At 41.7% G+C, this 144,179-nt stretch overlaps 4 protein-coding genes across 7 annotated transcripts in view; 2 read left to right on the top strand and 2 right to left on the bottom strand.

Moving 5' to 3' along the window:
* The window catches only part of shank3a (SH3 and multiple ankyrin repeat domains 3a), a 1,012,090-nt gene extending 1,004,969 nt beyond the window's left edge, over window positions 1–7,121 (top strand). For all 3 annotated transcript variants that reach the window (XM_087999457.1, XM_043713934.2, XM_087999456.1), the window contains one exon: window positions 6,566–7,121. In XM_087999457.1, coding sequence (XP_087855583.1) covers window positions 6,566–7,121 — 556 coding nt within the window. The remainder of the gene's footprint in view (window positions 1–6,565) is intronic.
* A 25,850-nt stretch (window positions 7,122–32,971) lies between these two features.
* On the top strand, window positions 32,972–43,144 carry arsa (arylsulfatase A). The gene is made up of 7 exons (XM_043713936.2): window positions 32,972–33,350; window positions 34,291–34,750; window positions 35,648–35,817; window positions 37,520–37,644; window positions 38,128–38,255; window positions 40,132–40,234; window positions 42,572–43,144. Exons 1-7 carry the CDS (start codon window positions 33,133–33,135, stop codon window positions 42,868–42,870), a joined length of 1,503 nt encoding a protein of 500 aa, XP_043569871.1. The 5' UTR covers window positions 32,972–33,132; the 3' UTR covers window positions 42,871–43,144.
* Window positions 43,145–54,356: 11,212 nt separating this feature from the next.
* Window positions 54,357–57,326, bottom strand: LOC122561507 (acrosin-like). The gene is made up of 3 exons (XM_087999455.1): window positions 57,155–57,326; window positions 54,921–55,059; window positions 54,357–54,741 (listed from the first exon to the last, which is right to left on the bottom strand). The coding sequence occupies exons 1-3, from the start codon at window positions 57,175–57,177 to the stop codon at window positions 54,454–54,456; spliced, it is 450 nt and encodes a 149-aa protein (XP_087855581.1). The 5' UTR covers window positions 57,178–57,326; the 3' UTR covers window positions 54,357–54,453.
* Window positions 57,327–80,281: 22,955 nt separating this feature from the next.
* LOC122561784 (protein tyrosine phosphatase domain-containing protein 1) lies at window positions 80,282–143,670 on the bottom strand. Of its 2 annotated transcripts, XM_087999454.1 has the most exons (13): window positions 143,463–143,670; window positions 135,350–135,560; window positions 134,290–134,370; window positions 132,373–132,491; window positions 130,483–130,620; window positions 127,076–127,689; window positions 126,251–126,484; window positions 122,844–122,987; window positions 116,439–116,540; window positions 115,411–115,491; window positions 111,187–111,297; window positions 105,105–105,246; window positions 80,282–81,014 (listed from the first exon to the last, which is right to left on the bottom strand). In XM_087999454.1, the coding sequence occupies exons 1-13, from the start codon at window positions 143,470–143,472 to the stop codon at window positions 80,995–80,997; spliced, it is 2,007 nt and encodes a 668-aa protein (XP_087855580.1). In that variant the 5' UTR covers window positions 143,473–143,670; the 3' UTR covers window positions 80,282–80,994. The 2 variants fall into 2 exon arrangements, with proteins under 2 accessions (XP_087855580.1, XP_043569872.2); XM_043713937.2 differs by lacking the exon at window positions 80,282–81,014 and having other exon boundaries at window positions 104,232–105,246; window positions 143,463–143,656.
* Between the last annotated feature and the right edge of the window lie 509 nt (window positions 143,671–144,179).

Below are 144,179 nucleotides of genomic sequence, written 5' to 3'. Positions count from 1 at the left end.
TAAATTAATCCTAAACCAAGCTTCAAGGTGCCTGAATCTATGTTGGTTTCATTTTTATATTTTTACACTGCATGCTCAATCCTCCATGAACTATCGTCCTCTCACATGCCAGCACCCTCTCCACACAAAAGAAAACTCACACTTAAGCAACACCACCCCTCCCCCACCCCCAACCCACTGCATTTAATCATATTCCTTAGGCATATCTCCTACCTCGTACAGGGGTTTCTGATAAATTCATAATCTCTCTACACTCAGGTTCCCTCAAACTGAGACCTCTGCACTTGGGCATTTCTTACTGTATCACAACATTCAGACCCTTTGAAGACGCAGGCCTTTCTATTGCTCTCAGACCCATCCCAAGACACATCACCCCTACTGCACTCAGATCCCCTTCACACTTGTACCTCATGCCTGATGTCAAAGATATCTGAGGTTGACACAAAATTTGACAGTTGAAGGGAAGGCGAGTGGAAAATAGTTTTCCAAAGCCTTGAGATATTCAAGTAAAGTGTCAGTGTGCCAGCATGAGTAGAATTACTATGTCAGCCAATTCACCTCTCTTGAATATCTCAAAATATCTTCCACTTGAAGTTCTTCCAACATTTTTTCCAAAAGCCACAAGAAATCTGCACTCACTACTGGAGGTCAACAATTCTCTGTAAAGAAAGGACTTCTTGATGTCTGGCTGACCTGTATTTGATTTCTACTCATTTATTTGAGTTCTCCATTCTATCCAACTTAAGTAAGAGGAGGCAATGGCCTAATGGGCTATGCCACTAGGCTATTATTCCAGAGACCCAGGTAATGTTTTGGCCACCCAGGTTTGAATCCTGCCATATCAAATATGGAATGTGAATTCAATAAAAACTCTGCAATTAAGGATCTAATTATGACCACAAAACCATTGTTAGTTGTCAGGGGAAAACCCATCTGGTTAACTAATGTCCTTCAGGGAAAAAAAAACCTGCTGTCCTTACCTGGTCTAACTTACATGTAACCTCAGTCACATAGCAATATGGTTGACCCTTAATTGCCTTCAGGACAATCAGAGATGGGCAGTAAATGCTCACTTAGCCAGCGACTTGCACATCCCACAAACGAATAAAACAAAAACTTGGTTTGCATTCCCATGTACTAAGAGCTGATCCAATCAGGGTTCTTAATATGTTAAAAGGATTCAGCAGGGTGCATAGAAAACTATTTTCTCCTGTTGGGAGTATCCAAACAAAAGGATATTAGAACTAGAATCAAAAAGTAATATGAATATGAATTAGGAAAAGGAAATAGCCATTTGGCCCCACCAGGCCAATAAGGCCATGGCTGAATGAATTATGGCTTCAGTTCCACATTCCTTTATCCCAATAAACTTTGACTTGTTAGTCAATAATGTATCTACAACTACATTTAAAAAATTAATGGCTATGATTCCACCTCTCTCTGTGAAAGAGAATTCCAAAGATTCATTACCCTCCAAAAGGAAAAAAAAACTCATCTGTCTTAAATGAGACTTCTTATTTACAAACTGCTTCTAGTTTTAGTCTCTCCCACATAAGGAAACATCCATTCAGCATCCACCCTAAGTCCCCTCAGGATCTTATAATTTTCACAAGATTTTCTCTCATTTTCCTAAACTCCAGTGAATATAAGCCTAACCTTCCTTGAAGATAGTCACTTCATTGCAAGTATCAGCTGCGTGAATTTTCTTGGAACTCTTTCTGATTATTTAAATAAAAGGTTTGGAGAATCTGAAACTCACACCTGCAAAAAACTATGGGTGCTGAGGAAAATTGGACCTTCCAAGTTGGAGATTAATAGACTTTTGGTTCACAAGTGTATTGACAGACATAGGTGTGGATTTTATGATGAGATGGGTTCCTGTGCCTCAGCATAAACTTCAGGGGACAGATCCTTCTCCTCTCAGCCAGCTTGCCATGCTTTAATTTTTCAGGGGACAGCCTTTAATAATTTGAGGCAGAACTTCCATCCAAATCTGGGAGGATATTGTACCTCAGAGAGCTTCTGACAATTAGAGACTGTCAGCTTTGCTAACTGGCAGTGCCAAGTAGGAGTGGTGACCACAGCAGATGCTGCAGGTAGGTCAAGAAAGTGGCATTGAGTAATGGACCTAGACATTCAGGTAAGCCCAATATTTGCTGGGGATAAGCTCCAACAGAGAGGGATGATGGTGCATGTTGGACAGGGCAGGGAGAAAGGGTGTAGATGGGGAGGGGAAACTGTGATAGGGCAGCCCTGGGGCCCTTAAAAAAAAGGCACTCAGCCCCTTTCACTACCCAGCAGCTCACAGAATTAAACGTGTTGAGTTACACATTTGGTGCAGATTTCTTCCATCACCCTTAATAGCAGAGCAGTGGCAAGATAAAGTCAGTAGCTGGATATTAATTGCACTCTTAAAGGCTCCAGTGTTTCCCAAGCCATCTAAAAAATTGTAGAGTGGGTGGGGTAGTGGTACATGACCAATACCAGTCACCCTCATTTAAGGTTCGACTCATCGCTTTCTCTGTCTGCAGGTGACCCATAAGATTCAGATCATTGGATTCAGATACAGATTAGCTATGATCTTGATAGCACTCTTGTCTCTGATTCAGAACTTTATGGATTCAAGCCTCACTTCACGGGTTTGAACATAAATCTAGACAGGCAGTACTGAGGGGATGCTGCCTTTTGATTGAGATGTTAAACAGAGGTACTGTTTGCTCTCTCAGGTGGAATCAACTGGTCCCATGGCACTAATTCAGGGAAAGGCAGGGAGCTTTTCCAGTGTCCTGATCAGAATTAATTCCTCAATCAACCATCACTGAAAGCAAACAAATTATCTGGGGTTTGTCACATTTTGTTTCTGGGAGTTTGTTACATTGTGTTTTCTTATGAAAATTCAGAAGTATCTTATTGCATATACAGCACCTTGTTAGAGCCTGAATACAGTACAGGAACTGCATGTGCCACCTTTCAGTTCAAGAAAATAATCTCAGATAACAATAAATTACTAAATGTGAGTCAGCAGTTAGCATAATACCCGCCATCCAATCATTTTTAAGAGTTCTCATCCAAATCAAGGCTAATATTGCATCAACTTCAACGAGTACAATTTTGGTGTCACTTCTATCAGGTACTTGAGCACCGCCATCCGCATTGAATGCAGATACAAAGCAGTCATTCATTAGACCAACTTTATCCTGATGTTTTATCCAAATATACCCAGCAAAAGTCTCCAAAAAAGAATTAATAAAAGTCCTATAATTTAAGATAAAAGAAAATATGACTTTTTCAGTTTTAGCTTTCCAACATTCTGGACAAGAAGCCAGGTCACAGCTGTAGAGTAGTAAGACCTTTAGATTTGATCATAGGAGTGAGGATTAGGAAGGAATTAAGTAACAAGAAAGCAAGCTCCACAAGAAGCACTGAATTAACCCCTCAAATAAAAATCCTAAGTGTAGCTAACTGAAGAATATGTCTGTAACGAAAACCCTCATTCTCCCTCAGCAGCTCCTAAACAACTCTGCATTCACTTATTAGACAATAAGAAATAACAATATGCCAGGCAGCTCCTCAAGCTTGTTCCAGCATTCAATAAACTTATTGCTGTACTTTGTATTCCATTTTCTTCCATGCACCTTGTATCCTTTATTCACCTTAAAGACAGGGATTGTTAGATCTTTTGGACTTTTAATATGAGCATCCACAACCTTCCAAAGATCCACAACTGAGTAATTTTTCTTTCCCCTATATCCCACTCCTGACCATTTACCCTGACAGAATACCCCTAGTTCTAGACTCTGCAGCCAGGGGATGCTTGTCAACAACAACTGTAACACATCCATAATAAAAGATGTTTCTTGTTAAGTCATGGAACATTTTCTCAAATCTGACCTTGTTTATTGAATTTTCCTTTGAATACTGGATCATTGCCTGTCTACTTCCAAGGCAGGATCTAACTCCAATCTAATCAGGCAGAACAGAGGTCTCACACCATGTAAGGATCTTGCTGAAATAAGATCCTGTTATATTGTATTTGCCCATGGGAATTTTAATGGAGCTATGTAGATTAATTTTTACTTTATATCTACCCAAGGTTATAATAGTAATGGGGGTGTTTGATTGCATAGTGTAGAAAGGGCTTATGTATTTTACATGTGTTGTGGTTGTCTTGAAACTGTTTGACAGAATAGTGTAAAGGAAGATTTCAGGATGGTTGGGGGGGATTACTCTGTTTCTAACACCACTATCTCAACAGGATATCTGAAATCAAATAATAAGTGTCCAACTGAAAATGTGTTGCTGGAAAAGCGCAGCAGGTCAGGCAGCATCCAAGGAACAGGAGAATCAACCCAACCACCCCGTAGCCCAACACTTTAACTCCCCCTTCCCCTGCAACCGCAAGAAATGCAAAACTTGCGCCCACACCTCCCCCCTTACTTCCATCCAAGGCCCCAAGGGACACTTTCATATCCGCCACAAATTCACCTGCACCTCCACACACACATTTACTGCATCCGCTGCACCCGATGTGGCCTCCTCTATATTGGGGAGACAGGCCGCCTACTTGCGGAACGATTCAGAGAACACCTCTGGGACACCCGGACCAACCAACCCAACCACCCCATAGCCCAACACTTTAACTCCCCCTCCCACTCCACCAAGGACATGCAGGTCCTTGGACTCCTCCATCCCCAGACCATGGCAACACGACGGTTGGAGGAAGAGCGCCTCATCTTCTGCCTGAGAACCCTCCAACCACAAGGGATGAACTCTGATTTCTCCAGTTTCCTCATTTCCCCTCCCCCCACCTTGTCTCAGTCAAATCCCTCGAACTCAGCACCGCCTTCCTAACCTGCAATCTTCTTCCTGACCTCTCCCCCCCCACCCCACTCCGGCCTATCACCCTCATCTTGACCTCCCTCCACCTATCGCATTTCCAAAGCCCCTCCCCCAAGTCCCTCCTCCCTAATTTTTATCTTAGCCTGCTGGACACACTTTCCTCATTCCTGAAGAAGGGCTTATGCCCGAAACGTCGATTCTCCTGTTCCTTGGATGCTGCCTGACCTGCTGCGCTTTTCCAGCAACACATTTTCAGCTCTGATCTCCAGCATCTGCAGCCCTCACTTTCTCCAATAAGTGTCCAACCTCTTGATCACACCACCTAATGTAACACATCACATTAACATCCACAAACATGTTTGATTCTATGCAAGATAAAAGAACATTAAGATTCCAAATCCTGAGTTATTTCTAGTTTTATTTTAACAGGTTTTAAGTAAAAAGTCATTTAACATAATAGTACACAGCTTCATCAATCTAAGCTCCATGTTCTTTGTATCTCTCTCGATCTCATCTCCCTGTAGAAACTCATTTAATTTTTCCTTGGCCCACATGGAAAGCCCAGTTCAACCCTGTAATAACATGGTCTCTGGATATTTCTTTGAAGATAGACCTCACCCTTGTCAGTGAATATCAACAACATTTATTAAGTGAAACTATATGCGAGAGATGGTAAGAGAGAGCATCTCTGAAACCCTACACACTCAAGTCTCCAGTTCCATGGGGTCTGACAGTATTATGCCACAGCTCACTACTCAGTAGTTGCTCAGCAGTCATTATTAGAGTGAAGTAGTTAGCTTAAGCCTTTGTTCCACATTCCCTTTTCTTGGCTAACTCATCCGTCATGGCTCCTTTATTCATAATGCTACCCTCCTTCCATGAACAACATTGTGTGCACAATTAGATGAAAAAATATCAACGAAGGCCAGAGTGAGACTTGTTGCAAACCACATTGTATTTATTTGGAAGTGCACTCACAAGCAAGTCTACTGATATTCTGTCCGCATGTTCACTCACATATTGTGAAGGCCACAGTTATAAAACTGCAAAACTGCAACTGCACTAGGAAGTTCAAACATTCGGTACCCAAACTGGACTAAGTTGGATGGTACCAGCTGGTAGGAAAAGGGCACTGCAGTTCAGAAGAGTGCCAAAGACTGCAAAAATATTTGCTGATTAAGTGATACCTGCTTGTAACTGTTTAGAGAATAGATTTGATTGGTCTTGGCTATAATCTTGATCACATTCAAATATCTGCACAAGGTCACTTTCAAGAATGGAGAGGTAGTAGAGAAAATTAATGGGGGAGAGAGACCAAAACTTCGAAACACGAGGTGGTCTTTCATCCTCAGGAGCCTCTTCCACTAATCATTTAGGTGTGGCTGATCCCAACTCTATTTGTCTGCATTGGTTCAATATTCCTTCATAACCTTGCCTAACAAAAAAAAATCTATCAAATCTCAGGGTTTCTTTTTTCATTTTTCAACTCATCCCCAACAGCTTTTGGAGGGTGGAGGGATTGCAGATTTACAGGAAGGACTCTGAATTTAGCCTCTCCTCAGCAGGTGCTGTCTGTCAAATGTGAAAATTGAGTGCAATTCCGTCCTTCAACATGCAGGACAGTGAAACTGTCATTTGAGTACTTTTCCCTGACTAAGTCACTGGGGTGAAAGCCTGGACACGACAATTGCTAACTCTTTGCTTTCTTTCTCCTTTCTGCCCACAGACTTTTCAGTAGTTTAGGAGAGCTGAACACGATATCCCAGCGGAGCTTTGGGGCGACATTCACCATCCGTCCTGGCTCTAGGCAACCTGTCACCCGCCGGGCCCCGAGCCCCGGGAAGCCCGGTGTCGAATCAAGGACAGAAACCGGTATCAGTTCGCCAAGACCCTCGCCACTCTCCACCCCAACGCAGACCCCCCCAACCATCCTGAAATCTTCCAGCCTCAACATCCCCCATGAACCCAAGGAGGTGCGGTTTGTGGTGCGGAGCGCCAGTGCTCGCAGCCGATCCCCATCTCCTTCTGGTGTCCCCATGCATTCCCTGCTCCCTCCCAAGCCCTTCTGCCAGAAACCTATGGCGATGTGGAACAAGTACGACGTGGCGGACTGGCTGGACAGTCTGAACCTATCAGAACACAGAGAGAGCTTCTTACACAATGAGATAGAAGGCTCCCACCTACCAGCCTTGACAAAAGATGACTATGTGGAACTTGGAGTCACAAGAGTGGGACATCGAATGAACATTGAACGAGCTTTGAAACATTTTATAGACAGCTAGCTCCACTGGTGGGGGAGAGGAGGGGTGGGTGGGGCTCTCAGTTGGTCTGGGTTTTTTTGGGGGGAGGAAGGGGACTTTTTTTAAAAAAAACAAAATTACACTGCACTGAATGGTGGATAAGGGCAAAGCTAAATCTGAGTGACGTTGCTATGGTTAATGTTGCATGAATATTATGGGATGTTGCTTGGTGTCGTTCCCACTGAAGCTTGACCAAGGTTCCAGTGAGAATCGCAAATTTTTTTTGTTGGTTTTTTAGATAAACAAGGGAAAAAATCTGCGAAGATTTCATTCAGTTGCCTTCAAATAATCGTTGCTTGTGAAGGAAATCTCTGGCTCTCTTCCTTAGGCCCACAGAATGTGGCACAGCCTGAGAGAGGCAAGCAGAGGTTCCCTTCAGACTTTGGATGAGTAGTGTTATCAATAGGAGAATGTTTAAAACTAGTTACTATCAAACCCAGTCTTTTTCTTAATTGTATAAATTTATTTCAAAGTCCCCTGTCTTCTGAGGTTAGGAAGGGGGTCAATGATCAATCAAAGGGAAGAGAGCAAAATATGGTGATGCATCCCCTCCATATGTTAGTTTGAAATATAGAGAAACATCCTAGTTCTATTCCATCAACAAAATACTCATCTTTTTACCAATTATATATTTGAACAAAAATAATATAAAAAAGTTTTTATGTTATAATTTTACTAAAACTATACATATATACTATTATAAGAAAATGTTAAATTGTATCTTCCAAACAAATTACTTGGTTAATCAGATCTTTCTTTTTTTTCCTCTTTCTCTCACATATGGTTGTAATGAAGATCGCAGCAGTCTCAGGGCTGTAGGGATACATCAGAAGCAAGGAAACCTGTTGGACATTTTGGCGCATTTAACTCATCATCTTCCATCCATAACAAGTTTGTTCAAAATTAGAATTTTAAATTTGGTCTCACATAAACAGAGATAAGTAGGAACTCCTGACATGGGCCCACATGACTGGCATGCATCCACATGGATTGAGTGTACCACATGGATGCTGTGTCCTTTCATAACTACAGGTAATCATACTGTCCAAACATATTGTGACTCGGCTGCGAGTTCATCCTAAACTCTTGCTAGTACTAGGACTGATTTTATTTTCTCCTATAGTGGAGGGACAGACTAAAATCTAACATCACTGTGTCTGTGTGGCTATCCTTTGCTGAAATGTACTGTACTTCAAGGCTCCTTTTTTAAGAGTTACCAATACTGAGGGCTTGCACACGCCAGCAGGATACCAAGAAAACAAATGTTGACACAGTCACACCACCTTCGCACAATTAGATACATATACATAGACATATATTCTCTCAGACATATATTCCTAGTTAATCATCAAACTTTCCATGCATGTATGGATCAAACACCCTCTAATGTACAGACATATTCAACCACACAGTCTCTCTCCTCCCCCATTTCCCACACTCTATCTAAATCTCAGACATACTTACACTCCTGAAAGTTCCCACACTGATACATATATATTCATGCTTGTTATCACTGGTGCACTTAAAGTTTGTTCTCTTGTAACTCTGCACTTCCTAGATTTGCATTCAAATTGATGGTTACTGAAAGGAGTTCTTTCTGTTCACCAAGATTGCAAGCTAACCCTGCAGAGAGGCTTTTCCTTATTCACAGAAGCTTAAAGATTAAACTTATTTTTCCTAATTTATAAAAGATAGTCTGATTGTCAGTTTTGTTAATCAGTAAATATTAATGTGAGAGCATACTAAATGTTGATATTCAGCTGAAGTAGTGGGAATATATTGGAAACTTCACTTCATTCAGTTATTGACAATATTTTGAGACTAAATAATTCCTCTTGCTGTCCAAAACAAATGTAAAGCTATACCTCCTATTTACACCTTGCATCAAATGAAAGATCAAGAAACAAAACATGAAAACATGAACCCTATCTTTATTTAATGCTCAAATTCCAAGAAGGTAAACATAAAATGAAATGAAGCAGGTAAATGGGATTAGAGAAGGAAAATCCAACATGGAGATAGTACCCTCACAAGGCTGATGGGCTGATTGGCCATTTCTGTGCTGTAATTTCAATAGTTTTCTGATTTTTATTCTAAAGCACACTTTCTAATCCCAATAGAAATTTATTTTGAAGGCTGTTGTGCAGACAAATGCAGAATGTACTCCAAGGAGTGAGATTAGACAAAAGGAAATGAGACAGGAATTTGGAGGTGCAGTGTGACAGGACTAATTCCCTCTTGGACTTGGGTTTTAGCCAGGCTCAAATAATTTGTCCTTTTCTGTCTATATGTATTTGGACAGTTTCAATCCAGAGCCACGTTTGATTATTTAATAAATGGCATTGATCTTACAATAACTCTGTGAGACCCAGAGGATGTGCAAATGAAACTCTTTTAAAGTTGGACCCAAGGTACATTGTTGAGAGAGTGTAGTAGAAAGAGCTTTACTCTCTATCTAGCCTGTTTTGCACAGTCCTGGGATTATTTGATGAATACTGGATGCCTGAAATTCTCAAACCTGAGCACCATCAAAATTTTGCACACAAAAGAACTTTAATTGAAAGGAAATGAGAAATGAAACTTAGGTTATTGATGGAATAGAGACAGAGTCAGAGAAGGAAGCGAGGAAGAAAATTAAATGATAAATTATATATTAGGATAGACCTAACATTGAATTGAAATGGGAAATGAGAGTTGAAACTATGTGGTACATTTTGTAATAGAATGGGAGATAGATTTGATTGAAGTGAGATGACAGAATAAGAAGAATCATCTTTGAGGCCACTTCCCTGCCCCATCAATTCCTGTGGGACGTGGTACTTTGCGCATTCCCTGAGTGCCTCTCCACACTGGAAGGACAGGGTATGGAATGAACTCATAGATTCAGTCCTGATTTTGCTGATCTCAGCTGGCATTGCATTCAGGGTCTCCAGTTCCCCTCAGGATCCATGGGCTAAAAAGCAAAATATAAAAGAGTCCTCAGTTCCAGGCAGGACTGGGCTCAGGTGGGATGCTTCCCACAGGCAAATTGCTTGCCAGCACCTACTGCCTAAGCTCACACCTAGAGAATAGCCACTTGAGGAAAGCACCTGAGGGCTCCAAGTGGCTGTGGATGTTGAGCTAAAACCCTATCAGAAGCAATGCTCTCAGGACAGAATGTTGGATGGATAGAGAAAAAAATGGAAGCGAGATTAGGTTCAATATTGAAGTAGGAGATAAGAGTTGAACAAGAGAATGAAGTGAGATATGAGTATTATGAGAATTGTCAATGAAGTATATCCTGTGAAATCTACAGCAGAGCTAGTGTTTAATGGAGCATGAGGCAGGAGTCAGGTTTCAGACCATAGTGGCTCCAACACTACCAAGAAATAGCCCTCATTAACACGCAATGTGCTACCTGAAAGAAACAATTGATACTGCACAGAAACAGATCATTGGACTCAGAAAACCTATTCTTTATTCCATAGGTCAGCTTCACATTCTTGCTACGCCCCTTAAACCAAATTACATACATTTTCAATTAATGTCCCAACTAAATTTACTGAACTACTCTTACGTTCTCATGATATCCAACTCTGCTTCTCCAGGATCTCATCATTGCCATCAATCATAATACCCATTTTCACACCAAGGGCACCAAGGTGGCTCAGTGTTCTGCACTGCTGCCTCATAGTGCCAGGGACCTGGGTTTGAATCCAGCCTTGGGCAACTATCTGCGTGGAGTTTCCCATGTCTACGTGGGTTTCCTCTGGGTGGTTCCAGTTTCCGCCCACAGTCCAAAGATGTGCAGATTAGGTGAACTGGCCATGATCTGTCCAGAGATGTGCATGCAATGTGGATTAGTGATGGGAAATGCAGAGTTACAGGGATAGGGTGCGTTTGGGTAGGATACTCTTTGGAGGGCTAGTGTGAACTTGAGCTGAATGACTTGTTTCCACACTGTAGCGATTCTATGATATCTTCAAACCCACAGCACACAATGCCACACACATCCACATTTTCATTAGATATTCCAACAAAATATACTCACTTTCTCACTATTTTACTCAATCCTATGTACCCATTTTTTGCCTACAATCAATTTGCCTTACTCATCTTTCCAATATTCTTCTTACTACCTATTCAGCTTCAAATCCATACCTTTACGTCATTCTAGTATCCACCTTCTCCCAATATCCTTCAACAGCACCTACCTAACTTCTCATATCTCTGAACCCCACCTATTCACCTTCTCTCCATATGCCACAACCTCTATCCTCTCCTTACATCCCTGCAAACCCTCATTTTTTAGAAGCAGAACTAGATACCTCCTTCCCACCAATTTTACTGTTTGCTGCAGTGTTCCAAGAAAAGTATTCCATAACGAGGCTGCCTTTAACAGGCAAAATCCCATTAGGGTTACTTTCTTAATCATAACCCTTGCATTTTTAACTCCCACTTGTACACTTTCTCACCAATAAATTTGCCCAATCAATTTTGTTAATTTGTTTTGTAGTCAATCCCTCACTATGTCTATACTACCTTATGGGAGCTACTAATTAATGTGTATATTGTTACAATTTGTTTCCTGACTCTATTGATGTTCAAATGCTACATGACGAAGTGAGATCTGCAATTCCTTGGAAAGTGGCCTAAGGTTTATCAAAACTAAGCTGCTATATCATTTGTCTGTAGTGAGGGTACAATGCTTTCCTTCCTCAAGTACAGTACATTTCTGAGAAGGTGTTTATCATTTATTAAACATTCTGCCACAATCAGCTGCAAGGGAGACAGGTTGATTTAGTCCTGATTAGAGCAATGAGATTTGTGGCTGCAAATCCCGATTTAAAAGACAGAGCTTACTGCCTCTTTTCACTTAAGTGTGACAGACTGTCACATGACATTCATAAACAAACATGAGAGGGCTGTGTGCAAAGACACAAAATTATGGGAATGGTCCTTCTGAAAAGAAGGAATGTTAAGTGTGGTGTACAGTGAATGGCTGATTTAGTAATGCGCAGTTTTATACCATCAACCAAAGCTAATATTATTCCCAATCAAATCACACGGTATACATTTTTAAAATAACTATTGAAAGCTGGGCATTTTCATATTCTATTAGATTTAGAAGGGCCAAGAGAGGAATGCCCTGAACCTAAAGCCACGTAACCAATTCAAAAAAAAACACAGTCACTCCGATTTGAATCAAACCTATATGAATAGGACTATTTCAAATCAGACAGCCAATGTCCCTTCAGCTGAGTTTTACAACCCATTAACTTCAATTTAAGAAGTAAAGACAGACAGAGTCAAAAGTGGAGGTCCAACCTAATCCCACCAAATGGCTCGCTTTTTGGAGAAATGTGCTTTTCACTGCAAACAGAACCTGGAATCCCCAAAGCAAATTGATATTTACAATTTGCATGGATCTGGTATTTTCTTTTCCCCAGCTTGTCTTCTGTAACTTGGTTGGGTGATCATAGTGTCGTACAGCACTGAAATAGACCCTTTGGTCCAACCAGTCCATGCCAACCAGAATCCCAAACTAAACTAGACCCACCTGCCTGTGCTTGCCCGTATCCCTTCAAATATTTCTTATTCACATACTGACTTAAATGTCTTTTAAATATTGTAACTGTATCCAAATCCACCACTTCCTCTAGAAATTCATTCCACACGTGAACCACTCTGTGTAAAAAGATTTCCCATGTCTTTTTTTTTAAATCGTCCTTCTCTCACCTTAAAAATATGCCCCCAGTCTTGAAATCTCCTATCCTAGGGAAAAGACACCTGTGATTCGCCTTATCTAGGCCCCTCGTGATCCTATTACACCTCTATAAGGTCATCTCTCAACCTCCTATGCTCCTGTGAAAAATGTCCCAGCTCATCCAGCATCTCCCCATAACTCAAACTTTCCATTCCCAGCAACATCCTAGTAAATCACTTCTGAAACCTCTCCAACTTAGTATCCTTCCTATAATAGGCTGACCAGAACTGGACACAGTGTTCCAGAAGAGGCATGATTAGAATTAGATCATTAGAATCACCTTTGCCATGTCAACTTCATTCCTTGAAAATTACACTAATTGATTTTAAAAACCCTTTTCAGTAGAAATGATCACTCTCTGGGAATCTGTGAAATTCTGCAATGGCAAAGAGGGAACAGTTCCTGCAGGTTGCTGTCCCAGTTGTTTTAAATCCAATAAAAGAACTACAAAAATTCAAAGAGAACACATTGTTCTTTTGGTTTTCTGCAGCTCTCTTACAAAACTTAGAGCCAAATGAGCAGGAGAATTCCAAAGAAATGCAAACCCCTGCCCTTCATCAGCTGTTACCAATTGATTGCACGCAGTGGTCCATGTTGTGTGTATGCATTTTTTTCACAGAAGGTCATAAAAATCTGGAACTCACTCCCAGAAGAGTGTGGATGTTGGGGTCAATTGATCTTTTAATACTGAGATGAGTGGATTATTGCTGGGTAGTAGCATCAAGATAAATAGAGCAAAAGCAGGTAAATAGAGGTATGACTGGCCATGATCCAACCTGATTTTAGGGTAGGTTCAAGGTGCTAAGTGGCTACCTCGATACTATGTTCCAAGATAGTCCAACTATTTCCATTTTCAGTTACTCACAAACTTTCATTTGGAATGATTACAAATTTTGAAATCCTGTCCATGGTGTTTAGTTGAATTTGTTTGAAAAATCCAGGAGAATAATCATTCACATTTAACTTCTGGAATCTTTGATGTGCTGTAAGATCTATGAGAGAGATGAAGGGGTGTAGATACAGTTTAGAAATTTATTTACTCCTATTCAAAACCAACTGTAAACATTTTACTCTGGAACACAGACGGATTAAAAAACATATTTATCAAACTTTATGTGGCCCATCTACAAGGATGTCACCTCTTGATGCCTCTAGCCATCCCTACCAATGCCATCCAGGGCAATCCTAGATTTATCAATCCAAAGGTCTTTCAAAGGACCTGAACCCAGTTTCTGTTTCTCCCCGCCTTTCCTGAAAATGCTGACTCTCCGTGGGATACAAATCCATGGTTGCCCTCACTGAACATTGTTTCACCCAAGTGGTCATGCTTCAGCTGTGCTCCCAGGTTATTTCTAACCCATGAGGAGCTGATCCCTAATCTGTCAGCCATTGAGGTTATTTTGGTATTTTGACACTAAGAATATTCAGTGCAACAGTGAAAGAATTCACAAGATATTAAGGAAACAAGATATTATCAAACCTTGCACCTTCTGATTGGAGATAGTGATGCTTCACTGACCCAAATCCTAGTTCTTGGGAAAGGGCTGGGGTCAATCAGGATGAGGATGCTTGACTGACATTTCCCCTCCCTTGACTAAATTCTCTGAATTCAATCATGAAACACATTTCTGTGGCTTCTTGTTAATTTCATTTCTGCACCATTGAGAATGAACAGCAAACTCAGCACAAGTTTTTAATTTGATCCTGCAACATTGCTATTGTCTGAGTCATTGCCAAATAGAGCACTAATCAACTTAAGCAATCAGTGCAGCAATTGGACATTTCAATAAAGATCTCATAACTTGAGATGAATGAGAAAAGGGTCTTTAAAATTTGGTGCCTCAGTGCCTGGGGAAGATGCATAAGAACTTCAAACACATGGATCAGCAAGTTCCAAGGCTTGATCCTGGTTAGTGTTGTATTAGCTGATCTTATCCATATAAAGAAGGAGAGCCATCGTTGACATTAAAAACACAAGGCTGGATAGGAACATTTTTGTTCAAAATATTGTTCAGGTTTATAACTAGTTCCCAGCTCTTTTCGGGATTAATCTAGCTTCCCATCAAAACACTGGTCACCCAACTGTCACTACAGCTTATCAATTTCTACCATAACTTTTCTATCAAAGCCATTGTTTCCAAAAGCTATCTTTCTCAAAGCCCATCCCACAAACACCCTAACACTCACATCTAAGCTTATTCCTATCTTTCCACAACTGTCCCACCATAACTAGTTTGTTTATTACTTCATTGTTCAAGAGTATCTCATTATCTCCTTTCATCATAACACATCCCATTCATAGTCTTACTGTCCCATTGCATCTAGTCCTTATAGTATTCACACTGTCAAATTATAACTTGTGATTATATTAACCACACTGTCTCATTGTGATTCATCACTTTATTAGCCTTACTGTATTAATAACATGCATGCTCATTGCTCAAACATAATTCCTTTTAGTATGAATGCTGTCCCATCATAACTCAACACTTTGATCGTGTGCATTACATCTTTTAAAAGTCTTCTTATCCTATTGTAAATCATTGTTTTAATCCTCTAACTATAACATTGGAACTCACTTGACCCTTTCATACCTTCATTATCCCATCGTAACTCAATATTTTGGTACTCTCACTGTCCCATTATTCCTTTTTTCATTACCTTCATTGCCTCTTTAGTACTCTTATTATGCCACTCCTAACTCAACTCTTTAATACTCTCATTGTCCTATCTTACATTTTTTTTCATCACCTTCACATCTCATCATCTCACCTCAATAGTATCCTCACAGTCTCATTATAAATCATGATCCTGTCATTACTTATTCTTTAGTATCCGTTATCTGGTCATACATTATTCCTTTATTACTTTTATTATACAATGCAATTGCTTTTTAACTTGACCTTGATAACACTTATTTCCCAACATTGCTTATTCCTTTATTACTATCATTGTTCCATCATAACTCATTCTTTTAGTATTATTATCCCATAATAACTTGATTCTTCAGTAGATTCACTGTCCAGTCATAACCTGTCACTTTAGTACATTCACTGTCCCACTGCCACATGTACTTCAACACCGTCATCACTCCATTGTAACATATTTGTTTAGCCAAACCTTTGGTGCTCCCATTGTCCAAAAATAATTTCTTTTTTGCACCCGAATATCACATCTCTTTAAGTACCATTACTTTCCCATCTTAATTATTTCAGTACCACTGTTAATTGCACTTCATCTCATGATTGCTGTCAGTCTTAAACCAATGCTTTATCATATGACTTATTAAAGCAACTGTTCTATCATTAGTTGTCCCCTTATAACCTTCAATACCCAATCTTATCAATCCTTTAAGACCTCACACGTGTATTGTAACTCGTCTTTTTGTACTTTCACTGTCTACCATAACTCATTCCTTTTTTCTCCTCATTGTTCCACCTAATCCCCATCTTTTTAGTATTCTTACTGTAACTACTTTTTTCCACTACATATTTGTCCCTTTAATATTCTCACTATTTCACCTTAGCTTAACTTTTTGGTACACTCACTCTCCCAATAGAACTTGTCCCTGTAGTACCCTCAGTGTCCTATCAGAACTCACCTCTTTAATACTCACTCTGTCCCATTATAACTATTTTATGTTGTACCACTATAATGTGTTTGCTTATTCCTCATTGCCCCATCATAAGTTGTCCCTTGAATACCCTATTATGGCATGTCCCTTTAGTATTCTTTAGTATACTATTATAACTTGTTGTTTAGTATCCTCATAACATATCATAACCCAACCCTTTAGTATTCTCATTGTTCAATCACAATTTGTCATTTTAGTACTTTCCCTATTCTGTCATAAATTCATTCCTTTAGTATCATTACTTTACCATCTTAATTATCTTCTTTTATATCCTCACTGTCCTATTGTAATACATCCCTTTTGAATCATCACTATCCCATTGTAACTGCTTTTATATCTTTACTATTCAGTCATTTATTCCTTCAGGGCCTCACAATTGTATTGTACTCCTTCGTATCCTGGATCTCCACAGAATCTAATCTCTGTTGTCCAGTAACTCTCCCAAATGGCCATTCCTAAAATAACCTACCTAATTTTCTCAGTGAAGCATCCCTCATTTGTTTTCTAGACGAGCTTCTAACTGAGGAATTGACCTGAGGAAAGTTTCTCTCACCCCTTCCCTATCTGTGGCCCAGTCTATTCATACATTTCCTCAAGAAAACAACAAATGTTGGAAATTGTAGCAAGTCAGACAGGATCCACGGAGAGACAGCAAGCTAACATTTTGAGTCTAGATGACTCTTCATTTCATGTCTTCCGGTTGTTTAAAATCATTCCACCTGATTCCTAATCTATTTGTTTTATCTAGTTTATATGCTTGTTTTTGGTTCACCATCCATTATTATTTTAATGATTTATGTTCTTGAACCAGGTTCCACCTCAGTCCTCTTCTCTCCTGGCCATTCATTTCATACCTGGAATCCTTTCCTGAAAATGCACATCACTCTTATATGTTCAACACCATAGTCAATACCATTAGAAATCTGCCACACACACACACACAGTTGAACACAATACACTTTAGACAGATAATTCATGATTCTGCCCACATATTCTAGCACTGTATAATCTGGCTTTTTCACTAATGAGATTCACCAATAGCAACTTGTATTTAAATAGCATCTATACTGTAATGAAACACTCCAAGATAACATTTCTCATTTTACTGTCCTGCTAAAATACACGGTTAAGCTGACATGTGAAGAACAGCCACAAGGGAACTGAAGTAGACCAACATCTGGGGGATGAGTCGGTTTCCCCAAGGAACACCAGCAGATTGAGAAGTGAAAAGACCATCAGAAACTCCAGAAGATCATTAAGATACACATGGGTCAGGCCAGATTGGGTGGAATCAGGAGCAATTGCGATAGGTGAGATTGGATCAGATGAAATATGATCAGGTCTGTCATCTTGGTTCAGGTAAACTCAGATTAGACAGACTTTTTTTTGTCTTTCTGTACAGTTTGATCATTACAGAATCCCTACAATAAAATATCACAAAGGGAAACTTCACAGCAATTTCAAATCATGAACACAAGCTTTTCTGATACTTATGACAAAAAATACAAAGGCTAATATTTTGCTAGCAGTATGAAGTATCAAAGGATTTTTGTTTGATCAATTTGAATATGAAATTTATTTGAATTAAAAATAGATTGCTCATCCATCAACTGCACCTTACTGATCAAGAACATAGGTTATATGCAATTCTCTGTCAAATTAATCATTTTTAATGGACTGTTATACAGATTGTGGTATCACTGGGTGATGTGCAACCAAAATAGGATGCTGAATGAATTATTTGTTTATCCAGGAGCAAGATATGTAATTGAGGGGGGTTTGGTGGTTTCATATTTTTACGAAATGGATACTGGCAAGTGAGTTACAAATCAAACCAAGGGGTTGAGGTATTTTATATTTATTTCAGTCAACCTGTTCGGACATGTGACACACCTCTGGGGTAGGTGGGATTCCAAACTGGACCTTTTGGCTGAGAGGTAGGGGCACTATCACTGTGCCACAAGTCCTCAGGTGCTTTACATGTAGAATAACAGATAGCTGGGAGTGAATCGCAGGCCGAAACCAAACAGATTGTAATTAATCAATTTAATCTCAATCCTGAGGTTAGAATTCTTCGTTAGCATCAATCCCACTGACCTCCCGCAGTATTTCAGTACTTTCAAGGACAGCACAGCTTACTCATGAGATACCCCAACAGCTGTTTCCAGTGCCAACATAAAATTTTAAAGTTCTTCACCTGGTTGATGAAGTGCTCATTGTCACGGCAGAGAATTACTAATCGAGCGTGCATTTCCTAATCGAGGGTCTGCGGACGATGATTTCCATGTTGTTATGATCCAACTTTTTATACAGAAAATCTCTTTGGCCTTCAGCCATGCAGGTCAAAGGCCTTTGGGTTAATTGGCCCGGGTTCATTACTCAAGGTAGCCTGGTAAGGAAGCAATCATCAATCATTTCAAGGGCAAGTGATTAAGCGTGGGTAGGATTGTCAAGGATGGAGGAACAGTAACGTAGGACAACATCTGATGAGCGAGACTCCCAATGACACCAAATTAATTTTAATCAGTTGCACATTGTAAAGTCTAGTGACAGCTGTCTATTTACACCTACCCCACTGATAGGCACCAGACAGTTCTAGATATTATTAATCAACCTGTTCAGAGATGTTATTAGACACCTCTGAGCAGGTGAGATTTGAACCCAGGTCTCTGGCTCAGAGGTAGGGATACTACCACTGTGCCTAAAGAACCTAAGGAAAGGCTGTTTAAGGGTGCCATAAATAGTGTGTGTGTGCTGAGTAGGACCAACTGTTGCAGTAACAATCTACAAGAAACATCACCTTTAGGCTGCTTTGTTAAAATATGCAACTGATTAAAAGTAAAACTGCAAGCAAGGGGAGGAACTGCATGTTGAGACAGTGCTTTAAGGAGTCAGGACATGTTGCTTGCCCAGAACACTCTCGTCTCTTTGTACTAAGGTGATGCTCCACATTCTTTTCTAAGAATTATTATTTGACAGATTCACAAAATAGAAGTATAAAGGGTTACTTTAATCTTCTTGTTGTGATACTTGCACCACAGAGAATCTATGTTTGTTATATACTGTAATAAATTTCTAAGTAAAGTTTATCATCTTTTATCAGACTTCCTGTTTGTTTGAATTTGAAAAGAAAATATTTCACCACCGAACAAATGAGGCGGACAGAGGCTGAGTGGACCAGGGTCTGCTTCCATCGTAATTTTCAACTCCAAAGCAAAGAATATTTTATCCAACAAATCCTAATAATTCTGAGTGAAGGATTATTCCTTGATGTTTGATGCCCACTTCTTTGCTATTAGCTGCCCTCAGCCAGGAAGATAAAATGGGTTCTTGTTCCTGGCCACTAAGTGGAAATTCCAGCTTTTGTATGTGTGTGTTAACATGAGGCAAGGACAGGACCAGGCTCAACGCTGATGTTTCCACAGTTGATTATCCTGCCAACATTCAGCTTGCTCAACTTGGCCAGGGTAGCAGACTGTGGAGCTGTACCGAGATAAGAATCAGCACCTCTGTGGGGAAAACAAAATAAGGTGCTGAATCATACAATGCCAATTGATGTTTGGACTTTGCTTAATATATTGGGGATGGATCAGATTTGTATGAACTTGAATGAGCCATGTGTTTTAAACATGTCCATGTCAACAGGAAGGAGAAACAGTTGAGGTATAGTTTGGGCTAGTGTACATCAGCTAAGTGCAAAAGGGGTGGTGTAAGTCAAGTAAGGTCATTAGACAATAAATTGAGCACTTGTAAACTTGGCATGTATAAATCAAAGAATAAATTCAATGACTGTAAATCAGGTATTGAATGCTGTAAATTAAGTTTTGAATTGGGGATCTAAATTTGACAGATGTTTGGAAATTCAGTAATAAGTTGGTCAAGATGTATATTAGGTGGGGTAGGATTGTGGCATACACTGGATGGGCCATTAAAAGTCCAACAGTTAATCAGTGTCCCAAACAGCATGACTAAAAAAACCCAAATATGTTTTCCCATGTGCCTCTAGAGTGAGGGAAGAACAAGGGATGGAAAGGAGGACAGGGAGGCATTGCTCAATCAGGAAGGATTTGTGAAAAGATAGTGGAGAAAGATGTGTTTAGCAAACAAGTATTTTTCTTGAGTTCTCTGCCTGCAGGCAGGTCTGACCAACTGTGCAGTGATCATCACTATGTGTGGGGCAAGGAGGGGTGCCAAGTCCACCCCAGCCTGAACAAGGATTGAACTTTTGTGTTTTTGGTGCCAATCTGAAGTACACCAGCCATCTAGTTAGCTAAGCCAACTGGCCCCATGAAGACATCTACTTCATGTGGTAATACAAACCTTTATCTGTGGCCCAGAGCTACAGATTGTGATGGTATGGACTCCAATTATTTCCATCACATGGCTGATCAATAACCTTATCCAGTCCACCACCTGCAGGTGGAATGCACTGGAAAGATTTACATGTTGACATCTCACCTGTTTAGGTCTGCTTTGAAAGCACATTCCATGGCAACTCAGTCCTGGATTTGAACTGAAACTTCTGACTCAGAGGCAGGGATTATATCCAATGGATATGAGAACTCATGAACAGTAGAGTTCCGCATTTTCAACTTTGACCAAAAGAAATTCCCGTAAATATTTCCTTTCATTATTGTGATAAGATCACTCACGTCTATGGGATTGAAGTAAGGAAAGGTCTTATCTAAGCATGTGTCCAAGAGAGCTGGTCTCTGCAATCTGAGAGCTTTACTTGGTGTACATTTGAAATAATGTTGAATGTACCACTCTACACAGAACTGGTGCAGGTTTTGCTCACAAAATGGAAGACTTCCACAGTAAACATAGAAGCAGTGTAAGCCATTTAGCCCTTCACGCCTGCTCTATCATTCACTATGACTGTGATTCATCCTCAATCACAATGCCATATTTCTGTTCCCTATCCATATCACTTGATGCTTTAACATATAAACATTTGTCTATCTCCTTCAATATTTCAGTGACTTAGTCTCCACAGCGTTTTTTGACAGAGAATTGCATAGGTTCACTACCCTTCAAGTGAAGAAATGTTCCTCATCTCAGTCCTAAACGGACTATCCAATATCCTGAGCCTGAGTCACCAAACCATGGGAAAACATTCTTCATGCATCTAGTCTGTCCATCCCTGTTAGTGTTTTATACATTTCAATCAGCTGTACTCTCATTTCCCAAACTCCCATGATTACGGGCCAAGTCAAACCAATCTCTCCTCAGAACCGCCCTCCCATCCCCAGTATCAGCCTAGTGAACCTCTGCTGCACTCCCTCCATACCAATTATAATCTTTCCTAGGTAGGGAGACCAAAACTGCACACAGTACTCCAGATGTAGTCTCACCAGAGTCATGTATAACTACAGTCAGACATGTGAATTCAAATTCCCTTGCAATGAAGGCCATTTGCTTTCTCAATTGGTTACTGATGTACCTGTCTACTTTCATTGATAGTGTACAAGGTCACTCAGATCCTTGTGTACATCTACATTTCATAATCTATCACCATTTAAACAATACTCTTCCCAGTTTTTTCATGTTGAAGTGTATAACTTCACACTTAACCACATTTTACTGCATCTGCCATATGTTTATCCTCTCACTCATCTTGACTAAATCACCTTAAAGTCTCTTTGCATCCTCCTCACAACTCTCAATCTGGTCAGTTTTGTCATCAGAAAATTTGGAAATGTTGCATTTATTTCCTTCATCCAGATTATTTATATGAATATAATGTGGGTAGTTGGAGCCCAAGCACTGATTCTTGTAGTACGCCACTTGTCGCTGCCCAACTCCAAGAAAGTGTACCATTTATTAACACTCTATTTCGTCTGTCAACTAATTCTCGATCCATGCCAATATATCACCGCATAACCCATGTGCTTTAACTTTGCCCACTAACCTCTTATCACGGACTTCATCAAAAGCGTCCCAAAAATCCAAATACATTACATCTATTTGTTCTCCCTTATCTACTCTATTAGTTACATAGTGTCATACAGCATGGAAACAGATCCTTCAGTCCAACTCGTCTGCACTGACAAGTCCCATTTTCCAGCAATTAGCCCATATCCCCCTAAACCTTTCCTATTCAAGTACCTAACGAGATGCCTTTTAAATATTGTAATTGTACCTGTCTCCACCCTCATTATTTATTAAATAAGTCAGCAATCTGTAAGTAGAAGGTACACTTTTCAGTTCTCCATAGAGGTTAATTGTCCTTTCCATCAGAAAGTACAAGTTGCCTTGGAATATTTTCTAAGCGAACTAACCCATACTTAAGCAGAGTTGCTCCTGCTCAATTTCAACATACTGTAGGAGCTAATGGTACAATGCTGGAATTTAGTGAAAATTTCTCAAGTGGTCTTCAGATAGCACCTATCAAAATTGAGGGGCCACACCCCACTTTCTCTCCAGATCCTCAACTGATTCACTCCCAGAGATTGCAGTCTTGACAAGTTCCATCTAATAACTGGTTTCTGCCTCAAGTTGAGCAAGAGAATCTGTTTTGATAAATGCCAAGCCACAATTCCAAATCTTATGTCACCAATAGGCAATATAATATTAGCTTGGATTTTCCAAATGCCAGATATTAATTTCTACAGTGTAAATACATGTTGTGCATCAAATGCAGAAACCCAATGTAGTAGACTCCGAAATTGAAATTGCCTACGAAACTGAAAGTGCCAATGGGTGAATCCTCTACACCTTGAACACTGCAAAAGTACTCACTTAAATCAGATAATCTGGAGTATTCCATTACAGTTCATAGTTATCCAGAAAAATATACACAATTGAACACATAATCTAATTCCTGGGTAACTATTAAACTGACCACCAATGTACCACACACTACCCAATACAACCCCACCCTCCCTTGCTGTCAGAGTTTCTGCCGAACGCAACCTGTCCTAAAATCTCAATCACTTGCCTCACAAACTAACTATATAGCACCTTTACCTCAGGCTTAGTATCCATACTATAGTATTTAGTATGAAAACTAGCTTTTCACAGGAGGTGTCAAATTAGCTGTCTGTTCTGCTGGATATTTAAATCACAGAATGCAGCTACTATAAAAGGATCAATGGTTTTCCTTCCCTTAACTATCCTGCATTACATGAGTGCAGTTGTATTTACGGTATATTCTGCATTTCTGTAGGATCTGTGATTGGCATTTCTTGCCAGAAATGCAGAGCTCTTTCTTAACGTAAAAAAAGCTGTGATAATCTGATTGCCACTCCTCAGAAAATTTGGCTTAAACTCTGTGAGGTCTAAGACAACATGCCAACTGTGAGTCAGTGATCTTAATGATGGCCTAGGATAATAGAATTGATTTCTCCTTTATCTTACTTTTATCTTTCCCTTGGATCTCTATAGTCATAAAAGCATATTCTAATAACCATAAAACCATTGTCTCCCCCTCCCTCCAGATGCTGCCTGCCTTGCTGTGTTTCTCTCCCTCCTCATGCTGCCTGCCCACTGAAGGGAAGGTAATCGTCATTCTTATGTAGTCTTACTCGTGGATCTCCAGATAGGGTTTTTAAAAGGTCCACATGATAGCTGGACACTTAGTGGATATCTAGAAGCTGAAAGTGCATTGACTAACAATGTCCACTGCTCTTGACCATTGTCTCTTTCACTCTGGCTCCCTAATAGATGAAGATGAATGAGTCCATCCCATGGTAACAGTTATGGTACTAACGACTAACCCCCTCCACCCATTCTCTTGCAAATTCTGTACTATTGTTAAATATTCCAGTCATTGTCACATGAGTATTGATGATGGTTTGTAGCTGCTGATGGTTAAGGTAATTGGGTTACCATGTGACATGAGCCCTTTGACAATATTATAGATCCAGGATTATAAAGCAGTTGTCAGGTTGGCTTTTTCAGTCTCACTAATAGCCTAGGTCTGGATAGCTTGAGTCTGGAATCACGCCATAATTCCAGTAACCGGGTGACACGTTAGACAGCGTTGTATTGGTGGTCTGTCTCTTATACTTGGATCATTTGTTTTGCAGGATGTAGGTATGTGTTCCTGTTTATGTGGACTGTTGGAAACTCCCAGACTCTGGCTATCCACTATAGGATTATGGTTACTGTGATGATTTTACAGGTTGCTGTCAGCCTGGAGATCTGAAATAAAATAACTGAGAATGACTGGTTGCTCCACCATTGACAGAAACAGCTTGCGAGTTAAATGCTAAATGCCCTGGCAACCCCAATGCTTCCAAATTCTTTTCCTACTATTTCTAGACACACGAAGGTGTCACTGGTCATTATCACCTCATACAGAATTGTCATCAAGTGTGAGTACATTGTCCAGTTAGAGTTTTTCTAGTTATGTTAATATTATAGAGGATTGCATAGTGGTAACATCACTGAGCGAGTAATCTCGAGATCAGATGAATGCTTTGCAGGTATGGGTTCAAATCCCTTCATAGCAGCTGGTGAAATTTGTATTGAATAAAAATCTGGGGTTAAAAGTTAGTCTAATGTCAACTGTCTGTTCAATCCAGTCGCCTTATTATGGTGTGGGAAAAGAAATGACGAACTGAAGGAGGGTATAGCCCAGCAAATTATTACGAAATGTGATGCTAAAGCAATTGCAACTACATTCAGCCAGAAGTGCCAAGTGGATCACCCATCTCAGCCAGTTCCTAAGTTTACCAATATCACAGAAGCCTGTCTTTCAGTCCACTCCATGTGATATCAAGAATGATTGAAGGCAGTGCTTAGCAAAAGCTGTAAGTCCCAATGCTGTACTTGTGTTTCCAGTACAGCTGCAACAATGATATTAATCCAACAATATTGGAAGTTGCAGGGGTAAATCTTTACCACCTAAACAGGGTAAATGTAATGTGACCAATTACCACCTCAACAGTCCACTCTTAATCATCAGCAAATAATCTGGTCATCAATTTTCGGTTTGGATTCTGCCTGGGCCACTCAGTTCCCAGGCATTTTAATAGCCTTGTTTCAAATATGGGCAAAAGACCTGAATTGAAGATATGAGGTGAAGGTAACTGCCCTTAGCAGGATTTGACCAAGTGTGGTATCAAGATGCCCTAGTAAACTGAAGCCAATGGGAATCAGAGAAAAAGACATACCTAGCACAAAGGAAGATGATAATTACCAAGGTCAAAAGGGTGTGTTCGCTGATGTTTAGTCCCATTCATAACTTCTGAAATACAGAAGCAGGTCCATAACCAACTCAGCAATATCTGGACCATATTCAGGCTTGGGATGATAACTGGCAAGTAACTTTCACACCACACAAGTGCCATGGAGGTGCCATCTCCCACAAGAGAAAATATAACCATTTCATCACCGCTCTCTTAATGGAAATTATAAATGGACAACATATGCTGATTTTAGAAGTGACTGTCACATCCCATGAACATTTTTGTGAAAAAAAACTGTTGTTAAGGAAGTTCCAGGAATTTGACCCAGTGACAGTGATGCAATGGCAATGTTGTTCCAAGTCAGAATGGTCGGAATTTCCAGTTGTTGGTGTTTCCATTCAACGGTTGCCCTTGGTCGACTAAATGGTTGAGGTTGTGCATTTTGAAAATGCTGTCTAAGGAAGGTTGATGAGCTGCTACAATGCATCTTGTATTTGGTACACACTGCTACCAGTATGCCTCTGTTGAAGCCAGTGATTGATTAAGATGGTGGGTAAAGCACTAAAACAAAGGGCTGCTTTGTTCTGGATGGCATCAAGCTGTTTGAATTTTGTTGCAAAGTCAGGTACTGACAACTGACATCTTGTCAGGTAAACAATATTCCCTCCTACTCCTGACTTGTCTCTTATGATATTTTCTGGAGTCAGAAGATGAGTTGATCACTGCAGAACACACAACTTTCGACCTGTTCTTCTAGCCACAATATTTATATGGCTAGCCCACTGTAATAAAATGGTCTATGGATCTGAATGAACAGCAACAGTGTTTTTTTTCTTGAACCTAACTATACATAGAAGATGTATAGGGCGTCTTGCCTGAAGGCATACAGACCCAGGCTCCAATTTCACAGGATCTGATGCTTTTTTTGCATTTGCTCAATAACTAAAGGTAAAGTCACTATTGTCCCATCAGACCACAGGCTACTCACTCCCTAGAGAGAGAGAGAGACAACTGGTGATGGCTGAACCTGAGGATCACCATGTCTCAGGTTACAGGAGAGGTTGAGAAAGACAGTGCTTCATGTTAATCTCAGCTGGTGCAGGAACTGAACCCATAGTGTTGGTATCACTCTGGATGCAAATCATCCACTGAGCTAATCAATTTTAATTCCTGCATCAAACATACAAAGATGCAAGTAACCCTTTACGTCACATTTCCTCCCAAGTCTATATCCCTATGGACTATATCCACCATTTACATTGTGCCAACCCACCCCCCACCACCACACACACACAAACATACACACCCATCACTATCCACCAAGTGTGTGGTTTACAGGCAAATATATACCAATCTCCACGCATGTGTGGAGTGTTCCTTTGGAGATTATAGGCTGATGCATAGTAACCTGCTTCCAAGGGTCCTCAACCCTTGTCTCAGTCATTAGCTGCTGTGTTGCCACAGCATCCCTAAGGATCAGTATATGTCCAGTTAACAGCTTCTCCTTTAACAAAGTCAGAGCCCTTTTGTTCCTTTGATCAATATCACTTGGTCCTTGCACTGCCGGTCCTTGAGTCAAATCTGGAAACCTCTTCCCAAAGCAGGTAGGTTGAAACTCCTGCCTAGTTGGTTGGGAGTGATCTGTCCTATAATGTTCCTCTATCTGGTGTAATTTTACACGGTCCTATACCATGACATCTGTGATTGTGCTCAAATAAGGAAAGGAAGCTGGGTTCAGACTATCAAAAGTTGGTATTTAGCTAAGTTGCCCTGTAGCAACATAGAGTGGTAGTTGAGTTGGACTAGATATAAATTTGCTGTTCATTCCCAGGAGGGTTTTCTATGGCTTGTACCTTTTTTCAGTTTCATTTTTTGGCTTGAAATATAAAGTATACTTTAGTGAACTTGGAACATGGACAAATCCATATGGCGGTACAAAGGATTAGAAACATTCATCTGAAAATTGTGGCCTGTTATTGAGGGATGACTTCCTGGACTTCATGAATGAAATCAGAGCTTTCAAAGACATTATCACCATCACTTAGATGGATCAATTGAGGTTCTGGTCCTCCTCAAACCATCAGAAAAAACAGTCAACCAAGATGTCAAAAACCATCTCCAAACGCTAGTCTGAATTTCCTTAGCCTCCTGAGGAAGAAGAGGTGTTGTACCAACTTGACCATCGCATCAGCATGGGTGGTCCAGGACAGATTGTTGGTGATCATCGCTCCGAGGAACCTGAAGCTCTAAACCATCGCCACCTCAGCTCCACTGACGTAGATAGGGGCATGTCCTCTTTGTTTCTTGAAGTCGGTGATCAGATCTTCAATTTTGCTGACATTGAGGGAGAGATTTTTATCTTTCCACCATGTCATCAAGCATTCTACCTCTTTCCTGTATTCTTTCTCATCATTGTTTAATATCCAGACTAAAACAATGGTGTTGTTGGCGAACTTGCAGATGGGGTTCAGACAAAATTTGGCCAAAGAGTCATGAGTGTATATGCAATATAGGCGCGGGGATCAGTACCTATTCTTGTGGAGCACCGGTGTTGAGGATTGTTATGAAGAAGGTGCTGTTGCCTATCTTCGCTAATTGCAGTCTATGGGTCAGGAAGTCAAGGATCCAGTTGCAAAGGGCAGAGGAGAGACCTGGGTCTTGGAGTTTGGGATTACAGTGTTAAAGGTAAACCTGTAATCAGTAAGTAGAAGCCTGATGTAGGTATCTTTATTATCCAGATGTTGCAGGGATGAGAGTAGGGCTAGGGAGATGGTATCTGCTGTGGACCTGTTTCACTGGTAGGCAAATTGCAAAAGATCTAGACAAGTTTCATAATTGTGGAGGTCACAGCCACCAGGTGGTAGTCATTAAGGTACATTGCATGTTTTTACTTGGCATCAGGATGATGGTGGCCTTCTTGAAGCAGGTCAGGACATTGTAGCAGGGAGAAGTTAGAGGTGTCAGCAAGTACACCTACTAGCTATTCCGCACAGGATCTGAGTGCACAGCCTGGTATTCCATCTGGGCCAGTCGCTTTCCATGGATTCATTCTCAAGAAGGCCGATCTGATGTCTGCGATGACTCAGGGAACAGGTGCATCTGAGGCTAATAGAGAAGGTGACACCATTACACTGACCTTCTGTTCAAATGGAGCGTGTAAAACATATTGAGCACATCATGGAGAGATGTTGTGTGTCTGATATTCTATTCTGCTTCATTTTGTAGCCCAATATGTTGTGTAGGTCTCGCCACAGATGGCAAGTATCAAAGTGGTTAGTTTGGGTAACTAACAGTCCAATATTGCATCTTGGCATCTCTAATGGCCATACGGGAGTTATATCTGGATTTCCTATAAAGGTCATGATCAGCTGAACACAGCAGACAATGGATTTCCCATTCATTTGTAGTTTCCAGTTGGGGAACAAATGGATTGACTTCTTTAGCAAGTCTTCTACACATTTGCGAATGAAGTTGGTGACAATGGTGGCATACTTGTCTAGGTTGGATGCTGTTATCACGATATAATAAAGTCCATAGTCTTGTGAGACAACACTAACAGGTTTTATTGAACCTCATTTTACACTGATTGGACATTTCATCTGAAGGTCAACAGCCCCAGTCTCCAGTTCTATGTGGTCTGATGTCACTGTGACATTGCTCCTTTTGCAAATGTACGTCCCTGGAGTAAACATTTAGAACTTTTAACCGAGTATTGTGTAAGGATTTTGGTCAAGGGTAACTTTCGGATGTTGAAGGTGAGGAAGTCAGAAATGACAATGCTCCTGAATATCAAGGAAAGGTTATTAGATTATTCCCAGTTATCTCTAAAAGAATATTCCCAATTATTACTTCCTGCCCTAGATTCTATTTCCTTGACGGGTTTCTTTCCCTACTCCAAATTCTCTTTTCCTATACATACCCTCCAGGTGAAACAGCAATTTTCCTCCTCTTCACTCAATCTATTCTAAGTATCCGCTGCTCACAATGTGGTCTCCTTGACACTGGGTGAATGAAACAGATTCGCGAACACCTACATTCTCTCTATAAAAATAACCCTGAGCCACCAGTTGCCTGCTACTTCAACACAATACCGTGTTCCCTGACCAACATCTGACTGGAGCCTGAGGTACTGCTTCAGTGAAGCTCCTCAGTTGGAAGACCAGCGCCTCATTTTTCACTCGGCGACTGCAGTTCTTTAGAACCAGATATCTTCCGTGCCCCTTTACCCTTTACTCCTAACGTCCTGCAACGGACTGCTTCCAACACAGCCAACGCATTTTCACCTACTCGTGTTCACCATTATCAGACGATCGGGGAAGGACAACGGCTGTCAATCCTCACGCTCTCATTTTATTTTCCGTTTCAAAGGCGCGCGCCTCTATGGACATGCGCAATTTTCCGTTTCAAAGGCGCGCGCCTCTATGGACATGCGCAGTGCAGAGCCTGTCAATGGCGTAACGTGCGCCATCAGACCCGACGTGCGGGTCAGATGACGTTCTGTTGCTTACTCTGTATTACTGAGTGGCTGTCACTCCTCACTGCATTACCTACTGACTGTCACTACCCCCCCCCCCCCCCCCTATAACTCACTGACTGACCGTCACCCCTCCCATTACTCACTGCTGTCAATCCTCCCTGGATGACTGACTGACGCACCCCCATATATTATTCACTGACTGTTTCAGGTCTGAAGCATTCAGCACTGGGGAGGGTGGGGGGAGTGGGGCTGTGAAATAATGGAGGGGTTCAGGCTGGGGGAAAAGTGGGTGGTGGGATGGCGATAGGTGAATGCAGGAACAAATGATTGGTCAGTGGAAATTGTGGAGCAGAAGAGGTGGGAAGGAAAATAGACAATTCAGGTCAGGTCAAGGGGGAGGAGAGAGATCTGGACCCAGGTATGGCCGGGTGGGGGAAGCATGTGGAGATTTGAAAGCTGGTGAATGTAATGTTAAGGCCATATGGTCATAAGCTCCCAAAGTGGAACATGAGGTGTTACAACATAGAACACTACAGCACAGTACACGCTTTTTGACCTATATTATGCAAACCTTTTATCCTACTCGAAGATCAAAACTAACCTACATACCTTTATTTTACTATAATCCATGTGTCTATTCAAGAGTCGCTTAAATGACCCTAACGTATCTGACTACTACCACTGCAGAAGCGCATTCCACGCACCCACCACTCTGTGGAAAGAACCTACTCTGACATCTCCCCTAAACCTTCCTCTATTTAAACTGAACACGTATGAAGTATAGAAAAGTAACTATTTGTATCATCGATAGTCACAGGTGAGGTGCCGGAAGACTGGAGGTTGGCAAACGTGGTGCCACTGTTTAAGAAGGGCGGTAAAGACAAGCCAGGAAACTATAGACCGGTGAGCCTGACCTCAATGGTGGGCAAGTTGTTAGAGGGAATCCTGAGGGACAGGATGTACATGTATTTGGAAAGGCAAGGACTGATTCGGGATAGTCAACATGGCTTTGTGCGTGGGAAATAATATCTCACAAACTTGATTGAGTTTTTTGAAGAAGTAACAAAGATGAGGGCAGAGGGGTGGATGTGATCTATGTGGACTTCAGTAAGGCGTTCCACAAGGTTCCCCACGGGATACTGATTAGCAAGGTTAGATCTCATGGAATACAGGGAGAACTAGCCATTTGGATACAGAACTGGCTCAAAGGTAGAAGACAGAGGGTGGTGGTGGAGGGTTGTTTTTCCAACTGGAGGCCTATGACCAGTGGAGTGCCACAAGGATCGGTGCTGGGCCGTCTACTTTTTGTCATTTACATAAATGATTTGGATGTGAGTATAAGAGGTACAGTTAGTAAGTTTGCAGATGACACCAAAATTGGAGGTGTCGTGGACAGCGAAGAGGGTTACCTCAGATTACAACAGGATCTGGACCAGATGGGCCAATGGGCTGAGAAGTGGCAGATGGAGTTTAATTCAGATAAATGCCAGGTGCTGCATTTTGGGAAAGCAAATCTTAGCAGGACTTATACATTTAATGGTAAGGTCTTGGAGAGTGTTGCTGAACAAAGAGACCTTGGAGTGCAGGTTCATAGATCCTTGAAAGTGGAGTTGCAGGTAGATAGGATAGTGAAGAAGGCATTTGGCATGCTTTCCTTTATTGGTCAGAGTATTGAGTACAGGAGTTGGGAGGTCATGTTGCGGCTGTACAGGACATTGGTTAGGCCATTGTTGGAATATAGCATGCAATTCTGGTCTCCATCCTGTCGGAAAGATGTTGTGAAACTTGAAAGGGTTCAGAAAAGATTTACAAGGATGTTGCCAAGGTTGGAGGATCTGAGCTACAGGGAGAGGCTGAACAGGCTGGGGCTGTTTTCCCTGGAGCGTCGGAGGCTGAGGGGTGACCTTATAGAGGTTTACAAAATTATGAGAGGCTGGATAGGATAAATAGACAAAGTCTGTTCCCTGGGGTCGGGGAGTCCAGAACTAGAGGGCATAGGTTTCGGGTGAGAGGGGAAAGATATAAAAGAGACCTAAGGGGCAACTTTTTCACGCAGAGGGTGGTATGTGTATGGAATGAGCTGCCAGAGGATGTGGTGGAGGCTGGTACAATTGCAACATTTAAGAGGCATTTGGATGGGTATATGAATAGGAAGGGTTTGGAGGGATATGGGCCGGGTGCTGGCAGGTGGGACTAGACTGGGTTGGGATATCTGGTCGGCATGGACAGGTTGGACCGAAGGATCAGTTTCTATGCTGTACATCTCTATGACTGACTGTCACTCCCCCTTGTATTACTCAATGACTGGCTGTTCCCCCCCCCCCCCCTTTACTCACTGACTGTCAGGCCTCCCTGAATTACTGACTGACTGTTCCTGAAGAAGGGCTTATGCCCGAAACATCGATTCTCCTGCTCCTTTGATGCTACCTGACCTGCTGCGCTTTTCCAGCAACACATTTTTAAGCGTTGACTGTCCCTCCCTCCTATCACTGTCACTCCTCCCATATTACTTATTGACTGTCACTCACTCCTGTAGTACTGACAGACTATCACTCCCCTTGTATTATTAACTGACTCACTTGTATATTACTCACAAATTGTCACTCCCCCGTATTACTCAGTGACTGTCACTCCCCCTGTATTGCTCACTGACTCTTACTCACCCTATATTACTCACTGACTGCCGCCCCCTCCCGTATTACCCACTGACTGTCATTCCCTTCTATATTACTCACTCTCCCTATAATGCTGACGGTCACCCCCCCATTACTCACTGAATGCCACTCCCCCAGTATTACTCACTGACAGTCACTCCCCCTATATTGCTCAATGACTGTCACTCCCTCCTGTATTACTCACTAAATGCCACTTTCCCCTATATTACTCACTGAATGTCACTCCCCAGCCCCCCTCGTCGTATTACTCACTGACTGTCACTTCCCCGGATTGCTCACTGACTGTCACTCTCCCTGTATTGCTCACTGTTTCCTGACAGCGGCCCGATGTTACAGCTGCTGCTCCTGCTGCTGACATCGAGCCTCGGTCTTGCTGCTACCTCCAGACCGGGGGTGGTGCTGATCTTGGCCGATGACCTCGGATACGGCGACCCGGGCTGCTTCGGGCACCCGAGCTCCCAAACTCCGAACCTGGACTGGCTGGCGGCGGAGGGCAGGAGATTCAGCGACTTCTACAGCGCGGCCAGTGTCTGCAGCCCGTCTCGGTGAGGCCAGAACCTTCGGGAGAGCGAGTGGATCTGTAATCTGTGTTGATTCGTTTACCATTATCTCATATTTACTAACTAATTTGCAACGATTTACACACAACAATCTTATGCAGTAATTGATTAACTTGCAATAATCTACATTACTAATGTAACCATCTACAGTACTTAAATCTAGTATTATGTATTGGTTAAAATATAATAATATTCAGACGTGCAGTAACCGGCATTAATTAATATAACATGACTCCATTCTTATAGCACTATCTAGATTTTAAAACATCCCAATTCTGTATTTGTAAAGTATAAGCTTGTCGGAGATACAATGACCAAATTGTGCACAGCGAGATCTGGTAGTCAGCAGCCTACTAACAACTGAATAATCTCTTTGTGGCTTCAGTTAAGGGTCAAATATTTGCCTGAATGCCAGGGTGAATTAGCCAGCTCTTTATGCTGACAAAGAAGCCACTTCAATTTACAAAGGAGCAGTGCTCCAAAGCTTATGATTTCAAATAAATCCATTGGACTATATATAACCTGGTGTCGCATGACTTTGTCCATCCCAGCCCAGTATCGTAGTTCTTCTATGCGCAGTGGTGAAGCATATTTTATAGCACGTGACACTTTAATATAACTTTTTAAAGTCAGCACCTCTTACAATATGACATGCTATTGATGAAGTACGATATGCTAGAACGTAATCTGCAATGAATAAATTGCATTAATTAATTGCGGTGACTAAATTCAATAATCTACATTATATAATACACAACAAATAATGGTTGAAGATCTCTCTTTACCTCTTATACTGTTTGAAGTGACTGGTGTACTGTACTTTGGGCCTATAATGGGGTTTCCTGGTATTTTATTATGAGGAACTAATGTAGGCATTTATTTATATATTGCTCAGTAATTTTCATGTTTTGCTTCCCCCTCTTAGGGCAGCTTTGCTCACAGGACGCTACCCCACTCGGTCAGGGATTTATCCAGGTGTTTTCTACCCTGCGTCAAAGGGTGGTCTTCCACTAAATGAAACCACCATCGCTGAGCTGCTAAAACAGCAAGGATACCAAACAGCAATGGTGGGTAAGTGGCATTTGGGCTATGGGCTCAATGGGAGCTACTTACCCATCCATCAGGGTTTTGATAAATTCTTGGGCATCCCCTACTCCCATGATCAGGGGCCCTGCCAGAACTTGACGTGTTTCCCACCAGATACCAAGTGTTTTGGAGAGTGTGACCAAGGTGTGGTCCTTCTGCCCGTATTCAAGAATAACAAGATTATCCAACAGCCGGTCCACTTTACCAAGCTCACTCCAATGTATGATAACTTTGCAAGACACTTCATTCTGAAAGCAGCAAAGAAGCAGAAGCCATTCTTCCTTTACTATGCATCACATGTGAGTACAGCCTCTCCATGGCACCTTTGGCAAAATTTCAAGTTGATATAACATATCAAAATCTCAAAGTTAAAATTATCATCCTTGTATTCAAATACTTCTCTGGCCTTGCTACTCCTAATCTACTTCACTACAGTCTGCCAGTTCTGGTCTTTTGCATATGTTTAATTTTCATATCTCCATCACTGCAGACTATCTTCAACTGATTAGCTCCTAAGATCTGCGCTTTTCTTCCTCAACCTTGCCATCTCTCTAACACTTGCTTCTCCTTTGTGAAACTCCTTAAAACTAAGCCTTTCATGCTTTTTTAAAAAAATTCAGTCATGGGATGCAAATGTTACGAGCAAGGTCCACATTTATTGCTCATCCCTAATTGCCCTTGAGAAGGTGGCAGTGAGTTGCCTTCTTGAACGTCTGCAGTCTTTTAATGTAGGACCACTCTTAGTACCATTGAGGAGGGCGTTCCAAATACATGTCATAATATTTTCTTTTGTGTCTCAATGGTGAATAACATGCTTGTGAACATTACCAAAAGTTTCTAAGAGGGACTGAGCAATACATTACATTTCCTATTGATATGTGGAGCCTAGACATAACAGTGTCCTTAATAATTGAACAAATTCAAAAATTGAGTCTGCACACGAATGTTCCCATTTGCTACCACCGGTCATAATATTCTTCTGACGTGTTGCTCTCAAATGCTCTGTATTCCTGTTGTTGGTCAACTTCACTAATGGGCAATTCCCTTTGCCATGCTGTGGTGATTTGCATAGATGCTCAGGGACTTCGCAATCGATCTTTCCAACAGGCATTGCACAGCGAGCTCTCACTAACATAATTTATGAATGTGTAGAAACCACCTGCTACTAATTCCTGATGTTCTGTTTCTCTTTGTAGCATACCCACTATCCCCAATTTGCTAGCGCTGATTTCGCTGGAAAATCCAAGAGGGGTCCTCTAGGAGATGCATTGATGGAATTTGATGCATCAGTGGGGGTGATACTAAATGCTTTACGAAAAGCTGGAGTGGAGAATAATACTCTTGTCTTCTTCACTAGTGACAATGGGTATGATGAATTAAAGATATTCAGATTATTTGTTATCTGTGTTTGAGATTTGTGACAACACACTTTTTAGATCTATTTATTCATCCTTGGGTGGTACTGGCATTTATTTTCCATTCATAATTGCCTTAATTAAGTGGAGATGGATCTTCTTAAATCACTGCTGTCTGACTATTTGATGCAAATGCCAACTTGCTGGGCCATTTCAGAGGTAATTGAGAGCCAGTGGCATATTTGTGGAACATGCAGTTCAGGTTAAGCAAATACAGTAGATTTCCTTCTCTAAAGTACCGCAGTGTTGAGACACATTGTTTGGATTTTTATAAGCATTTCACAAGGTAAGATTTTAACTCTCATTCTCTGGATCATAATCCCAGTAAAATAACCAGAATGTTACCATGTTCTATTACTGTCTGGGTCTGCAAGTATGAGTTGCTCCTGTGGTTTGTTGGAAGTCAACATTTGGAATTTTCACACTTCCCTTGGAGGATGTTGTGAAGTAGTGTAAGGGTTTATATGCTGATTCAGAGTGTATTAGTCTTTGTGTTAAAGCTGTTTTCATACCAGAACCATCCGTTAATGAAATTGGGGAAAGTGGCATTGCTTATTCCCATACGGTGGGAGAGTATTGTGAGCAGCCCAACTCGTAAGAGGGAGTCGCTAACACTTAGTGTGACCCTCATTGAATTCTGTGATGGAATCCTGCTGTCCCTGGAGATCTCTAGAACATTCCACTTTCTGACTTCAAAACTGCCGCCAAGTGAAACCTTGCTACGTGTGTGAGAAATACACTGTTTAAATAGAACATCTGTCATGGGCTCAGCCACCACCACACACCATGCTGTGAGTTACTGAGACACACAAATCAGTAATCCCCTGTTGAAAATCTTGCATACCAATCACATGCTATTTACCTTAAAAGTTTACGTGCTTATTAGTAATAATGATTATATGGCACCAGTTGGTGAAAATATCAAGGATCCAGTAACTTAAGAGCATTAGGATAGGTCACTAAGGTGACCTAAAGAAATAGTCAAATACACAGCAGTCTGTTAGGATCTGGATGTCCAACCTGAGAGGATAGGGAGGCAGGTTCAATTGTGGCTTCAAAATGATAAGCTCCTGAAGAACGGAAATTTGCAAGGCTTTGGATAAGTGCCGAAGAGCAGGGATAGCTAAATTACTCTTGCAGAGAGCCAGCATAGACTCGATGGAATAAGTGGAGTGAATCAGCATTGATGGTCTCACTAAATTAGCACATTTAATTAGATTGGTTATCGCAAGAAGGAAGCTCTCATCCATTTAAAATGACTATCCGTTCTAAACCTAATTCCTAGCAGGCTCATGTCCAGAGCAATGTGACACATCAAAAACATCAGACAAGTGTAGAGGAAGGCAGCTTTACTCTGTATCTTTCTTGTGATGTGCCTGAGTTAAGAGGAAAGGTCACTGGACCCGATATGTTAACTTTGATTTCTCTTCACAAATGCTACCAGACCTGCTGAGCATTTCCAACAATTTCTGGGTTTTTTTATAATGTACTCAGCCTGGCTGTGTTTGATAGAACTTTACTCATTTGTCTGACACCAAGTGCAAGATGTGTGAAAACCACTGAGTTTCTTGAAACGCATAATTGTCTCATTTTTTAATGTGTTATTGTGAGCCCAAGAATCTGCACTTAATTGACTTGATATTTTGTCTTCAGTCCAGAACTGAGGCGACAAACACGTGGTGGGAATGCAGGGCTGTTGAAGTGCGGCAAAGGCACGACGTACGACGGGGGAATGAGGGAACCTGCTATTGCCTACTGGCCTGGCCGTATCACTCCAGGTTTGTGACTTTCCAACTGCCTGAGTATCAGTTAAGCTCCAAGTTCGAAAATGTAATTTTGCTGATAATCCAAGACTGTAAAAACCGTACACTAATAGGGATTCCACTCAATTATAGACCAGCCAATTGATCACAAGATTAAGTGACACGCTGTTACTTGCTCCATGGCTGATCTATGTTTACTGTGTTTGCACCATATCTCTGAATACACAACAAATATCTGTTCATTTCAATTCAGGTGTATACCCAAAATTCACAGCACTTTGTGGGGGAGAGAATTGAAGACTTTCATCACACTTGTGTGTGAAAAACTGTTTCCTGCTTTAATTCCTTAATGATTTGGTTGTAATTTTAAGATTATATGCCAATGTAGGATTAACATTGTTAAAATTAAATATTGTGGAAGAAATGGCGCCATTTGGGGTTAATATGTACCAGGAATGATATGTCATATTTTGGACAATATTCTTGCTCCGTTTACAGGTGTAACCCATGAGCTGGCCAGCACCCTGGACATCCTTCCAACAGTTGCCAGCATCTCGGGTGCAAAGCTTCCACAGGTCAAACTGGATGGATACGACATGAGTGATATCCTCTTCAATAATGGGAAGGTGCAGAGAATCACATCTTAATTTGTACGTTACATTAGAGCTGTTAGGACTTTGACTCATCTCTATCTAACTGCCAGTCTGTGCCTGTTTGTTTCTTTTAATCTATCAGTCTGCCTGTCCTTCTATTTGTCTGTGTCTCTTTCTTCAATATGTGATCAAGAATAAAATATAGGAGACAATATTACCATTTATAGATGTCATAAAGATAATGATATGTGATATACAAAGGAGGACTGTCAAGCACATTGGTAGTTGGATAGGGACATCAGATGACATTTAATACAGAAGAATGGGAAGTGATGTATCTTGGAACAATACATAAGGAGAAAGTTGTAGCTGAAGTTATAAATTTTTACTTGAAGCAGAGACTTAAATCTATAGGAAGGCAAGGAGGTGAGTTACTGAAGTGATTTAAACATGGGATCCTAGGTTTTATATGTGACTAAACCAAAGACATCATGGTTCACTAATGATAATGAAATAGCAATAATTTAGTTACAATGAGAGACAAGAGGAACTTTCTTGACAAGTTTTGATGATTTGGGCAAGGATTATTCCCACGCCAGTGAGTGAGTAGACGGTATTAATTTAGAATCGTGATCAAAAGAACAAAGGTGGAGGTTTAGAGAAAAGCTTCTGGGCAAAGCTTTGATAATTTATGGACTGCTTGACCACAAAATGTGAGGAAAGCAGAATACATTTTAAAAATTAAGGAAAATATTTGAAGGTGGAGGATGCAAAATGGTCTGGGGAAAGAGCAGAGAAACAAGAGTTCAATGAGTCAATAAAGATGCAATGGGCTGAATAGCCTCTTTCACTTCTTTGAAGTCCTTTGATTCTATGCCTCGGGGCATTCAACTCTGGGTTTAGCAAGTCATTTTGCATTTACTGCATTTGAGTTTTAGCGCTAGCTGGATGGGAAATAGTGGGCAATTCTTTATGGTAGAAATTGACCTGAGGGAAGAAAAAGATTTGAGCTGGCCTGTCACCGACACATTAAAGATATCAGCTACATTCCAAACTTATGGTTCGGTCATTGTAAGTGATTCCCAGCCTGAAAACTGAAGACAGATTGGAGAGCCAGTAGCTGTGGTAATGATGTGAACCCACCAGGCAAGGTGTAATTTGCAGAGTGAGGTTTTGTACTCAGGACTGCGGCTGAGAGGTTAGCGTGTTACCACTGAGCCACATTTTAGGGAGAGCAGCTTAGTTTTGTACCTGTGCACTGGACAGATTCTTATTAGGGAGAAGAGAATGGCAGCTCTTTAGGTGTATTTTCAGTTTTTATATTTAAAACTTATTGTTTCATGAGTGTTCTCAGGACTTCACGGAAGGTGGGTTGGGGTTAGATATCTATATTTGTGTTATCTTGCTGTCCTTAGATTGAATGTTGGGTTTCCTCCATTGCATTGGTAACTGCTTCTAAATGAGCTTTGGGTGCCTCAGGGATATCCCTGAGGTGGTAAAAGCAGCAATGTAATAAGAAAGATTACATTACAATTACTAAGTGTCACTTGCTTTTGCACTTTGTGGTCGAGCATTGAACTTATCAGCTCAATGCATAAAAACATTTTTCCCAACCTCTGCCTTTGTTCTTTTGCTGATGCCGAACAGCTGAACAATTATTAACACGAGAGACCCACACATGTTTCAGTGCCAATGCTGAGTGCCTCTGCAGGCAATTCATTAGCAGCAAGGCAGCTGAAACACCATGCCAGCTCCTGCACTCACACTTACAGCTCAGAGCTAGTGCTGGCAATATCAGACAAAGGACCTGCATACCTCAACCTGCAATTCAGCTAAAAATAATTACTTCCTATTTCTGTCTACTGTACATTCTCACCAACAATCCTCTGTGTATGTTAATTCTTTATAGAGCAAGCGGGAAACCATGTTTTACTATCCGGTCGCCCGCAGCAAAGAGCTGGGAGTTTTTGCTGTGCGTTATGGAAAGTACAAGGCTCATTACTATACTGAAGGTCAGAAAGTACACAATCACTTTTTAGTCATAAAGCTGCTCCTGCTTGTCAGAAAGTAAGAGGCTAAGGAACAGGCTCCATATAGTGCAAACGTTGCAGCTGAATGTGTATAACAAGTTAATGCGAGAGAGAGAGAGCTGCTGAATGGAAGAAGGAAGTTGCTGAAAGAGAGCTGCTGAAAAAGAGAGGTGATGAGTAAAAGAGAGAGGGGCACCAAGTGAGTATGAGAGAACAGCCAAGTGAGAGTGTGAGATGCCAAGTGAGTGAATGTAAGAGCGAGCAAACGAGTATGAAGAAGAGGCACCACGCGGGTTTTGTTTTCACTTATGGATTGTAGGCAGCACTGGCTGGGCCAGCCATCTACATTTGTCCTTGAGAAGGTGAGTTGCCTTCTTGAACTACTGCAGTCCTTTTGGTGTAGACAGACCACAATGACATTAGGGAGGGAAATCCAAGAGTTTGATCCAGCAACACTGAAGAAGTGGCGATACATTTCCAAGAGTAGTGAGTGGTTTGGAGAGGAACTTGCAGGTGGTGGTCTCCCGTGTATTTGCTGCCCTTGTCCTTTTAGATGGTAATGGATGTGGATTTGGAAGATTCAGCCACTAAGGAATCTTAGTGGTGCACTGCATCTTGTAGATCGTACAAATAGTTGCAAGTAAACATTAGTGATGGAATGAATGTATGTGGGCCCAACAGAGCATGCTGCTTTGTCCTGGATGGTGTCAAGCTTCATGAGTGTTGTTGGAGCTGCACTCGTCCAGGCAAGTGAGGAGTATTCCACTACACTCCAGACTTGTGCTTTTTGAAAGGTGAGCAGGCTTGGAGAAGTCAAACGTCAGAATCCTTGCTGAAGGATTCCTAGCCTCTGACATGCTCGCAATTAATAAAGCATAGTTTTTTTGGGCTTTATTAGTAGGGACACAGAATTCAAGAGGAAGGAGGTGATCCTGAACTTGTATAAGAATGCTTGTCAAACCTCAGTTGGAATATTATAGACAGTTCTTGGTGCCACATTATACGAAGGATGTGAACCATAATACAGGGAGTGCAGAAGTGGTTCATGAACCATTCCAGGGATGAGAACCTTCAGCTATTGGATGCTTCTGGGTTCCCTGGTCCTGTGAAAAATTAAATCATTGCAGTGAATTCTATTAATTGTAGCTTCTATACTATTTGTTTGACCAGTCGACAGTGAAGATAACATTGCAATCCTAATCTCCGAGTCTCCCATTCTACCCAGTCTAACTGTGATCCTCACTTTGTTGAAATTGAGATACAAAATGATTTCACTTTTAAAAACCTCAAAACTATAAAACTCTTTCCCTCCATTTATCTCCCCTTCTCCCAATAATCTGCTGGCTTTTAAATGCCATCTAATACATTGGAGAGGTTGGGACTGTACTCCTTGGAGCTAAGAGAAATTCTTACCGAGATTTTCAAAATCATGAGGGGATGGATAGTGAGTAAAGAGGGAACTTGTTCCCATTTGTAAATGGATCAAGAAAGAGAGGATATATGTTTAAAATGAATTACAAAAGAATCAAGTATGATTTGACAAAAAAAAAACACTTTGTACGCAATGAATGCTTCTGGTCTGGAATGCGCTGCCTGGAAATTGGAAGCAGGTCCAATTGATGCATTCAGAATAGCTTGGACAATTCAAATAACATGTAAGAATATGGGGAAAAACATAAGAGAATGACACTAAGTCTTACTACTCATTTGGAGAGCCAGTGCAGTCACAATTGTCTCAAATGGGCCCCTATTGCGCTGTATCACAGCTGTGATTCTAGATGAGTGAATTGCAGGGAAAGATGCCACGAAAGAGGAGCACTAAGTGAATGTGTGAAATACACACCAAGTGAGTAAGTGACATTGAGAGAGAATGGTTCAGGGTAGGGGAGAAGGAGGCATCAAGCACATGAGTGAGAGATAGAGAGAAGGGAGTATTGAGTGAGTGTGGGAGGGGAATGAGTCCTGTGAGTGAGGGAGGAAGATGGTGTCATGTAAATGTGTGAGGGGAAGGGGAAAGGAGAGGTGCCATGTGAGTGAGAGGTGAGAGAGACAGGTGCCAAAAAAAACAAACCAGCATGTGAGCAAGATCGTGTGTGAGAGAGAGAGAGATAGAGATGCACTGTTTGTAAACCTGGCATTAAGTGATGGCAAGACACTGAAGGCGAATGGCTCTTTGAATATAACAATTTGTTTTTTTTTGGGCCAGAAGTTACAAACTTGCGAACAATAATGTACAGGACAGAATATGAAACACATCCAAAGGGTTTATTATAGTATCTGAAGGAAAGTTTTGACAAAGATTTCATTTCTCTCCATTAGGTTCCATTCTTAGTGACACGAGCCCAGATGAATCCTGCCACTGGAGTGCACCAGTCATGCGACACATACCTCCACTGCTCTTTGACTTAGAAGCAGATCCTTCTGAAAACTATAGACTCAGCTGCTATGAACTTCCTACTTTCGCTTCAATAATCGAACAGATCCAAAACGAAACAGTCAAATTTGAGTCAGGAATGGAATTTGGAGAAAGCCAAATGGAGAGGGGACTCGACCCTGAACTTGAACCATGTATTAAACCCGGTTGTGAGCCACGACCTCAGTGCTGTCAACAGACTTAGCCAGGGAGGCAGAAGGAAAGCAAAATACAGCCTAACAATTATATTACTAACACTTGCTAATGTCATGCCGAACCTATCCCGTATCAATTTGGAACAGGGAGATAAGTCCAGGAGAGTACTGGCTGCTAGAATCTGTGGTTAATTCCTTGGGTGCAGGTGAGCAATTGAGGATGAATTAAAGAGCTTCATCTCCTTGAGAGGAAGGAAATTCCCAGCAAGGATGCTTCTGGGTTCCCTGGTCCTGTGAAAAATTAAATCATTGCAGTGAATTCTATTAATTGTAGCTTCTATACTATTTGTTTGACCAGTCGACAGTGAAGATAACATTGCAATCCTAATCTCCAAGTCTCCCATTCTACCCAGTCTAACTGTGATCCTCACTTTGTTGAAATTGAGACACAAAATGATTTCACTTTTAAAAACCTCAAAACTATAAAACTCTTTCCCTCCATTTATCTCCCCTTCTCCCAATAATCTGCTGGCTTTTAAATGCCATCTAATCAATATTTCACTTCATCTTCCCAAGTTCGTGCATCAGTGGTCTTGGTCTTAGATAAGGATACTCTATCTTTTCCTCTGTGTTGTATTGTGATCTTGGACCAGACTGCCATACTTATGACTTTCCTAAAATCATTAACTTTTTCTTTAAAGTAGAAAAAAGTGTGACATCCAAGGTACTTACTAAGGGAACAAACAGCAACAAGCTTTACTATATAAACTTAGGAGAAAGTGAGGACTGCAGATGCTGGAGATCAGAGCTGAAAAATGTGTTGCTGGAAAAGCGCAGCAGGTCAGGCAGCATCCAAGGAGCAGGATGCTCCTTGGCCTCCTCCATCGCCAGACCATGGCAACACGACGCCTGGAGGAAGAGCGCCTCATCTTCCGCCTAGGAACCCTCCAACCACAAGGGATGAATGCAGATTTCTCCAGCTTCCTCATTTCCCCTCCCCCCACCTTATCTCAGTCCCAACCCTCGGACTCAGCACCGCCTTCTTAACCTGCAATCTTCTTCCCGACCTCTCCGCGCCCACCCCCTCTCCGGCCTATCACCCTCACCTTAACCTCCTTCCACCTATCGCATTCCCAACGCCCCTCCCCCAAGTCCCTCCTCCCTACCTTTTATCTTAGCCTGCTTGGCACACCCTTCTCATTCCTGAAGAAGGGCTTAAGACCGAAACATCGATTCTCCTGCTCCTTGGATGCTATATAAACTTAGAACAGTAATACACTCTACAATATGTGGACTATTTTAGTTTCAGAATATGTTCAGCATGGACTGGTTGGACTGAAGAATCTGTTTCTGTGCTGTATAACTATATATACACAATTTCTAGTTTAACATCCAGATAGAGTTAAATATGGTTAACAGACAAACCCTACAGAATGTATCAAATAGCAAATGTGTGCAAGACCGATCCCACAGATTTCTTAGCAACCTCCCCAGATATTGGTGACAAAGTCAGTCATCAAATCTCTTTAAAACTTAAAAATTCTTCTTTTTGAAGGACTGAACTTCAGATCTTCCTCAAAAAGCGTGCTCTCAAGATTTGCTTAAATGACTGCCATTTTCTGGTAGTTCACATTTTTCTGAGTCTGTGCTCTCCTGGATTATGGAAACTGGATTTCAACAGTCTCAGGCTCAATTTGAGCTCTTCACAGCTTCACCAAGTCAGTATTGCTTATGTGTTTCATTGAGCTCTAATCATCTTGTTCAGCTGCACAAAGTGAATACTGTTTCACACTTAGTTGCATTGAACTATTAACGGAATATAGCTTCTTGCATGCTCCTGTAGCACTTGGAATTCTCCTGAGCCTGAAGCCCTGTACTTAGCTGGACCTGCTGGCTCCCTGGCCTTCTGCCAAGTGCTAATTGCTTGGAAGATATAGACTGTAGGGAAATAGATGGTGACACCTTGCAAAATGTCCATATTACAGAGGAGGAAGTGCTGGATGTCTTGAAACGCATAAACGTGGATAAATCCCCAGGACCTGATCAGGTGTACCCTAGAACTCTGTGGGAAGCTAGAGAAGTGATTGCTGGGCCTCTTGCTGAGATATTTGTATCATCGATAGTCACAGGTGAGGTGCTGGAAGACTGGAGGTTGGCAAACATGGTGCCACTGGTAAGAAGGGTGGAAAGGACAAGCCATTTTGGGAAAGCAAATCTTAGCAGGACTTAATAGTAAGGTCCTAGGGAGTGTTGCTGAACAAAGAGACCTTGGAGTGCAGGTTCATAGCTTCTTGAAAGTGGAGTTGCAGGTAGATAGGATAGTGAAGAAGGCATTTAGCATGCTTTCTTTTATTGGTCGGAGTATTGAGTACTGGAGTTGGGAGGTCATATTGCGGCTGTACAGGACATTGGTTAGGCCACTGTTGGAATATTGCATGCAATTCTGGTCTCCTTCCTATTGGAAAGATTTTGTGAAACTTGAAATGGTTCAGAAAAGATTTTCAAGGATGTTGTCAGGGTTGGAGGATTTGAGCTGTAGGGAGAGACTGAACAAGTTGGGGCTGTTTTCCCAGGACCATTGGAGGCTGAGGGGTGACCTTATAGAGGTTTATAAAATTATGAGGGGCATGGATAGGATAAATAGGCAAAGTCTTTTCCCTGGGATCGGGGAGTCCAGACCGAGAGGGCATAGGTTTAGGGTGAGAGGGGAAATATATAAAAGAGACCTATGGGGCAACTTTTTCACACAGAGGGTGGTATGTGTCTGGAATGAGCTGCCAGAGGAAGCGGTGGATGGATATATGAACAGGAAGAGTTTGGAGGGATATGGGCCAGGTGCTGGCAGGTGGGACTAGATTGGGTTGGGATATCTGGTCGGCATGAACGGGTTGGACCGAAGAGTCAGTTTCCGTGCTGTACATCTCTATAACTCTAAGTCAGCTACTGCAGCACCTTTCTCAGGTTGGAGCCTCCTCCCTGCTTCCTGCTTGTAAGTACAGTACCTAACTTACTATAAGCCCAAAAGTAACATTCTCCTCTGACTGCTACCATCAACGTGGGACATTTCTGAGTGAACTATTAGAAACATCCCAACAAGCTGCGCCCTTTTGTTTTGAATGTAACTAATATTTGGGAACATTCAAATGTAGCAACATTTTGGAACTACATGTTCCATGAGTGTTACATATTCACAGTTTGCTGGCTTGCATAGTATAGAAAGGGTACAAAAAGAGAATTTCATCACAGGAGAGAGAAAAATTAAGAACTGAAAGAAACAATTCAGCCACTTTTAAAAATTCTGTTTTACATTACATTACATTACATTACATTACAGGCCCTTAGGCCGAACAAGTCCACACCGACCCGCCGAAGCGCAACCCACCCATACATTTACCCCTTACCTAACACTATGGGCAATTTAGCATAGCCAATTCACCTGACCTGCACATCTTTGGACTGTGGGAGGAAACCGAAGCACTCGGAGGAAACCCACGCAGACACGGGGAGAACATGCAAACTCCACACAGTTAGTCGCCTGAGGCGGGAATTGAACCCGGGTCTCTGGCACTGTGAGGCAGCAGTGCTAACCACTGTGCCACCGTGCCGCCCACAAACTGGTTGTTCAACCAGTTCTTTATCCACCTAGCTAGAACACCCTGCACACCATGTGACTTCACTTTCTCCATTAGTCTGACTAAAGTCCATGTACATGACATCAACAGCCCTTCCTTCATCTATCAACTTGGTCACTTCCTCGAAGAACTCTATTAAGTTGGCACGGCACGATCTCCCCCACACAGAACCATGTTGCCTATCATTGATAAGCCCATTCTTTTCTAAATATAAATAGATCCTATCCCTCAGTACCTTCTCCAGCAACTTTCCCACCACTGACATCAGGCTCACTGTAATAACCCAGAATATCTCTACTACCCTTCTTATACAGGGGGGACAACATGAGCAACCCTCCAGTCCTCCAGCACCTCACCTGTATTTAAGGATGCCACAAAGATATCTGTCAGAGCCCCAGCTATTTCCTCTCTCACCTCCCTCAGTAACCTGGGATAGATCCCATCCGGTCCTGGGGATTTGTCCACCTTAATAACCTCTTGCCTACCCAACACATCTTCCCTATTAATGTCAACATGATCCAGACTAATCAAACTTCTATTTCTAATCTCAACTTCCATCATGTTCCTCTCCTCAGTGAACACTGATGCAAATTAATCATTCAGAATCTCACCCATTCCCTCAGGTTCGACACACAGCCTTCCTTCATTATCCTTTAGTGGACCAATCCTTTCTCTAATTACCCGCTTGCTTTTTGTATAAGAAAAAATGCTTTGGGATTTTCTTAATTCTGCTCACCAAAGCTATTTCATGACCCCTTTTGGCCGGCTTGGTTTCTCATTTAAGACTTGTCCTTAAGTGAAGAGAGAGTCAGACATAGCCCAGGGTTAGGGGAGAGAGCTCAGAGCTTGAAACATGACAGTAAGAACAAAAAGATGGCATTAGCGCAGGGGTAGGAAACAAACTGGCTATTTGTGAAGCCTGCACAGCACTTTTCTGCATTAAACAGGACTCTCTAGAAGTGAGGAGGAGGCTGGAGCTGCACCCTGTGTGTTAGTGCCTATTCGTATTGTGTATCCCTGCCTCTGAACAAATACCTTGCTCCACCAGGACTGTATGGTAGTTGTTGTGCTACAAATGCCCTGTGTATCTCATGTACAGGCACCTCCCCCCTCTCCAAATGAGGTTTGGGCAGTGGAATTCTCATGGACAACCTGAACCTCGTATTGCTATCACAGCTCAGGATCTCTGACTTTATATCATTGACATCGCTGCCCTGACTGAGACACAGTGGGCAGAAGAAGGTTCAGCTCAAAGAACAAAGTAGCAGTTACACTCTTACCAGAAAAGTAAATCTGAAGACTACATGGGATTCGTCTTGTCATAAAAAAGCCAACAAGTTGACCCTTTCAGTGAGTCCTTTCCACCTCCCCACACCCTATAGGATATAAAAATACCTCAAGACCCTTCAGCTCACCCTAACCCAGAAATAGTCCAACACAGTCGGCAATGCATACACCCAAACCTAGGAGCAATGGATGGGGCGAAAGAAGATTTCAGCTCCAACTTTGATCAGTTGCTGTCCTGTGTCTCAAAGGAAGATGGGCTGATTCTCCAGTGATTTCAGAGCTGATTTCAGTAATGCCAGAGCTGGGAGAGAGACACATACATCTGGAAAGATAGGATTGATGAGGAAGACAAAGGGAAGATAAAGACAATGGCGTCCCCCAAATGAAATATCTACAACACACCCTAGTCATAAATACCTGATTTCGTCAGAGAGACCTCAACAACAGATATTGGTACCTGCTTGACCAGGTCATCATTAGGTTGAGGGAGCACAAGTAACAGCACACCACCCGTGTCATGACAGGAGCTGACCATTGCTGGACCAACCATTTCCTAATCCGGTCTGCCATCTTGATCAGGGTGGCCTAATAAACAGCAGCAGCATCAGAAACACTGCCTCAGGTAAATAAATAACAATGGATTCACAATCTCTGTCAACAACGACCTACACAGTCAGTGCTGCACAGACAACCCGGAGAAACTCAATGAAGAGGAACCATAGAATGTCTAAAGCGTATGGACTGTCCTTAACTCCAGCATAAACAGTTACCCAGAAGAAGCCTCGAGGTTTCTATACCAGGAAACATCAAAACTGCTCTGACAAGAATGACTAGGAGGCCCAGGAGTGACTAAATCACAAACACAAAGTGTTCCGCAATTGGAAATACTATCAAAAGTTGGGAAAGAAAGCAGATCCACAGACAAATGAAGGCCAAACTCCAATGATAAAAAACAAACCAACCTAAAGAACACATGGTGGGTGGAAAGCTCAAGGAAATAAAGCAACCTGCCAACAACCAGGATGTGTGTGAATTCTTCAACACAGTCAGAACTATCCATAGTCCATGTACCCAAAGATCTATCCCACTGGCAGCTGAGAACAGAATGGCATTCATCAAGGACAGAGATGGAAGGAGCATTTTGAACACTCACCCCCTCGCCCCGCCACCCGCAACCTCACCCCCTCACCCTGCCGCCCCCAGCCTCACCCCCTCGCCCTGGCTCCCTTACCCTCACCCCCTCACCCTGCCACCCCCTAACCTCACCCCCTTGTCCTGCCACTCTCAGCCTCCGCCCTTCACCCCGTCGCCCCCAGCCTCACCCGCACGCCCTGCCACCCCCCCAGCCTCACCCCCTTGCACTGCCGACCCCCCCCAGCCTCACCCCTACACCCTGCCACCTCCCCCAGCCTCACCCCTACACCCTGCCACCTCCCCCGGCCTCACCCCTAAGTGTGCGTTCAAAACAGGAGGCAGTTGTACAGTGTGTTTGATAGAATTTTGGTGCACCATAATATTCCAGCTCACATACTGTCCTCTCACTGAGCGGGCCCAGGATCAGACACACTTGCTTCATAATCTCTGGTTCTGGTTTATTGAAGAGATGCTGGATGATTCTGCTGACTACAGGGTAGCTGTCATCACCGTTGAGAGCCAGGCTTTGAGCTGCAATCCAACAATCAGCAGAATTTCCGTGAAGGAGGTTGTTTGCTGTGCTATTCGGTCATTGTTGATCTGGATCTGTATTCCATTTATCTAATTTTGCTCTATATTCCTTGACAACCTTCAGCAACAGAAACCTATCTCTCAATCTCGAAAGATCCAATTGATCGCCATCATGGGGAACAGAGTTCCAAATTTGCACAGAGTTTACATGAAGTGATGTGTTTTTTCCCCACTACACAAAATTCTTTACAGTATCAAATAATTACTTTAAACATTTTAGGTCACCCCTCAAACATCTGAACTAAAAAGAATCCGAAGCAGAGATTGTGATATTTTAGAAAACTTTTAATGGAGGCATCAATCTAATCTTGTATATCTAAGCAATTACTGGTTGTGTTCTACTGAATGTAGATTTTATAAGAGGTTTCTGGTCTTTGGTTTAAGGCACTGCAGTGTTTCAGTGATTCTGGTGATCTATTCTGAAACAAGATTCAATTTGTAAAATTAACTCCAGCTTATTATATCATTGTTTCCAGCAAAGTTTAAAATGTCTGAAGAGAGAATTAATTGCACTAATTTACCACTGTTATATGTATGTTCAAGATGTAATAAATAAACATATCTATATGAATTTAACTCCGAAATTATTTTGTAAGCTGCTATGTTGCAAACACGTGAATGAATGGGCGCTCTCCTGTTTGACTTAATGAAAGTAAAACTGAAGCCAGGTTTAGGTCCCACTTCAGCTTTGTTGGACATGCATATCTTGCCCATCAGGAGTATGTGTGTGTCTTTTGGTACCCAAACTACGGAAGGTTCTTGCTTGTAAACACTGAGATTAGATTAGATTCCTTACAGTGTGGAAACAAGCCCTTCAGCCCAACCAGTCCACACCGACCCTCTGAAGAGAAACCCACCCAGAGCCATTTCCCTCTGACTAATGCACCTAACACTACAGGCAATTTAGCACAGCCAATTCACCTGTCCTGCACATATTTGGACTGTGGGAGGAAACCAGAGCACCCAGAGGGTGCTTTTACATGTTCAGCACCATTCACAACTCCACAAATACTGAAAGAATTTATGTCTGAATACAGCAGAACCTGGACAATATCCCAGAGAAACTCACGCAGACACACGGAGAACGTGCAAACTCCACACAGATAGTCGCCCGAGTTTGGAATTGAACCTAGAACCCTGGTGCTGTGAGGCAGCAGTGCTAACCACTGAGCCACCACGCCACCCTTGTCCACAAATCCTGGGCACACCAGTATGGGCATCAAATGAAGAGCACTCGTCACAATAATGTGTTCTGTCTTCCTCATTGACTTCTCCCTGTCCTTTAAAAATAGCTAAATCGAGAGTCTGCATCCCACGGCCCCAAACATTCAGCAGCTTTAGGAAGATGAACAACTCTCCCAACACTGTATTAGGAATGATCTGGGAAAGGCAGTTCAATTAAAAACTGTCCACTCCTGCTCATGATTCATTTCAAAGAGCTGTAGTTCTAATCAATCACTCACGTTTGCAATGTTATATGAATTTCTTTTTAATTGTTCTGAGTCCAGACATCATTTCCCTTCATTAAGAACCCTGAGAAATTGGTGGTGAGCTAGTTTGAATTGCTACACCCATGTAAAACAGTGCTTCCGCTATGATTTTAGGAAAGAAAATCTAAAGTATCAACACTTCTCTGACTTTATGGCCTCACTGTTGAAATTGAATGCCATTAAAGAAGTTGATGGTTGGGCTGAGAACTGTCCCCTGAGGAGCTTCCAGGCAAATATAACCATCTTCCTTTGTTTACTATGACACCAGTTACTGAGCACTGTAACTGGTGAGCACTGTTGATGCAACACTCAGTCAATTCATGCCTTGACGTCAAGGGAAGCCACTCTCAATAGGCTAAGATAGCCTATTGATCAAATATTTCGAGCAGAACCAGAACTGAGCATCAGTAACACGGTTTCATTTGATTCCAGTACTGATTACTCCTTCCTTTGTTCTGTTTTCTTGACAGGAAGCTTATCAACTGTTTTAGATTTATCCTGTACTTTGAGGTTATACGTGATCAGTTTTCCATGTGTTGAGTAGATGTCTGTGAAATTATAGTGGGGCTGGTGCAGACTGGACAAAGTCTTGTCCTTTTAATGGCAATTTAGTTCAATAGGTAAGACTCTCTGATTTAGAACATTATGGGTTGACACCACATTTCAGGAATTCAGGCTGACGTCTCCAGTTTTGTATGGAGGGAAGGTTGTGACAGTGGGGATTCAGATGAAACATTATTGCATGTTGAAGATCTGTTAACATTATTTTAAAAGTAAAAGTTCTTTCCAATCAATATATATATGACAGTATTGATTGCCTGACAAATAGCACCGTGATACCAGTAACGCCGTGCCAAAGCCCATGTAAAAGTATTACTTTGTGTTGTGCCTGTGAATTTCATCCATCTGAAGATCTCTGTATCCATGACAAGAGAATATAGATAGCAGTACAAATCTATCAGGTCCAATGAGTTTGTGATTTTTGATAGTTTCTGGTCCTGCCTTCCCTAGAAACAAATTGCCCCTTCACCCTATTTACTCTGTCTGCTTTCCCATCTACTTCCTGACAAGTTACTCCACAACTTGATCTCCCTTTGAATGTTTCCATCCCCTGGTTCTCATTGATACAGGGTACCTTAAGGAATTTGAAGATAGCAAATATGCAAACAATTTGTCTGGATCAAATTTTATCAACTTCCTAGATATACCCAAAAGTCTAAGATTGATAATGGATAGTGTATAAGCTGTCAATATATGTTCTATATCAATGTGGAGCTTAGAGCATGGAACTGATAACATAGAATGGTGACCCTGGATGAAGGCATTTGCACTTTGCTCCCATTTGCTTGCAAAGTTGACCAGCTGTGGGGGATTTTTACTGGTATTGGCAGGACGTTCCCGTAGGCAACAGGTGGACTGCTAGTATATGTGGACATTATTGTCTCTGAGTATAAGAATCTCACCAGAATTCAAACTCCACTGCTTCATGTCTTGGAGGATTCCCAACACGGACAAACTAAGTGAATGCCAAACTTTCCAATACATGAGCTTGAGACTCCCTGATTGATAATTAATGATCTCCTGATGACAAGTGGATAGAATTGTCCCGCACCCTAACCACAACCCTCCATCCAACTTCACAGCCTCAGAAAATGCACCTATTTCAAAGATTTCATGCTGAATTAACTTGGCTCATTCAGTCATATTCTACACCTCTCCAGGATTTCTTTCCACTTTCAATATTTTCTGATGTAATCCTCTCAGCAGCCCAACTACTGAAAGCAGAGTCTGAGGGTAAAGTTCAGCAGAATCCGCAACCTTCCTCTCTAAAGTGGCTTTCATTTGATAACAAAACTTGACTATCCAGAGTGGAGTGGGATAGCAGATTGAAAATCTGTCTGTTTATATAATCCCTAAGCATAATGAATTCAGACATCAGAACTGTATGTACAGACAGAGGATACTGTTCAGACCTCATGACTACTCGACCAATCAGGTAGTAGTTTATGGTATACAGTTTTATGGGGTTTTGGTGTATTTATTCTAGTCAACCTCTTCAGACATACTGTGACTCATTCAAGGTATGTGGGACTTGAACCTGAATCTTCTGTCTCAGAGGTAAGGATATTACCACTACAGCATAAGACTCCCAGTTAGTACTTTATGGTCAATCTGTATTTCAACTTCATTCACCAGCCTTGGTATTTTTCTTCGTGCATTTACCTAACAAAATGCATCCATCTCAACTTGAAATGTTCAATTGACCATCAGCCTACAATTCTTTGAGGGTGTACTTTGCAAATTTCTATAATTCTGAGAGGACATGCTTCTTGATATCAGCCTTGAATGATCTAGTTCTAATACTGAGGTTATAATGCCTTGATCTGAACCTCACCACCAAAAGAAATTGTTCGTTTCCCTAATCTATCAACTGTATTCAAGGGAAAACAATGTTTGACTTTGGAACCTGGCCTCAATCTATTGAATTTGGTGCATCCCCTCTAACACCCATGTGTATTTCCTGAGGTATGGTCCCCAGTATAAATGCAGTGGCCCTGCTGGAATCCAGTCAGTACTCAGTACAGCACACCATAACTTTCAACGTATTTCAATCCTTTTGAAATAAGAGGGTGTTTTATTACAATTTAAAATTAGTTTGCTATCTGTATTTGGACCTGTTAACCCTTATGCACCTCCACAGTTTCATATTTCTCACTGTTTAACTAAAGACCTGATTTATCTTTTTAAGGTCCAAAGATTTATTATCTCACACTTAACCACACAGTAGCTGCCACATTTTTGGCCACTTACTTAGACCAACATTGTCTTTTTACAACTCTCTGCTTCTTTCTTCATTACTCGGGGGAAGCGATGGCCAGGTGGTATTATTGCTGATCTGTTAATCCAGAGATCCAGGCAATGTTCGGGGGGCCTGTGTTCAAATCCTGCCATGGCAGATGGTGAAATTTGAATTCAATAAAAATGTCTGGACTTAAGAGCCTGATGATGACCATGAATCCATTGCCAATCATTGGGAAAACCCCATCTGGTTCACTAATGTCCTTTAGGGAAGGAAACTGCGTTCCTCACCTGGTATGGCCTACAAGTAACGCCAAGCCCACAGCAATGTGGTTGACTCTTAACTGCCCTCTGGGCAATTAGGGTTGCGCAATAAATGTTGACCTAACCAGCGATACTTACATCCTGTGAATGAATTTGAAAAAAACTCCTGGCACAGGCTAGTGAATCTATGATTCCATATACTGTGCCACCTAAACAACCAGCAGTAAATGCAATGAACAAAGACTCAGACTTAGTTACACAGTCCAATTAGCCAACTCTTAATCCATCAGTTTGAACAAAGTAGCATGAAACCCAAACAAACAAACTTCCCAGTTTCATTGCTATAAAATTTTATTGACATAGAGACTATTATCAAGGAAACCAGACAGCAATAGACATCTCTGTAAACCTGTGAGTGCAGATCAGACTGGTATCTTTAGATAAAGAGAGACACCAAATTAACTGCGGTGAGAAAGCCATAAACCTGTAAACGGACAGCACTGTTTTTCCTATTTATCGATGCCTTGCGAGAACTATCAGCCACCATTTGCATTTCACCCAACTTTGATGTCTTCCACTCAATCCATTCAATGTACTTCCGCACAGATGTGTAGATGCCCGGATGGATCTTGTGACCACAACCTAAGCCCCAGTTGGTGATTCCCAGTTGATAGAATTTTCCTGCTCCAAGGACTTTACATACCAATGGGCCTCCACTATCTGTCTGCAAAAGAACAGGAAGAATATGATTGTACGACCAATGGATGCCAGTCTGTCCCAGCCAGCTCTATCCAGGCTTGATTTTACACAGATCCCAAAAGAATGGGTTCTGCATATGACTGTACTTCTTCAACCAGTCCCATTCAATAACAAAGATTTCAATTCCTTTTTTATAGTACCTACCTGACACCTGTCTGGTCCTGCCCATTTAAATCCAGCACACAGGACTTGATCGGACAATGAGCCATTGTACCAATCACCCTGATTACAGATAGCTGTCGGGATTATACTGATTTCTTGTTCCTGTAAAATATCTGCTCGTCTACCTAGGTCAAAGAAAACCAGATAATAAGATTGGTAATGTTTTCTTAGTTCAGTTTTTTGATAGCATAGAATTTATGTATTGCTGTTAAAGGCACATTTTGTCAACGTGTTTCATCTTGCACACAACGGAATATTTGCGAGATTACAAATTTTAGGTGAAAACCAACTAGTGAATGAGTGGAGAGCATTGATTGGTAGAGGTGTTGCTTTGAAAATGTACCAGTCAATGATGACATAATTAACTACTAGGCTTCATTTAAATGTTAAACTTGGTAGGCTGACTCTGATTGGTAAAGATTGCCCTGAGAGATGTCCCAGTGAATGACAGTCATCTGTTTTGTTCAGTTGAAACAGATACAGCAGGATCCTGTGTATCTCATAAGAATGCCTCAACTTTAACTGTCTGGAAAGAAACTTTCGGACACCTACATTGAGCTTTAGACAACAGTCTATCCAGAAGGATACGCAGCTCCACAATCTTGACCATTTTGGGAAGAAGATGGAAGAATATCTGCCTCCTAAACCATTAATGAAAAGTTTCAGAATCATGTTGACAAAAGTGAATGCAACTTTGAGAATTCAGGCAGATAACTGAACAGTTTAGACAGACCTTTACTCTGTATCTATCTTATGCTGTATCTACCCTGGAGTATTGGATGTGCATCATGAAGGAGCTTCAATTTGTACCCAACATTGCTACCTGCCCTGATTGTGTTTGATTGGACAGTGTAGAGGGACTAGTGTAGCGTTCAACTCCTAGTGGCACTCAATTGTAAAAGACTGAAGTGACTGGGTAATGGTATTCCCTTCTCATGCTACATCCAACATAAGGGATGGATTATTGGAACATCTCAATTCCTATTGACCTATCCAAACAGGAGAGTTCCACATCCTGGAATCCAGACTATACAGTAATTGAAATTGCCGCTAAGTTACAGAATGGATTATTAGAAATTGTACAACACTGGAATCACATCAATTACATAATAATAATAATCATGTTAGTAGAGCTGTTCTGGCATTCAAGTGTTGTTTTTGCTATATATCAGAAGTGAGTTAAACCTAACAGAACTTATTGCTCTGATTGGTTGAATTACTTTGAAGCAGTCAGTTGTCCATGAGACCTATCACCTCCATTCCCATCCTCATTCACCTATTGTACTCTTTGCTACCTTCCCCCACCCTCCTCTCTGACCTATCGTCACCATCCCCACCAAACACAATAATAATCATGTTAGTAGAGCTGTTCTGGCATTCAAGTGTTGTTTTTGCTATATATCAGAAGTGAGTTAAACCTAACAGAACTTATTGCTCTGATTGGTTGAATTACTTTGAAGCAGTCAGTTGTCCATGAGACCTATCACCTCCATCCCCATCCTCATTCACCTATTGTACTCTTTGCTACCTTCCCCCACACTCCTCTCTGACCTATCATCACCATCCCCACCCCCATTCACCTATTGTACTTTTTGCTACCTTCTCCCCAGCCCCACCCCTATTTATCTCTCCATTCTGGAGGCTTCCCACCTCTATTCCTGATAAAGGTCTTTTGCCCGAAACATTGATTTTCCTGCCCCTCTGATCTAAACTCTGATTTAAACTCTGGCGATGTTTCAAGGCTCAATCTCTTGTTTTCCCATTTGAATTTCCTGTGAATGCTGATAATTTCCTCAGTATTGTTCTCAAGGCATGGACAATGAACTTGTCCATTGATGAAAAGCCAGTGGTGAACATTCTTCATGAAGAGCTAGCTAGGCTACTTATGAGGCATGAAGAATAAACCACAAAGTATTATATTTTAGTGACACGTAGGCCAGGCTTTACAAGGTGAAAAGGACGGGCTTTCTTCCTGGGGAAATTAGTGAATCAGTTGAGTTTTGAGGACAGCTTTCACATTCTTTTAATCCAATGTCTGCTCAATTTGGGAGTGAATCTTTTTGATATCTGGATTACTAAAAATTATCATTAATGATGACAAACATCATTAGCCTACCCACACCCAGCACTTAAGACCTGAGACAAGATCGAATGAGACTCTCTGCTTGTGCTGTTAAACCAGGAAGTGAATCTAAACAAACTGACAACTTTCTTACCTTTGCCCTCCACCATGCCCCATCCGGCAGTGACACAAGGCTTGAGTTCAGCAATATCAAGTTTCTGATACTGAAGACACACTGGCTGCACATAGTCGGTGAACACAATGGGATCAGTGACCTTGATGAGGGCAATGTCGTTAGATTCTGTGTCCGGATTGTAATTTTCGTGCTTGATGACCTCTGCAACTGGTCTGGCATATGTGTCTTTACTAAACCTCGAGATCTGTTCTAATCCAAACACCAGCATAATTTTCTCCACATTGCTTAGGAAGGATATAAGGAGATTTGTATAAATTAGAGGGGACACTTGTAGCAGCTGTTTTGACAAATTGAAGATTTTTTTGGACAGTTCCCTCACTCAATAGCTCAATGATATTGAGATCCAGAAACATAATTACTCGATGATCATCTAAACCTAACTTATCCCTGTTGGGTATGAGAATTGTTAGGACATTATCATTTATGATGTTCCTGAGCATCATGGAGGATAAGTGAATCAACTAGGGCTCCCACTCCTTCTATCAGTGATCTCAGAGGAGAAGAAAGCTGAGTTTGAAAAACTCTCAGACACTGGAGGAACCGATATAATTAATTTACAAGACCACAGTCCATGTTTATCTTCAATTTGGCAAGACCGGCCATGACTAGTACACTGCAATTCCTGATACATATCTTAAAACAAAAGTCTCTATATCTTTTATTTTTAGGAGCTATGGATCTTAGGGATCTCAGGTGAGCATTAAATCTGAGCACCATATAATTTGCTGCACCTCAAATAACACTAGCTAATCTCAGTGTTCTGATTTCAGATTTGTCTACTAGTTAAGCAAAAACCCTTTTCAAACCTGTAGGTTGACAAAATCCAAATAGGACAAGGCATCATTTCAGCATGCATGCATCTTCTCTATTCTGTGGTACATTGCTATACATTTACCTACAGCAGAGATCCCCTTAGTTCAGTCACTTAATTTCGTGTTTACTTCTTGGTCAATCAGGTTTTAAGGAAGATAAACCTGGAGTTTTGAGTTGTTGCTACTAAAAAACTTGCAGCCAGAACTTTTAAATGGAGTGTGCACTTAGTCCCTATGGGCAGAAGTCCCAGGTTTAATGAGTAGGTTATTGGGGACAAGGCCTTGAGTAGTTCCCTGTGTTCACTGGGGTTTTGCTGCTGCTTAGCTTAGCTTGTCCATTCTGGTAAGATCTAAAAGAATCATCTGGAGCTGAGTTGGATGAATCTCAACTCTGGTTCCACTGAACTGATCCTTTGAATGGAACAAGGTATCATCAAAATATAACAAAAAAACTGGTCTTTTATCTCATTGATCTTTGTAGAAGCTTGTAGTGTGCATATTGGCTGTTGTGTTTCCTACATTTAAACAGTGACTACACTTCAAAAATAATTGATTTATGTCAATCACTTTGGGACAATATGAAGTCATGACAAACTTTATACAAATCTAAGTATTTTTTATAGCAAGGGGTAAGTTCAGATGAGACAAATAGGATAGGCAGTCATCTATCACAGTTGTATGGTTAGCAGCTGCTCAGTTTCCCTTTCAGTATCCATTATTAAGGATGAGATAGCAGAGTACCTCGAAGTAAAATAGGACCGAGTCAGCACAGCTTTGTCAAAGGGTCATGCCTGACAAATTTGTTAGGATTCTTTTAGGAGGGAATGAGCAAGTTAGACAAAGGGGAGCCAGTGAATGGGATCTATCTGGATTTCCAGAAAGGTGCACACAGGAAGTTGCTAAATAAGATAATAGCCCATGGTGTTAGGGACAAAATGCTGGCATGGATAGAGGATTGACTGACTGCCAGAAGTCAGAGAGTGGAGATATAGGGATTTTTTCCAGTTTGGCAGCCTGAAAGTGGAGTTACACAGGGGTCCAAATTGGGATCACAACTATTCACCTTATACATTTACGATGAAGGAACTGAGTGAGCAAATGACACAAAGATAGGTGGAGGGACAGGTATGTTGAGGAAGCAGGGAGGCTGCAGAAGGAGTTGGACAGGAAAGAGAGTGGGAAAAGAAGTGGCAGATGAAATGTAATGTACAAGAAGAGAATTTATTAGATTACTTATAGTGTGGAAACAGGCCCTTCGGCCCAACAAGTCCACACTGACCCTCCAAAGAGCAACCCACCCAGATCCATTTCTCTACATTTACCCTTTCACCTAACACTACGGGCAATTTAATACGGCCAATTCACCTAACCTGCATATTTTTGGACTGTGGGAGGAAACCAGAGCACCCGGAGGAAACCCATGCAGACATGGGGAGAATGTGCAAACTCCACACAGACAGTTGCCTGATGTGGGAGAGTCTGAGGTAATGCACTTTGGTAGAAAGAATAGAGGCATTGACTATTTTCTAAACAGGGAAAGGCTTTGGAAATCTGAAGCACAAAGGGGTTAAGGATCCTAGTTCAGGATTCTCTTAAGGTTAACATGCAGGTTCAGTTGGGGAGTTAGGAAGGCAAATGCAATGTTAGCATTTATTTCAAGAGGACTGGAATACAAGAGCAAGGATGTACTGCTGAGGCTGTATTAGATTCTGGTCAGACTGCATTTGGAATATTGTGAGCAGATGTGGGCTGTGTATCTAAGGAAAGATGCGCTGGACTTGGAAAGCTCCAGAGCAGGTTTATATGCTCGATCCTGGGGATAAAGGGCTTGAAACAGTTGAAGACTTTTGGTCTGTACTCAGTAGAGTTTAGAAGATGAGGGGGGATCTGACTGAAGCTTACAGAAGACTGAGAGGCCTGTATAGAGTGGACATGGAGAAACTAAGACACGAGAGCACAGTGTCAGAATGAAGGGACCTTTTACAATTAAGATGAGGAATAATTACTTCAGCCAGAAGGTGGTTAATCTGTGGAACTCATTGCTGCAGAGAGCTATGGAGGCCAAGTCATTGAGCGTATTTAAGACAGAGATAGGTTTTTGATCAAGGGATCAAGAGTTACGGCAGGACAATATGGCTAATAAACATGTTAGCCATGATCAAATAGCAAAGTTTGACCAATGGGTCAAATGGCCTAATTCTACTCCTCTACTTATAGACTTCTCTTTAAAAAAGAGGTTCTGTAGTGTGCTACTCAACAGTTTACACAGATATTTGGCCTGTACTACTGCCATACATCTTTTTAACTGATAATTACAATGTAGCAAAATTGATGTTTCATATTCAGAAGGCATAGGACATCATTACGGGATACGGTGATATGTAGATAGACCAGTTCTGTCCATGTAGAGTTGGGTGTGCTAGGCCACATGCAATGACACTACAATTGTCATACAATCCAAAAGAAACATAGATCCACATACCATGAGGAAGCATTATCAAGGCATTGAACCCTGGCTAGTTAGTGACCTCCCACTTCTGTTCAAGAAGTGAGACTCACTCCACACAGTTTTCCCATTAAATGTCATCTGGAAAGTATAAATTTCAGATGCAGCATGATGATTTTCGGAGTCCGAAGTCAGGCTGTACCAGACTAAATTAATAACAAATTCAATTAGCTCTCCCTGCCACTGCTTGTAGTGGACAAGTTTGACTCAATGGTAGTGTTCCCACCTCTGAGTCTGAGCAATACACATAGCTAATTTAGCTCTTGGCTCCAAGGGAAGGAACAAAACAATAGTGACCCACAGATTTCCAACTGTGTGAGGGATCCACAGAATGGCTAGAGTTTGTGAATTGCCAATACTTCAGAAAGAGCCAGAATATCCAACAAAGTGTAATCCTGGCAGAGAAATTAGAGATGATAAAGGCCAGGCACAGAATTGACTCTGCACAGATGTACTTTTTAGGGGAAGGACAGACACAAGTTTGGTATAGGTATGGGTCCTAGGGGAAGGTACCGATACTTGATATGTATGAATGTGGGTATAGGTACTAGACCTGTAAAGGTGTTATTCATGCTCATATGGTAGCTAATGGTAACCAATAACAGACTCAACAATCATTTCAAAATGAGAGGTTAGTCTGGAGATTGAATCTATGGTTAGTTAGTGGGAAATGTTTACTCTCTGGGACAAGTCAATGAGTTAGTTAGCAATGAGGTATTGATTCATTGGTATGATCACCAATCACCTCCTTACTTTGCTATTTTGGCTTTGAAGCAGTGAGCTGCTGTCAGCACCCAGTAGTTGTCAATGACAGATCCTCCACAGGTGTGACCATAAGTTCCATCCTTTGATGCAATCTGTACACTGACCAGCCAAGGCCAGGCTCCTGGATCAGCATCATGGTTCCCCAGAGTCTCTGAATTCAGGTCTTCCTCTTCTTCATTTACTGCTGGTCGCTTGCTGCATTCTGAAAAAAAAGTACAGGACATAAAGGGAAGACCAATTCTGTCTGCACATCACCACAAGTATTTCAAACACTGCATTGTGACTGGGCTCAGCAGATGTACTCTCACTTACAAGCTGGAAGATCATTGGCTTGACCCTATCTGAAAAACCTGAACACAAAATCTAGGATTATGCTCTCAGTGGAATACCAAGAGAGTGCTGCACTATCAGGAATGCTGTCTTTCAGATGATACATTGAATTATGGGGACGGAAGTCAGTTTGATGACCGGTATGCATTGCAGGGTGATGTCAACTGCACAGATTCAATTCCCACACCAACTGAAGTCACCCTGAAGGTCTTGCCCAGAACCTCATCCCTCCACTGAGGCAAGCTGACCCTCAAGTTAAACTTATCACCTGTTGTCCTTTTCTAATGAGACAGCAGACCTCTTAGGCCATGGCAACTTTACCTTCCCTTCCATTCCATTACATTGAACTAAGGCCCTTTCTAACAGCAGAACTATTCCAAAATAATAGTTTTTCCTGGATGAGTTGGACAATATTTATCCCTCAACTGACATCATTTTGAAAAAAAGGTAATGGTATTACGTTTGTGGAAGCTTGTTATGCAAAGATTGGCCACTACAATTCCTTCATTACAACACTGACCACACGTCAAAAATATTTCAATGGCTTTAACGTGCTTCAGGATGGTGAAACTTTCTATATACAGTCAATGCAATAATTTCTTTTCGATGTTCCCAGGCAATGGCCATTGGCACCAAGGCTACATGCAATCAAATCCTCACCAGACACAGCCACAATGCTGGATCTCAGAATAGTGTGACCAGACTTCCAGTGTTACTGATAAGGAGTCAATAGGTTGACCAATCATCCAAAGTGCCCCAACAAAAGATTGTATCTTGTCTTCAGTCAGCAATTCACAGCTCTCAATTAGTGCAGGCAATAGATCAGCCAATCAGTGTGGTCAATTGGTTACATACCCTCATCTATTGGCCTCCTCTTGCAATCAATCAATGTAGTCAATGGGTCAGTTGGCATTATTCATTGGCTTCCTCCTTCAGCTAATCAATCTATGGTCCCATTAGTCCCAAACTTCAGCCAATCAGCACAGTCAATCGGTCACTGCCTCATTCATTAACACTAGTTTTAAAGCAGAGGTTGTGAGTGAAAAGTTTACATGTTTCATATCCATTTCAAATTATTTCGGGGGCTCTTGCGACACAGTGGTAATGTCTGTACCCTTGGACTAGAAGTCCTGCATTTATGTTTTACTTGCTCCAGAGGTGAGTAAGAACATCTCTGAACAGTTGATTAGAAATATTCTACAGATTAAATCTGTAATCAGTCTTGTTGCCCTTTCCTGTTCCATTTCATGATATCTACATTGCTTTTGAACTGCAGTTACACAACTTGTCACATTATCCAAATGACATCTGCACTGAAATAACTCCATAGAGGCTGATATCCCATCACCAACTTACTCTTTATTTCATGTGGAGAGTCCCTGACACTGATCCAACTCCCTGAGAGTAAGCAGAAACTCTGACACTCCTGTTTATATCTGTCAGTCAGGGCTCCCTGATTGGGCGAGGTTAACAGCCCCATTCAGGGAACTCATATTCTATGACATCCACCTAGCTGACCTCATTACAATCACTACATACATAGTCCAGCAGTTCCTCTTTATGAAATATTTCAATATTTTAGTACAGTAACTGTCCTAATGAAGCCTATGCTGCAAGAGTCATAGAGTATTAGAACAGGCTCTTCAGCTCGTGTTCTTGTTGGGTATAAAACATTCATCTATTCTAAATCCATTTCCCCTGTTTGACCCATAGCCTTGTATGCTGGAGTTCCAAAAGTGATCTTCTGAATACTTCTTAACTATTACAATGGTTCCCAGCTTTCAAACAGTGAGTTCCAGATGCCCTTAAAAACATTCCTTAAATCCCCTCTAAACCTTATGCCCCTTACCTTAAATCTATTGCCTTTAGTTATCGACCCCTCCACTAAAGGGGTTCCTTCTTATCTGCCCTATCTACGTTCATAATTTTGAAGATCTCTGTCAGTTCCCCCTCAGCCTTTTTTATTCCAAGGAAACAATCCTATCTAGTCTCTCTTCAGAGCTGAAATGCTCTAGCCTGGGCAACATCCTGGTGAAACTCCTGTACATGCTCTCTAATGCACACCGTACTTCAGCTGAGGCTTAACAGCTCCATCAAATCCTCTTTGTTTTTGTATTCAGTGCCTCAGCTAATAAAGACAAATATCCCAAATGTTTTCTGAACCATCCTATTCGCCTGCTCTGTTCCCTCATGGATCTATGGACTTGCAGACCAAAACCCTTCTAACCCTCAATTTGTTCCCGAGTTCGCTCATTCATCAAGTACACCTTTGCCTTGTTAGTCCTAACAAAGTTCATCAACTTGTACTTATCAGGATTAAGCTCCATTTCCTTCAGTTCTGTCCACCCAACCAGTGCATTCATGGCGTTCTGTAGTCTAAAGACCTTTTTCCATACCACTAATTTTTGTTTTTTTTTGCAAATTTATTATCCAAGCCCATTATATTCATATCTAGATTATTGATGTACACTACAAACAGCAAGGGTCCCAGCGCTGATCCCTGCAGTTTTACACCTTACACAGGCTCCCAATACCTAAAACAACCTTCAACTGGCAACCCCTTCCCTTGCCACCAAGCCAATTTTGGATCCAAATTATTCTGATCCCTTTCCTTCCTTACAAGTCTCCCACGTGACACTTTGTCAAAAGCCTTACTGAAGCTCACGGAGACTACATTAACTACACTACTCTCATCTCCATACCTTTGGATTTTTCTTTATTTTACCTACCAATGTTTCTTCATGTTGCTTTGTTGCTCTCCTAATTGATTTTTAATTAACCTCCTGTACTTTCTATAATCTTGTAGGATTTATGCAGTTTTTAATCTTTGGTATCTGCAATAAGCTTCATTTCTTTTTTACTTTATACCAATCCTTAAGTTCCATAACATCCAGAGTTCCCTGGACTTGTTGTCCGACCTTCACTTGAAAAGGACTCAATGAGAAAGCAATCTAAAGTCTTTCCTCCCATGCACTAATTTATTCCCACATTAACTTGCATATGCCACTGGATGTAATCCAGAGATTACAACAATTAAGGTTCTGTTTTTCAATCTGTCACCTAGCTCTCTAAATTATTGTTGCAGGACATACCCCCTCCCTTCCTATCTATTGTGTTGGTACCAATGTGAATCACTATCTCTGACTGTTCGCCCTCATCCACACGGTGGGCGGCACGGTGGCACAGTGGTTAGCACTGCTGCCTCACAGCGCCAGAGACCCGGGTTCAATTCCTGCCTCAGGCGACTGACTGTGTGGAGTTTGCACGTTCTCCCCGTGTCTGCGTGGGTTTCCTCCGGGTGCTCCGGTTTCCTCCCACAGTCCAAAGATGTGCAGGTCAGATGAATTGGCCATGCTAAATTGCCTATAGTGTTAGGTAAGGGGTAAATATAGGGGTATGGGTGGGTTACGCTTCAGCGGGTCGGTGTGGACTTGTTGGGCCGAAGGGCCTGTTTCCACACTGTAATTCAATCTAATTTAATCCAACACTACTCAAATGCGTGGATCCTTAACTCTCTCATTGTAACCTATCCCCTAATACACATTCACAATCAAAGCCTTTCTCTCCATAATGTAACAATCCCATCAAAATTCTTCCTGCTGGCATCCTGATTCACATTGAAGTCCATACCTACAGTCCATACAATCATAGAACAGGACATTTGAAAGTCACAGGATATGTTGAAAACTGTCTTGCAAAGTTTGTACGGGGCCTTTAACTTTATAAATAGAGCCATATAGTTCAAAAGTAAGGAAGTTATAAGCATTTATAAATCTGCTCAGACTCCAGCTGGAATAATGACCCAAATCTTCCAACCAGCATCAGAGCTACAATGTCCAACAATAATTAGACAGAAAACTGCGCACTTAGCAGGATACATTTAAGAGGTTCCACATTCCAAAGCAGCAGCTAGAAAATCTCTGTGTGGATTCTGCTGCATTGGAGAGAATCAGCGCAGATTTTATGGCACTAGCTGCTGCAAGGTAAGTTTAAGTGTCTAGTCCGAATGTTAATGCATGGATAACGGATGAATGGGTGAATGGATAAATATAGTGTACATTAAAAATTTGAACTTAAATGTAGAGTATATGATCAAGAGAGTCACAGGTGACAGAAAAATTGTTAGGATGGTAGTAATGTGGATATCAGTAAACTGTAGGAAGATAACAATGGTCATTAGGTGGGCAGAGCGTGGTAAATGGAATTCAAATTGGAAAAGTGTAAGCAAAGCTAATAAGGAAAGAGATTACAGAATGAATGGTAAGACATTGGAAAGTACTGAAGATCAGGGTGCACATCCACAGATCCCTGAAGCTAGCAGGGCAGTTAGATAATTTGGCTAAGACATCATCTGGAATACTGGCATTTTTTAACTGACTTATAGAATACAAAAGCTATGCTGGAACTGTACAAAGCACTGGTTAGACTGCAATTGGAATATGGTGTGCAGTTCTGCTCAGCACAGTATAGGAAAGATGTAATTGTATGTGCGAGGAAGCTGAGGAGAATTAACAGGATGCTGTTTGGACTGGAGGAACTGAACTATGAGGAAATATTAGATAGGCTGGGTTTGTTTCCTTACAACAGCAATGGTTGAGAGGGGATCTAAGAGAGGTGTGTCAGACTCTGAGGGGCATAGATAGGGGTGTGTAGGAAGGTACATACATAGAATCGTTATAGTGTGAACTTTTTCTATCAGTAGAGGGGTCAATAGCCAATGGACATAGAAGCAAGGTCAGACACAGAAGGCTAAGAGGGGAGTTCAGGAGAGTTTCTTTTCAGCCAGATGCTGGTGGGAGTCTTGAACTCACTGCCTGAAAGGGTGGATGAGTCAGAAACATTCATAATATTTCAACAGTATTTATTCACTTGATGCATTAATCTCCAGGGCTATGGACTGAGACCTGGAAAATGGAATTAATGTGGGCAGATCTTTGTTGACCAATGTGAATATGATGGGCCAAATGTCCTCCTCCTGTGAAGTTTATCGATGAGTAGGTGAATAAGAGAATGGATTGATTGGAATGGGAGGTGGGTGAATAGAGTGAGAGATATAAATTAGTAACTGGCTAGGATGGTGGGAGTGTGAGGTAAGTGGGTAGATGGATAAGGTGAGTAGGGTAGCAAATAGGTACGGGTGGCAAGTTGATGATATTGGAGGTGGATAGAATTGCATTGAATTGAATTGAATTAAATTTATTGTTTTGTGTACCAAATCACAGTAAAAAAGCTTTGTCTTGTGAGCAATACAGGCAGATGACATAGTTAAATAGCATAGATAAGTAAATAATAGGTAAACAGCAGCAAAAACATATGTACAGGCGAATGCTAAGAGTTTGTGAGTCCATTCAGCATTCAACAACAGTTGGGTAGAAACTGTTTTGAAACCGGCTGGTGCATGTGTTCAGGCTTCTGTACCTTCTCCCGATGGTAGAGGTTGTAGAAAAGAATTGCCAGGGTGGGATGGATCTTTGAGAATGCTGACAGCCTTTCCTTGACAGCAGGCCTGGTAGATGGATTTTATAGATGGGAGGTTGGCCTTTGTGATTCTCCAGGCCGCGTTCCCCACTCTCTGTAACCATCTCCAATCTTGAATGGTACAGTTGCCGTACCAGGTAGTGATACGTCCAGACAAAATGCTCTAGATGGCACACCTATAAAAGTTGGCAAGGGTATTCGCCGTCATGTCAAATTTTCTCAGCTGCCTGAGGAAGAAGAGACGTTGTTGGGCCTTTATAACCAGCGGCAGTTCAGTGTGGTATTGGCAGATGGATAGAGCAAAATAAACAACTACAGATGCATAAGATCTGACACAAAAACAGAAATTGTTGGAGAAACTCAGTACGTCTGGCAGCATCTACAGAGAGAAAACAGAGTTAACAGGGTGCAGTGACACTTCCTCAAGACTGACAAAGTGAAGAACATCACTGTACTAGAAATGTTAACTCTGTTTTGTCTCCACAGATCCTGCTGAGTTTCTCCAGCAATTTCTGTCTTTGTTTGAGCTAGCTAGAATGATTATTGGCGGATGGGTAGAATGGAAAGTGGACATCCAGAAGATCTGGAACCATTATGTACAATTCTGAGAACCAAACATCATGACCCTAGAGAGGGAGCAGAGGAGATGTAGTAGAATGCTCCCAGAGCTGAGGCACTATTCTTATTGTGACATTCTAGACTTCAGACCTTTAATAACCATTCATGGAAAAGAGCAGCAATAACTCTCTGGAATAAGCTGTTATGGAACAAAGACAAGTTGTTAATTATCAATTAGGAAAGAGGAATCAAGATTACATAAACAAAATTGCTGTCAAACATGCCTTTTATTGCCACAAAGAATAAGGATTGCCTTGGGAAGATTTTAAAGTATTAATCGCAGGAAAGCTGTGACATTGAACAGACAGTTAAGGCCAAATTTAACAAGGAACAAAGAAGCTACTTCTGATAAGAAGACAAGCTGCTGACTTGCAGTAATTTGAATAAAATGACTTTAAGAAATCATCAATGCATCACCTGATAGACCTGCAAGACAAACATTTGTATGAAAATCCAACACCAGATCTCCCATTTAGCAGAATACCAGAGAACAAATTTGCATAAGGATAGAACCCTGGAGACAGCCTGTTGTTGGAGGGATTGTGGCCAAGTTCCAGCATTAATTGGGTAATAACCAAATTAGGTTGTCAGGCCTAGCTTGCTTTCTTGAGGAGTCTTAAGTTTAAATCTTTGTTTTAGTACTTGATTGTGAAATTTCTGAATAGGTAGCTGAAGTAAAGGTAACTGTGGTGATGTACTCACAACATTATGTGGGAAGACAAGAAGGCTGAGATAGTTTCTTTCAAAGCAGAATTGATGAAGGCAAGATTGATTAGATTTGTTCAAAATGTTGAGGAATGCTGATAGAGTAAATGGAAAAAGGGTGTATCACCAAAGGATATAAATTTAAGATAATCGGTAAAACGTCCCTGAGGGAGATGAGGACAATTTTCCTTACAGAGCGAGGTGTTGTCTTCCGGGATATAATGTCTGAAATAACAATGAAAGACTCAATAATAACTTTCAAAAAGGAATTAGATACGTAAGTGAAACTGAGAAATTTGAAAGACTATTGTCAAAGAGAAGGGGAGTGGGACCAAATGGACAGCTGTTTCGACAAAAAATATGGGTCAATTGTCCTTCTTCTTGTTGCATGACCCTAGGATTTTATGATACTTTACTCTTCTATTAAAGGCATTCTTCTCATACCAAAGTGACGAAGCTCTGACCAAGTGTCATCTAGCCTCAAAATGTTAGCTTTCTCTCTCTCCATGGATGCTATTTGACATGCTGTGATCTCCAGCATTTGTTGTTTTAGTACAGATCCAGCAGTTGCAGCAACTTGCTCCACCTAACAACATGTTAAGAGGATCTGCAAAAATAATATAATCACTGATGGTTTATATGCAAGAGATCTAAGAATGAGTCAAACTTAATTGAGGTCCTCGTAGCTCCTTTAAGTAGCTTCTGTTTCTGGAAAAGGATCCAAATTTTTATTTCATTGAAAAGTAGCAGTTGTGATCTGCCTGAAGATAGGTCATCCTAATTTCTCCACAATTTATAATCTTGATCTTCCCTCTTTATTTGTGAGCGAAAGCCTCCCATTTTCAACGTCAGTGAGCAATACGACTTGGGAAAATACTATGAGACAGATTCCTATTGCCTTCTTCATGTGTACCAAAAGGAAACACAAGTCCTTTTCTCGAAGAACTCTCTGCTTATAGGCAGGCCCTGTCCCTCAGGGCTCTAAACTCTCCACCATAGCCATTGGAAATTTGCTTGCTCCACAATAAAATATGGCTCATAACTTTGAGTATGGGGCTCTTATCTGGGTCTGAGGTGACTCACTTAAAAAGCCCCTGAAGTCTCAAAAGCTCCTACTAATAACACCTGGAAATTTGTTTTTCAAGACAAGCTGTATTCTAAAGCTTAGAGATTGCAATTTGACTTTTGAGCTTTGGTCTTTAAGCTGACCCAATGAGAAGACTTTAATTTCTGTTGTGGGAATTTGTGTTGCAGACGTTTCGTCCCCTGTCTAGGTGACATCCTTAGTGCTTGGAAGCCTCCTGTGAAGCGCTTCTGTGATGTTTCCTCCAGCATTTATAGTGGTTTGTCTCTGCCGTTTCCGGTTGTCAGTTCCAGCTGTCCGCTGCAGTGGCCAGTATATTGGGTCCAGGTCAATGTGTTTGTTGATAGAATCTGTGGATGAGTGCCATGCCTCTAGGAATTCCCTGGCTGTTCTCTGTTTGGCTTGTCCTATAATAGTAGTGTTGTCCCAGTCGAACTCATGTTGCTTGTGTGGTTACTAAGGATAGCTGGTCGTGTCGTTTCGTGGCTAGCTGGTGTTCATGGATATGGATCATTAGCTGTCTTCCTGTTTGTCCTATGTAGTGTTTTGTGCAGTCCTTGCATGGGATTTTGTACACTACGTTGGTTTTGCTCATATTGGGTATCAGGTCCTTTGTCCTTGTGAGTTGTTGTCTGAGAGTGGCTGTTGGTTTGTGTGCTGTTATGAGTCTTAGTGGTCGTAGTAGTCTGGCTGTCAGTTCAGAAATGTTCTTGATGTATGGTAACGTGGCTAGTCCTTTGGGTTGTGGCATGTCCTCATTCTGTTGTCTTTCCCTTAGGCATCTGTTGATGACATTGCGGGGGTATCCGTTTTTGGCGAAAACATTGTATAGGTGTTCTTCTTCCTCTTTTTGCAGTTCTGGTGTACTGCAGTGTGTTGTGGCCCTTTTGAACAGTGTTTTGATGCAACTTCTTTTGTGTGTGTTGGGGTGGTTGCTTTCGTAGTTCAGAACTTGGTCTGTGTGTGTGGCTTTCAACTGTGTAACAATGAGCCGAGGCAGGAACACATTCCCCCAGGGAACAATCCATGTCTGTGAGTCGCAACACAAATTCACAGCTCGGCGAACAGAACCACAACAACGAGCACCCGAGCTACAAATCTTCTCACAAACTTTGAACTTTAATCTCTCTCTGATGGGAAAATGGTTCAGCACAATGGGACATGCAGAGGCCTTTTAGCTCACAATCCTGAACTCTGACACCCCAGATAGAATGATAACACAACAGTCCCTGAGAAAGGTTTGTGTGGTCTCAGTTGCTTCACTCAAATGTCATCCCTGCCCTGGGATTGTTGAAGTTCAACCAGAACACATATTTTAACTCGTAACAAGTCCCATTCTCCTTTCACTTATGTGCTTGCTGACTTAAATCAACCTGTGGTCAAGCAATGGTTAACTTTAAAATTCTCTACCTTGTCCAGTCTGGCTAATCTTTCCTCATAAGACAACTCACTCATTTCAGTTATCAGTCTAGCAAACAACCTCTGAACCACTTCCAATGCATTTAGGTCCTTTCTTACTTAAGAAGGCCGGAACAGCAAACAGCATTTGAAATCTGATCTCATCAAAACCCTGTGTAACTGAAGTCACACAGTAACACAGTAACAACACCAAGCTCCTGTAACTATTCATTAAAACTTTTGAAATCCTTCAGTTAATATTAAATCTTAGACAAAGGATTTCTATATATCAGGATATAATACTTGATTATCAATATCATTATCCCCAGACAGATACAGTAGGAACCCTGGCAATGGTGAGACCTAGACCAACCAATTGAATAAAATGTATTGTCCTTTGCTCTGAGTGTCATTGATTGGAACCCAATAAATAAATAGCAAATGGTCTAAAACAGACACCACTCCCAGTATTTGATGCTGACAATAGGTGCCTGCAAGGGAATATATCCCATTTCCTTAGTAGGCCTCTTAAACTTGACTGGCACAGAAATCAAAACGTATAAGTAAAACTCATTGCAAAATCACTTATCACTTACTGATAATTCCAGTTCATCCTCCCCGTCCCCAGTATTTCACACTTTGTTCCATCCACTTACCAGAGTCCCCTTGCCCAGATACAGTAAAAGCACAACACAATGCCAGAAAGACGAGGTGAAAGATGGCAAGTTTCAATGATTGCATGTTTTCGCTTATTTACTGAAACTGAAAGGCCCACCCTACTGGGCTTATCGTTGTGACTCACAGACATGGATTGTTCCCTGGGGGAATGGGTTCCTGCCTTGGCTCATTGTTACACAGTTGGATGTCACAGCCATCATTGTTACATGGAATGATGTCATTGGCTGAAGTATGATAGTGATAGCAGGATGGGTGATGTGTTACTGCTGAAATATGTGGGAACTGCTGGACATCAAAGCAAAAATATCTGTCTTAAGTGCTTGCAGTTTAAAGAACTTCATGTCCAAGGTGACCCAGGTTGCAAACATTGTGCTATATAGGAGGTGGGGGAATATTACCTGGACACCTTGTTCCAGGAGGTGATTACACACATCTCATGGGTACAAAGAACAAAGAACAAAGAAAATTTACAGCCGTGAGGTACAGGTCCTTGGGCCCTCTAAGCCTGTGCCAATCCAAATCCACTGTCTAAACCTATTGTCCAATTCCTAATGATCTATATCTTTCTGCTCCCCACCTACTCATGCATCTGTCCAGATGTACCTTAAATGAATCTACTGTGCCTGCCTCTACTACCTCTGCTGGCAACGCGTTCCAGGCACCTACCACCCTCTGTGTAAAGTACTTTCCACGTGTATCCCCCTTAAACTTTTCACCTCTCACCTTGATCACATGACCTCTCATTATTGAGTCCCTCACCCTGGGAAAAAGCTTATCTCTATCTACCCTGTCTATACCCTTCATATCTTTGTAGACCTCAATCAGGTCCCCCCTCAATCTCCTTTTTTCTAACTCAACTTCTCTTCATAGCTAGCACCTTTCATACTAGGCAACATCCTTTTATACCTTCTCTGCACCCTCTCCAAAACATCCACACTCTTTTGGTAATGTAGCACTCAGAACTGTACACAGTATTCTAAATGTGGCCGAACCAAAATCTTGTACAATTTTAACATGACCTGCCAGCTCATATACTCAATACCCCGTCCGATGAAGGCAAGCATACCATATGCCTATTTGACCACTCTATCCACCTGTTCAGCCACCTTCAGGGTACAATGGACCTGAACTCCCAGATCTCTCTGCTCATCAACTTTTCCCAAGGCTCTTCCATTTATAGTATAGTTCACTCTAGAATTAGACCTTCCAAAATGCATCACCTCACATTTGCCCAGATTGAACTCCATCTGTCACTTCTCTGCCCAACTCTCCAATCTATCTATATTCTCTTGTATTCTTTGACAGTTCCCTAAGCTTTCTGCTGCTCCACCAATCTTCATGTCGTCTGCAAACTTACTGATCAGACCAACAGTGCCCTCTTCCAGATCATTTGTGTATATCACAAAAAACAGTGCCCCCAGCACTGATCCCTGTGGAACACCACTGGTCACCTTTCTCCATTTCGAGAAGCTCCCTTCAACTACTACTCTCTGTTTCCTGTTGCCCAAAGAATTCTTTATCCATCTAGATAGAACACCCTGCACACCATGTGACTTCACTTTCTCCATAGTTTACCATGGGGAACTTTGTCAAATGCCTTACTAAAGTCCATGTATATGACATAGACAACCCTTCCTTCATCTATCAACTTGGTCTCTTCCTCAAAGAGCTCTATTACGTTGGTAAGGCATGATCTCCCACGCACAAAACCATGTTTCCTATCACTGATAAGCCCATTCTCTTCCAAATATAAATAAATCCTATCCCTCACAACCTTCTCCAACAACTTTCCCACCACCAACATCAGGGTCATTGGTGCCTGGAATATCCCTACTACCCTTCTTGAACAGGAAGACAGCATTAGCAACTCTCCAGTCCTCCAGCACTTCACCTGTGTTTAAGGATGCTACAAAGATATCTGTCAGGGCCCCAGCTATTTCCTCTCTCGCCTCCCTCAGCAACCTGGGATTGGGGATTTGTCCACCTTAATATCCTTTAGCCTACCCAACACATCCTCCCTACTTATGTCAATGTGATCCAATAATTCCCATGTAGTCTGTGATCAGGGACAGGAGGTTAGGACGGCAGGTAAGGGAGGTATGGGGACTCAGGGGATCGCATTTGAAGCCCCATGATCTTGCAATTGTCCACAGTTATAAGGTTCTTGCAAGCACTGTGGATGAGAGTGGTAACTACAGGGTGGAGGAGGGAATCGATCATGACACCTAATAGAAGGAGCTATTCAAGTGGGGGGAAGTAATAGAAAGGTTGGGGACAGTATATTTAGAGGGATTGCTAATGTTCTTTGCAGTTATTGAGTGCAAGTCCCAAAGGCTGTGTTGCCTGCAGGGTTAAAGACATCTCCTCAGGGCTAGAGAGAAACTTGGACAGGGAGGAGAGGGATCCAATGATATCATTCATATTGGTAATAACAATAGTAATAGAACAGAAAAGGAGGTTCTGCTGAAAGAATCTGAACATTTATGAACTAAATTTAGAAACAGAAGGTTCGCATGACTACCTGAGCCACCAGCAGTCTAGCGCAGGAGTTGGCTCAAAGTTTGGTTTGAATGGACTGGTATAGCACGGTTATAATCAGCTGGGATAAAGTGTGGACTGCAGATGCTGGATATTAGAGTCAAAAAGTGTGGTGCTGGAAAAGCACCACCCCCTACATTCCTTATGTTCAAACACGACTCTCCTGCTCCTCAGATGCTGCCTGACAGGCTGTGTTTTTCCAGCACCACACCTTTTGGATTGGTGTAGCAGGAGAGCTTCAAATGATCTATGCTGGGATTAGTGTCCTGGCCAATCAAATATCCAGAGTTGTGGAGAGGGCTTGAAAGTACTTAGAGGAGAAATGCAGGCTCACAAAGCAAAAGAATATGGCAACATTGTAGGTCAGCTATTTGGATGATGATATCTAGAGTGGCACATGAAGTGAGCATACAAACAGAAAATCACAAAACAGCAAATAGGGTCAAAGGAGAAAAATGCTAAAAAGGCAAAAATAATGACTTTGACCCAAATGCATCAACAAGTCAGGAATCATTTATCTGAACACCGCGAAACTGACTGTTTCTCAAATAAAGGATATCCATCATTTTTTTTGGAAATAGGTGTGTTTGGGTCCCTTTTTTGCCCTTTGAACAAAACATTGTTTGACCTGAATAAAACTACATGTAAAGTAATTTCCTAAAGGATCCAGACTGACCTGAATGGACCTGTACAACACTGAGTTCAGACCATTGAAAATAAACTTTGCTTTCAGGTCTATTCAGGTCTGATCAGGACAAGTGAAGTTCTTTTTCAAAGAACCCGAACTCAATGTGTCTACTGGTCCACTCAAATCTACTTTTGAAAGATCTCTGGTTTTTAGGTCTTTCCAGTTTTTGGATGTACAGATAAAGGATAGCCAACCTGTAATAAGTTAATTAACAGCATGAATAGACATTCACAGTATGATCTTGCAGCCACTATGGAGCATTGGTTGAAGTGAGATCAAAGCGGGGAAGCAAATATTCATAAGTATGCAAATTTTCAATAGGACAAACAGGAGTTTAGCAGAGAAGGTGTTTGAGAAACAATGATAGAGATTTAAGAAGAAAGTTTATGACTCACAACAAAGATATATCTCAGTATGGAAGGATTCTAGGAAGGGGGTAAACTCACCATGGTTAACAGGTGAAGTGACAATTAACTTCAAATTGAAGGATAAAACAAACAATGTGGTAGCAATTAGTGGTAAGCCATCAATTGTCAAGATGGCAGCCTGTAACTAGTGGAGTTGAAAAGGCTTAAGCCTGAAACATCAACCCTCCTGCTCCTCGGATGCTGCCTAACCTGCTGTGCTTTTTCCAGTGCCACCTTTTTCAGCTCTGACTCTCCAGCATCTGCAGACATCACTTTCTCATGAGTGGAGTGCCACAAGAATCAGTGCCACAAATATTTTTAAAATACATTCATGACTTGGTTGATGTATGTGAATGTACGATCACCAAGTTCGCATTGAACGCAAAAATAAAATCGAAGGCAAGTGGTGAAAAAAGAGTTTACAGAGAGATACAGATGGGTTAAGCGAGTGGGCAAAAACTTGGCAGATGGAATATTATATTGGAAAATGTAAGGTTATACATTTTGGCAGGAAGAATAGAAGAGCTAAATATTATTTAATTAGAGAATAGGCAAATGAATGTTGGCCTTTATTTCAAAGGGAATGAAGTATAGGTAGGAATATCTAGCTAAAACTATGCAAAGCTCTAGTCAGACCACACCAATGATATTGTGAACAATTTTGGTTACCTTATCTAAGGAAGAATATACTTATATCAGAGGCAGTCCAGTGAAGGTTCACTTAGTTGATCTTCAATACAAAAGAATTTTCTTATAAGGAAATGTTGAATGGATTGGATTTGTACTTATTGGAGTTTAGAAGATGAGAGATGACCTTGTTGAAACATATAAGACTCCTCGGGGACCTCACACAGTGCGGAAAGATTGTTTCCCCTGTGTGAGAATCTAGGATCAGAGGACATTTCTCAAAGTAAGGGGTTGCCTATTTACAAGGAGAAAGTGAGGACTGCAGATGCTGGAGATCAGAGCTGAAAATGTGTTGCTGGAAAAGCGCAGCAGATCAGGCAGCATCCAAGGAGCAGGAGAATCGACGTTTCGGGGATGAGCCCTTCTTCAGGAAGAAGGGCTATTTACGTCAGAGGTGAGGAAACACTTCTTCTTCTAAAGGGTAATGAATGTGTGGAATTCTTTACCTCAGAGAACTGGTAAAAAATGGGTCATTCCCTGATGTCCTGTCCAATATTCAACCTTTAGCAAACACTACTTGAAATATGATCTGATCATTGTCACTTGTTTGTGCTCCCACAGTCCAAAGATGGGCAGGTCAGGTGAATTGGCCATGCTTAAATTGCCCATAGTGTTAGGTGGAAATGGGTCTGGGTGGGTTACTCTTCAGAGGGTTGGCGTGGACTGGTTGGGCCGAAGGGCTTGTTTCCACACTGTAGGGAATCTAATCTAACAAATTAGGTTTTCTACATTTTAACAGTGACTGAATTTTAAATCTATTTCATTGATTGCAGACCCTTTGCAACATGCTGAAATTATTGTATAAGGTGATCAATGATGGTAACTCTTTATGTTCGGTTGATGATCTACTTGAGAGGCTATTGATGTATATGATGTTCACTTTTTCCACTTGGCTTCTAATTATTGGGCTATTCAGAACAAGACAAGTGCTGACCTAACATCATCCTCAAAATACCTCCAGTGATAATCACCCCTCACAGTTGGTCTGTGTATTATACCAGTAGCTCATGTATTCAAGCTCAAGATTGATTCCTAAGATCAATAAATAATCATATCCAGGAAGAAGAGAACATTGTAATCATTTTCAACCAAGATAACTCCAACAATGTGGAGAGTATAGTAGGTTTGAACTGCAGACAGACCAAGAATATTCCAAGCTTCATCCAACAAAGGTTAAGAGCAGGAATAGGTCATTTAACTATTTGAATCTCTCAGTCTATTCCATTCAATCATAGATTATCTGTATCTTAACTATATTTAGCCATACTTGGTCCATATCGGTCAATATGATTACCTAACAAAAAAAAATCAATCTCAATATTGAGAAGCTTCCCTTGATGCAACATCCCAGTCACAGATTGTTAAACGGTCACAGGACTCGAAACGTTTTCTCTGCTTTCTCTCCACAGATGCTGCCAGACCTGCTGAATTTCTACAGCAATTTCTGTTTTTGTTTCAGATTTCCAGAATACACAGCTTTTTTTAGTTGATTTTTACAAATTTCTGTTGTCTTTTATGTGAAAAATGTTTGTTGAATTCACTCCTGAGTGGCCCAACTTTTAGATACTGTGACTACATTGCCTCCAAAATATCTTTCTCAGATCATGGTGCTCAAAGATGAATGCAGATCCAGATGGAATATGACCAAAATCTGTACAAACTAAGCAAGACTTCCTCCATTTTGTGCTGTTTTCCCTTGAACAAAGGCCAATATCCCATCAGCCTTTTTATATTACACCTCCTTTTGAAGATTCATGAGTAGCACCATCCAAATCCCCTTGCTCATCCGCAGATGTTTATGATCATTTAAAACTACTTGATTTGTCTTTCTTAGATCCCAAGTGGATGCCGTCATATTTTGTGACTAAGGTAGCAACAGATAACTGGTTTCAACTGAAATGTTGAACTATAATCTTTCAGTAATCTTTGTCAATGGCACAATATCTGGAACAATCCTGGGGATACTGTGAATAACTGGTAAGATTCACACTGTTGACTTCAACTGCAATCAATGAACTCAGAGCAGAGCAAAGATCCAATAAAGGACACAGTTGACCAAGTAACTCGTAACTGATAGCGGTGAAGTTGAATGGAACTGAGCTAGTTGCCATCTTGTTCACTAATATCATTTAGGGAAGGAAATCTGCTATCCTTACCTAGTCTGGCCTACATGTGACTCCACACCAACAGCAATGTAACTATTACCTACTGTCAGAAATGGCCCAGAAGCCAAACACAATTAGGGATGAACCACAGCGATGATCAAAGCCTATAAAATAATTTTTAAGTGCTCATTGTTGCAACACTATGAAATATACAGAGATTCTCACTGGGACAAGAGCATTTTAATAGGAACTCAAAAATGCACAGGGAGTCTATATTTACACTATATGTTGTCAGTAACACTGGACTCATCTCACTCATGGGCTGAACACTTGGGAGCAGAATTGTGATCTGTGTGGTAAATAGGACCAGACACAGGAGGATGGGCAAGTTGGCTTTAGAATACGATATGCAGTTTGGGTGCACATTTCCGTCCCTAGGCCATTGGAAAAACTAATGGGTTAGAGAGTGATGGCTAATCACCTGCAAACAGTGAGTAGCCAATTAAAGGCCTCAGAGGGCATTGGTGGAAATATACAGTTAGCACTTAGAGCCTGTGCAGCAGCTAAAATGCACCCTTTTGGTGCAGGTGAGTAAATGGGAAACTTAGCAGCAACTACTGCGGGCGGCATGGTGGCTCACGGGCAGCACAGTGGCTCAGTGGTTAGCACTGCTGCCACACAGCACCAGGGTCCCAGGTTTGATTCCGGCCTCGGGTGACTGTGTGGAGTTTGCACATTCTCTCCGTGTCTGCGTGGGTTTCCTCGGGTGCACCGGTTTCCTCCCACAATCCAAAGATGTGCAGGTCAGGTGAATTGGCCATGCTAAATTGCCCGCTAGTGTTAGTGTTAGGAGGGAAATGGCTCTGGGTGGGTTACTGTTCGGAGGGTCGGTGTGGACTGGTTGGGCCGAAGGGCCTCTTTCCACACTGTAAGGAATCTAATCTACTAGATGGAATCATGAAGTTGAGGATAACCTTGGATTACTATTGGTGATTTTACTCTAACTAGACTATTTATTCCTTCCCAGTTCATCATCTTCACTCGTTGTATTATAAAGCAATAATTCCAGCTGGCTTCAGTTGGAATCAGCAGGAGCTCAATTGTACTCTCATTCCCGAATTGAAACGTCCCACCCAAGAAACTTGATCACTAAACTTAGCTGATGTTCACAGTGCAATACTTTGCACAGTGCTACTCTGTCAAAGGATCAAGTTTCATAAAAGAAATTATACTGAGGCTCTATCCACTCTCTCAAGTTGATGATAGTGTGGCAGTCAATATTATCCCTCAACCTACATCCCTTCAACAAAAACAATATGTATTTGTACAGCACCTTTTGTACAACATTCCAAGGAACTTCATAGGAATGCAATGAAGCAAAGTTTTGCATGATATTAGGATAGCTGGTCAAAAGCTTGGCCAAAAATGTAGATGTTAAGGAGTGTTTTAATGGAGAAAAGAAAGGCATACTGTCGGAGAAGTTTAGGGATAGAATTACAGAGTTTAGGACACGGCAGCTAAAGGCATGGTTAACACTAGTGAAGCCAGGTGAGTTACAGAAATTGAAATAGTTCATCTTAATGAGATCATGGATAAGAAGTTCATCTCAGGATCAGAAATGGCACTTAAGTTAAAAGCATTTTGACTAGACATTCGGCAGTTGCCAGGAAGGGAGTTGGAATTGGTGGTTTAGGATTGAGTTGAAAGAGAGATCTGGGAGACACTATGGAATCCCAATTCTTCATTACAGAAAATTGTCTTTCCATCTAACATCGCAGTCTGACATAAGCAGTCTGACAATTTATTGACAGTGCAGGGGTCAGGCCAAGTTTGGTGTCACCAGGATACAATGATAGTGTTTTCAGATGATATTGTCATGGGACACATAAATCATAAATAAAAGGAGAGCAGGGAGGGGTAGATTCTCCAGGGGTGCCTCAGGTAACAAGATGGGACTGGAAAGACATGTCATTGCATCTGAGTACCTGGCTACAATGCTATAGGCAAGAATAAAACCAGGAGACTGTGGCTCATCCAGGACAGTTGAGAAGTGTTGGAACACGAAGGTGCAATCAACTAGGTCAAAGACTGTGAATAGGTCAAGAAGTTTGCTTACCTTTGCTAAAGTCATGTTAAAAAATTATTTGGTCATTGTCCCATTGCTGTAACCTTGTTGTGTGCAAACTGGCTGTTTTATTTCCTGCATAAGTACAAGGATGACTATATTTCAGCTCTCTGATGCTACATATAAACCACTCAAACTTTTTGATTAGATCCCAGCCTGTAACTCGTTCCTGAATATCTGTTACATTAATGTAAACTACTCGAGCCCGATATTTACAGATTGTTACCATATTTAAAACTCAATTGCATTTGTTCTAAAATAACAGCCCAAAATCTATGGCTGTGTTCTGCTCTTTATTGAATGCATTGTGTGTAATTAGAGATCATAATATTCTTTAGTGATCAATGATCTGCCATTCAAAAACCTGCTGACTGGCCAGAAGCAGGATAGTGCAGCACAAAGCAATGTGCTGATCAGATTGACAGACCATGCACACTCCACAACAGGGAAGAAATCCGTTATAACTTTCTTTATCATCACATGCCCTGTTTGTAAGCCAGGATCCTCAGCATTATCTTCCATGTGCTCTTCAGTAAGCCTGTTGCTCCCACTGTTGATGCTGTGCTTCTGTTCACTAGGTCTCATACTCCTTGCATTGTCTTCCATATCTTCTTCACCCAGTCTCATATTTTCATTGCTGTTTGTCTTATTCTCTTCACTCACTCCTGTATGCCCAGTATTGTTGCTGCCCTGCCCCTCACTCTCTTCTATATTCTCCCAAACACTCACTACCATATCCATTTGGCTCTTTCTCTTTCTTTTAAAATCCTGCTGTCTTGGTCATTTCACTCTCAAAGTGGGCCCTGCTATTAGAACTTTCTTCAAATAATTGCTGTAAGTACAATGACCTTCTTCAAATCTCCGTCGTCCAGATTTATGGGGGCCTCACTACCACTTGAAACAATAAGAGAAAAAGGGTTAGATTTTCAGTGCCAATGCTACTTATAGTTACAGCAAAATTACAGTAGCAATTATTAGGAAATTGTGAGAACACATCAAAAACATTTCAGTTTCATTGATTAACTCTCAAGGAGCTTGAAACTTCAGGACACTGTAAGAAGCCTGTCTCAGATATTTTCAATCACTTCTCAGGTCTTTAAATATTTCTAAAATATCCCTCCACATGTTTTTTTGCTTTCCCATTCATTTGTTAACTACATATCATAGAGGTCATTACTACCTTCATTGCTCCTGGGATAGTGACAAAACAGAGTGAGTGTAATCAAGGTTAGAAATCGCACAACACCAGTTTATAGTCCAGCAGGTTTATTTGGAAGCACTAGCTTTTGAAGCGCTGCTTCTTCATCAGGTGGTTGTAGATCAGGATCATAAGGCCCAGAATTTATAGCAAAAGATTACAGTGTCATGCAACTGAAATGATATATTGAACAAACCTAGATTGCTGTTAAGTCTTTTAGAATGGGTTGCAGGTTTCGGTTCATTAATATGTAAATCCCAGAACTTCTTCTAAGTTACATTTTCAAGATTACTTAAGGTTTTATAAAAAAAGGTGACATCTCAAGTCAGACAATGCATTAAAGGTGGGAAGTTAGAATCTGTCTGTATCCCAATCTTGAGTCAGACTGGTCCTATTTCCAAAGTAAGAATTTATAAAATATTGCATACTCACACAGTCACGCAGACCCTCTCTCATACACATGCTCTCTCTCATACACATGCACATACAACCCCCACACACATACAAGCCCCACACTGACACCCACGCACACACCTCTCACAGGCTTATACTTCATCACACTCATACACACACTTTATCAAGCACGCACACACACAAACACACAATCCCTCACACACTCACATTCACACAGACACACTCGCACTCTCTCTCATGCATGCACATACATATATAAGTCTATAGGATGAATTTACATTTGCAGAATTATATTTGTAGATACATTCTACTTTGCTCAAAAAGTGCACAATCTGCAGGCAGTTGATACTTAACTTTTAACAACAATTTTTGTTTATTTGATATATCATTTCAGTTTCATGACACTGTAATCTTTTGCTATAAATTCTGGGTCTTATGATCCTGTTCCACAGCTACATGATAAAGGAGCAGCGTTCTGAGAGCTAGTGCTTCCAAGTAAACCTGTTGGACTATAACCTCTAGTGTTGTGCGATTTTTAACTTTGTACACCCCAGCCCAACACTGGTTCCTCCACAACTTGAATAATCCAGGTTAGTGGGCCTGGATCACAGGTCATAAGAGTTTACTTGTCTAGTTGAAACTATCTACATCAGGTACTAGATGGCCCAGTGGATTCAGCCACTAATCTAGCCCTTAGTTTTATTCTAGCCCAGACTGGTTAGAGTCTGAGGTTGTCTCAGTCCAGTTGCTTTTGAATCAAAGCATAAAATGGGAAGCAACCAACAATATATTACCAATCAGTCACAAGACTGGCTTGTGCAAAATGGAAAACACACTGTGCAGCAGTAAGAGGTGCACTCCAGACTGTCAGGGATGTAGGTACTTCCACGGGATAGTGTGGAGGAGAATTACTCTTTATCTCGCCTATGCTATACCTGTCATGAGAATGTTTGTGAGGATAGTATAGGAGGAACCTTAGTTTGCATGTAGACCTTTCTCGATCTGCCCTGGGAACGTTTGATAGAATGTTGCAGAGCAAGTTTTACGAACAGTTACTAATGACATCAAGGGAAAGAGGGACCGTTCAGAAAAGTGATATTGAGATTGATGAACAATAATGATCTAATTGAGGGCACAACAGGTTTGCATGCAACCTCCTCCAATATTCCTTTGCTCCTATCAAAGAGGAGTAAGAGACCGCATAAATGATTTTGACATTTGGTATCATTATGGCTAATTTAAGCCTTTGTATTGACTTTCCTGCCCACTTCCCATATCGCTGAATTCCCTGAGACCAAAGCTTTGTCTATCTCAGCTTTAAACAAGCTGACTGATAACACACCAACTGACCTCTGGGATAGAGAATTCTAAAACTTCTCAGCACTTTGAATGAAGAAATTTCTTCTCATCTCAATCCTAAATGTTTAGTTGTTACCCTGTAATTGTGCCTCCTTGCTCAAGATTCCCAGCCAATGGAAACAAACTTTCAGTATCCATCCTGTCAACTTCATCATGATCTTGAGTATTTCTAAGCGATCGCCTCTCATTCTTCTAAATGCCAGCAAATATAGTCCCAATTTACTTTGCCTTTCAACCTAAGGCAACCCTGTCCTCTCGGGCACCAATCTACCGATGCTTAACCATACTGCCTCCAATACAAATATATTTGTCTTTAAATATCGAGTCCAAATTTGTACATTTTATTATAGATATGGTTTTACCAGAGACACATCCTAGGTGTAGCTGCAAAGATAACGGATGTGGTGGCTATGATTTTCCAAAGACTCTGGAACAGTCCCAACAATGGAAGTTAACAATGTACCACATTATGGAGAAAGGCTGAATAGGCTGGAACTTTTTTACTGGAGCATAAGAGGTTGAGAGATGACCTTATAGAAGTTTATAAAATCATGAGGGGTATAGATAGGGTTAATGGAGGTGTCCTTTCCCCACGATGTGGGATTTCATGACTAGGGGACATATTTTTAAATTGAGAGGGGAGGGATTTACAAAATACACGACAGGCAAATATTTTACACAGAGGATGATTCACATCTGGAATGAGGAAGCAGTGGATGTGGGCACAGTTATATTTAGGGACTTTTAGGTAAGTACAAGAATAGGAAAGGTTTGGAGAGATATGGGCCAAGAACATGCAGGTGGGACAAGCTTAGTTTGGGATTATGTTTGACATAGACTGGTTGGGCTGAAGAGTCTGTTTCTGTGCTATATGACTATAAAGAAGTGAGAGAGGAAGCAGGGACTACAGGAGAGTCAGCCTGACATTAGTTATTGGGAAGTGCTGAAATCTATTGTTAAGAATATCTTAGTAATTCACTAAGAAAACAATAGTATGATTAAAACAAAACAACATTATTTAATGAAAAGGAAATCCTGTTTGGCAAATTTAATACAATTTTCTTGAGAATGTAACTTCTAGGGTAGATAAAGGGGAAGCTGCATATGTAGCATACTTGGATTTCCAGAAGACATTCGATAAGGTGCTATATAAAGGTCATCAAGTTGGAGGTGACATAGTAGCCTGGTTATTGGATTGGTTAATTGGATAGAAAGCAGAGAATAGGAATAAATAAGACATTTTCAAACTGTTTCATATATTTACAATCTATATTAATGACTTAGTTGGAGAAACAAATCATGATATCCAAATTTGCTGATGATGCAAATCTAGGTATGGGAATGTGAACTATAAGGTAGGCAAAAGTGGCTGCACATAGTTAAGTAAGTAAAGTTAAGTAAGTGGGCACAAGGTGACAGATGGTATATGATATGGAGTATCATGTTATCACTTTGGTCATAAAAATAGAAAAACAGAATATTTTTAAAAGATATTAAACTTCTAAATGTTGACATTCTAAGAGACTTGGATGTACTCATACAAGGACCAGAAATCATTAGCATGCAGTCACTGCAAGCAATTAAAAAAACAAATGGCATGTTGGTTTTTACAGCAAGGAGGTTGGAGTACAAGAATAAAGAAATCTTGTTATAATTATATAGGGCTATGATGAGACCACATCTGAAGCCTAACTCTATATTTAATCCATGCTGTACTTGCCTGGGACATTGTAATAGAAATGTTACTCCCTAGCTAATCCATACTCTAACCTTGTCTTGGCTCTGTTTGAACCTCAATGAAAGTGTTTAACCTACAATTAATTTTGCTATTTAGATTTATATACTTACCTGTGCAAAATACAGATGTTGTCAGTAATAACGATTAAAAATATAATGTTTGAGGACACTTGACTTCTGTTCCCAATTAACTAACTTAGTAGAACATAACAAATCAAGTTATGGATAACAACCATTGTGATATCATCTACAACACTATTCATCACAATGAATGGCATAGGTCATCATCTGTTACTAGCTCTGGCACTCCCATTTACAGGATATTATAAAATAATACAAGGGAAAGTGTAGCATTATGGTAATGTCACTGGACTAGTAATTCAGAGAACCAGAATAATGTTGTGCTGACATGGATTTGAATCCCATCTTGGAAGATGGTGAAATTTGAATTCAATTCATGAATTTAGAATTAAAACCTGGTCTAACAGTGACCATACAATTATTGCTGATTGTTCTAAACAGCCACCTGGTTTACTCATGTCCTTTAGAGAAGGAAATCTGCCAACCTTACCTGGTTAGGACTACATATGTTCTGTAGACACCAAGCAATTTTATAAACTCATCTGCCCTCTGAAATGGTCCAGCAAGCCATTGAGTTCAGTGGAACTAGGGATAGGCCCCAGTGACACCAACTTCCCTCGAATGAATAAGAATACACACCACTTCTGTAAACACATCATCTAACATACGATGTGGTGCTGGATATATATTATGTAATAACACATGTTGTTCTACAAGATGTAGTAGTTTTTAATAAGTTGGTGTAACTGAATGTAATAGTCCTGATTGATGTAACCAATGTTCCAAATGGTAGCCATTGTATTCATTTGCCATCTGTTGTTCTTTCTATCTCTACTATTCAGGTTATTAGAACTGGTATAGTTTAAGCCCTCAGATTTATCTTGACATGTGCTCTGGGTTGAGAGAAGACTTGCAGCTGACCACTGTGCTATTAGTCTCTTTCTCTTCCCGGAGCTCCGGTATTTCCTTGTGCAATAAACTCTGTCATTGAAACCCGATTCTGACTCCGAGGCTGGTGATTTTCCCCACAACAATTGGTGCCGTGAGCAGGGTTCTTACTACTGGTGCTCTGATGGAAGGCCACGATTGAGGGGCCGGGATAAGAACCAATTTGTACCTGCAAACGGGAAGAGTCAGATTGGGCCAAAAACACAGTTTAAAAGTTATACCAATTGTAATGTCTAATTTGCTACAGTACACACACACACACACACACACACACACACACACACACACACACACACACACACACACACACACACACACACACACACACACACACACACACACACACACACACACACACACACACACACACACACACACACACACACACACACACACACACACACACAACTGTCGGGGCGAACAATGCAGAGTCCAGTTAGAGTTTAAGTTAAAAGTTGAATGCTGTAATTTCCAATGTGGTGAGGAAGAGGAGCTGATCATACTGACCAAGATCCAAACCTCAGTGGAGTGCACATTACCATGGTGAGGAGCGTGGACACTGAGTAACCGTTATACCCTGTCAGTTCATAGTAGAACGACAGAGCTTGAATAGTGGTGGTGACCGAGAGGATAAAGGGTCCCACCAGTAGAGAGTACACTGAGCTAGAGGTAGGTTTCTGGGCCTATCGGGAGGGGTTGGGTCAGTAGAGTCCCGGTAGAGAGCACACCCTATTGAGCCAGTATTCCCAGCAGACCGATAGGTATCGACTAATAGTGGTGGCCAGGAGGGTAGAGAAGTCCCACTGGTAGAGAGCACGCCTTGCTAGGAGGCTGCTATGGCCGTACAGACAGTGCTGGGACAGTATTACTGGCCGGGGGAGAGAAGTCCCTACTGGTTAGGAACACTTTACTGTTGGTGGTAATTAGGGGTACACAATCTGCTAAATGGCAGGTCAAAGTTTCAGTGGGAAACCGTAGGTTCCCTTGTTGAGAACTACAAGGCAGACAGATAAGTCTTGACAGAGCAAATGAAGAAAAGTGGTTGGGATCCAGCACCCAGTCATTAGCACAACAGAGAGAGTGAGTAGGTAAACAGAAACGGAATCAAACTAAAATGTTAGGGGTAATGTTAGTGTACCAATTAGCAGGCCTAATTGAACAAGTGAGTGCCTCCATGAGTAGGTGGAAAAAGGACTAGAAACAAGTTAAAGAGCTGGAGGATAGAATACAAAAGTTGGAGTAGAAGTTAAGCATAGTCGAGTGGCACAGCGGGAGCTCGCTAGGCCCATAACCCAGCAGTCGATGGATCAAAACCATCTTCTGCTATTGCTCAATGTCATTGGGTAGCACGGTGGCACAGTGGTTTGCACAGCTGCCTCACAGCGCCAGAAACCCGGGTTCAATTCCTGCCTCAGGCGACTGACTGTGTGAAGTTTGTACATTCTCCCCGTGTCTGCTTGGGTTTCCTCCGGGTGCTCCGGTTTCCTCCCACAGTCCAAAAATGTGCAGGTTAGGTGAATTGGCCATGCTAAATTGCCTATAGTGTTAGGTGAAGGGGTAAATGTAGGGGAATGGGTCTCGGTGGGTTGCGCTTCGGCGTGGACTTGTTGGGCCGAAGGGCCTGTTTCCACACTGTAAGTAATCTAAAGTAATCTAAAGAAGAGTGCACAAAAAAAATCAGATGTGGATTTGCTTCCTCCCACAAGACCGTCCTGCAGGGACCAACTGCTTCCTCTGTGGGACAAACCGCGAAAGAGTATAACTTAATGCCAATTACTAGAGGAGGAACAGATTTACAACCCAAAGTGAATTACAAACCCTTCACCCCAGGGGAGAGGCAGCAAATTATGGTCTGCCTGGGCAAATTACAGCCCTGGAGCAGAAACACCAGGTTCTGGGAAGAGCTGGATAGTGTATGGGTACACCTGAGGGACTTACACCAGCTGGTCTGGGCACCTTGCCCAGCGGATATGTGGAGACAGGTAGCTGGCAGACCCGATGCCACAGCAGCCCGAGACTTTAGAAGAGGATGGAGGACACATGCCATCACCCTCACAGCCGAGATAGATGCCCAGCAGGCCCCCTTCACCAATTTTAAAGAGAAAATCCAAAGGGTGCCAGGAAATGCACCCACGAACTGGAGCAAGATCACGACCACTAAGCAACTTAAAGGGAAAGGAGCCTCTGAGCACAGGGACTGATTATTTATGGTCTATCAGTAATGCTCAAGGCAAGCAAACCCAGATCGGGGGAACCGGGCATTCATCCAAGCTTTTAGAATTGGGCTCTCTCGTGCCCACCAAGCCATCCTGAAAATGGGAGTAATAATGTCCCAGGATTATGTTGACCTAGTTGAGTGGGCTAGTGGGGTGCAGGATGCAGAGGCTCCTGTGATAAAGGCAAGACCTGACAAAGCAGCCGACCGGAATCGAGGCGAGAGTAGAATAAAACGATCCTGCCACAACTGTGGCCTACAGAGACACTTTGCTAGAGAATGTAGGGCCCCACGAGCAGGGACTAAAGCAGGGAACAATGTAAAATACTGCAGCCTCTGTAACAGAATAAGACATATGGAAGCAGCGTGCTGAGAAAAGCATGGGGCACCCTCAAACTCCACCCAGAACACCATGGAACTGCAGGAGTCCCAAGGTCAGCAGAGCTGATAACCAGCTGCCCCCATTTGTGAGGGCAAGGGAGAGGGGAGAATTTACATGCCCGCAGTAATAGGAGGGAGGAAATTGAAATGCTGGTAGACATAGGAGCAGCCGTATCTATCCCAAACTTACCCTTACCCCCACACAAATAAAACAATTTGCTTAACTGCGGTAGGAGGGGAAAAAAACTCCAACTTACCTAAGTGAAACTACCCTTGTAGAAATACACAATATGTATATCTCTCCATGAAATTCAATGTATGCCAAAATAATGAGGGGACTATATTGGGCAATGATCTCATGAAAGAATATAATGTTCTAATCAATTGTGCAAAAGACAAATTGATTTGGCCCAGACAGGACAGTCAGAAGACTGAGATTGGTAAACTTCTGTCCCTGGAGCTTAGACAGAAACAAAGTTAGATACAGGTCTAGTTAACATAGATCCCGGACTGGAGCATAAGCCCCACCGGCAATACCCAGTAAAACCCGAAGCAGAAAAAGCAGTTGTGGAGATAATGCAAGGACTAGTGAAACAGGGAATCCTGAAAGAAACCACAAGTACAACTAATTCCCCAAATTGGCCAGTACTAAAGCCTGATGTGAGTGACATGCTCACATTGATTATACAGGACTAAATAAGGTCACCCCCAAATTGCACCCCATTGTAGCAGATCCCTCCACCATTTTAAATGGCTTGGCCCACAAAAACACAATTTTTGCTGATTTAGATATAGCCAATGGCTTCTGGTCTATGTCGTTACACCCTGAATCCCAGAACAAATCGGCTTTTACAGTAAGGGGCAGACAGTACACATGGACTCGCCTGCCACAAAGGTTCCACAACAACCCCACTATTTTGCACAGGGTGATGAGCAACATCCTAAAGAGAACAGATTTACCAGAGGATAGCATAGCCATCCAATATGTAGGTGATATCCTAATTGCCTCAGAGTCCGAGTCAGGACACCAGGAAGCTTTATGTCTGGTATTACAGGAATTGGCAACCGCAGGGTTAAAAGTCAGCCTCACAAAGGCACAGATTGGCACAACACAAGTCTTACAGATGGGACATCGTATATCCCAGGGACACAAAATAATGCCCAATGACCGCAAGAAGGAAATCCAACAGATGCCATGACCTGCTACTGTCAGGGCAGTCAGGAAGGTCTTGGGCCTATTCAGCCACAGTCGGAGCTTTATACCCGAGTTCACAAAATTGGTTGAACCAATCCAGAGATTAACTAAAGGAGGCAAGCCAGCCTTGGAACCTGTAACCTGGGGGCCAGATCAAAAGGAGGCATACAGTCAGCTTAAAATTCAACTCAAATCAGCCCCCAGGTTAAGGCTGCCAGATCCCAGCAAGGATTTTCACATCCACCATAATAATGCGGGAGGATTTTACTCCACAGTGGTCACCCAAGACCACAGTAGCAGGAGAAGGCCCATAGGGTACTACTCAACCACAGAAGGGCCAGGAGTCACCGGGTTGCCCAGGTGCATAGCAGCCTTAGACTGTGCTGCTTGGGCCATTAGGGTTAGCGAGCCCATAGAAATGACAGAGAATGTCATCTTCCACACTAAACACAGATGGTGGAGATGCTAAACGCAGGGAAACTGAGGGCCATCTCCAATATGAGAAGGGCAAAGTGGAAAGCAGTTCTTTTACCCCCAAGTCGGTCCGTGGTAATAATCAGGGATATGGGTGAAAACCCAGCTGAGGGAATTCTCGACACAGGGGAACCACACAGCTGTGGGGATATAGATGGGGATGAAAATGGAGGGAGAGTAAAGGATACCCCCCTAGACACAGCCGAGGAGACCCTCTTCATGGACAGGTCACAAAAATATGTAGCAGGGTTGCCCCGAACAGGATGGGCTGTGGTAAATGATAAGCTAGAAACAGTTATGTCCAGAAGGATTGATAGACGTCAGTCCGCACAGGTAGCAGAACTAGTAGCATTCACCAAAGCACTGGAACTAGCAAAAGAAAATATCATGAATATATACATATTTAGGACAGTCAATGTGCCTTTGGCATAGTCCATGACTACATGGTGGCATGGGGTAAAAGAGGGTTTACCACCGTGCAGGGATCCCCTATCAGACATCAGTTAGATTTCAGGCACTATTGCGGGCCAGTGAACAGCTAAAAGAGGCTGTAGTAATAAAAATAAAAACCCATCAAAAGAAGCCAGTAAAAGAGAGCCCAGGGTGACTAAAATTCAGAGGCAACCAGGCATCAGACCAAGTAGCTCAGAAAGTCTTAGAGGAAGAAGCCATTGATGAGGCTGCAATAGCCACTATTGAATTAGCAAAAGACGCTATCCAAATTCAGCACCTACAGGAGGAAACCCTGCAGGAAAAGAGAGAAATGGGAACTGCAGAGGGCATTCAAAGGGAAGGATGGTGTCTGGAGACAAGCAAACAAGTTGGTAGCACTAGTGTGAATACAGAACACATTGCTTGAACTGCACCACGGGCTCTTCCATACAGATAGAGAGGCCATGATAGCAAGCCTAGGGAGAGAGTGGTGGTGGAAGGGAATGGGAAGAGATGTGGCCAAGTACTGCCGCAGGTGCATGATTTGTGCACAACATAACTCAGGGAGAACCATAAAAGTTAGGATGGGACACCAGCCAGACCTAGGGGACCCTGGGAACACCTTCATATAGATTTTACAGGGCCACTACCATTCCCCCGTGGGAAAACATACTGCCTGGTCATCATCGACCAATTCATTCAGTGGGTAGAGGCATTCCCGACCAAAAGCTGCACTGTGACCACTGTATTAACGGAGGAGATAATCCTGAGGCGGGGGGTACCCCTCCAGATCAACTCCGACCAAGGGATGCATTTTACAGGCAAGGTCATGAAGACTGTCTGGAAGGAGGAGAAAGTGAGGACTGCAGATGCTGGAGATCAGAGCTGAAAATGTGTTGCTGGAAAAGCGCAGCAGGTCAGGCAGCATCCAAGGAGCAGGACAATCGACGTTTCGGGCATGAGCCCTTCTTTCCTGAAGAAGGGCTCAAGCCCAAAACGTCGATTCTCCTGCTCCTTGGATGCTGCCTGACCTGCTGCGCTTTTCCATGAAGACTGTCTGCCAATTACTCAGCATCAGACAAAAATTTCACATTCTTATCATCCCCAGAGCTCAGGGATGGTAGAGAGAATGAATAGAACGTTTAAAAATACTTTAGCGAAGGCTATGCAAGCCTTAGGCAGAACATGGGCTGAAGTGCTGCCAGCCATATTAATGAAACCATGAATCAGGCAACCAGGCTAACATCAAATGAATTAATGACCGGGCGAGCAATGCAATTGCAGGAGACAAGAATCACAGGTGGCACCTATGTGGATCCACTAAAAGATAAAATGCTGCGGTATGTGATAGAATTAAGCGCCTAATTGAAAGGGATGTGGAAATCTGTAATTGATAAACAGGACAAAAAGGACCTGTAGACAGTAGATACCTTGGGAGTGTCATGTAAGGGGCAGTTAGGAAAATACAGATGGGGACTCCAGGGTAGATGTGTGCAGCTGGGCAGGACCATCAGCCCATCGGCCCATGGGGCTGAATCCCCCAGCCTAGAGAAAGGAAGACCCATTTAAAATCCAGTAATTACCCACTCTGTTTCACAGGGCAGGAATGGAGATGCGTTTATGCCCTGGTTTCCAAAAATGACTCATGCGTCCAGACGCAGCGCACTTACAGTCACCAGGGGATAGTTTACCTGCACCTGCAGCAAGCAGGCATGCTTGAATGTTACCGTGGGCAGACAATTCATATGTGGTCAGTGCAATGGCACCCATGTCAGCTCTGCCACATGGACATACCCGTTCAAGACTTACCAGCTGGGGGGAACACCTGGGGGACCAAGGGCGACATGGGTGGACAGACAGACGGAAGGACAGGTCAATGTATATTACTGAGTGGTGATGGGATTTTTTATTCTATTTAAGGGGATTTAAGCGACAGACACCCCAGACTTCCCAAACCTGTTCGTGGTAGGGACAATTGCACCCCCTTACTGTACCATGCCCCAGCGGGGGACATGTCCGGAGAAGGATAGTGACCCCCTTTATCAGCCAGGAGTTCTGTGCTGACTGGCAGATCCCCACCACTTTGGGGTCATCATTGGAATACGGATTCTTGAGATCTCTATCTTTGGGGGACACAGCAGAGATTGTCAGTACTAAAACCCGAAATGACCTTGTATGTGGCCTGACTATCTTAGGCAATAATACCTCAAAAGATCTGGAAGCAATTAATACACAGTTTACTGAACTCAGACTCTCCACACAGCAGATACATTATGCAGTAGATTATCAATTAGCACAACAAGAGGGAGTTTGTACAATTATTGGTGACAATTGTATCGCCCATGTTATTGATGACTCGTATAACAGTACAAAAGCCATCAAGAATATCGAGACCAGCAAGATAATTTTCGACAGGGAGCCAAAATTACAGACAGCTGGCTAAATCAGTTGTTAGGTAAATCTTGGGGACCCTATTTGGCACATAAGTTTTCTTTCCTCATTGCACTCACGCTGGTATTCTGTGAGGGCCTTGGGTGTTTAAAGCTCTGCTGTAAGGTGCTACTGATGAGAACTGTGCCAGCAGTGAGTGTCACGACTGAAGAGCCCCCAATGAAATTGGCACTCCATATTACGCCTTGGGAGGGAGAGCTCCTGGAGATGACCTCTACATTTAAATCGGGTGTTCTGCGGGAGATCCCTGAAGTTGCCTCCTAGACCACAAAAGGGGGAGTGAAGTGGGAGATGACACGGGGCAGGGTGACACTCGGCACATGGACACACAAGATGGCCACTGAGCCATAAGTTGGCCAACCCCCCCAACAACCCAACCTCCACTCCTGGCACCTTCCCCTGCAACCGCAAGAAATGCAAAACTTGTGCCCACACCTCCCCCGCCTCACTTCCCTCCAAGGCCCCAAGGGATCCTTCCATATCCGCCACAAATTCACCTGCACCTCCACACACATCATTTACTGCATCTGCTGCACCCGATGTGGCCTCCTCTATATTGGGGAGACAGGCCGCCTACTTGCGGAATGTTTCAGAGAACGTTTCTGGGACACCTGGACCAACCAACCCAACCACCCCGTGGCTCAACATTTCATCTCCCCCTCCCATTCCACCAAGGACATGCAGGTCCTTGGACTCCTCCATCGCCAAACCATAGCAACACGACGGTTGGAGGAAGAACGCCTCATCTTCCGCCTAGGAACCCTCCAACCACGAGGGATGAACTCGGATTTCACCAGTTTCCTCATTTCCCCTCCCCCCACCCTGTCTCAGTCAAATCCATCGAATTCAGCACCACCTTCCTAACCTGCAATCTTCTTCCTGACCTCTCCGCGCCCACCCCCACTCCGGCCTATCACCCTCAACTTAACCTCCTTCCACCTATCACATTTCCGACGCCCCTCCCCCAAGTCCCTCCTCCCTACCTTTTATCTTAGCCTGCTGGACAAACTTTCCTCATTCCTTAAGAAGGGCTTATGCCCGAAACGTCGATTCTCCTGTTCCCTGGATGCTGCCTGACCTGCTGCGCTTTTCCAGCAACACATTTCCAGCTCTGATTAATTAAGTGACCTACAGGCTCCTGAGTGGTCAACACAGACCTTCTCTCATATTTACCAGTGAGTTCTGCCTCTGAGACCGACTGGCCAATTAGGGGCCGGCTGTTCTCTAGGAAGAACAGCATCAATTTGAGCAGTCGCTAACCTTTTTTTAGCAATTCATTGTCACATGCATTTTTACAAAAAAAAAGTGAAAAGATTTATAAGTCGCCATATCACAGCACCTAGGTTAATTACTGAGGTCATAAATAATAAAAAAGATAAAGTTCATCACAGTTCGACTAACTGCATGTGGGCTCATGGTACCCTGGAAAAGCAGGCCGAAACCACTACACAGGGCCAATCTGAGGCTGAGACACCATGCCAGGCTGAGACAACCCTGCCACACCAAAACGAGACCTCCACGCCAGGCCGAGACTTCCCCTCCTGGACAAGACTACCACAACAGGAAGCCGCCATACCGGGAGACTACCCTGTCAGGCCTATAACGCCATTCCGGGCGGTTGGAAGTCACCTTGGTCCTGGGCCTGGGTCGGGAGAAGATGCCTTCCACCAAAGTCGTTAAAAGAAGGTAATACATGATGGCTCTGCCGCCATTTAGATTGAGCTGAGTACAGAGAGACTTTCATGAGAGATCAAATTTCCTTCCATTGGATCCGGGATAATGACCTTGAAGTGACTCGCTAATGATTCACTGGCCAACCCACAGCGTCACTGACATAATGTCTTAATAACTCTGGCAGAGGTAAGATGTGCAGCATCACCTATGGTTATACATGCTCAACCACCACTGAGCCCACTCTGGTAGACTTCACGAAATCAGTACTACATTTTAAATACACATTAACATAGGAGGTCCCCTTAAAGAAGTATATGTTCTCTCGATTATTTTGTAGAATCCATACAATGTGGATTTGGCTCAATGAGTCCATATTGACCCTCTAAAGAGCATTCCACCCAGTACCCCCCCCCATCCCTGTAACTCTGCATTTCCCATAACTAACCTGCACATCCCAAGCCACTTTGCGCAATTTAGCATGGCCAATCCACCTAATTTCCTCATCTTTGGACTGTGGGTGGAAACCAGAGCAGCCCACACAGACATGGGGAAGAATGTGCAAACTCCGCACAGATAGTTGCCCATGGTGGAATTGAACCTGGGTCCTTAGTGTTGTGAGGCAGCAATGCTAACCACTGAGCTACCACGTCACCTGTATTTCTTACACTCGCAATGGAAGATCTCATTTACCTTGATCTCCCTCTGGTAAGAAGTTTCACCCAATATTTAAAGCCAACAGCCTTCTTAAGTTCAGTAAGTGTTACAGAACCACAGCAATGTCATGAGTTTTACTCCCTTTCTTCTTTGATAGAAATATTTTCAGTGTATGCCATGAGCTCCTGTGATGATATCACCCATTAGGAAAGTGAGAGCTTGATGTGATGTAAAATCAGAACCAGCATCATGCATACTGCCATTTTAACAAGAGACAAAAATATAGACAATCATATCCCCATCTGGCATTGTGCACTGTTTCATTGTGCCATAAATTCTACTGGAGCTCTATACTGAGCACATCACACATGAAACTATATAATGAAGCTTAATAGATTCAGCAATTAACATTCCATATAACACTTTAAAATTAGCTACCTGATCTAATATCACGGCAATCCAAATAGTGAGGAAAGAAGAGGCCCTTTGTGTTTCTTGTTGTCATATTTACACTAAACAAACCAATACTTCTGACAAATTGTAAATGTTGTCTCCAACACCTTAACTGTAGCGCAGTTTAAAAATTGGCAGCTTGCCATTTGAGGTTAGGATTGTTCAAATGCCAGATTTCAGTATGTTCTCTCTATTTTCCCCACACAGCAGTTTTGAAAGTTTTTTTTTCTTTTAAAAACACAAGACATATTCTCTCAAAGCTTCTGGATGGAAAGTACATAGTGTCTTAATTGAAAGCTGATTCCCAAAATATGCACCATAAACTACTCATTAGCTTGCCTAGTTAATTGGGGACAAAGTCTTCTTGTTGTGTTGATAACCTTTCTGATCTCTTCTTTTGAACAGAAAGCAAAATCAGAGAAAGAATTGGAGCTGGACAGGGGCCCCTAATGTTGAGGAGCGAATGGTGCAACATTTGATTTTCTAGCACCATGTTTCAGTGCTGAGAATACTATTTTGACTCTAGAATATTATCTGTGTCTTTTATAATGCAAGAGGCATTAACACATAGATAAGGAGCAATCACCAGAGGAATACAAACTAAACACATTATCCCGATCAATATTCTGAAAGTCCATCCCTAACAGTCCCACATCACATGAACTGCAGCAACTTAAGAAGGAAGCTGACTACCACCTTCTCAAGATAACTAGGAATTGGCAAGAAAACCTGATCGTGCCAGTGATGCTCACATCTTGTAAATGATTTTAAGACATTAATAAGCTTGGAGTGCGATGGCTCTCAGTGGACAGCAGTCTTACAGATATCTGATGTCTGCCATCCACTCTGAAATCTGTCACCTGCTGCAGCCATGACTGTAATTTCAGAGCAGGATATCAAAATGTCTGTCATGGGAACTGGTCATTGCTGCTTGTGCCAACATTTGTTGCCCATTGGTAATGGATGAGTATGGCTTTGTTAGTGGCTGTCGGCATGACCGTGGCCACGGGCTTTTACGTGTCTAGGCCCTGCCAAGCTGGAGCAGGTAATATTAGCAACATGTCCCAGTTCACCATCCGCTGTTACACTGAGGCTCTGTATTCTGAGAAAGCCAAATATATCTCATTTTCTCATTCTAGAGGGAGGTAGAAAACTCTGTGAGGATTGCAGGTTTCATTGTGGTTACAAGTGGCTGAATCTTATATATGTTGTCTCAGTGCCAGTTTCATAAAGTTTCACAAAGAGTTTCTCTCTGCCAGGCCTTTCAACTCAAACTCGGTTTATTAACCCCGCGCTGGCCTATTACCTGCCCTCGACCTCTTCATTCCCAACTGCCGCTGGGACATTAACCGCCTCAACCTGTCGACCCCCCTCCCCCACTCCAACCTCTCACCCTCACAATGCGCAGCCCTCCAATCCCTCTGCTCCAATCCTGACCTCACCATCAAGCCAGCGGACAAAGGGGGCGCAGTGGTAGTCTGGCGCACTGACCTCTACATCGCTGAAGCCAAACGCCAACTCGAGGACACCTCTTCCTACCGCCCCCTTGACCATGACCCCACCCCCCATCACCAAACCATCATCTCCCAGACCATACACAACCTCATCACCTCAGGAGATCTCCCACCCACAGCTTCCAACCTCATAGTCCGGGAACCCCACACTGCCCGGTTCTACCTCCTTCCCAAGATCCACAAGCCTGACCACCCTGGCCGACCCATTGTCTCAGCATGCTCCTGCCCCACTGAACTCATCTCTACCTACCTCGACACTGTCCTATCCCCCCTAGTCCTGGAACTCCCCACATACGTTCGAGACACTACCCACGCCCTCCACCTCCTCCAAGACTTCCGTTTCCCCGGCTCCCAACGCTTCATCTTCACCATGGATATCCAATCCCTCTACACCTCCATCCGCCATGACCAGGGCCTCCAAGCCCTCCGTTTTTTCCTCTCCAGACGTTCCCAACAGTACCCCTCCACCGACACTCTCATTCGTTTGGCCGAACTGGTCCTCACCCTTAACAATTTCTCCTTTGAATCCTCCCACTTCCTCCAGACCAAAGGGGTAGCCATGGGCACACGTATGGGCCCCAGCTATGCCTGTCTCTTTGTTGGCTACGTAGAGCAGTTGATCTTCCGTAATTACACCGGCACCACTCCCCACCTCTTCCTCCGCTACATTGATGACTGCATTGGCGCCACCTCGTGCTCCCGCGAGGAGGTTGAGCAATTCATCAACTTCACCAACATATTCCACCCTGACCTTAAATTTACCTGGACCATCTCTGACACCTCCCTCCCCTTCCTGGACCTCTCCATCTCCATCAGTGACGACCGACTAGACACTGACATTTTCTACAAACCCACCGATTCCCACAGCTACCTGGATTACACCTCTTCCCACCCTACCTCTTGCAAAAATGCCATCCCGTATTCCCAATTCCTCCGCCTCCGCCGTATCTGCTCCCAGGAGGAGCGGTTCCACCATAGAACACACCAGATGGCCTCCTTCTTTAGAGACCGCAATTTCCCTTCCCACGTGGTTAAAGATGCCCTCCAACGCATCTCATCCACATCCCGCACCTCCGCCCTCAGACCCAACCCCTCCAACCGCAACAAGGACAGAACGCCCCTGGTGCTCACCTTCCACCCTACCAACCTTCGCATAAACCAAATCATCCGCCGACATTTCCGCCACCTCCAAACAGACCCCACCACCAGGGATATATTTCCCTCCCCACCCCTCTCCGCCTTCCGCAAAGACCGTTCCCTCCGTGACTACCTGGTCAGGTCCACGCCCCCCTACGACCCACCCTCCCATCCTGGCACTTTCCCCTGCCACCGCAGGAACTGTAAAACCTGTGCCCACACCTCCTCCCTCACCTCCATCCAAGGTCCTAAAGGAGCCTTCCACATCCATCAAAGTTTTATCTGCACATCCACTAATATCATCTATTGTATCCGTTGCTCCCGATGCGGTCTCCTCTACATTGGGGAGACTGGACGCCTCCTAGCAGAGCGCTTTAGGGAACATCTCAGAGACACCCGCATCAATCAACCAAATCGCCCAGTGGCTCAACATTTCAACTCCCCCTCCCACTCTGCTGAGGTTATGGAGGTGCTGGGCCTCCTCCACCGCCGCTCCCTCACCACCAGACGCCTGGAGGAAGAACGCCTCATCTTCCGCCTCGGAACACTTCAACCCCAGGGCATCAATGTGGATTTCAACAGTTTCCTCATTTCCCCTTCCCCCACCTCATCCTAGTTTCTAACCTCCAGTAACTCGACCTGTCCAGACTTGTCCGACCTGCCCAGCTCCTTTTCCACCTATCCACTCCACCCTCTCCTCCCTGACCTATCACCTTCATCTCCTTCCCCACCTACCTATTGTACTCTATGCTACTCTCTCCCCACCCCCACCCTCCTCTAGCTTATCTCTCCATGCTTCAGGCTCTCTGCCTTTATTCCTGATGAAGGGCTTTTGCCCGAAACGTCGATTTTGCCTGTCCTCGGATGCTGCCTGAATTGCTGTGCTCTTCCAGCACCACTAATCCAGAAATTATTAATATTTAACCCCATCCCTGTGATGACACTCTCATCCAATACTAGCAGATCCTCCGACCTACCATAGCCAGCAGTACATGCCACTGTGCAGATATTCCACAATTCCTAATATAGCAACCTTGGCAGTGGCATAGGGGTCCCCTACATCCACCTCCTCACTCCTAATGAGGAAATGACCCTGGCACTGGCCGAAGACTATACCATACATCAGGAGCATCTCGGAACTGACTGCCAGACTACGGCGACCCCTAGGACTCATAAAGACACACAAACCAACAGCCACGCTCAGACAACAACTCACCAGAACGAAGGACCCGATACCCAACATGAGCAAGACGAATGTAGTGTACAAAGTACCATGCAAGGACTGCACTAAACACTATATAGGACAAACAGGAAGACAGCTAACAATCCGCATACATGAACATCAACTAGCCACGAAACGACACGACCAGCTATCCTTAGTAGCCACACACGCAGACAACAAGCAACATGAATTCGACTGGGACAACACTACTATCATAGGGCAAGCCAGACAGAGAACAGCCAGGGAATTCCTAGAGGCATGGCATTCATCCACAAACTCCATCAACAAACACATCGACCTGGACCCAATATACCAACCACTACAGTGGACAGCTGAAACTGACAACCGGAAGCGGCAGGGACAGACCACTATAAACACCGGAGGAAACATCAAAGAAGCACTTCGCAGGAGGCTCCCAAGCACTGATGATGTCGCCTAGCCAGGGGACAAAACGTTTGCAACAAAAACTTCCAGCTCGGCGAACAGAACCACAACAACTATAAAGAATTTACAGAAATATTGGCTGGTCCACTTATGGACATGTATAACTATGCATATAGTCAGGGCTGTCTCCCGCCTTCGCTGAAAGAGGCAAAAGCTTTCTTATCCTTAAAAATGGAAAGGACCCAGAAGATTGTACATCATACAGACCAATATCCTTGCTAAATGTAGATTTTAAAATCCTTTCTAAAACGTTAGCACTGAGACTAGAAAGGATGCTGCCACATATTATAAAGGAGGATCAGACGGGGTTTATTAAGGGCCGTAGATCATCCAATAATATTAGAAGGGCTCTGAATATGATTCAAGCTTGTCATCAGGGAAAGATATCAGGAGTAGTGGTTTCATTAGACGCGGAAAAGGCATTTGATAAGGTCAAATGGTCATATTTGTTTTACACATTGGAAAGGTTTGGCGTTGGACAGGTGTTTACCAAATGGGTCTCAACATTGTATAGTGATCCCAAAGCAGTTGTGGTTACCAATGGATTAGGTTCGGATAGCTTCAGTGTGGGTAGGGGCTGCCGTCAGGGATGTCCCCTCTCGCCATTGTTATTTACGCCAATAATTGAACCACTAGCAGAAGCTATATGAGCTGATCCTAATATAGTGGCCCCAAGGATTGGTACAGGTAAACATAAAATTACCCTTTATACAGATGATGTTCTTCTATTCCTCAGTAACCCTCTGATGTCCATACCTCGCCTAATCCAAGTTATCAATACATTTAGTGCATTCTCAGGCTATAAAATTAATTTATCAAAATCGGAGGCTATGCCAATGGGTGGCCTTGCTATGATACCCCGCTTAGCGGACGGATCCCTTTTTCCCTTTCGTTGTTCCCTGGAGGACTTATTATATTTAGGCATTTTTATTACTCCAGTATTTGGTCAGTTGTATAAGGCTAATTTTGTGTATTTACTGGAAAGGATAAGGCAGGACTTCCAGCGATGGGGAGACCTACCAATTTCCTGGTTGGGTAGAATAGCACTAATCAAAATGAATGTCCTGCCCCGTCTCCTATATCCTATGAGAATGCTTCTGGTGATGCTGCCGAGGACGGCTTTATGTAAATTATATGGCTGGCTGTGTTCCTTTACCTGGAATCATAGGCGGCCCCTCATTAAGCTGAAGAAGCTACAGCTTCCACAGGCAAGGGGTGGATTGGACTTCCCAGACTTTAGGAAATATCAGTTAAGTTCCCTATTAAGTTACATAGCTGATTGGGTCTTGTCTGATCCACAATCAATCTGGTTGGACATCGAGGCCTCTCAAGTAAAATACCCACTTATTAACCTTTTATTCTCAGACAAGAGGAAAATCATTACAGATCACTGTAAAAATCCTATAATACTAAACACAAATAAGGCTTGGAATATAATGTGGCAAAATGAGGGCAACTCACATAAAACATCCCCCTATGCACCGATAATGGGAGCATGGGGATTCCAACCGGGGTTAACAGATGCCACTTTTAAACTCTGGAGATCCAGGGGTATCTCATGTTTAGGGGATCTATTTAAAGATGGGGTCCTGATGTCTTTTGAACAGCTGCGTCAGAAATTCGGATTACCTAATGGAGACCTCTTTCGATACTTCCAAATTCGAGATTATATACAGAAGAAGACTATGTTATTAGATAGTCTTTATAAATCAGATAGAGAACGTAGTGTCCTACGACCAGTGGGGGTATCTTCCGTCAGTACTATTTATCATTTACTACATGATGAAGTATCGGGAGATATGGATAATCTGCTTAAAACATGGGATCAGGATTTGGGACTAGAAATCTCCATAGAAACGTGGAATGATATTTGGGAAAATGCTAGAAGAATTACTATCTGTAACAGAACTCAGGCTATCCAGCTGAAGATACTTCATAGGGCCCCCATACAGCACCGGTTCGATTGGCAAAATTTAAGGCAGGAGCATCTCCAATGTGTCCCAAATGTAAAATAGAGGTGGGCACTCTTGTACATTGCCTATGGACCTGTCATAAGATCCATAGATATTGGACTAAAGTAGCAAGTACCCTGACAGAAATTTTAGGAATGGAAATTAAAGTGGACCCTGTATCTCTCCTCTTGGGCTTTTCGAACTTTCTCTCCCTGGACACGTACGGGAAGAGGCTATTTTCTGTTCTTTCTTTCTGTGCAAGGAAAAATATTTTGGTGAACTGGGCGGCTGAGGGCCCCCCTGCACTTTCAAATTGGCACAGATTAATTATGGAATGTATTCCCCTTGACTTCCTTACAAATATGGTGCACCGAAAGACCGAATTATTCCATAAAATATGGCAGCCCTTCTTGAATTACATAAATACAGATATTTCGGCTATCCTAACAAGGGCTTTTATTTAATTGAGATTACAAACCTGGCTGGTCCGGGGCCCCTCAGGGGAGGAATCCTGCACGAATACGGGTTTTATTACATCTGATGTTAACACATTCCGAGCATGTAAGAGACTTAAATATACACTCTGGTTAGTTGTAGGTTAGATTAGTAGATAGTTGAGTTTTGTTTGTTTTTTTTTCTTCTTTTTCGGTTTTCTTTTTGTTTTTTTGTTAAATTTTGGCTATTGTATATTTGAGCTAATTGTATATTTATGTTTATATCTGAGAGTTTTGTTTATTTTTGTAAACTTGTAAAAATGTTAAATTTCTAATAAAAATATCTATACAAAAAAAAACATCGAGGCACGGCTGTTTGTTGCAGTAGCACATGGTATGAGATTAACAAAACAATGTGCTGTACTGAAAGATGGCCTCTCCATTGACTGAAGACTGCTGACCAGCAAAACAAGCATATGCTTTTGTGTATCCATTAAAAAGCAATTCAAGGCAATAGTATTGTGAACCTTTAACCTCTGCCAAGGTCTATGGGCTAAACGGCAAGGAAAACAAGGCAAAGCAGTGATGCTGAGTATGCAGCGAGGCTATAAATGAGCAAGTGCTAAGTGAGTAGCCCTAGGGTGCAACTTGGTCCATTCCATGGGCTAGGTGCCTGTCCCTGAGTACAAAGTGTCCTTGAAGCAGCACTTCAATGATAGTGCTCCAGATTTCAGCACTGAAGTGCAACAGTGTACTGTAGGTGGGTTGGAGGTATTCTAATGCTGCACAGAGAAGCTGGTGCATATCAAATCTGTGGATGTCAAATGCATGTAGCCTTGGATCATACCCTGAAACATTGGTGCTGGCTGTCAAAGGTGACAGTCCAGTGGAGCAAATACCAAACAGGGGTCACATGTTACCTGCTCTGAGTTTCATATCTGGATTTCTTGGCATCTTGTTTCTATCCATTCCATGGTACAATAGGAAATGCATATCATTGAGTAAGCTTTGCAGTCAATGAGATGCTAACAAACAATAATCCCTATCTCACCACTCCCAGAATTATGACTTCACATTCAGAACTTCGTCGGAAATTGCAACTAATATCTCCTGACATCAAGAAAAGCCTTTCTGAACTTGTCACGCGATTGTCTCAAATTTTTCACCATCGCCCAAGTTGTTCTGGGCCTGACAAGTTTCTGCTCAAGCTGTCATTGACTGTATGCAGAGTGTTTTGCAAACGCCACACGTCAGCATGAAATTGGAGTCGCGCCTTCATCAGAAGCAATCACAAATTGTAATCCCTCCATCTGTTTTCAGGGGCTATCAAATGTTGCCCCCACTCTGTTTCAATTACTTGAGATTATCCACGGCAGAAGGGTAGCAGCTTTGCTATTTTTATATTATTACAAAAGAGAAGTTTTATTGATTAAACAAAATGATTGTAAAACAAGCTATTGTCATGTTATAAACAATCCATACCAGGCCATATCTTACTGAATGGTAATTTAGACTGTCACTGGAGAAACAGGAGAACTGTGTCTGACACATAAACGTCAATCCAGACAGTGAATGGGTGCAGCTTTGCTTATTCATGTCATGTGAGCAATCTATGATATAGGTACTTGCACAGTGCTGCTCAGACAAGAGTTTCAGGTATTTGACCCAGCGACAGTGAATAAAGATCCAAATTAGTTCCTCTTTAAGAGGAATTTACAGGTGGTGGTGGTTCTTATGAAGTTCATGGGTTAAGAAGATGCAGTTGAATGAGGCATCACAAGTTACTTTAGTGCATCTTGCAGACTGCGTAGTTTGGGAAGATATTCTTCTTACCCAGGGCTCAGGTTCTGCTGTTGTAGAATTAGATATTGGGAAAAAAAGATGTGACCTTCAGCCAACTTATGGAACTGGCCAATTACATTGAACTGAAGAAAACTTACTTAAGAGTTGAATCGTGAGCAACAGATAAGAGGGAAGGATTACTCACTGAACAACTGAAGAGAAACATTGTTTATTCAGGATAATGATTAATTGAACTGGCTTCAACTCCTTTGAATGTGAAGCAATGACAGACTTACTTAATAAAATGCAACTCAGGCAAAATTCATGCAGCTAAGCTATGTCATTAAAGCATGCAGCAAATACACAGATATAATTACATTGTAATGTTCCTCCCTTTTTTTCTCACTATCCTTACCCTGCACCCCAAATTTCCTTCCATGGTCTTACCATCTTTAGTCCCATTGCATTGTGCAGGTGATAGTAATCTAATGCATTCTACATCTCTCATGAGATGTACACCACTGAAATTGAGAATCTTCCTGGTTGTTAACCTAGAATTCAGAACCAGTTAGAGCAATGAAATCATAATGAACAAAAATCCTTCTTTCTCTGAGCCTATCTTCAGCAACAATCAGAGGGGTACAGAGAAACAGTCCGACCCATATCCCAGGATGTTAACTGCCTCAGTTCAATAGTCATCTAACTCTAGCTACTTTCTACCCACTTTCTCTCACCTTCTGCCAAACACTACAAATACCACCTTATATTTGACAGTAATTGGTGAAACTTATGGGGTTTAAAACAGAATTTTTTTAATTTTCATTTGCTCTTGCCTCCATGCAAGGATATCTTCACCACTGTTGTTGTTTTCACCACCCCCTTGTTGAAGAGGTAATGTGAGCGTCTTTCTCTGACGATCGTTTTCAGTTTCTGCGACAATGCAGTGAAATGCGATGACACATCCTCTGCACAGCTCTGAAATAATGAGGTAAATCAATATCATCCACCACGGAGCTTTCAGATAAAAAGACAATAAAGACTTAGATTGAAGATCAAAAGGTGAAGGATCAAGGATATTTTAAAAATTGTTCATGGGATGTGGGCTTCATTGGCTAATTGCCCAGATGGCAATTAACAGTTGACCACAGTGCTGTGGCTCTGAGTCACATGTAGGCCCGACCAGGTAAAGATAGCAGATTTCCTTCCTTGAAGGTTATTAGCCAACCAGATGTGTGTTTATGACAATCAACTGTGGACTAATTGTCAATATTAGACCAAATTTTTATTTCAAAATTTTACTCATTTCAAATTTCACCATCTGTCCTAATAAGATTCAAAACCTACATCACCAGAACTTTACACTAGGTGTAGTGGACAGCGAAGAGAGTTACTTCAGATTACAACAAGATCTGGACTAGATGGGCCAATGGGCTGAGAAGTGGCAGATGGAGTTTAATTCAGATTAATGCGAGGTGCTGCATTTTGGGAAAGCAAATCTTAGCAGGACTTATACACTTAATGGTAAGGTCCTAGGGAGTGTTGCTGAACAAAGAGACCTTGGAATGCAGGTTCATAGCTCCTTGAAAGTGGAGTCACAGGTAGATAGGATAGTGAAGAAGGCGTTTGATATGCTTTCCTTTATTGGTCAGAGTATTGAGTACAGGAGTTGGGAGGTCATATTGCGGCTGTACACGACATTGGTTAGGCCACTGTTGGAATATTGTATGCAATTCTGGTCTCCTTCCTATCAGAAAGATGTTGTGAAACTTGAAAGGGTTCAGAAAGGATTTACAAGGATATTGCCAGGGTTGGAGGATCTGAGCTACAGGGAGAGGCTGAACAAGCTGGGGCTGTTTTCCTTGGAGCGTTGGAGGCTGAGGGGTGACCTTATACAGGTTTACAAAATTATGCGGGGCATGGATAGGATAAATAGACAAAGTATTTTCCCTGGGGTCGGGGAGTCCAGAACTAGCAGGCATAGGTTTAGGGTGAGAGGGGAAAGATATAAAAGAGACCTAAGGGGCATCTTTTTCACACAGAGGGTGGTACATGTATGGAATGAGCTGCCAGAGGATGTGGTGGAGGCTGGTACAATTGCAACATTTAAGAGGCATTTGGATGGGTATATGAATAGGAAGGTTTGGAGGGATATGAGCCGGGTGATGGCAGGTGGGACTAGATTGGGTTGGGATATCTGGTCAGCATGGACGGATTGGACCGAAGGGTCTATTTCCATGCTGTACATCTCTATGACTCTAGGTTACCAGGCCAATATTGGTACTGTTATGTCACAAGTTCCAGGATCATAGGAGTTGTAAACAACAGGTAAAAAATAAAGGGGCATTGGAAAAAAACAGATGATAGATCGTGTTGAAGAAAGGTAATTGAAGAGTTAAGGGCCACAGTGAAGATAAAGGCCTATCAATACTATCATAATAGCATACTATCAATAAGCTTTCATCCCATTAGCAATCAAAACTCTATCAACCTATGCTTTAGAAGGGAATTCCAAAGACTCTCAACACTCTGAGAAGAAAAGATTTTCTCTCAACTGTCTGAGAAGCCAAGATTGGGATACTGACAGACTCTAACCTCACACCTTTAATAATGCATTGTCTGAGCTCAGATGTCACCTTTTTTTCATAAAACCTTAAGTTACCTCAAGAATGTGACTTGGAAGTTCTGAGATTTATCTATTAATGAATCAAAACCTGCAGCCCATTCTAAAAGATGAAAGACTTAACAGCAATCTAGGTTTGTTCAATATATCATTTGGATTACATGATACAGTAATCTTTTGCTATAAATTCTGTGTCTTATGGACCTGCTCCACAGCTACGTGATGAAGGAGCAGCACTCCGAAAGCTAGTGCTTCCAAATAAACCTGTTGGACTATAACCTGGTGTTGTGTGATTATTAACTTTGTCCATCCCAGTCCAACACTGGCTCCTCTATATCATGGCTAACTAGGCAACTGTTTATTTGTAAATTATGATTCCTAGTTCTAGATTCTCCCACAAGAGGAAACATCCTTTTGATTCCACCTGGTCAAGTCCTCTCAGGATCGTACATGTTTCAGTTGAATAATTTCTGGCTGTGCAAACTCTAGAGGATACTGGCCTAGCCTGTCCAGCCTTTCCTCATTAGGCAACACAGTACTCCAGGTGCGGTCTCACCTATGATCTGTGCAACTGAAACGTAATCTCCCAACTGTTGCATTTGATGGATTTCATCCTAGTGTCTTAAAAGAAGTGCTAGTGAGATAGTTGCTTTGATTTTAATTTCCAAAACTCAGTAGATTTGGAGAAGGTTCTTTTATGCGGGAAAATAGCTAATGCAACTCTTTTATTCAAAAAGGTAGGGAGGCGGAAAGCAAGAAACTACAGGCCAGTTCACTTAACATCTATAATGTGGAAATTGTTAGAAGCTATTAATAAAAACATTAGTAAAGGGCACTTGGATAAGTTTAAAGTAATCAGGCAAAGCCAACAAGGTTTTATCAAAGAGAAATCATGTTTAACTAATTTATTGGAGTTCTTTGAAGAAGTAACTTAGTGTATCACAGGGGTCAGTATTGGGGCCTCAACTCTTCACAATTTATATAAATGATTCAGATGAAGATTGAAGGTATGATCACTATATACGCTAACGACACAAAAATAGAGAAGAAAATGAGTGTGAGTAGGACATAAGGAGGCATGAAAGGGATATAGATAGATTTAGTAAATGAGCTAAGATCTGGCAAGAGGAGAATAATGTGGGAAAGTGCCAAATTATCCATTTTGGTAGAAAGAATAAAATTGAAGCATATTATCTAAATGGTGAGAATTGCACAGTTCTGAGATGCAGAGAGATTTGAGTGTCCTAGTGCATGAATCACAGAAGGTTAGTCTGCAGGTACAGCAAGTAATCAGGAAAGCAAATTGAATGTTATGTTTGATTCAATTTTTCTACTTTATTTCCCTACAACAAATGTTAAGTTACAGTGTCCTGCTTTCTGTCTCCCTCATAGAAAAATACAGAAACACAGAAGATAGGACCAGGAGTAGGCCATTCAACCCCTCGAGCTTGATCTGCCATTCAATATGATCATGGTTGATCATCAAGTTCAGTACCCTATTCTTGCCCTCCCCCCCATATCCCTTGATCCCTTTAGCCACAAGGACTATATCTACCTCCTTCTTGAAAACACAATATCTTGACCTCAACCACATTCTGTGGTAACAAATTCCATAGGCCCACCACTCTCTAGTTGAAGGAAGCGCTCCTCATCTCAGTCCTAAAATACTTCCCCCTTACACTTGGACTATGACTCCTTGGTTCTGGACTCGCCCACCATTGGAAACCCACTTCCTCTGTCTAACTGATTTAGTTTGTTAGCATTTTACAGGTTTCTATGAGATTCCCCCTCATTCTTCTAAACTCCAATGAATATAATGCTAATTAACTCAATCTCTCCTCTCCTGCCATCCCAGGAATCAAACTGGTAAAGGTTCGCTGCACTTTCCTCCCTTTTTCAATAAAGGAGCTACATTAGCTATTTTACAATCTAAAGAAACTTTCCCAAAACTGAATAAGTTTTAGTAAACTAAAACTAATGTTTGAGCTACTTCACTAGCTAGTTCTTCTGAGTTCCTCAGACCATTAAAATCCAATAGCATCTGGAGACCTGTCAACGCACAGTCCCAACAATTTGCTCAATATTACTTCCCTTGTCATTGTAATTTTCTTGAGTTCCTCCCTCCCTTTCAATTCCTGATTTACATCTATTTCTGGGATGTTATTTGTTTCTTCTCTAGTGAAGACTAACACAAAATATCTGTTCAATTCATTTGCCATCTCTTTATCCACCATTACTAATTCCCTCTGTCATTTTCTTTAGGATCAACACTTACTTTGTTCAGTCTTTTTAAAAAATATTTGAAGAAACTTTTCCAATCTGTTTTTTATATTTTTAGATAACTTACTCTAATTTTTATTCCTTATTAATCTTTTCATTGTCCTTTTTTTTAATATTCTGTCCAATCTTCTGACCTGCCATCTATCTTTGTGTAATTATCTGTCTTTCTTTGAATTTGATACGATCTTTGACGTTTTTAGTTAACTATGTATAGTATGTCTGTCCTTTAGAAATTTTCTTATTTGCTGGAATACATCTGATCTATGCTTTCTGGAATATCCACTTCAACATTTGCCGCTACAACTCTATTGACCTATTTCCTTAATCTAAATTTTCAGTTTATTTTCACTTGCTCTGCTTTCAGGCCCTCATAATTGCTCTTGTTTATGTTCAAATTAGTAGTCTTGGACCCACTCCGCTTCCGTAAACACTTTGTTAAATGCAATCATGATATGGTCACTGCTACCCTGTGGCTCTTTCACTGTGGGGTTAGTAATTCATCCTATCTCAATGATCAAAACTGTGACTAGTATAGCCTACTCTCTGGTAGGCACCAGTACATGCTGGTCTAAGAAACTAGCCTGAAAACATTTGATGAATTTTTCATTTAGACTACTTTGCTCCAAATTTGATTTTACCAGTCTAAATGTAGGCTTAAATCCACCATGATATTTGCTGTAACCTTTTGACAAGCTCCCGTTATTTATTCCTTGATACCCTGTCCTATCATATGGTTACTGTTAGGGGGCCTATAGCAACTCACACAAGTGATCTCTTGCTTTTATCATTCCTCATCTCTACCCAGACTGCTTTTATATTTTGGTTTCCTGAATATAGGTTATTCCTGAAAAAACGCAGCAGGTCAGGCAGCATCCAAGGAACAGGAGAATCGACGTTTCGGGCATAAGCCCTTCTTAATCATTCCTGAAGAAGGGCTTATGCCCGAAACGTCGATTCTCCTGTTCCTTGGATGCTGCCTGACCTGCTGCACTTTTCCAGCAACACATTTTCAGCTCTGATCTCCAGCATCTGCAGACCTCACTTTCTCTTATAGGTTATTCCTCCCTATTGTGATAATACAATCTTTAATTAACAGAGACACTCCTCCACCTTTTCCTGCTGCCTTCCTTCCTAAATGTCATAATATTCAGGTCCCTTCAATATTCAGGCCCCAATCTACAATAAGTAAGTATTATCTTACCTCAGAAATGGCAATTAGATCATACTTATTTATCTCAATTTGTCCTACAAGTCCTTTTGTTTTGAGTTCTGTATGCTTTTAAATACAGTGCTTTAAGTTTTGTCCTATTATTACTTTTGTAACTTCCAGTCTTAGCTCCTGATTTGCTTTTAGATCTGCTTTCTCTGATCCTTTTGGTCATCATCTGTTTACGGCTTTACACATTAATTCCTTCCTCTTTTGCCTTTTCTCTCCTCATCCATATAAACTTATGTTCCTTTTTCAAGTTTGTTTTCTTGCATGTCGGTCCTGATGAGTACAACATGAAAATCTTTGACATTCTGTCTCTTTTTATCAATGAATAAGTTCTGTATTAGCAGGCAGCTATTTAGAAAAATGTATTTTAAGGAAGGTCAAGACCAAGCCATCATAGTGCAAGCATCAGACAAATTAACGATTTGTCCTTCATTGTAGCCAGATGAATGAGGTTCCCTATTTATAAGGAATAACTTGCCTAATAGCCCCTTTCATTACCATCATTATTGTGGTATGGCAAAGAATGGCTAATTTGTCCACTAAAAGGACACACAAACAGGAAGGAGATAAAGTACCAGAATACCTATTTTAATCATGTTGGTTTCAGGGTAACTGTGAGCCAGGACTAGTGGGAATTCTCCTACTCTTTGAAATAGTGCCCTGGAGGCTTTACAGTCCAGCTGAGTGGCCAGGCAGGATTGCATCCAAAAGATGATAATACTGATAATGCAACATTCCTTTAGCTTGGCACTAAGGTGTGAGTCTAGTTTATGTGCTCAAGCTTATTGAATGACCCTACCTGAGTCAGTGCTAGGATCAGTCGGTGAATTATGGAATCTTCCAATGTGGAGGACAGGCCGGTGAGTTTACTGATACAATCCAAGATGCAATTGATTGTTCCTTCCTGACACTGGAAGATGAAGGAACAAAGAAAGAATGTTGAGGATCATCTTATAAATCAGGATTGGATTAGGTGCCCATTTTTACAGTGCAAGCAAAAAAACAGACAAGATCATAAAGAACCCTAACCACATGGAGAATTCCTGCTGTTCTTCAACTGCATTCAAGAATTCCTACATGGCTTTAAATGCAACCTCTGTATCTCTCATATCTAGAAAGGCACAACAAACAGATTGTTGTGTTAAGGGTAAGGTCTGTCAATAATGGGGATCTCCAAGCCTCCATCTTTTGGCATGGCCAGTCAGTGCTACTCATGGGACCTATCCTCCAGGCTCAATGGTCAAGTGGCAATTTTCAAGATATGACGGGCGGAGGATGAATTCGCCCCCAGAAGATCTGGAAAAAATTCAGTCTTGGGGGTAACTAATAGGAGAAAATTTGCCCCTTAACAATGGACCGTCTGAATCTCTGAGGTGTTCTTCCAATCACAGGCTTTTTAGCTCCTGTACTTAATGCTGATAGGTTCAATAGTAAAACTATGTTTGTAGCTTTGCAAGAGAAATGGCATGTATGTGGAATAGTAGTGACACAGTATATGGTGACAAAGAGATACCAGGGGCCACATGAGTGCCAGGAGTGGACAAGCGTGGATTGCTGAGCTGATGGGATCAGGAGTTGCTATTCCACTGTTGTGATGGGAGGGGCATGGTGGGCTGGGGATTTGGAAGATGCAAAGCTGAAGAGAGAAACAAAGGAACAAAAAGAAAGAGAGAGACAGACAAATAGTGGGATGCTGTAAGACAGTGAGATAGAAAGAGAGCATGGGAGACTGCAAGGAGGAGGGAGAGTTGCTGCAAGGGTCAGAGAAAGAGAGGGAGGTTACAAGGGTGGAGAGAAGGAAGTTGCAAAGGAGAAAGTTTCAAACCTGATGCCAAAGCAATACTCAGTTAATCAGGAGTCAGGTAAACTTTAATCACAAAGATATTGAATGTATAATCTCTAGCTTAAGGCTTCATATGCTCAGGAGCTAAGATATAGGAGAATGATGTAATGGATGCTGTTGTAGCATACAGAATGTCAGTTGTTAAAATTCAAACTGAAATCGAAATCTAAGATGCAGTAAAAAGGATGGCAACTACATAGTTAAAATCTTCCAGTTTTCTTCACATACACCAGAAATGTATTAACTATGACCTTATCAGACTGTGGAAAGTGTGTTTGGATGTGTTTGGGGTGATGGCCTTTTGTCCGTGAAAGTTTGTGTTAGCAATTTTGAAAAAAATTTGTTCCCAGCTTATGACTGTTTTTGTGCCAATTTAAATATGGCGGAGTCTAAGAAATTAATGCTTTATTTGCATGGCATGGCTTTAAGTTTAACAGAGGGCTCATAATTATCAAGGATATTGATGGGAATTTTTCTAATTCTGCTTTTGAGAATCCAAATATACCATACATCAACACAAATATGTAAGGTATTATTACATTGAGACTGCGTCACCTCATGGAGGAGTGAAAATGAAAAACAGTTTCTGAGCACAAAGATATAGCCCTGAAAGTCAAGAAGTAACTCCCTAGAGTATCTCAAGGAAGGCCCTTTGAAAAGCAAAGGCACATTATCATACACATGGTTACAGATATAGTAACCCATGAACATGCATGACAAACACACACTACCACCCAAGCACCAGGCAATTATTATCTCCAACAAGAAACAATCTAATCAACACTGCTTGGCATTCAATGGCATTACCATCACTGAATCCCCTACAATCAGCATTATAGGGGGGCCAGAAACTGAACTGAACTGGCCATATAAATACTATGGCTACAAGAGCAGGTCAGAGGCTAGGAATCCTGCAGCAAGTAACTTAACTTTGGTCTCCTCAAAGCCTTTGCAGCAACCCTACCACCTGCAAATTCCCCTCCAAGACATTCAACATCCTGGTTTGGAAATATATTGCTGTTCCTTCAGTGTCACTTGAGTCAAAATCCTGGATCTCCCTCCCTAACAGTGCTGTGTGTGTCCCTGCTCTCCAACGACAGGAAAGTTTCCAACGACAAAAGATCGGGAACCAAGGATAGAGGTAAGTCTGGGAGAATCTAGTAGGGCAAGAGAGGAGGGCACCTTGCGGGTCCGGTTGCTACGGCCAGGGGAGGAGATGATACACACTGGGGAAGAGGGAGATCTTGCATTTACTTCCAGTTGGGAAAAAGGGCCTGTGATGGTGTCATTTCCCACCCTTTACAGCCTGAAGTCCATAACCTTTCAAGCATCAACACAATCCCCTGCACCCCTACCTAATCCTCACATCAATCCGCCTTCCATTGTCTTAAAAACTGTGACCAAGTAAGCTGCAGCCCCTAAGTCATCAATTAAGAGCCTTAACTGGGGCATGCTAAGATATAACATGGACAAGCAGTATGTAACAAGAATAACTCCGGCAGAATCTTGTATCTCTCTGCTGGGGGACTATAATATTCTGCCCAATGTAAGTATATACACACATATAATTTGAAATTGTGTTTTTGGTCATTTTCATCTATGTACCTTTGTATACATATATATATTTTTTATTGCTTACAACAAAGGGAATCTGTCACTGTTAGAAATGCAGGTTGCTTGATGGGGTCAAACAGAACATTTTTTTTCCGTAATCAAATCACTCATGTTACTTTTTTTTCTTTTATCTTCCACAATTAAATCAGTGTGTTTCCACATAAATTACCAATTGACATACCAAGCCCTTGAGGGGCAGTGCAATGATACCAAAATGTGAAGGAAAGATAGGGGGAGAGGGGAAGGGAACTAAACCGAACTGGAGTAGCGTGCTGCCCACCTCTCTCTAAAGGCATCTTGCTCAAACAGAACAGCTCCAAGCTGATTGACAGAAGATGCCCTTTGGACTTTGTATTCTCCCCTGACAGACTGTGTTTTTAAAACCGCTCTTTTAAATAGTAACATGGTTGATTTAGTAGTGTTAAAAAAACACATTCATAGCATCTCTGGGCAGAAAGAAAGGGACATAAAACAGGTTCTGCTTTTCTGACATTTTCCTGACAAGATGATTCCCACTAAAAAAGATGGAGAGAAGTTCTGCCATCAACATTGTGCTCATGAAGGAATATATAATAAACTTCCCCAAGCGTTCTCTTGGCATGTGTTTTAAGGAGATCTTTAAATTTGCAGTGAAGAAAATGGGTAGTCCTGATGTCTGCATTGATGCTCATTTGAACGAGGCTGTTTGGGCTAAAGGTGATAGGAATGTCTCATGTTGTATTCATTTCTGTTTATCCAGAAAGCACAATGATGATGGGAATCCTTCTAAAAAACTTGACATGTTGGTAACCCATATTCCTGTCACATCTTACAAAGGTTTGCAAACAGTCAATGTTGATCAAAACTATACTGTGAATGATTTTTAAAAATAAACCGCAAAAAAGTGAAAAATAAAGAGAGGGCTCTCGGCACAATGTACAACGTTAACCCAAGTCCGCAGTAAGAGTTAAAAAAATGTGAGGGGTTCGGGGACTCTTGTGGTGCAGTGGCAATGTTCCTGTCTTTGGACTAGGAGGTCCAAGTTCAAGTTCCATCTGTTCTGGAGGTGTATAATAACGCATCTAAAAATGTTAAATTTTTGAAAAACAAGGGGTGTTCAGGTGGGCAGTGCTTGTATTTGCTGCTTGCTTAGTGAGTTAATTGGGTGATTTGATGGTGGGTTTTTCAAAATTGAAAGAAAAGCTAAATTCTTTGGATGTTTAATTTCATTGGTCCTGAGTATTAAAAATATTTTTATAAAGCCATAAAATTAGTGGGGTTTGGCTTCTGGACAGGGAAAGGATCCAGAAGGGAAAGGTGGAAACTGGTGTTTGTGCTAAGCTGAAGATTTACAACAAAATCCTTTTAATCTCTGAAAGGCTTTTGCTGCTGAATTCAACATATGAATGTCAGTCTGTTATACAATTCACACTGATGTTCGCAATGACACAGGCATTATGGGACTATATGACCTCATTATATTTCATTGATAAACTTTCACTATCTTCAGACTATTCTGCTTTGCTGATGTGAAGGTAAAGGTTGAAGTCATGCTGTACATGAATACTATTTGAAAAGAACACTTACCTTTTCCAGATCCCCCAGAGTCCCTTTAACTGTGGGCTTAGACAGCAGTGTCACTACATCTTCTGTGCTCAGTACTGGTTCCTGCAGAGAAGAATAAGGCCCATGATCAGTTGATTCAGAGTCATAATCAACCCTGTTTGATTTCACTCTCAGCAACCCAATCTCCAATTTTCACACAACTCTCCAGAAAATACAAACTGTTGTCAGGTCTACAGTCCTGAGATCTGTTCGTGTTATAGAGAGACCAGTTTCTGCTTATGGACTTGATTCTGTTCACATTCTAAACAGGATTTCCCAGAGAGTGATGCTATGACATGGCAGATTACTCCTCTGCAAAGCCACAGGCTCTGAGGTCAATCAGAACTTCCCATACCTCTTCAGTGTTCTCCAAATGAAGATACAAAATAATATTGATGTAATATACCACAACAGGGAAGGTTCACATATAGAGACTGAGGCAGGTTAGGATGGTGTGCTGCTCATACTATTGCACTAGTAACCCAGAGGCCTGCACTTAAAAAGCCAAAAAACCTGAGCTTGAGTTCCATAATGCCAGTTGAGAATTCCAGTTCTGTTTCGAAAACCAGGAATATAAAGGCGGGATCAGTAAAAGTGACCTGGCCAACAGGTTCACAAATGCACTTAGAGGAAAGAAACCTACCATACTTACTGGCACATATGTGATTCATGGTATTATGAGACTATTCCTATGGCAACATAATATTGTTGACTGTTAAGTGACTTCTGAAGTGACCTAGCAAACCACTTGGTGCATCGGCTCACCAAATACATTTTAGGATAATTGGGGAAGTGTAATCAATGCCAGCCTTGCCAGCAGTGCCACATCAGAGAATGAATAAAAGTCATTGAAAGTTCCTTCTAGGCCATCAATCTTAAAATTGGGACAAATGCACAGAGCATTGGTTGTGGAAGCTTGTAACTTGGATCCAATGCAATGTAGCCCCATGGTTCATTGCGTCAGTCTTGCTGGTCTATGACCTATTTCCTGTTCAGATAGAATGATCAACCTTGAGGTGTTCCAGCCAGCTCCACATCAGCATGCTGAGAATCCTGGGATCATCTTCTGCAGTCAGGCGGCCCCAGGCCCCCTCGTTCTCATTTAGCACCACCTTTAGAAAAATGAGAAAGACAGAGCTCATTAAAGCTTCAATATAAATACATTAAGGGGCGATGCAGGAAGTTAAAATGAGATGAACAGATAGATCAAGGGAAAGTTAAGGAGAATCACACAGGAACATCTGGAGAGCGACACAAGACAGTAAAGACGTAATAATGGAGAACCTGACATCCAGGGAGAAACAAACACATAGAAAGTGAGAGAGAAATTCTAGAGTGAGTGAGAGAAATTGTGAGATTTCGGGAAAGAGAGAGATGGAGGACAATCTCAAAAGCAATAAGGGATGGACATCAAATGATAGACTAGACAGTGACATGTGCACCCATGAAGAATTTCTAAAAATTGAGAACAATAGAAATATTGAAACAGACAAAGATAGAGGAAGGAGACAAGAGAAAGAAAAAAAAAAGTGGTAAAGATAAAGATACAAAGAGGGTAGAATTGGAGGAAGTGTAAGACAAAGGAATAGAAAGGAATAGAAATAGAGTTAAAGAGCGACACAACAGAAAAAACATGTCAGGCATATAGATAGAAAGGCACTTACAGTGAGACTGATGGAGATAGAAGTAAATAGAGTGAGAGACAGAAAGACAGTTAAAGAGAAACTCATCAGGAGAGACACAGAGAGAACAGCAGATAGGATGAGAAAATAAATTAGAGTCAGAGACAGTGAGTCAGAAACAGGAAGAGATGGATAAAGAATTATAGCAATGGAGACAGTGAGATACTGATAGAGCAATAGAAACAGAAGGAATATAAAAGACAGCCAGAAAAAAGAGACAGTGTCAGCAACACAGAGAGGGTAAGAGTGTGTAAGACAGAAAGAAAAAGGCATCACACAAGTAGTTGATGCATACCACAATTGTTTAAAATCCATTCAAGAGATTCCAGTTTGTAACTTAGGATGTTGTAAAATATTTTACAGCCAATTAAATACTTTTGAAATGTAGTATTGTGCTAATGTAGAATTGTATCAATGTATGCAAATTCCAAAAATAACAATGAGATAGATAAACAGATAACTTGCTTTTAGATATTAATTAAGGAATACACATATGGCAAACAAACATGGACACTTCTTCAAAGTAGTAGCATGGGGCCTGTTCCACCCACCTGAGAGGCCAAACAAGGTTTTGGTTTCATATCTTATCCAAAAAAAAGAGTGCCTAAGTGTCTAAATGCCTATGACAGTGACGTTTTTCCCCAATATAACACTGCAAGCGTATGGATAGATTTTGTGCTCAAGTCTGTTGTTGGAACCTGATCTACATACATTCCTGATGAAAGACTTATGCCGAAAATTTTAACTCTCTTGCTCCTCGGATGCTGCCTGACCTGCTGTGCTTTTCCCAGTGCCGCACTTTTCAACTCCCACAAAATTCAGGGGCAAGAGTGCCAAATTCCAATAGTGACTGAATTCCAAAGTACTTGTTTGGCTATAAAGTCATTTGGAAAGTCCTGAGGTTGTGAGAGTGCTACATAAATGCAAGTCTTGCTGAAAGCTGAGAGTCATAGGGTCATAGAGATGTACAGCATGGAAACAGACACTTTGGTCCAACCCGTCCATGCTGACCAGATATCCCAACCCAATCTAGTCCCACCTGCCAGCACTCGGCCCACATCCCTCCAAACCCTTCCTATTCATATACCCACCCAAATGCCTCTTAAATGTTGCAATTGTACCAGCCTCCACCACATCCTCTGGCAGCTCATTCCATACATGTACCACCCTCTGCATGGAAAATTTGCCCCTTAGGTCTCTTTTGTATCTTTCCCCTCACCCTAAACCTATGCCCTCTAGTTCTGGACTCCCCGACCCCAGGGAAAAGACTATTTATCCTATCCAAGCCCCTCATAATTTTGTAAACCTCTATAAGGTCACCCCTCAGCCTCCGACACTCCAGGGAAAACAGCCCCAGCCTGAGACAGCACAAAATATGCAAGAAGAAATATCTGATAAAGGAAAAGCAACAATCATGGGTGAACTTAATTTACTTATAAACAACAAAATAAGATAGATGATGGTAGTTTAGATGAGGAGTTCAAGAATGCATTTGAGACACTTTCTTAAAGCAACACATTTTGGAACTGACCCAGAGAGCATGTTATGGATTTATGTTGTGTTCAGCAAAAGTGAGGATTGCAGATGCTGGAAACCAGAGTTTAGATCAGAGTGGTGCTGGAAAAGTACAGCAGGTCAGGCAGCATCTGAGCAGGAAAAGTTTTGGCAAAAGCCCTTCATCAGAAACATAATATGAATAGGCAAAATTTTTTCTCTGGGGTTGGGGAGTCCAGAACTCGAGGGCATAGGTTTAGAGTGAGAGGGGAAAGATATTAAAGAAACCTAAGGGGCAACTCTTTCACGCAGAGGGTGGTACGTGTATGGAATGAGCTGTCAGAGGAAGTGGTGGAGGCTGGTACAATTGCAACATTTAAGAGGCATTTGGATGGGTATATGAATAGGAAGGGTTTGGAGGGATATGGGCCGGGTGCTGGCAGGTGGGACTAGATTGGGTTGGGATATCTGGTCGGCATGGACGGTTTGGACCGAAGGGTCTGTTTCTATGCTGTACATCTCTATGACTCTATGACTCACTCTGATCCAAACCACTTATATTGTGTTAAACCAAGGATCAATTAATGACCTCAGAGTTAAGGTACCCCTAGGTTGCACAAAATGATTGCATTTTACATCCAATTTTAACAGGGTAGATTTGGTGCAAGACTAGCGTTTTAAACCTAAATAAGGGCTGCCTTGTGGGTATAGGGGTTGAGCTAGCCAAATTGAAATAGTATATTAAAGCAGGAGGTAGATCAGTACGGACACGCTGGCATATATTTAAGGGAATATTTTAGAATACACAGAATGAATATATTCCCACTATAAAGAAAAAAAATTAAGGGGAGGATCCACCATCTGTGATTAACTATAAGTCAGAAAAAGTGTCAAACGTAAGGAACAGACATATAACTGCAGTGATCAGTGACAGGTCATATGATGATTCAGAATACAACGTATGGTAGAAAATGTGTAAAAGGACTATCACGTGGAAGAAATTAGAATATGAGAAGTAGCCAGATAGGAATATAAAAACAGACAGCAAGAGTTTCTACAAGTAATTAAAAAGGAAAAGAGTAAATAAAGTGAGTATTGGTCCACCAGAGAGTGCGAATGGAGAGTTGACGGTAGATTATAAGGAAAAGGTGGATTAAGTGAACAAATATTTTGCTTCTCCTTTCACTATAGAGAAAACACAAAACATTTTAGCAATAGCTGTAGGCCAAGAGGTGGAAGGGAGAGAGAAACGTAGTGGAAGTATAATAATGAGTTAAATAGTACTCAGCAAATCAATGGAACTGTGAACCTCACCCAGGGCCTTAAAAGAGGTTGCTACTAAGGAGGTAAATGCATTGGGGTTAATTTTCCAAATTTCCATTGACGCAGGAAAGATTCCAGCACAATGGAAATTAGCAAATATAACCTCTTTGCCCAAGAAGGGAATAAGGCAGAAAACAGGTAATTCTAGGGCAGCAAGCTTAACATCTGTAGTGATGAAGCTGTTAGGCTCAATCATTAAAGAGATTATAGCTGTGCACTTGGAAAAACCCAAGATCGTCAGGAAGAGTCAAGCCAGTTTTGTCAAAGGTAGATCATGTTTAATAAATTTATTGGATTTCTCTGAAGGAGTAACCTGCACTGTGTGTAAAGGTATCATGCTTGGAATTCCATTAGTCACACAATAAGGTCTCACATCAAAAATTATTGCAGAAAATAAAAGCTCATGGCTTTGAGTGAAACATATTGGTGTGGATAGAAATTTGGTTCGCTGGCAGAGAACAGAGACTCTGATGATGAGAGCAAAGACATTCGCAGACAACACAAAAAATTGGACGGAAATTACTCTGTGAATAAGACATAAGTAAATTGTAGGTGGATACAGATTGATTGAGATTGTAAAAATCTGGCTGATGAGGAAATATGCGAAATTATTCACCTTTGCAGAAAGAAATATAAAGCAGAGTATTAGTTAAACGCAGAATGACCCCTGAGGTACAGAGGGATTTCAGTGTTTTGATGCATGGATCACAAAAAGTTAATATGCAGGTACAGCACATAATGAAAAAGACTAATGGCATGTTATAGTTTATTCGGAGAGGAATTGAGCATAAAACTAAGGATGGTATACTTCAATTATAGCATTACTGACACCACATCTCAAATACTATGTGTAGTTTTGGTCTCCTTATTTAAGGAAGGACGCAAATTTATTGAAGTAGCATACAGGAGTTCTACTGGAAATGAGTGTGTTGTTTCATGTGGATAGGTTGGATAGGCTTGTTTCGATTGGAGTTTAAAGGAGAGAGGAGTGAGTTGACTGAAATGTATAAGAATCTGAATCAAAAGCAAATTGCTGAAGAAACCCAGCAGGTCTAGCAGCACCTGTGGAGACAAAACAGTGTTAGCATTTTGAGTCCAGTAATCCTTCATCAGAAATGAAAGCACCTAGGAGAAAGTAGTATTTATGCTAACAACTGGGGGATGGGTCAGTGGGGAGTGGAGGAGAGTCAGCAGGCAGGTGGAGATGCAGCCCAGAGAGAGAGAGAGAGAGAGAGAGAGGTGGGGGGGGGGGGGTGGTGTGGGTGAGCATTAGGCAGGTAAAGGATTTGTTGTGAGTAAGCTAGGGAAGAAAAAAAGCTGCATAGGTGATAATGGGGGCTATGGGTGGGTGAACGTTGGCCATGTGCTGAAAGCTAGTCATGCCATACAGGACCTGGGGAGTGGGGCTGGGTAGCAGACATGAAAGGATCATGATTGAACTTGATATTGAATCCTGAAGGCTACAAAGACTCCAAGCAGAAGATGAGATGCTGTTCCTCTCTATAACGCTGCTGCAAGCATAAGTTAAATGTCAGCATGGGAGCATAGTGGTGTGTTGAAGTGGCATGCAATTGGAAGTTTGGGGACATTTTTATGGACAGAATGTAGGTGTTCTCCAAAGTAGCAACACGAGTGTTTAAGAAAGAAAAGCTTGAGTTTATTTAAAACATGTTGTAACTTCAATTTAAGATCTGACCAGTGTACTGTTAGAAATAAGTTATCTAATCATTTATCACATTGCCATTTGCAGAACCTTGCTGTTGACAAATTGGTTGCTGCATTTCCTACATAGCACCATGATATTTTACATCTATGTGACAGGGCAGAAGGGCTTAATGTGCTGTTTCATTTGATAAATAGCGCTTCTGACTGTGTAGTTTTCTCTCAGTATTGTACTGGAAGTGTGTGGGTAGGTTTTGAGTTCAATCGTGTGGTGTGGGGCTTGACCCACAACCTTCTGACTTAAACACAAGTGCCAAAAACGTGATAGTCATCAATAAATCCAGTAGAGAAGTTAGAAGAAAATTATTTACCAGGAAGTGACTTGAATGTCAAACTTGCTGCCAAATGGAGTAATTGGGGAAAATAACATAGATACATTTATGCTAGATAGGCCTGTAAGGAATTAAGGCATGTTGACTGGCTAAATGAAGCAGAATGGGAGGCCGCTCCAGAGGAGTGCTGCTATACTTGTTGGACCGAACAACCTGTTTCTGTGCTGTAAATAATAGAAGACTATTCAGCCCATCAAGTCCACACTGACCCTCTGAAAAGCAATCCACTCACCCTATAATTCTGTATTTACTACACTTCCCTGGACACTGTGGGCAATTTAGCATAGTCTTTGGACTATGGGAGGAGAGACATAGGGAGAGTGTACAAACTTCACACAGTGACCTGGTGCTGGAATCGAACCCAGATCCCAGGCACTGTGAGGCAACAGTGCTAACCACTGAGCCACCATGCAATACTTTGCAAATGGTTCAAAGAGGTTGGTTAAGGGAAGAATTTCTGTTCTGAATCCTATTTGTTTGATTATTTTCAAAAAGATCTTACCAAAACTGATTATATTCCCATGCTTCTAACAGGACTGGAATTAGTCCTGTCAGATGGAAATGGAAGCCTTTTAAGGAATTCTTCCATCACAGGTGTACCTACTATGTAGCTCACAAAAAGGATGTGGGGCACAACTGGATGAAAAGATTAGGGTGGGTGGGTGAACAGGTATATGGAAATTATTAGGCATAAGAGAACCCTGGTCCATCTTCTTCCATCTTGATAACTGCATGCTACAATGCTAATGGTGTTGCTCATACCCTTGGTACCAAACAACCATTTCATTCAAGAATTCAATCTAACTTTGACTTTCAATGACTCAGCAGTCCCACAACAGTAAGCATGTATGTGACTCATTACCTTCCAGAGACGGACTTTCATTAACAATTCGTTGTCCATTGGTGGGCACTCTGACATTGCCCTGGCAACCTCGTCCAGGAGAGGCCCATGTTTATCCATTTTTCTGCCTGATCCTTTTACTGATTGGCTCCAATGGATATTGCTCTGCAGAATAGAACAAAATAAGAGTAAAGTGACAGACTCTTGATATTGTTCTTGGTTTGTGACCAGAGAGAGAATAGGACCCCTCAAAGATCAGCAAGGCGGCCTTTGCGTGGAACCGCAGAAAATGGGGGAGATACTAGACAAGTATTTTACATCAGTATTTACTGTGGAAAAGGACATGGAAGATATAGAATGCAGGGAAATAGATGGTGACATCTTGAAAAATGTCCATATTACAGTAGAGGAAGTGCTGGGTGTCTTGAAACGCATAAAGGTGGATAAATCCCCAGGACCTGATCAGGTGTACCCTAGAGCTCTGTGGGAAGCTAGAGAAGTGATTGCTGGGTGTCTTGCTGAGATATTTATATCATTGGTAGTCACAGGTGAGGTGCTAGAAGACTGGAGGTTGGCTAACATGGTGCCACTGTTTAAGAAGGGTGGTAAGGACAAGCCAGGGAACTATAGACCAATGAGCCTGACGGCGGTGGTGGGCAAGTTGTTGGAGGGAATCCTGAGGGACAGGATGTACAAGAAAGGCAAGGACTGATTAGAGATAGTCAACATGGCCTTGTGCGTGGGATATCATTTCTCACAAACTTGATTGAGTTTTTAAAAGAAATAACAAAGAAGATTGATGAGGGCAGAGCAATAGATGTGATCTATATGGACTTCAGTAAGGCATTCGACAAGGTTCCCCATGGGAGACTGGTTAGCAAGGTTAGATCTCATGGAATACAGGGAGAACTAACCATTTGGATACAGAACTAGCTCAAAGGTAGAAGATAGAGGGTGGTGGTGGAGGGTTGTTTTTCAGACTGGAGACCTATGACCAGTGGAATGCCACAAGGATTGGTGCTGGTCCTCTATATTTCGTCATTTACATAAATAATTTGGATGCGAGCATAAGAGGTACAGTTAGTAAGTTTGCAGATGACACCAAAATTGGAGGTGAAGTGAACAGCGAAGAAGGTTACCTCAGATTACAACAGGATCTTGATCAGATGGGCCAATGGGCTGAGGAGTGGCAGATGGAGTTTTGGAATTTATTTTGGAAAATAATTTTGGAAAAGCAAATCTTACCAGGACTTATACACTAATGGTAAGGTCCTAGGGAGTGTTGCTGAACAAAGAGACCCTGGAATGCAGGTTCATAGCTCCTTGAAAGTGGAGTCGCTGGTAGATAGGATTGTGAAGAAGGCGTTTGGTATGCTTTCCTTTATCGGTCAGAGTATTGAGTACAGGAGATGGAAGGTATGTTGCGGTTGTACAGGACATTGGTTAGGCTACTATTGGAATATTGCATGCAATTCTGGTCTCCTTCCTATTGGAAAGATGTTGTGAACTTGAAAGGGTTCAGAAAGGATTTACAAGGATGCTGCCAGGGTTGGAGGATTTGAGTTATAGGGAGAGGCTGGACAGGCTGTGGCTGTTTTCCCTGGAGCATTGGAGGCGGAGAGGTGACCTTACAGAGGTTTACAAAATTATAAGGGGCATGGATAGGGTAAATAGTCCAGAACTAGCGGGCATAGATCTAGGGTGAGAGGGAAATGATATAAAAGAGACCTGAAAGGCAACCTTTTCACACAGAGGGTGGTACGTGTATGGAATGAGCTGCCAGAGGAAGTGATGGAGGCTGGTACAACTGCAACATTCAAAAGGTATTTGGATGGGTTTATGAATAGGAAGGGTTTGGAGGGATATGGGCCATATGCTGGCAGGTGGGACTAGATCGGGTTGGGATGTCTAGTCGGCATGGACGGGTTGGACCAAAGGGTCTGTTTCCATGCTTTACATCTCTATGACTCTATGACTCTAAGCATCCAGATCCCTCACCGGTGTCGACGCTTTGGGATGGGTTGCCATCCATTTGCCCTTCTCTCAGCCAGGACACCTTCATTGGAAGTAGCATCACTTTACACTTGGAGTGTTGCGGATATGGACCTTCTGCAAACTCTGACCCCCCCCACCGCCATTCTCAGTGTATCATTCCCAGGGGGCAGCTGTACATTTTCAGTACGACAGTTGGGAAATCCAAATTCACACACAAAAGAAAAACAGGGGCTTTTGGACAGTGATTTTCCTGCCAAGGTGTCCTTAACACCACTCCCAAAAGAAATCAGTGTCTGTCAGAGTCAGAATGTTGTTGGTTCCACTCCAGAGTCCTGAGCACATAATCCAGGCAGTGATCCAAGCAGTACTGAGGGAACATTGCACTATTGGAAATGCTATCTTTTCGGCAAGGTGTGGTAGTAGGCTATTAATGCACTGAGCCAGTTCCACCATACAACAATATCATGGCTGCTCTGATTGTAACATCAAATCTACATTCCTACCTACCCTTGATGATGTTCTAACCCTTTAGTTATTAAGAGTCCATCTACCTCTGCTTCAAATATATTCAAAGACTCTGCTTCCACTACCTTGCCAAGAAGAGAGTTCTGAATCCTCTGAGAAAAAAAAAGTTCACCTCATCTCTGTACTAAATGGGTGACCCCTCATTTTTCAACAGTGGCCTTTAGTTCTAGATTTCCCCTTAAAAGGAAACATCCACTCTCTTTACACCTACTGAGTCAAGAGCTCTTAGGATCTTAAATGTGTCTATCAAATCAAGTCATGTCTTACTCCTCTGAACTCCTTCAGTTCTGGTTTTGTATATCCAACCTTTTCTCATAAGAGGGGAAACTTACCAGCCATTCCAGATCATAGTCTGGTAAACTTTCTCTGAACTGCTTCCAATACATTTACGTTCTGTTGACAAATTGGTTGTTGCCTTTGCTACATGGCATCAGAAAATACTTCACATCTATGTGGGAGGTCAGACAGGCTTAGCTTACTGTCTTATTTGATAAATAGTATTTCTGACTTCTCTCAGTACTGTACTGGAAGTGTGTGAGTAGATTTTGAGTTTAAGCGTGTGGTGTGGAACTTGAACCCACAACCGTCTGACATGGACACGAGTGCCAAAAATATCATAGTCATCAATAAATCCACTGCAGAACTTAGAAGAAATTTTTTCACAAGAAAGTGGTTAGAATTAGGACTTGTTGCCATATGCAGCAACTGTCAAGTCAAATAAGTGACCACTTCTCTTCGTAATACTTCAAATGCAGTCTCACCCATACAACTGCAGCATAACTTCTCAACTTAAGCAGTCTACCTGATGTAAACAACCCTAAAGTGAAAATAGGATAGAGCAGGCAGAATTTGTGCCTGGTGTGGTATTGATGTGCATTGCTACACCTTAATTTGATACCAGTCCATACCTTCCTTGAGGCTGTAGATAAAAGGCCGGTGTTGGTCAGTAAAGAGTTCCCTTGCCTTGTCAGCTTGAATCCTGCAGCGTGGTCAGTCTGCAATGGGTTCCTGTCTCTAACAAAGTTCTCCTTGCCCTCACAGCTGAAAGAACGTTTCACCAGATTAGCTGGCCTGCTGAAGACAAGTTCCAAAGCTGTGGCTCGACATTGACCCATTAACAAAGGTTGCTGTGTACTGGTGTCCTTAAAGGAGAATTTAACCACAGATTTAGTCACTTAATACGTTTGGGTTGGTGGCACTGGAAGCATTAAATTATATGCAGCTTACATCTATTTCTCCTCCATGTCAATGTTAAAATGAACAAACAGAAAGTTACATAACCATCTAGTTCATAAAAGTGACCACTACTCCCCTTTACCAAAGTAAAGAATCAGAAAGTTTTTTTACTTTTTACTTAAACTACGCCATTTTGGAAATGTCAAGTGTTTGATAGACACAGAATGAGAAAAGACCAATTTGTCTTGCAACATTATCCTGTCTCAGCTCATGTACATTTTATTTGATCACAGTTTCTATCCACATAGTCAATGTTTCTCAAAAGCTTACCTACACTTCACCCAGTCATGTACTCTATCTTAATTTCCTTCATCAACTCATATAATGCATATGTACTTGAGCCATACTTTAAGCTCTATACTATAGCAGATTCTGTATATGACAAAATTGTCAGAGTAAAGGCCCCCCAAAAAAACCTCTGATGAAGTTCCATTCCCTGGAACCTCCTTGTTACTTTCTTTAGATCCTGGATTACAGTCAGCTCTTGATGGGGTTACCTGTGTTTGATGTGTGCGAGTGATTCCAGGGAGGTTAGAGTCGCTGAGGGTCCGCAATAGTCTTGGCATCATTCTGAGTTGAGCCTTTGTGCCCCAAGCAGGCAGAGAAGCCTGATCAAATAAGCCGGCTGCAGAGGTAGGGGGCCGCAGTGCATTGTCAGGGTCTTCTGGCTCCTGGTTTGCCAGGAGAAATTCTGGTGAGTTAATGAAGGAAGTGATGGTTGCTCTGATGTGCATGGTCAGTGTGCGGTCAATCACTTCCTTTTGTACCTCCAACTGTACCATAGAAGAGTCGTCCTTGTCAAATGCGACCTGCAGAAGCCTCTTGCAAATGAAGTCCACTATTTTGGGCACATGTTTGAGATGCCGGGCCTCATATCCATGCAGCAGATGCCGCTGGCGGTGGAGGTACTGTTCCAAGGTGATAGGATGGGCGTACAAACTCACATCTGTGAACATCGTCCTGTGAGAGTCTACAAACTGGGCAAAGTCATAAACCAAATTAATTTGAGTGCGTGTCTGGATGGAGCAAGGACGTTTGATCCGAACAAAGTGAATAGCTTCACTGGGGCTGACCCGTGTGGCATAAACCAGGTAACAGGCGATCAGGACTCCTATCAGACAGCAAGGAAATAAATGGCAAATTGCTCTTACTTTGGGTTTATTTTCATGCTCAATGAAATGAAGGCAATTTTTTTTTAAAAATCACATTGAAATAGCACCTTTAACTTAGTAAAATACCTCCATGTGCTTCACAGGAAAGATTATCAGACAAGGTAATTGTTATGAGACATTCAGATTACCGGAAATCTGGTCAAAGAGATGGATTGGAAGGAGATTTTTGAAGGAGGAGAGGTAGAGGGTTAGGGAAGTTATTTCAGAATTTAAGACCAGGGCAGCTGAAAACAACCAGCAATACTAAAGAAGTGAACAGTGGAGTTGAAGAATGAAATTATTTTCATGTCTTTGAACCCACTAAAAGCTTTCCTTTTCTGTCCACAAATGCTGAATGACCAAAGCACTGCCAGAAATATCCTTTTCTGAAGTCTGCCTGATGGCGACAGAAAAATAGTTGTCAAGTATTGGACTGAAACTGCTCCAAATTCAAACACACAACATTCTTATTCACTTCTTTGAAAATCCTTCATTTGTTAAATAATAACTTGTTTTCAGCAAATGTTCAGTAATGGTATCCCAAATTGAAGATAAATGGTCAATCTATATAAAACTTCAGTATGACCACAATTGGAGTCTATTATGCTCTACACATTAGAGGGGAAATTGAAGCAATAAATGGAAGAGATCACAGATTCAAGGATATGCTGTCTGGTGTGAGGAAATGCAAATATGGATAATGCCTTCAAAGAACTGGGGCTCGTCCTTTTGAATCAAGTTGTGTATGGTGTGATTGATGGATATGTTTAGTGTTATTAAGGAATGTGATACAGGTAGATAGAAACAGACTGTTTCCAGTGATTGAAGATATCTTGAATGAGGATACATAGATTTAAGATTAAATGTAGGAGATTTACCACAGTGAGCAGGTGGATTCTTTTTATACAGAACATTAGTTATTGAAGCAGAGACCATATCAATATTTAAGAACAGATTAATTCTGCTGGTTGAAGAAGGATGAGATAAAATTATATGAGAACATAGGGTTTTCATGTGGAGGATATACACAAATGACGACTGGATCATGAATTCCAGGCTAAAACAAAGAATTGCGGATAGTGGAGATCTGAAGCCAAATAGAAATCGATGGCGAAACTCAGCAAGTCTGGCAGCACCTGTGGGGAAAAACCAGAGTTAATATTTTGAGTCTGGTAACTGTTATTCATCAAGTTCTAATGCTGTCAGACCTGCTGAGTTACGCCTGCAATTTCTGTTTTTATATCATGGATTCTAAGATTTTGTTCAGGACTAACATTCGAGCCATCTAGTTTACCCTCTCTTTTCTTGAAAAAATGTGACCAGAACTCTGACTTCTTTTCGCATTTACAACCACCAGGTTCCATCAACTTAGCCACCAGAAATTCTTTACATTTCTTCAGAACTAATTCAAGCTACACATGTTAAGATAGAACAGATAGAAACTTGGCATTAAATGTTTGCTCATGACCAGATTATAAACCCTAAAAGTTAATTAACTGTTACTTTCAGAACCCATAGAAATAAAACATAGTGTGAACCACATTGTCACACAGATGGTAGTGGTTCAGAAAGGAGACTCACATTCTGAGAACAAATAGGAATGAGGAATAAATGCTGGTCTTGCCATATCTAAGAGGAAGGAAAGAATGGGGTGTTAAATAATATCAGTGAATCCGTTGCCGTCAGTTATAAGGAGAAAGTGAATCTGTTTCCATTTTTGATAACACACTATAAGTAACCAATCAATTTACTCAATTAGATTCAAGTCAGGGGATGTGTTAGCACAGTTGGCTGGTTGGTTTGTGATGCAGAGGAATGTCAACAGCATGGGTTCAATTCCCTCACTAGCTGTGGTTACTATGAAGGACTCTCCTTTTCAACCCCTCCCTTTGCCTAAGGCTTGCTGACCCTCAGGTTAAACCACCACCAGTTGTCTCTCGCTAATGAGAGAGTAGCTCTATGCTCTGGCAAGACCATACCTTTTACTTTAGACTATATTATTAAAGAGAAAATAAGGTCTTTCATTTATTTACTTATTTCACAACTCAGGATCTTCTAAAGTATAGCCAATGAACTACTTTTATTTTTATTGCCATTGTAAGAAATGCAGCAACCAATTTTCTCACTGCCAGCTCCTACAAACATCATTAAGATAATAACCAGATCACATTTTTAGAGTTATATTTGTTGGAGGACAAACAGTGGCCAGGATACCAAAGAGAACTCTCCTGTTTCTCTACAAACATCCACCTAAGACGTTTCAGTTTAATGTCCCATCTGAAAGGTGTCACCTCTGACAGTGCACCACTCTCCCTCAACACGGCACTGGAATATCAGCCCAGATATTGTGGTCAAATCTCTGGAGTGAGACTTGAACAGCTACCCAGCAACTTGGAAGCAAGTATAGTACCAACTGATCAATATCTGACATGAAGAGTAGGGATTCATTTATAAACTCGCAAATCTGTTCCACAAATCAGCTGCATGGTAGTTGACCTGCAGCTACCAGACTTTGCTTCATCTCCCTCAACGTCCTCACACAAAAATCTGTCCATCTCAGCATGTGAACCAATTAAGCATTGTCACCAACCCTGCCACCACCACTACCCCATCTCCTCCATCTACAGCCATTTAGTTGTGCAATGGGATCAGTTTCTAACGCAAGATTCCACTCTATCTGCACATTTCAAAATCTAATTGACCTGCTGTCTGTCCTCAGCGACCTTTATAGAGGGATTGGTCTCCAGACAGACCTGTTCTCCCGAGCCCTGCATGACAATGCACAGCCACTTTCCCTTCCTGTATGGCAAACGATGTCACCTTCACTGCGTCCAACACACGAACCAGCGATGAGACTCCAAAATCCGTCATTCCAAAGTTAAAGAAGTATACTGCAAATGAGAAAAGATGGATGGGAATTATGGAAGACTGCAAAACAAAATTTCCCTCTCCCTTCTCTGATATCAAGCTGTGAGAATACCTGCCTCAATATAATCGTTTGAGTATCCTTGTACCTGTCAGTTAACCATGGCCTGTGAGTCTGCAACACAGTAATTAACCACAGCAAGACACACAAATCAGCTGCTATCTCTCATTCTCCATCAAAAACAGAATCATACTCTGCTGCTCACACTCATTCTGCATCAATTTAGCATATACACAAATTTACTGACTCACAAACACATGTTTAGTCTCACACACATGCCTACGTGTCCTCAACAGACATCAGCAAAATTTGGATTATAAGAGTGCTTACTTCATTGCTACTTGTGGGATCTTAATGTTTACCATCTTTAGAGACAAGGTCAAATTCATTAACACTCTGAAATGTCTCTGACAAATTTGATAAAATTCCACCTGTCTGTCTTTTCCTCATTTTTTTGTTACACTCTTTCTCATTTTCCCTTTTTTCCCTCTTTTTCACTCTATTTACTATTTAAAGGCTAAACTATGCAGTCCATAATTGGACAGGCTGTAGGGCCGATAGGGTCCAGGAGCACATCCGGAATCATTTAATCTGGGAGGATTTGAGTCTGTTAAACCACTGAATTAATACAATATTCTGCATGCTCATTAAAAAATTAATAAATATAATAATAATTTATAAGTCCTTCATTCTTGGTAATCAACCAACCCCAACCTGAGTCCCTGTCTCCCAGACACTGGGAATGTGATAGCTAGCTTTGTGTATTCAATTCCTCAGACACGGACACTAACTGCTGAGCCTGTAAATAGAAATGGTGATCTTTAATTACAGGAAGAGAGATTACACACTGTCAGTTCATAAATGAAGCCCATGGAGTCTTTCCACTGTCCGATTGTGAGGAGAGAGAGGAGACATTCAGCCCAGATGAATCATGCTTTTTTCTGACTTCATCAAAACAAATTACTACTGGAAAATAAACACTTCACATTTCCAGGTGTCCAGTGACCCATCAAACACTCCACGGACTGATACAGGATGTGCTGATTCAGAACAAAATCCGCGTTTACACTGTTCGACTGAACGCACCCAGGGCATACTGTCTTGGAAATTCAATGATGTTGTGTCGTTTTACAAAGACACTAATCACAGGCAACATGCCTGCACTCTGCCAGTGCCATATTGTTATACTGGCAGTAAGCACTTGTCAATTCTGAACAAGACTGTTCAAAGCCGTTATTACCATATCCGGTTGTCCTCAATTAAAACAGTGGGCCTGCTAAGTTCAGAAAACATAGCTAACACACAACATAACAGGACAGGCTTTACTAGAAACCTCACCAAGTGCAGCATTGTTCAATTTCAAGTGGGCTTTTCCCTGTGCCCTTCTGCTCATTCTCATGCCTACACCATTGAATCTTGCTCTTACCCTTATCTACCAATGGACTAGCAATAACGAGTTTCCATTAAACTTAAACACAGACTTAAGATTCTGTAAGTAAGATTCTCAGTTTAATTCTAATTGTGTTTACACAATGCCTTTCACATCCTCAGGATGTCTGAAAATGACAATCAATGAATTACCATTAAGCAATAATCATTGTTGTAATATAGAGAAACACTGTAGCCAATTTGTGTATAACAGTGAGATAGATGGCTAGTTAGATTGTTTCAGTGATATTGGCTGACAATGAATGTTGGCCAGGATGATGGGACTTACTATTATGCTCCATGAAGGTCTCTGGTAAATACGAAAATCCACTCTTTAATTCCAAGGGGTCCCCACAATGATCATGCTCACCAGGTATTTGTAGGTTTATCACAGACTTAATGTTTAACCTGTGGGAAGAAGGGATGCATCTTCAGTTCTTATCATCATGACTGCGATGTATTCTTATCATCAATTAGGTCTTCATTTGTCTCTCTAATCCCCTTCTACTTTCTGATCCTTTGAGCAGCTCATCTTGTTCCACTCCATTCACCGTTTATTTAAAATCTTTGTTCTCTACCAACTACCTGCCAATTTTCTCAATTGGAAACCTTTTCTTTTCCCCTCAGCCGCTGCACCGAGTTCTCATTGTCAGTGTGTCAACCATCATTTCAAATCGCCATGCTTTCTCTCTGCTCAGAGTTCCTGCAACACCTGCCAATGCTTCTTTAATGTTATTGGGCGCACTCCCAATGTTCCATCCTTTTTGATGTAGGTACAGCATCATCTGATTGGCTTCTCACTCTGGAGCTCCCCAATGTGTATTCTCGGCCCATCCTATTTCTCAGCCTTATGCTGTACCTCATTGATGTCATCTAAAACCATAGCATGAGTTTCCACATTCAGGCTGATGACACCCAGCTCTACCTCAGATTGAACTCTCGATAGCCTATTGTTCCAAAATTGTCAGATTTCTTGTTCAATATCCAGTATTGGAGAAACAGAAACTTCCTTCAACCAAATACAGGAAAGTCTGGGGGAAACATCCTCAAATCCCGCACAAAAACTGCTCCGTAACCAACGCCCCCATTCTTCTTCCGAACAACTGTTTGTGACTGAACCAGACAATTCACAATACACTGGTGTCAAATTTGTCACAATGAGACAAACATACAGATTGTTGATCTTCGAATTCCATGATCTTATTTAACACTTCGGACATTTTAAAAAGGAACCAAAACACTGATTTTATATATCATGGACATTTAAAGGACTCTAAATTATTTGGTCTTTCACATGTTCCTTTGTACTGGAGAGAGACTCAGGCTGTCTGAAGGTGATATATATGCTTGACATAGGGACTTCATTATTTTGCTCAGCGCTAGAAGATAATAAATTTATTGCTTCTTTAATTTAAGAAAACCTTGTAATTGGCTCCTCATCAATTACAATAAAAACAGTATTACCTTTCAATGGAAGAAAACTCTAGTTGTGTCATAAAAAGAACTTAAATCTTTGTTGCGACGGACCAAGAAGGTTGGATAAAAAGCTGAGCTAGTCCACTCCTCTTATCTGGTCATAACAAATTTGACTCTGAAATAAATGGTCAGCAACATATCCATGGATCATCACTAAGTTTGCCCATTCCATGTCCATACCATTGCTGGAATCTGCCCCATGCCTGCACATATACTGCTGAAGCCTTTATTCATACCTTTGTTATTCTTGAAATTTGATCATTCCCATCTATCCCTGAGCAGTCTCACACATTGAACCAACCAAACTTTAAGTCATTCAGAACTCTGCTGCACTTGCCCTTATTCACACTGTGTCCTGTTCCTCATCACATCTCTCCTCACTGGCTTCATTTGCTCCTGATTAAGCAGCAAATTATTTAAAATTCTTCATCCTTGATTTCAAATTCCTCATTTTCTCACTCCTCCCTATTTCAAACTGACTCCAGTCCTACAATCCTTTGTGATATCTGCTCTCATCAAACTCTGGTTCCTTTAGCTGAGGAGTTGAGGCAAACAACTGGTTCGCTACTGATACCAGAGAGTTACCAACAATTTACACAGTGCTTTCCATGAACAAATTTACTCTGATGCTTTCTCTAAAGACTGTATTTCTAATGAGGCCACTGTCAACAAGGAGCTGTATTAGGCAGGATCAGCCAGATACCATGATTGTTCCTACTTTATTTCCTACCCTTTGAACTGTTCGATGATATTGAACTTCTTAATAAGTTGTGTGGATGGCCTTGCCATCGCCAAGATGTCATCAGTGACCCTGGAAAAGAAGACAGTAGAGACAAGGAAAGACATGTCAATCCCATCTTTCTTTTATTATTATCCATTATTATTATTTACAAGTTTTCAAAGTCAAGGCTGGCATTTATCATTTGCCACTAGTTTTCCCTTGAGAAAGTGTTGGTTAACGAGTTCATACATTACAGTAATGAATGCACTACAAAATGCTTCAGTGGCTGTAATATGCTTTCAGACATTTTGTTATTACAAAAGCACTGTGCAAATGTAAGTCTTTCCTTCTTTATCTTGAGCCTCTGTGGTTCATTTCGTGTTTGAACACCCAAAGTTCTGATAGGTAGGGACGTCCAGGCTTTTGACTCAGCAGTGAGGGAAAAGGGTTATATTTCCCAGTCGGGGTGGTTTCAGTCATCCTGTGGAGAGGTTTCTACAGGGTGCAAGGGATGGCAAGGCAGCTGTGGCCAACAAGTCAGTTTAAAAGCATTATCTTGCAGCAGCATCACCTACCTCCACTATTAGGACTGCCATTGTCTGAAGGTTGCAAATCCTTCTATCTTTACCTAGATGATAGATCCAGTGGCAACCTTCTATTAGTGATCTCTGAGGTGGATGCCCTCACAGCATGTGTGGGATCAAGACCAGCAAATGGACTTGATGCATAGTTAATTTTAAAGTATGTAAAATTCTAACCTCAAAGAGGACAGGAATAGCTCTGTTCTGTGCTGTATCTTTCTATGATTTTATGAATATATTGGTGTGGGATTGTAATTCTAACCCTTCCTTCTGTCTTTACTTTTGATGACTCCTTCCAGTGTCTATAATGTTTTTTTTTTGCTACATACAAAGTATTCTCCCTCAAACTAATTTGTGCAGTATTTCTCTGGGAAATGTAACCAAACATGGTTTCTTTTATCTGACTTTACTTTTTACTCCCAGCTACCATGATACTTGACTTGGGACCCCTGTAGATGTGTGCACATTCATGTGGATATGTGACCTACCATGCTGAGAACACACCCCTGATTGCTTGTTGCTGCAGGCTCCATTCATCAGGTCCCTCATAGCGACATTCCTTTCCTCCACACACTAACGAGCAGATGAGATGTGGGGGTACTGCCTTGATGAGATGCTCTCGAGTCTGGGAATAGGAGGGCCGTGGGTTTGGGATTTGCAGGGTCATGCCAGGGTGAGGAAGCAAGGGCTGGAACAGTTCTGAAACAGAATGAGCAAGTTAACGAGAAGACTTCAAACCAAAGACAGACACGTACACAGCAAAAGCAATATGCAGAGTCTTTAACATTGTTAGATACCAAAACACAAAACAACATATTTAGGATATCCTCTTAGACAATGGAAAAGATGGGAAGAGGAGGGGAGAGAATTAAGGGATGAGGGATTGGGGAGAAGGTGACTGAGGGAGGGAGGGAGTAGGTGAGAGGGGAATAGAAGGAAAGCATAAAAAAGGAACAAAAGTTAAGGTTCACAAGAAGTGTTAACTTCACTATACAAGATGAAAATGCAAATTAAATTGGAACAGAAACAAACTATTCAGCCTCTCAAGCCTCCTCCACCATTTAGTAGGGTCATGGCTGATCTGTTTGTGTTTTGAATTCCACATTCTTATCTACTCCCAATAACGCTTGATTCCCCTAACAATATTCTATTCATCTCTGTCTTAAAAATATTCAATAATCCTGTCTCCATGATCTTCTGAGACACAGAATTCCAAAGTTGCACAACCTCTGGGGCAAACAGTTTCTACTCATCTCTGTCCTGAAAGGGTGATCCCTAATTTTAAGATCGTGCTCCCTATTTCTGGACTCTGTCATAAGCAGAAACAGATGGAAGTGGGTACTGCAGATGCTGGAGATTAGAGTCAAGATTAGAGTGGCACTGGAAACGCACAGTAAGTCAGGTAGCAACCGAGGAGCAGGAAATTCCTGATGAAGGACTTTTACCCAAAACGTTGATTTATATGCTCCTTGGATGCTGCCCGACCTGCTGTGCTTTTCTAGCATTACTCTAATCTTGACCATAAATAGAAACATCTTTTCCATGTCCTTTTAGCTGAGACCATTCAAGAATCTTATAAACTTAAATCAAGTCACCTCACTTTCTTTTAAACTCCAGTGGCAATAAGTCCAGCGAATCCAAAAGGTGTGGAACACCATACAAGTAGTGGAACACCATACAAGGTAGAAGCAGAAGTAGGCCATTCAGCCCATCAAGCCTGTTCTGCTAATAAATGAGATCATAGTTGATCTGATAATCTCTAATTCCACTTTCTTATCAAGCCCATATAACCCTTGATTCCCATACTGATTAAAAATCTTGAATATACTTAACAAAGCAGCCTTGGCAGCCCTCTGCAGTAAAGAGTTTCGCAGCTTCACTACCCTCTGAGAGAAGAAATTTCTCCTTCATCTTAAAACACATGGTTCTTTATTCTGAGACCATGTCCTCTGGTCCTAGACTGTCCCACAAGGGGAAACAACTTTCTGCATCTACTCCGTCAATTCCCCATAGGATCTTATTTCAGGAAAATTGCTTTTCATTCTTCTAAATTCCAATTACAAACAGGGCCAACTTACTCCTCATGAGAACATCTCTCCATGCCTGGTATTATCCTAGTAAACCATCTCCAGACTACCTCCAAAACCTGTGTATCATTCCCTGGATAAGGGAACCATAACTGTTCACACTAGTCCCATTGTAGTCTGACTAATGCATTGTGTAGTTTCAGTAAACCCTTCTGATATTTAGACTCCATTCCCTTTGAAATAAAGGTCATTTGTCTACTCTATTACCTGTTGAACTTGGATGCTGGCATTTTGTGATTAACAAACAACAATTCACAAATCCTTCTGTTCCATAGTTTTCTGCAGTCTTTTTCCATTTAAATAATAATGTAGGCAACATAGCCAATTTAAGCAGATAATCTGTTTTAGTGATATTTGTTGGATAAATATTGGCCAAAATACTAACAGAATTCCTCTACGCTTCAAAATAGTGCCATGAAATTTTATATGAGTTCACCTGAGATGGCATTCTAGGAATACAGCTGTCCCTCAGCTGAACAGCTCATCCAAAAGATAGCATTTCTAACAATTATGTAACAAAAAAAAATCACTCTCATAAATCTACTATTGGCTGTTGGACTAGTCCTGGAATAGCTTGGAACGTGAATAATTCTGGTACTGCATGGTGTGAGGAGCTCCAATAGATATGTACCTGCTTTTCAAACTAAAATAATGCAGACTGATCTGACTGTTTGGAGATCTAGCATTGAGAACCATGGAGCAAACATAGCCCAAATTTGATCAAAAAAAAAGCACTGAAGGTGCTAGAAATCTGAAACAAAAACACAAAGGTGAAGAAACTGAGCAGGTCCGGCAGCATCTGTGGAGAGAGAAACAGAGTCAATGTTTTGGGTCGAGTGACCGTTCTTCAAAAAGGTTCTACACAATCCAATATCCAAGCAGCTCCTTTGGGAAGGTGCTCAGATGAGTCTTCATTCACCATCATCCATGGATGGACACAAAGGTCATTGTCCTCCTGATACTATGGCTGTGAAACCCAAGTGATTTATTTCTAAGATATACCATCTTACTGGAAGATCCTACTCATTATATGGATGGATGGCTGCACAAACATGAGCACCTTCCAGGAAGCAGATGCCCTGAGCACAAAGGTGACAATGCTCATATGGCAACCAGGCAGGACAGGGCATGACATTAATTGCCGAATGCTCATCTACTGAAGAGGGCTCTCTACTCCCAATACATATATTGTCAAAAATGACAGGGTGGCCAAGCGGAAACATTTTAAACATGGGGGTCAGTGCTCTACCCCCATAGTAACTTGAATGGTGGTAGAAATTTATTTCATAAGTAAACACATATGAAGCACTTTTTTTAAACATTGTATATTCCTAATAATATTAGCACATGGGCCTAAACAATGTCATCACCCACTATCTCTGGAGATAGTCACTAAATTTCATTGGATAACACTGATTTATACAGTGAGAGACAAAGCTTTTCCATGGCTCTGGTGAGGCACAGCACCTTGGAGAGATTCCAATCACTGTTAATATCCATGATGCATTCTGTATCTCTAAACACAATGTGCTGTATAATCATTTGACAACACCAGCTGTGTCTTAAATTATAGATAAAGTTTGATGTCTATACAAGAACAACAGAAAACAATTGCTACCATGTTAATTAATTTCTTGAGAAAAACGCAGAGTAAACATCTGGTCTGCGACAGGATTGAGAATAATAAACATCATCAAATGCTCCATGTTTTGGAACTGCAGGGGCTTTGGAGATAAAGAGTATTGTAAGGGAATAGGGCCCAAGGATGAGAAAGTAGCATGGAAGGACAGTGAGAGATACATCACTTCAGCCTGATTCACCTTGAATCTATTTTCAGAACACCCCTTCAGGAAAATTGTTCTTCGAGTCATAGAGTCATAAAGATGTACAGCATGGAAACAAACCCTTCGGTCCAACTCATCCATACCGACCAGATATCCCAATCTAATCTAGTCCCATTTGCCAGCACTTGGCCCATATCCCTCCAAACCCTTCTTATTCATATACCCATCTGGATGGCTTTTAAATGTTGCAATTGTACCAGCCTCCACCACTTCCTCTGGTAGCTCATTCCATACACGCACCACCCTCTATGTAAAAAAGTTGCCCCTTAGCTCCCTTTTAAATCTTGCCCCTCTCACCCTAAACCTATGCCCTCCAGTTCTGGACTCCTCCACCCCAGGGAAAAGACTTTATCTATTTATCCTATCCATGCCCTTCATGGTTTTATAAACCTCTATGAGGTCATCCCTCAACCTCCAACGATCCAGGGAAAACAGCCCCAGCCTATTCAGCCTCTCCCTATAGCTCAATTACTCCAAACCTGACAACATCCTTGTAAATCTTTTCTGAACCCTTTTAAGTTTCACAACATCCTTCCAATAGGATGGAGACTAGAACTGCAGGCAATATTCCAAAAGTCGTCTAACCAATGTCCTGCACAGCTGCAACATGACCTCCCAACTCCTGTACTCAATACTCTGACCAGTAAAGCATACCAAATGTCTTCTTTGCTATCCTACCTACTTGTGACTCTACCTTCAAGGCGCTATGAACCTGCACTCCAAGGTCTCTTTGTTCAGCACATTCCCTCAGTCCTTACCATTAAATGTATAAGTCCTGCTTTCTCAAAATGCAGCACCTCGCATTTGATGATGATTAGATTGCCTACAGTGTGGAAACAGGCCCTTCGGCCCAACAAGTCCACACCGACCCTCCGAAGAGTAACCCACCCAGTCCCATTTCCCTCTGACTAATGCACCTAACACTACGGGCAATTGAGCATGGCCAATTCACCTGATCTGTACATCTTTGGACTGTGGGAGGAAACCGGAGTACCCAGAGGAAACCCATGTAGACACGGGGAGAAAGTGCAAACTCCACACATCCAGTCGCCCAAGGGCCAGAATCGAACCTGCAGCCCTGGTGCTGTGAGGCAGCAGTGCTAACCACTAAATCACCGACATTTTTACTATTGAGAGTCCAGGGAAGGTTCACCAGACTGATTCCTGGGATGACAGGACTGACATTTGAGGAAAGACTGGATTGACTGAGCTTGTACTCACTTGAATTTAGAAGAAGTTGGAGGGAGGTGCGAACTCATAGAAACATATAAAATCCTGATGGGACTGGACAGGTTGAATGTGGGAAGAATGTTCCCGATGTCGGGGAAGTCCAGAACTAGTGGTCATAGTCTAAGGATAAGAGGTAAGCCATCCAGGACTGAGTTAAGGAACAATTTCTTCATTCAGAGAACTGTGAACCTGTGGAATTCTTTCCCAGAGGAGCTGTTGGGGCCAGTTCATTAGATATATTCAAGAGGGAGCTGGACATGGCCCTTGCGGCTAAAGGCTTCAAGTGGTATGGGGAGAAAGTGGGAATGGGATACTGAGATTGCACAATCAGCCATGATCATATTGAATGGTCGTGCAGGCTTGTAGGGCCAAATGGCCTACTCCTGCACATATCTTCTATGTTTCTATACTAATTGTACTATAGAGAAGACTATGCTGCCAATGTAGTTGTAAATAAGGCAGTAGCACTGAATTCACATTGAACAAAAATAGATAAACGGGAGATAGCTAAATCATTGGCAAGACTGAAACTGGAAAAGTAATCTGGTCTGAGGTTGCTGAGGAAAGAAACTCCAGAGGCAGTACCTACAATATTTCAATCCTCTTTCGATTTGGAATGGGTGCCAAGGAAAGGGAGGATTGCAAATGCTGCATTTCTGTTTAAAAACGGTTTGGCAAATACAGCCAGCTACTACAGGCAGGTCAATCTAATATCGGGGAGTGGGGAAACTTGTATAGAGACAATAATCCAGTGAAAAGTTAATTCTCAATTGGGTGAATATAGGTTAATAAATTAAAATCGGCACAGATTTGCTGAAAGGAAAATGTGACTGAATCACTTAATTGAGCTATTTAATGAAATAGCAAAGAGGGTTGATTATTGCCTTGATGCTTCATACACAGATATTTAAAAGCCTATGACAAATGTATCACAAGATAGACTTGTTAACACCATTAAAGTCCTTGAGATTAAACAGGCAGAGGCAGTGTGCATACAAAATTGGCTAATAGATGGAAAGCAGAGTAATTCTGCCTAATTTCTTTCAGAGGGAAATATATGATTGTATTTCCAGAGGCCAGCATAAGAATTGCTGTACTTTTTAATATGTATTGATGACTTGGACTTTGATGGATAAGGCATAATTTCTAAATTTGCAGATGGTACATAATTTGGAAATATGAGAAACTGTAATGTAAGTTTTCTATGACTTTATTTGTATTATATCTCATTCATTTATATTTTATGTGCTCACTGGCCTACAGTGGCTCCTAATTAAACAGTGTCTCAATTATAAAATGCTTGTCCTTATTTTTAAAAGACTTCAAATCCTTGCTTCTCCCTATCAATGTAATCTGCTACTCCTACAACCTTCCAAGATCTTCGCAATCCTGCAAGTCTGGCATCTTAAGCACTCTGTTCTAATGACACTACAGTCAATTGCAGTGTTTTCAGCTGCCAAAGCACTATGCTCTGGAACTTCCCGATTTCTCTTTCCTCCTCTAGTAAATGTAGTCACCGTAGTCCTACTCCACCAAACAGCTGCTCTCTCATTAGAGAGACATGACTGGTGGTGGTTTAATCTGAGAGTCACCACAACTCAGGTGAGGGAAGAGGTTGAGAAGGAGAATCCTTCATGGTAACCTCAGCTGGTGCAGGAATTGACCCGATGTTTCTGATGAGCAAACCAGCCATCCAGCCATGTGAGCTAACCGACCCCAAAACTTATAATCATTGAGGGGGCTCCTGGGTGCTCCTTAAAACAATCTCTTTACCCGGGTTTTTGGTGATATGTTCTATATTTTATAAAACACCTATGAAATTCCTTGGGATCTTTTATTACATTAAAGCTGGGATGTGAATACAAGTTGTCATTGAAGTAAGGGGATTCAGCAGGACATAGGCTGATGAAATGGTCAGATACATGTCAGATTAAATTCAATGCTGAGCAGTGTGAAGTGATGCATTTTGAAAGGAAAAAATGAGCAGAGGCAAAAATAAACAAAATGCACAAATTTAAAGGAGGTGCAGTAACAGCGAAACTTTGAGGGTGACAGACAAGTTGACAAGACTTAAAAAAAATTGGATCAGTCACTTTATAAATAAACGCTAGAGAGTTGATTGCAAGAGGATAATGACTTAAGGAAATAGGCAGAAGAGCTGAGACGGAGTTAAGGAAAAGCTTTTTACACAATAGGTTTGTATAATTGAATATGAAGGAATACCTCAACAAGAAAAAAGTGGAAAATGATTAATACCTTTCAAAATTGATTTTGAAAAGATGTAAGTAATAAGTAATGTCACAATAGTTCTAGAGGACTATTGGGCTACTCTCTCATCAGAGGGGATAACTGGTGGTCCTATAACCTAAGGGTCACCATGTCTCAAGTGAGGGGTGGGGGGGTGAGTTTACCAGAAGAGATGTAGCACTATAAGGAAAGAATAGGGAGTGGCTCTAATTGAAAATGTCCTTCAACGATCCAGCACTGTCCTAGTGGGCTCACCGGCTTTTTTCTGTACTTTAAGATTCTGCTATTTCATGTGAAGTACATTTACTGTGTTGTGTGTACTATGTTTCCTACTAAAATGAGTACAGCTCTAACAGAGTCTTTATGGTTAGTTAATGGTTTCTGTCAAGCAATAGTGGATAATCTTAAGTAAAGCTAGTGCTACTAGTTATAGTAGATGGATGGGGAATCACTAATTAGAATTAGTACGCGGGCAGGGATCATGAGTTAAGAGTACCTGACACTGGTGTCACAAGTTAGGATGCATAGAACTAGAATCACTAGTTACAACTAGTGGGAATGAGAGTTACCATTGACAGTCTATGAAACTAGGAGTCAATAAAATCCCTTTTGCTGGGATTACTAGTTAAGGTTCTGGGATGGAGTACAATATTTAGATTCTGTGGGTCATTAGCCAGAGTCCATGAATCTTGGGTTACTAGTTAGAACCTGCCTAGTTAGAAAGATGAGTTTAGAGTTTGCTGATTACTGGTTGAGTACTTACAGTTTGCATCAAAACTTAGTTTGCATACAACTGGGGGTCTTGGCAATTTTAGCTTGGCAGGCTTAGAGACAGCCAGTTTCATTTCCCTCTCAGTATATAATAGTTTACAGTTGCTTGCTAGTTTGAGTCAAAAGGATATACCGAAACAAAGATTGATCTAGTCCAATAAATAAGCCCTACCTGCAGTGTCCAATTGCATAGAGAGACAATCACACTCACCCGCTCAGCTTGCAGGCTTCCTGGGTGCGCAACTCCTTATTTCAAAATATTCACAAATGTACAATTGAATTCCTAGCCTGAAGCAGTGGTACAACACCAGCAATAAGCTTGTGCCTTCTTCAATCTCTACAATTCACGTCTTCGGTAAGCACACTATCTATGCACCAATATCAGGTAACCATGGTGCCTTAGGTTTATCAGTTATTTGCACCTGATTCCATCTGCAAACATATTATCTCTGCAGGGTCCTAGTGTACACCATGTTCCAAGATTGTAGTCTGTTCCACTTAAAAGGCGTGATGCATAATGTTGATACTTGCTTCCAAGTCTCATTGCCAACTGACAGGTGCAGGGAACTCTGAACAACCTTCCCTCATAGAGGCAGGGAACTCTGAACAACCTTCCCCATTTCCACATAATGCGATCTAATCCTCCAATAGATTATCAAGTGCTCTCATTGGTTGAATAAAGGGAATGGATAAAGCAAGTGAGGAAAATTGGAACGGGGATAACAGAAGTAAGGATAAGGGGAGTGAGAATGAGCTGAGTGAAGATGCATGGTTTTTACATTGTAACTGTGACTTCAGTACTTTATTGGCTGTGAAGCATTTTGAAATATTCTGTGGATGTAAAAGGCTTTCATTAAATGGAAGTCTTTTTTATCATGAGACTGAGAATAATGGAACTGGGGACAAAGTGGAAAAATGCACAATTAAGATAACTTGATTGAAAATCTAGGAATTGTGTATAAAAAATTGGAAATTTAAGGAATGGTTAATGGAAAAAGGAGTGAAAATAATAAAAATTTCACTTTCATTGAATCATCAAATTAACATGGAGGATGTTGGCACTGATAAATGGAGACATGGACTGTTGACCGTGACCTCTGGGGGTGTCGCTTCCAAAAAGTGTTCAAAAGGCAAGCAGA

Source organism: Chiloscyllium plagiosum, unplaced genomic scaffold (genome assembly GCF_037043375.1).
Source record: "Chiloscyllium plagiosum isolate Xiang-an unplaced genomic scaffold, Cpla_swu_hap1 HiC_scaffold_23, whole genome shotgun sequence".
NCBI classification, from domain to species: Eukaryota; Metazoa; Chordata; class Chondrichthyes; order Orectolobiformes; family Hemiscylliidae; genus Chiloscyllium; species Chiloscyllium plagiosum.
The sequence above is the reverse complement of the archived record's forward strand: the minus strand, read 5'-3'. Positions and strand labels throughout refer to the sequence as shown.

Bases quoted from the DNA above. Each gene is read 5' to 3' on its own strand.
- arsa (XM_043713936.2), top strand. From the start codon at position 33,133: ATGTTACAGCTGCTGCTCCTGCTGCTGACATCGAGCCTCGGTCTTGCT. The intron at 34,751-35,647 runs GTGAGTACAGCC...TTCTCTTTGTAG, and splicing joins TCCTTTACTATGCATCACAT to CATACCCACTATCCCCAATT. The intron at 40,235-42,571 runs GTCAGAAAGTAC...TCTCTCCATTAG, and splicing joins GGCTCATTACTATACTGAAG to GTTCCATTCTTAGTGACACG.
- LOC122561784 (XM_087999454.1), bottom strand. The intron at 111,298-115,410 runs GTAAGTGTTCTT...TTCATCTTCCAG, and splicing joins CTCTGGGGGATCTGGAAAAG to TGTCAGGAAGGAACAATCAA. The intron at 105,247-111,186 runs GTAGGGTCATTC...TCATTATTTCAG, and splicing joins TGATCCTAGCACTGACTCAG to AGCTGTGCAGAGGATGTGTC.
- LOC122561507 (XM_087999455.1), bottom strand. From the start codon at position 57,177: ATGGGGCATGGTGGAGGGCAAAG. The intron at 55,060-57,154 runs GTAAGAAAGTTG...TGACCTAGGTAG, and splicing joins GGGCATGGTGGAGGGCAAAG to ACGAGCAGATATTTTACAGG. The intron at 54,742-54,920 runs GTAGGTACTATA...GTTCTTTTGCAG, and splicing joins CAGGACCAGACAGGTGTCAG to ACAGATAGTGGAGGCCCATT.